The sequence below is a fragment of the Urocampus carinirostris genome, chromosome 19 (assembly GCF_059441175.1).
Source record: "Urocampus carinirostris isolate Australia breed hairy pipefish chromosome 19, RoL_Ucar_1.0, whole genome shotgun sequence".
Lineage (NCBI taxonomy): Eukaryota > Metazoa > Chordata > Actinopteri > Syngnathiformes > Syngnathidae > Urocampus > Urocampus carinirostris.
Genome location: NC_142367.1, coordinates 9,431,473 through 9,556,559, shown reverse-complemented (window position 1 = coordinate 9,556,559; position 125,087 = coordinate 9,431,473). Strand labels below are relative to the sequence as shown.

The 125,087-nt window shown below is 38.5% G+C and overlaps 4 protein-coding genes, 3 long non-coding RNA genes and 1 pseudogene across 11 annotated transcripts; 4 read left to right on the top strand and 4 right to left on the bottom strand.

Annotated features, from left to right (window-relative positions):
- The first annotated feature begins 10,155 nt into the window (after positions 1-10,155).
- On the top strand, positions 10,156-50,882 carry LOC148347191 (myoferlin-like). Of its 4 annotated transcripts, XM_088323521.1 has the most exons (54): positions 10,156-10,375; positions 12,294-12,349; positions 15,047-15,138; positions 18,612-18,720; positions 19,533-19,626; positions 19,692-19,840; positions 19,905-20,033; positions 20,092-20,154; positions 20,238-20,288; positions 20,697-20,727; positions 20,814-20,929; positions 21,539-21,665; positions 21,730-21,833; positions 21,899-21,967; positions 22,054-22,097; positions 23,049-23,131; positions 23,228-23,266; positions 23,816-23,940; positions 24,004-24,117; positions 24,192-24,369; positions 25,490-25,614; positions 25,676-25,785; positions 25,850-26,042; positions 26,092-26,247; positions 27,363-27,494; positions 29,091-29,254; positions 29,954-30,068; positions 30,141-30,243; positions 30,866-31,008; positions 31,076-31,246; positions 32,227-32,320; positions 32,403-32,480; positions 33,270-33,451; positions 33,517-33,675; positions 34,966-35,067; positions 35,133-35,294; positions 35,368-35,533; positions 39,318-39,394; positions 40,922-40,933; positions 40,996-41,094; positions 41,159-41,287; positions 43,403-43,558; positions 43,624-43,715; positions 43,797-43,967; positions 45,120-45,268; positions 45,338-45,477; positions 45,551-45,639; positions 45,709-45,804; positions 47,650-47,791; positions 47,855-47,954; positions 48,943-49,136; positions 49,203-49,312; positions 49,369-49,516; positions 50,625-50,882. In XM_088323521.1, exons 1-54 carry the CDS (start codon positions 10,288-10,290, stop codon positions 50,661-50,663), a joined length of 6,159 nt encoding a protein of 2,052 aa, XP_088179647.1. In that variant the 5' UTR covers positions 10,156-10,287; the 3' UTR covers positions 50,664-50,882. The 4 variants fall into 4 exon arrangements, with proteins under 4 accessions (XP_088179647.1, XP_088179648.1, XP_088179649.1 ...); XM_088323522.1 differs by lacking the exon at positions 23,228-23,266; XM_088323523.1 differs by lacking the exon at positions 23,228-23,266 and having other exon boundaries at positions 31,073-31,246.
- LOC148347193 (uncharacterized) lies at positions 36,420-37,886 on the top strand. The gene is made up of 2 exons (XR_015847977.1): positions 36,420-36,657; positions 37,422-37,886. It is a non-coding gene; the product is annotated as an uncharacterized LOC148347193 (long non-coding RNA).
- Positions 37,970-39,146, bottom strand: LOC148347192 (uncharacterized). Its single transcript, XR_015847976.1, has 2 exons — positions 38,759-39,146; positions 37,970-38,344 (listed from the first exon to the last, which is right to left on the bottom strand). It is a non-coding gene; the product is annotated as an uncharacterized LOC148347192 (long non-coding RNA).
- On the bottom strand, positions 47,339-61,624 carry aarsd1 (alanyl-tRNA synthetase domain containing 1). Its single transcript, XM_088323528.1, is given in 12 exon segments — positions 47,339-51,014; positions 51,085-51,179; positions 52,690-52,744; positions 52,810-52,901; positions 52,969-53,035; positions 54,557-54,687; positions 56,955-57,071; positions 57,139-57,295; positions 58,578-58,635; positions 58,716-58,875; positions 58,957-59,085; positions 61,478-61,624. Coding segments are annotated over 12 exon segments (1,320 nt in total). The 5' UTR covers positions 61,517-61,624; the 3' UTR covers positions 47,339-50,794.
- A 669-nt stretch (positions 61,625-62,293) lies between these two features.
- Positions 62,294-65,751, bottom strand: ptges3l (prostaglandin E synthase 3 like). The gene is made up of 8 exons (XM_088323527.1): positions 65,713-65,751; positions 63,380-63,558; positions 63,204-63,317; positions 63,068-63,134; positions 62,887-62,985; positions 62,697-62,786; positions 62,537-62,599; positions 62,294-62,455 (listed from the first exon to the last, which is right to left on the bottom strand). The coding sequence occupies exons 2-8, from the start codon at positions 63,412-63,414 to the stop codon at positions 62,447-62,449; spliced, it is 477 nt and encodes a 158-aa protein (XP_088179653.1). The 5' UTR covers positions 63,415-63,558; positions 65,713-65,751; the 3' UTR covers positions 62,294-62,446.
- Positions 65,752-65,774: 23 nt separating this feature from the next.
- kat7b (K(lysine) acetyltransferase 7b) lies at positions 65,775-71,234 on the top strand. Of its 2 annotated transcripts, XM_088323526.1 has the most exons (14): positions 65,779-65,978; positions 67,503-67,653; positions 67,722-67,970; positions 68,131-68,213; positions 68,288-68,371; positions 68,441-68,539; positions 68,608-68,718; positions 68,782-68,973; positions 69,055-69,144; positions 69,208-69,348; positions 69,779-69,872; positions 70,438-70,584; positions 70,648-70,754; positions 70,812-71,234. In XM_088323526.1, the coding sequence occupies exons 1-14, from the start codon at positions 65,961-65,963 to the stop codon at positions 70,911-70,913; spliced, it is 1,668 nt and encodes a 555-aa protein (XP_088179652.1). In that variant the 5' UTR covers positions 65,779-65,960; the 3' UTR covers positions 70,914-71,234. The 2 variants fall into 2 exon arrangements, with proteins under 2 accessions (XP_088179651.1, XP_088179652.1); XM_088323525.1 differs by having other exon boundaries at positions 65,775-65,978; positions 68,608-68,973.
- A 387-nt stretch (positions 71,235-71,621) lies between these two features.
- Positions 71,622-111,362, bottom strand: LOC148347186 (uncharacterized). The gene is made up of 3 exons (XR_015847978.1): positions 111,195-111,362; positions 108,975-109,031; positions 71,622-71,717 (listed from the first exon to the last, which is right to left on the bottom strand). It is a non-coding gene; the product is annotated as an uncharacterized LOC148347186 (long non-coding RNA).
- Positions 88,577-88,693, top strand: LOC148347187 (U2 spliceosomal RNA; annotated as a pseudogene).
- Positions 111,363-125,087: the final 13,725 nt, after the last annotated feature.

Genomic DNA, 125,087 nt, shown 5'->3' with positions numbered 1-125,087 from the left:
AGTGTTAAGTAAGAGTTATTCAGTGTTCCAACATAAGTATTCATGGTCTTTTCCCCTTAGCACTCTCATTGTTGTTCTGTCCATGTGTAGAAATGTTTTTTATGTTTTCTTTCTTTCATGTTTTGTTCAGTTCGAGCTTGTGATCCATTATTGTTTTATTTTCATGCTATTCTAGTTTCTTTCCACGTGCTGGAATGTTTTGTGTATCGACCATTTCATATTTTGTTCTGTTAGAACTATATGACCTCACCACAAATGTTGAGTCTTCTTCTTTTAATGGTTTGTTCAGTTAGAGCTAGTTAGTATTCATTTCATGTTTTGTTCAGTTACAGCAAGTTTGTTTTCTGACAAATACCCCATTTACTTTTTTGTTTTGTTTATTTAGAGCTGGTGTTTTAACATTATGTAGCAGGAATGTGTTGCTATGTCAGTGTAACTTTAATGTTTTTGAATCCTGAATCCTATTAAACTTCGTTGTACTGTTTCCGATTCCTTTTCTATAAACTAATCTTCTTTTAAAACCAGATCTTGACATCCGACTTGATTCATGCGATGTGAATTGCTTGTGAGATTTTGAAAAGTATTTTTAGTGGTGAGAAAGTTCCTGGAAAAAGGTGTGTACCTTTTAAAAATAGGATAATTATCTAGTACAGAGGATTCTTTTACTGTCTTTAAAGATGTAAAAAAAAAAAAACAACTAAAAAGACCAAGCCCAGCCAGCCTAGCACTTCTTAAAACACGTCTCGTGTTCCTTTTAAATGGAGGTCGTGAAAATTGTTGCGGTATTTTGGAACATATTGGGGTGTTTGCTCGTCTGGAAGGAAAAGCCACACGTCACTGTCTGGGAGATTTTTATTTTTTATTATTCTTTCTGAAGGGGAAAGTCCTTTGCCAGAAAAAGTGTTGAGAGAATGATCGTTATGTGATTTATATGTTTACTCTGAGCGTATGTGAAGAATTCAACGTGCAGCCTAGAGAGAGAAACAAAATAACTTGTGGTCTTTATGTCATTAATTTATTTTGATTTATTTGTGAGAAAATTCAACATAATAAAAAATATATATATTTCAGTATCGTCTTGAATAAGTTACTTCATTCTCCAAACTGATGCCTTTACTCAACTCTTCATTAGTCATTGATTTGGACACAAGATACTTATACAATTAAAATGTCAAATCTCGCGATGACCCCTAAAACAAATTAAGTATTTTCTTAAAATAAATCTCATCTTCATATTTTTATCATGGAAGTCAAGGATATAATAATTATTGTGTCAGAACCCGAACAGACGGAGGACCCAGACGCGTAACGTTTTCACACAAGCTTTAATTTACGGGAATGGGGCAGTCATGCGCGTGAACACAAACGCCAGTGATTCGGCAATCGCTGGGCGGAAGAAGTGAAACAGAGAAGTCAGGCGCAGGAAAACAGGAAGCCAGAGGCAGACGAGATCGAAACCGGACAGGACAGACTGGATCGATACCGGATAGTGGAGCAAAATACCGGACAGGACGAGACAGACGGGGTCGATACCGCATACTGGAGCAATATACCGGACAGGACGAGACACGCAGGATCGATACTGGATACACAAGCAGTATACAAGTCTTGCGAGTGCAGAGGTTCGTTGACGGACTGACAAGGAGTGAATGAGAGCACTGAGTTTAAATAGGAGGGGAGCCAATCAGGCAACGAGCAGCAGCTGGCGCCAAACGGGCGGGTCCAAGTGAGGGCAATGGGCAACCGTGGCATAGTGTCTTGTTGGTTTAAGGTGTTTTGCTTATTTTACAAAAGTATCATACACGTTCCGATACTTTAGAATAAGGGTGATATCGCCACTAGTACTGAGAAACACGTGATAAGTATTTGCACATACCTAGTGATAAAAATGCAAGGGAATCTATAATTATTTCCTGATAGATTACAATAAGGCTAGTATCGTCACTGTTACCGACCTATTGTATTGATACTTGCACATTCTGAGTGTTCAAAATGCAACGCAATCCATAGTTCTTTCCTGATACTTTACAATAAGGTTAGTATTGTCACTGTTACCGACCTATTGTATCAATACTTGAATGTCCCTAGTGTTAAAAATGCAACAATATCTATCATTATTTCCTGAAACTTAACAATAAGGTCAGTATCGCCCCTGGTCCCGGACCACAGGATCGATACTTGCACATCCTCGGCGGTGATAATGGAACAAAATTGATAACGATTTCTTGATACTTTAAAATTAGGCTGGTATTGCTGCTGGTACTGACACACTTTAGCGATACTTGTACACTTCCAGTGTTAAAATTGCACCGAAATCTATAATTACTTCCTGATACTTTAAAATAAGGCTGGTATCGTCACTCTAACTAACCTATGGTATCGATACTTGCTAATTCCTTGTGTTAAAATTGCAACAAATCAATAATAATTTCCTGATACTATACTTTTAAATAACGCCACAGATATAGGCACACGGTATCAGTAGTTGAACATTTCTAGTTTTAAAATGTTAATGTAATCTATAAAAAATTCCTGGTACTTTCAAATAAGTGTCACGACCAGAACAGAGACACGACCCACTCGCGTAACGTTTCTCACAGTTTTATTGGGAAGAAGGGAAAGGAGTGCACTCACGATCCGGAGATCGCTGGTTGCAGGGTGTAGGTTACTCAGACGCGGAAGTGGGACTTCCGTGCCGAGCGATGGCGGTGTCAGGAACGGAAAAAAACGGGTCAGTAGCCGGGGTGGAAGAGCAAAAATGTGGTCGATATCAGAAAATGGGTCGTTATTCGGGACAGGAGAACAGACATGGTTGAGATCAAAACAGGTCGTAGCGGGAGAAAAACAGGAGCAAAAATACAGGACTGGCGAAAAAGGGCTTGCCGTGTAAAAACGGAGATTCACAGACTGACAGGACGGCGTTCAAATACTGACAGGGAGCCAATGCGTCAACAAGCTCCAGCTGGTGCCACCCGGGCCAATTGGGCGCCATGGCAACCGTGACACACGGGCGGGGCCAATTGGGCGCCATGGCAACCGTGACAATAAGGTTATTATCGTTACTGGTACCAACACAGGGTATTGCACATTTCTGGTGATAAAATTGCAAACAAAATCTATAACAGATTCCTGATAATGTATTCTCAAATAAGGCTACTGCTATGGATACACAGTATCAATACTTGAACATTCCTTGTTTTAAAATTTCAATAATATCTATAATCATGACCTGAGACTTTAAAATAAGGCTGGTTTCGCTACTGGTACCAACGCAGGGTATCAGTACTTGAACAATCCTGGTGTTAAATGTGCAAAAAATCTAATACTTTCCTGATACTTTGAAATAAGGCTACTATTGCCACTGGTCCTGACACATGGTATCGGTATTTTCACATTTCTTGTATCAAAATTGCAACAAAAACAGTATTATTTTCCTGATACTGCACTTTCATACCACACATAGTATCGGTAGTTGCACATTCCTAATTTTAAAATTCCAACAAAATCTTTAAATATGTCCTGATTCTTTGAAATAAGGCTAGTATCGCCACCACAAACGACAGATGGTATCGGTACTTGCACATTCTTAGTAGAAAATTTCAACAAAATCTATAATAATTTCCCGATACTTTGAAATAAAGCGAGTATTGCCACCGGTCTCGACGCATGGTATAGGTATTTTCACATTCCTTATATAAAAATTGCTTCAAAACCAGTATTACTTTCCTGATACTGCACATTCATACTACACATGGTATCGGTAGTTGCACATTCCTAATTTTAAAATTTCAACCAAATCTTTAAACATTTCCCAATTCTTTGAAATAAGGCTAGTATCGCCACCGCTACCGACACATGGTATCGGTACTTGCACATTCTTAGTTTCAAAATTTCAACTAAATCTATAATAATTTCCCGATACTTTGAAATAAGGCTAGTATTGCCACTGGTCCCACGGGTGTCAGTATTTTCACATTCCTTCTATCAAAATTACCACAAAAACAAGTATCATTTTCCTGATACTGCATTTTCATACTACACATGGTATCGGTAGTTGCACATTCCTAATATTAAAACTTCAACAAAATCTTTAAATATTTCTCGATACTTGGAAATAAGACTGGTATCGCCACTGCGCCACATGGTATCAGTACTTGCACTTTCCTACAGTTTTCAATTTTTTAAAAAACCTTTTTACAAGAAATAAGATGGCTGGTAACCAGTTCAAGGTGTCCCCTGCCCACTGCCCGAAGATAGCTGGGATGGGCTCCAGCACCCCTGTGACCCTACTGAGGATAACCGGCGCAGATAATGGAGGGATGAAGATGTATTTTGATGCCATACACGTCCTTCAACGTACAGCCAAATATTTTATGTTTCCCATTTTCTCTCAAACCACTGCTTTCTTATTTGCTGTCCTTTTTCCAGAATCTGACACGTGTTCCCAAAAATGTCAATTCGCGAGCCAAACCAGAGTTTATAAAATTGAGTCAGTGTTCTGGAAAAAGAAGTATTGAAAAAAAGGATAGGCACAATGTAACAACAAAGATAAACATTCATTTCAGAAAAAAATACTTTATGAAAAAAAAGTAGACAATATATGATATTTCATCCTGCGTTGATGGCGAATTCCTGGCCAACCGCAGTTTACTCCACTTCCCTTTTTGATAGCGTAAACATAAGCCACTAAACACAGTTCTGAAGAAGCACATAACTGTGGCTTCACTAAAATTAGATCGGTTCCTTTCGGGCAAAGTATTGCCACTGTTTTCAAAGACAGATTATACGCCGTCTATATACTGTGGTACCTCTACTTACCAATGTCTACGTACAAAAGTTTCAGGTTACAAAGTACCTGAACGGGAAAATATTGCCTGTACTTACAAAGGCGTTTAGGGATACAAAGTCAAAAATATAGTACAGTACGCGATGCCATTCGCCGCTGCCAGGGTTCTACCGGGAAATTGGTGCAAATGCGTGAATCCCGGCATGCTCTTCGTGTCCCCTACCCACTATGTATTGAATGTATGGTACCACTGCGAAGAGCTACCATTCACAATGGACCCACGAAAGACATGGGGAAAATGAACAAAAAGAAAAGAAGAGGAAGAGAATTTTTTCTGGCCATCGAAACAAAGCAAGAGATAATACAAAGGTATGACAACAAATACTGCAACAAGAATGATGCAGCCATCATTCCATCAGCCCAAATTAAAGACCTTTAGGCAAAATTCCATGAAGTTGCAGAATTTGTGTAAAGAAATCCCCCGGAAAAAGTGTTGACAGGTCGGGCTATCCCTCATTATGATGACGTCTGCCTTGCGCATTTCTGACGGCTTGTCAAAAACCGGCAGAAGCAGATGTCTTTGGATCAGTTTTTTAAGAAACGCGAGGAAAAAAAAACTGCTGAGAACGAGTAAACAAAGGGGCCAGTTAAAAGGCAATGAAAGTTATTATTATTTCTCTTATTCTTGCTTTTTTTTTTTTACATCAGATGCCTCTCGTTTTGTTTTTTATTGTGCAGTAATCTAATTTTAGTATGTATTTGTTTCATGTTCTGAAGCTCTTTTATGATATACAGTGCCTTGCGAAACTATTTGCCCCCCTTGAACTTTGTAACCTTTTGCCACATTTCAGACTTATAACATAAAGATATAAAACTGAAATTCCTTGTAAAGCATCAACAATAAGTGGGACACAGTCGTGAAGTGGAACACACCTTATTGGACATTTTAAACGTTTTTAACAAATAAAAACGAAAAAGTGCGTGTACAAAATTATTCGGGCCCTTTACTTTCATTGCAGCAAACTCTGTTCAGAAGTTCAGTGAGGATCTCTGAATGATTCAATGTTGATCTAAATGACTGACGATGATACATGGAATCCACCTGTGTGTAATCAAGTCTCTGTATAAATGCACCTGTGATAGTCTCAGAGGTCTGTTTAAAGTGCATAGAGCATCATGAGGAACAAGGAACGAACCAGGCAGCTCTGAGATACTGTTGTGGAGATGTTTAAAGCTGGATTTGGATACAAAAAGATTTCCCAAGCTTTAAACATCCCAAGGAGCACTGTGCAAGCAATAATATTGAAACGGAAGGAGTATCAGACCACTGCAAATCTACCAAGATCGGGCCATCCCCCTAAACTTTCAGCTCATACAAAGAGAAAACTGATCGGAGATGCAGCCAAGAGGCCCATGATCACTCTGGATGAATTGCAGAGGTCTACAGCTGAGATAGGAGAATCTAACCAAAGGACAACAATCAGTCGTATAATGCGCAAATCTGGCCTTTACGGAAGAGTGGCAAGAAGGAAGGCATTTCTTAAAGATATCCATAAAAAGTGTATTTTGAAGTTTGCCACAAGCCACCTGGGAAACACATCAAACATGTGGAAGAAGATGCTCAGGTCAGATGAAACCAAAATCAAATTTTTTGGCAATAATGCAAGACGTTATGTTTGGTGTAAAAGCAGCACAGCTCATCGCCCTCAACACACCATCCCCACAGTCAAACATGGTGGTGGCAGCATCATGGGTTGGGCCTGCTTTTTCTTCAACAGGGACAAGGAAGATGGTTAAAATTGATGGGAAGAATGGATGGAGCCAAATACAGGACCATTCTGGAAGAAAATCTGATGGAGTCCGCAAAAGACCTGAGACTGGGACTGAGATTTGTCTTCCAACAAGACAATGATCCAAAACCTAAAGCAAAAGTTACAATGGAATGGTTCACCAACAAAACATATCAAGGTGTTAGAATGGCCAAGTCAAAGGTCCAGACCTCAATCCAATTGAGAATCTGTGGAAAGACCTGAAAACTGCTGTTTACAAACGTTTTCCATCCAACCTCACTGAGCTCGAGCTGTTTTGCAAGGAGGAATGGGCAAAAATATCAGTTTCTCGATGTGCAAAACTGATAGAGACATACCCAGAGCGACTTGCAGCTGTAATCGCAGCAAAAGGTGGCGCTACAAAGTATTGACTCAATGGGGCTGAATAATTTTGCACACCCACTTTTTCGTTTTTTATTTGTTAAAAAAAGTTTAAAATATCCGATAAAGTGTGTTCTGTTCATGATTGTGTCCCACTTTTTGTTGATGCTTCACAATAAATTAGTTTTATATCTTTATGTTTAAAGTCTGAAATGTGGCAAAAGGTGGCAAAAGGTCACAATATCTCTCTCTCTCTAGTATGTGGCCCTACAGCTTGACTCAGAGTTTGACACTGCATCAGTCCAAAAAAAGCATGATGTCAATCCATTAAGGATAAAACTGCACACGGCAACTACAAAAACAACTTTTGATGATAAAATCAAGTTACATAAAAGTCCAACCAACTTTCAAAAATCGATTTGTCTCAACAAGCGATGTCAAGGTCACTCTGACTGCAATTTGAGCTTTACTTTCCCAAAAGCTTCGTCAGCAAGGGTGTGTGTGTAGATCTTTTTTATTTCATCTTATTTGATTTGACAATAATAAGAGTTCGCCCCGAGGTCAAAATGTAGCCTTAAAAAGTACTTGAGAAATATTTGCACTTGAAACATATTTAGTGTTCAAGTAACTCAACCGGATACTACATGACAACTTAGCGACCACAAGCGGAGAAGCGAGGCAACGCACCCTCACATCGAAGTTGAGCCAAAACAAACGTTCAAGATTTTTAAAGGATAAAATAAAAATATGGATTTTTCTGCCCTATATACCTTTTAGTATTTATCCTTCAAAACACTTTTGCAACAGATGTATGTGAAAAATTTCACACTTGCCTATTAGGACAACACAAAACGGCCTACGCAAAAAAATAGTTATTTAACACACAAGTGTTATATTTGAAAGCAAAACGATATATATTATAGATATTATAAAAAAATATATGCCGTTGTTATATGAGAAAACATATTATGAGACAATTGTTTTATACTAGTCAGGTATTTTTCAAATGTAAACAATGACTAAGGTATTTGAAAAATGCTTATTAGTTTCATTCATCTGAAGAAAGATTAAATAAAAAATGAAAATATGAAATATAAATAGTTAGTGTACTCATTTATTAATTTTTATTCTTCATACTTATATATTTTCAAATAAATATTTATTCTATGTATAAATACAAACAAAATAAATAATAATAAAAAAAGAAAATTGATATATATACATATATATATATTTATATATATATATATATATATATATATATATATATATATATATATATATATAATAAACAAATGTTTTATTAGTTGTTGACACTTTTTCATGAAGAATATTTTATTATTTCATTCTCAAAATAGGTTTTAATAATGAAATAACATTTATCTAAATGTAAATACGTATTTGTAACCGCGGTGTACCTGTCCCACCAAAGGTCCACATTCACGCTGAACTGGATGATGAGGTTTTTATTACAGTTGCTGCAAATGAATGAGTCACAACACAACACGTGGTAAGCTTCTCTGCTGGCTTTGATCTCGTTGACAGCACGCTGTAAGACTTCCCTAAATATATCAAAGAGCTTTCGTTTCAGTTTACATAAAATACATATTAGAATATCAACCGTCACAATACATTTTTACATCCATTTTAACAAGATACTTTTAACAAGAGATCGTTTAGTGGCTTTTTAAGGTTTACAATGAATTCAACATATTTTCTTTAGTCTGAATTCTAACCAACATCATCCTTTTTATATATATGAGAAATTAGAAATAATGACAATAATGAGTATAAAAACGGCTACAATTTACCTGCAAATTAATGAGTCACAACACAACACGTGGTAAGCTTCTCTGCTGGCTTTGATCTCTATAAGGGGAATTAGCATTTTAGCACACCATGCAACGTCCGGCAAAACTAACATAAAAGGCGACAGAAACAAAACGAAAATAAATTCAAACAGCTTGACAACATCAATCACATTCCTGTGCATGTTGAGAGATTTGTCAGCTGTGGTTTTAATGTTTAAAATTAACTTCACCAAAAGATCGTGGCTTACCGTTGACAGCACGCTGTTAGACTGCCAACAAACCCCGCCTTCCGGTCACATGTCCAAAGCCAAAACAAACCTTACCCCATACCAGCAGGTGGCACTGTTGGACTCATCATTGCAGGACACTTACACAAAAACTATACAACATATTTCAGCAGGAATTTCAAGTTATTATTACACCCGTTACATATTCATAAAAATAAAGACCAAATACTACAATTTCAATACAGGATATAAAAAATGGAGACCACTTACATTAACATTTAAAAAAAATGATAGGCTTTCAAGTTTTGATAAATGTGTTTAAGTATGTTACCATCTAGCGGTCACAAGGATGTATGACATCAACAGTAGATTCTAAAGCCCTTTTTAGTTTAGTTAAGCGAATTCAATTAAAATAGTCAAACAATGTAAATATAACATAAAGGCATACATTTAAAAAAGTAATAATTAAAAAACACCCCCCATTTTACTTGTTTTTATTTCTAATCTAGTTTTTTGGGGGAGTAAAAAACTGACTTAATCTAATGATTATTAAAGAATTTTATTTATTTTATTTTTTCTATCCGTGTTTGAAAAATAGATTTAATGTTTGTGTTCAATAAAAAATGAATCAAATTCTTAAATTTTGCATGATTTCAGGTTAATATCAATCAAAGTATATAAGGTTTACGTAAAATAAAACAATAAATAAAATAGCTCAATTTATATGATGGTAGTCACGTGATCATGCCGCCAGGTGCCATTAATTAGGCTGAAAGAAATAATACCAAACGGGAGGCCATTTTATGCCGTGATTTGGCATCTAAACAATAATGGAAGGTATTCAAATGTATTTTTATTTAATTAACACTTTTCCACCGTTTGTAGATTATTTTTAAACCAAAAAGGGGTTTAGAATTTACTGTTGATGTCGTACATCCTTGTGACCACTAGATGGTAACATACTAATACACTTTTGTCAAAACTTGACAGGTTAAATAGTAAATTAAATTAAATTTTAGTCTAAAACATTCACAGCCTAATAGTTGTAAAATTAATATTAGTTCCAAATTCATCAGGTCGTCATTAAGTAGAAATAAATTTTCTTGGTAGCAACAGCGTGTCCCCCACTGGAGATAATTACACGCCGATGCTCCGCCCCTTTTTTTCCCCACTTCTGGCGCTCTGTCTGGAAATAAACTTTTGCTCCGGGTCCAGGCTACTTTTTGGAAGATGCCAGCGTCGATTCTTTTTCAAATCAACTAACTTTTTCTTTTCTATTCCTTTATTATTTTGTTCTGTAAAACTAATTCATCATGCTGCGGATTTTGGTAGAGTCTGCCACCGGTTTGCCCAAAAAGAAACTTGGAAGTCCTGATCCAGTTACAACAGTCGTCTTTAAAGGTGAATTTCCTTTATTTAATTTTTAAAATTATGGTAAAGAATACAAGGAATAAGGTACCGTTTCCCCCCCAACGGATTTGTGTGTTTATCGAAAATGTTTCAAACTTTCCCATTTTGAAATAAAACCGGAGAAAGAATGGTAGGTTGGGTTAATGAAAGAGAGACTAGTTTTCAAATGAGTTTGTTTAACTCATTTAAAATGTCACCTATAACCTGCAGGTGTGGTCGCTTTTCTTCCGCTACTTTTTGCTTCCCCTTATAAGGCAACAGCTGCAGTTCATTCATTGTTATCTCTGCTCCACCTCATCTCATCTCATTAGCTGCACCGCTTAACCTCAGTAGGGTCGCAGAGGTGCTGGAGCCCATCCCAGCAATCATCGGGCAGTGGGCAGGGGACACCCTGAACTGGTTGCCAGCCAATCGCAGGGCACACAGGGACAGACAACTCACTCGCTCATTCACACCTTGGGACAATTTGGACCGGCCAATTCACCTGCATGTCTTTGGAATGTGGGAGGAAACCGGAGTACGGAAACCCATGTAAGCACGGGGAGAACATACAAACTCCACACAGGAAGTCCGGTAGCTGGATTTGAACCCACACAGGAGGTTCCCAAGACCTTAGAACTGTGCCTGCACACGCGCTAACCGCTGTGCCGCCGTGCTGCCCTCTCTGCTCCACAAAAGTCTACTGCTTATGTGTTGAAGTGACAGTGTGTCAAATAATCACCACTAGATGTCGTTGTGGAATAGAAAGGAGCTGAAGCATTGGAAGAAAACACACTACGACTACCCAAAGAATAGAAGATTCTCAAAATTTGAAGCGTACTTTTATATTTTCTTGCTTGAATTTCAGCCAGGGCGGCTGGCGGGAGGAGCTACTAAAAGGCCAGTAAAAGATTGCAAGTGCAATCTTTATTTATACAGAGTAGCTAACAACAACAAAAACGTTGAGCCATAAGCTGCGCCCAAGTAGCTAACAAGAGTGGATAGAGAAGGAAACTGAGGAAAAACACCAGTTGGCTGAAACAGAGAGACATTTCCTTGCATGTCCAGCTGTGGAAAAAATGGACAATGATTGACAAACAGGAGCAACCAACAATAGCGGCAAGCTGTGAGCCATAGATGCCAGCCAAGTTGCTAATCTTAGTGGCTAGAGAAGAAAATAGGGAAAACGAATCAAAGATACAAGGTTTATTCACATGGAGCAGCCAACAATAAGAATAGCAGTGAGCCATAGCCTGCAGCCAAGTGGGTAACATGAGTGGCTAGAGAAGGAAATAGTGGAATTTGCAGAACTCTGCAATATTTTCTTGCATGACAAGCTGTGGAAAACAAGTGACCCTAAAGGGCGAAGCAGAAGCAGCTATCAATAGCAAAAATTGGTAGTGGCCAGCCTTGCCTGCACCCAAGTGGCTAATATGAGTTGCTAGAGAATGAAACGGTGGAAATCATTTGCATGTCCATCTGTGAGAAACAAGTGTCACTGAAGGACAACACGAAAGCAGCTCACAATAACAATACTGGCTAGTGGCCAGCCATAGCCTGCACCCAAGTGGCTAATATGAGTGGCTAGAGAAGGAACCAGTGGAAAATGCCTGAATTGGGGGACTCTGGCTTAGCTGTGTGCAGGTAAGTGTAAAAACATTACCGTTAGCTTGGCAAAATGGTCATTCAGGCTTCCATAGTGGTGAGATGGATGCCATACTTGCCAGCCTCTTTAAGTTGTGTCATACGAAAACTATTTTTAAGACCTAAAATCTTGTTTATGGGATGGTACATGTGAGTCTTTTTTCTCATTAGTTGAATCGTGTTCTTATTTAATTGTTTTATATATCTAGGGTTTGCTGTATACTATACACTGTTGTTTTAAACATCTACTATGTGATCATAATTTCTTGTATGTTTTGATCTTCAGATGAGAAACAAAAAACAAACGTGATTGACAATGAGGTGAATCCGGTCTGGAACGAGGTAAATATATTTTCTGGGGGGTCCAATTATACATCTCAGCCATTATCTGTTGCTATGTGAGTGAGTGCCCATTTGATCTGCTTTGAATATGCTAAATACTAGTCACATGGTTGTTGATAGGTTTTCGAGACAAATTCAAAGCTATCCAAATTAAATAATGGAAATTTAAATGATCAAATATTGAAACATTATTTAAGACGTATGTAAATAAAAACATATTTTTAATATATATTATGTTTAATTAAAAAAAATAATCATGCAATGAAAATATTCACACAAAAACTAAAGTAACAAAAGAATTACCATTTAAAATAAACATCTTTTATTTTTACTTGTTCCTTTTTTAGCATAATAGCCTTAGTTGGTCTTATGGAGAATAAAATAGAACAATCATGAAAACCTGAAAATGTTAACTTATTTAAATGAAATATCAAAATATATATATCCAGACATAAATAAAAAATAATAAAATTGTATATGTATATTTTCCCTTCACCACTAGGGTAATAGGGGCACCATTTCCTGTGGTGTGTCTTGGGCAAGTACAGCTTGGTGTCACCCTTTCCTCTCCAGGCAAACAAATGTTTCCACCTGGTTTCGAATCAGGGACCTTTCACTTGTTAGGCGAACGTGCCAACCACTTGCACTACAGAATCAATACATTAAATAACTATTTTGTTTGCTCTTTTTTACCCTAGCAACATGACTTCTTGGACCTTCGGTCGTTTTTTGAGGGGGGAAGAGTGAAAAATTGTCTTTTTTTTTCTTTTGTTCATCTTATCATGGGTAGGCAAACTACAGCCCATGGGCCATATGCCACTCTTCAGGTTTTTTAAATAGGTCACAACTCAAGAAAATATCAAATATATATATATATATATATATATATATAGATACGGATAGATAGATCGATGGATGATACATTCATATATACAGTAGATGGATATAGATATATATTTGTTTAGATTTAGGTATTATATTTACAGTATGTCATACAAGTTAGTACACCCCTCACATTCCTGCAGATATTTCATTATAATGTTTAATAGAACCTCATTGAAAACACATCTCTTTGACACACTGAAAATAAGTCTGTCAACAAAGGCCATTTCTTATTGGACAAATATCCTTTGGTAAGACAAAAATAAATTTTTAGCTCAGATGGTGCAAAGCTTGCGTGGTGGCAACCAGATGAGGAGTACAAACATAATTGTGTTGTGCCTAAAGTCAAGCATGCTGTTGGGAGTGTCATGGTTTGGGGCTGCATGAGTTAACTGGAGATGGTGAGTTGCATTCCATTGATTCAAGCCTGAACTCGAGTAAGTACTGTGAAATACTGGAGCAATGAATGATCCCGTCCTTCCAAAAAATGGGTCACAGGGCAATGTTCCAGCCTAACAATGACCCCAATGACACCACCAACATGACAATGGCTTTTCTAAAGGGCCTAAGGGTAAAGGGGACCGTCTGGCCAAGCATGTATCCAGATCTAATCCCAATAGAACATCTTTGGGGCATCCTCAAGCAGAATGAGTGGAAGAGCATTCCAGTGGCAATTTATGAGGCTCTGGTTAAATCCTTGGCCAGGAGGATTAAGGTGGTTCTGCAAAATGATGGTGCCCACACAAAACATTGAACTTCAGGAACTTTTACTTTAGGGTGTACTCACTTTTGTTCCCAGGGGTTTAAGCTACTAATGGCTATATTTCAATAATTCTTGAGGGGGGAAATTGTTTTCACTGATATATAAGCTTTACACAGAATACCTTTCATTTTGTCAAAGCAATGTTTCTCCAGTGTTGTTCAATTAGACATAACGATGAAATCCCTGCAGAAACTTGAGAGGTGTACTAACCTTTGTGATACACTGTGTATATTATATATAAAATGGTAAAAAAAAGAGGTACTAATAAAACCCTACTTTTGCCAGTTGTGTCCCCAGTGTAAGAGACTCTGTGTCTTGCCCCAGATTTTATATACATATATATATATATATATATATATATATAAAAATATATTTTTCATGAAGTACTAATATGTACTACCCTCACGGCCAATATTCAAGTAGCTGAGTACATTTTTCTGTACTTTAATCATTGTTTCTCAAAATATTTCTCACATTTCATGCAAGAGATAAATAAAACTGTTTACATGATCAAATTTTATGCTTAATGACTTAACATATTATCTTGCTTTGAATCAGTGCGTTTCCATACCAATTTCATAAAATTAATTATAACTAGTATCTGTAAAATGCACAGATCTGCATGTAAATTCATTCGTAATTACAGATGAGAAAAATGCATGATGAAATTATTGTTTTTGTCATGCATTGCTGAGGTAATAGATTGGAGAATGTGTTAGAAAATAAAAATATTTTTTTCCTCTTAACCCTAACGCTACTGCCAAATTTGAAACCCAATTGGGGCCCGCAACTCAAGTTTACCTACTCCTGTTTTTGATTTTTCATATCAAGGATAGGTTAACTTGAACCTAAGAAAACTTTTTAGTCGCAATCAATTTATGTTTTAAAATGAATGTCTTTGGTGTCTCAAAAATGGATCTTGGCCCCCTCTTGACCACAGTTTGTGGACCAATGACTCAAAAAAAAGCATTGGAGAGAAATCCAATTCATGAACAAAATGTTACACATGATTAAATCCCAGCAAAAATGTCTTGAATCTCTTGACCTGGTAGGTCCTGGAGTTTAACCTGAATGGATCCCCGCTGGAACCCAACTCCCACATCGATGTGATTGTGAAAGACTCGGAGACCTTTGGAAAAGATAAGTGAGTCGTGCGGATTGTATAGATTTGTTCACAGTTTCAGATAATTAGATCAGAAAAACACAAATCGGTGTCGACAACCTCGGCCCCCTCGCGCCATGCCGAGACTTGCCGGGCCACGTGGGCCGATGAATGGCTGTTTGTGCATTCAGCCGCGGAGGACGGCGACGCATTTCTAGAACGGCAGCAGATTTTCTAGTCTGGTCATGTCTCGAAAAATAAACCCGGGCAATTTTTTTGGCCACGCTTGCAAAAGAGGACTCTCATCTGGGACTCATTCAGGGCGGCCACAAAGAATGTTGCCTCTGGCTGCGTAATTAGTGCCATGCCGCTCTTCAACTTTTTTATTTATTTACAGTTTCTTCTGTTTCTCTGCAAACATAAACTCAATTTCCCCCCCCTCCATTTGTGGGTGGAGCTTTGCAAAATATGAGTCCACGTTGAGTCAAGTTTTCCACTGACACACTCCCCAAAGACGAATCCAGTCATAGCCCAGGATTCCCCTCTCCCCTCCCCATCACCCCTGAGTAGTTTTCCAGAATCCGAGCACAAAAAACAATCTCCATTGTTATGGCAATGCCCAAAGTGGGCGGGGCTTCGTCAATCTGCACTGATTAGATTTTCTAAATTTGAAGCCTGAGGCTGTCATGTGATTAGCGTGTTTTTTATTTAGCAGGAGAACGTGAAGCTAGGTTTGAAATTCTTGCTTTTTATTCTTAAGGGAAAAAAAAACCCAAACAAGGATTACTATGAGCTCATCATGCTTGGCGTTACACTCGTGTAATTTCTCATGACGTGGCAGCAAAGGAATACAGGCGCATTTAATGTAGTGACGTCAAGACACACAAAGTTAAACGAATCACAGACAAAACTGAAAACAGAGTCAATAAATCACCTATTTTATCCTCAAACAGACTTCAGATATGTTAAACCCTCTGTAATTGTTTTACTGTGCTGGATTTTTGAAATCTTTGAGTTATATGACGTTGAAAAACGTGATTTTTGGCATGCTAAGCTAAATATACTATGTTGTAAATGACATCATGTGTTTGGTGGATGCTCATGAAACAAAGCTGGAGAATTTCGTTTATGCCAACCTTTTGACATCAAAAAGCGGTCGATTTAATCGCACACTCTGTTTTTACATGCAAAACACAATCTCTCTCCAGAATATTTAAAATAATTCCGTAAGTGGCCAACTTTTACCAAAACGGTAAACTAATGTGGTCATTGGAGCGGTTTATTCACGCACAAAGACTTTGTCTCGCTTCAAAATAAATCAGCCATAGACTAGAAATACTAGTATTGCATAAAGATTTATTTTTGTTCGCTAAATTAACAAAAATAAAAGCAGTAGTTGTTTCAAAGGAGTGAAAAATGGTAGTGGTAGCAGTTATGAAATCGAATGTATGTCTAAAATTCTACCTTTGAGCGTTCGAAAATCCAAAACAGTAAAGCATACTTTTATTCACATTCTACAAGAATAATTTACAGTTTCGACTCGAGGTGACAGTGTACGAATACACTAGACATGTGTGTTTATTGTAGTGATGTCATCACTATGCATCTTTAACTGAAATCAACTCCAGTGAAGACAAAACAGGAAATTGAATGAAGATAAAGTGCATATTTTATCCTCTAACAAGCTTTAGAGACGCTTAAAATAACCTAGAAGGATTGTTTTCTTTATCTACAATACTGGACTTTAAAATCTTGGTGATTTCCAGGACTTGAAAATGTATGTGACGATAGCATGCTAAGCTAAATATATGGTTTTGGAAAAGACTCTGGTGATGACATCACTTTACTATGTTATTCCCGATTAATATGTTTACACATGATTAAATGTAGCAAGATTCAGAATATTATCATGCCTTCCCGGCCTGTGTCGTCTTGATGAGGGAAACAAAGTGCTGCCAAATTTTCAACAATCTGTCCTCCCTTTTTACAAGCCTCTTGGCCAGATGTTGCAGCTGTCAACAAGTTTGTACGCTTCAGTTGTATTTTGAAGCCTTATTTGGAAAGATATTCACATTAAAGTATATATTTTAATTTTTGAAAAGCAGTTATCTATCCAGCGGCTACACTGCAAAAAAGATGGGTTTAAAATTAAAATTATAAATATATATATATATATATATATATATATATATATATATATATATATATGTATAATAAATACAAGCATAAAACAATAATCTAGTTTTTAGTATCTTTCTTAGTATCTGTTTTTTTTTTTTTTTTACTTTTTTACCATGTTTAAAATGTCTCTGAAATAACAAAAAAACTCATTAATTCACCATTATTTTAAGGAATCCGCTTCACGGTTCACGGATCCTTTAACCACTTGGGTTGTCAGGGCACAAATGAGGACGCAACTCTGGACAGCTTTCTCCACTGTTGACGGTTCCTTGCCTGTTTTTGGGTCGTGGCAAAGTTGGCACGAGTCCATTCCTTAATATTGTCGTCCCAGTTATTTTTCGGGCTTCCTCTCCTCCTGCCCCCTTGGACTGTGCCCTGAAGGAGGATCTTGGCCAGTACTTAAGATCTTGTGACGTGACCATACCACTGAAGTTTACATCTGCGCACAGTAGACAACAGGGCCCTCTGATGATGTTGCGCACTGTTTCATTTGTCACATGGGCCAAGTAGCTGATGCCTAGAAGTTTCCTGTAGCACAGCATCTCCATGGCCTGGATTTTCTTTTCCAGTTTTGCTGTGAGAGTCTGTTTTGCAAACGTAGAGGAAGATGGAAGTAAGCAGTGCTTGCATGAGTCTCACTGCTTGAGTTTCACTGCTATGTTCTTGTCCCTATATATGGGTTTAAGATTAAAATTTAAAAATGATACTTTAATACAGCAAAATTTTGCTCAATTCAAAAACGATTTTATTAAGTAAAATAAAACAAATAATACTTACAATTAAGAACATTCTTACCATTTGCCAGTCCGACAATTTTTAAAAATATTTTTTAATGCATTTGGTTATAAAAACTTGCGTGATACATTGTTATTAGGCAAATTATATTACCATTAGCGTTCACAATTCATATACTCATAAAAAGGGAAAATCTATCGAAGGTATATATACTCGCCACTTGTACACATATACTGGGATCACGATGCAGAGCAAAACAATTTATACCTTTCCAACCATAATGTCTACTAACTGTTTTTTGCTTCATTTGAGAAAACTTTTGCTACTGCCCATTTCTCATTTTAACAATGCATCCCGGAGTCTTATCAAGCTCCTCGAATCGTTGGAAGCGGTCAAATGAAATTATTTTTTTGACCGTCTGACTTGTGTTTTTTCTATCTTGCCAGCTCCCGGGCAGAAGGCCGAGCCTGTTAGCTCAGGGCGGCGACCTCTATTATGCCTCTTTCAGGCAATGAACACATATTTATGACTAATGAGCCCCTCTTTCCAGCAGGAAATCCGTGCAGACAGCTCAAAATCTGTTTTTTTTCCCCTTGCAGATTTATCGGTTCAACGAGAATCCCGTTGAGGGACCTTGCCTCTGGTGAGCTTCGATCACTGCCTTCCAAAAACGTGCATTTGCACGATGAGGACGGACACAATATTGGGGTGAGGAAAGATAGCAAAGGTTTTTTTTTTCACAGGAGTGCGTTGCATTACTTTAAAAATGGAAAAAAAAAACAATCTTTTTTCTGCCTATTGTCTTTTTTTTTCGTTTTTTTGCTGTGATTGTCAGATTATTTTTGTTTCTGGTTTGTGGAAATGGTTTCCTTTTTTCGGAATATTTTAAATTTCCAAAATTTCAGTTTTTCGGAATAACTTGCATTTTCCGTTTACTGAAATATATATTGGTTGTGTTTTTTTGTGGGGATTTGTTTTTCAAGAAGATTTTTTCCTTTCCCTGTTTTTGGCAGTCTGTTTTTTTCTGTTATTCTGAATATTTATTCTTTTTTCAATATTATTTTGTTCTTCAGTTTTCCCTAAATCAATATTTATATGTTTTAAGGGAATATTTATTTCTGTTTCAGTGCTGATATTTTCCGTTTTCTTGGCCTTTTTTTTTTTTTTTTGGCCTTTTTTTCATTTTTGGGGAATCATTTTTTTACCTCTGTTTTTCTGGAAATATTTAACCGATTTTCCAGAATATTTGTTTGTATTCATTTGCCAGTTTTTCTGACTTTTTTTCTGTTTTTCTGAATCATCTTTATAATATTGTGTTTTGGCGATTTTTTTTTTTTCTTCTTCTCAGTTTTATTTGTATTTTCTTTTGTCTCCTGTTTTTTTGAACATGAAAAATACACACACAAAACCGTTCCTTAAAATCTAGATTTTTTTCCTTCAATACACTTCTGTAGTTTCTAACCTGGTGATTTTCTTGTTTTATGTAAGAATTAGTACAAACAGGATGAATCTCTTCTCAGGCAACTATCAACCTGGTGGTGGGTTACGATCCTCCCCCCAACGCAAACCAAAACGCAGACGAATCTCACAATGGCGAATCTGCTGTGGATTCTGGTACTCTCTGCTCAACACTTCAAGGGCGCCACCGCAGCAACCTCAGTTTCTCTTGTCCCGTTCAGGCGGAGCCGGCGATCAAGATGAGGAGACTGCGCCCGATGGGCCCCATCCCTCTTCCACATCCGGCCCCAACCCGTCTGCCAGTCTCCGCCGACGTGTGGCGAGGTCACGGAACCGACACCGCCTGGTCAACAAACCTCAAGACTTCCAGGTAAGCGGGACTTTGATTTGGGCATTTTGTTCGGAGTGATTCGATTATATTTTTTGTCCGGCAGATCCGTGTCCGCATCATCGAGGCCCGACAGTTACCTGGCAACAACATCAAGCCGGTGGTCAAGGTCCAGCTAGGCGGGGAGACCCACCGGACTAGGATTAAGAGGGGGAACAACCCTTTCTTTGATGAGGTACACTTTACTACTATTCATTTTAATCAACTTTTAAACACCTTCTGCTTTTGAACAGATGTTTTTCTACAACGTCCACATGCTCCCATCGGACCTGTTTGAACAGAACATCAGTTTTCGGGTAAGCCCCCAAAATGTATTCAATTATTTATTTTATTTATTTTACATAGTTTTCATCTATTATTTATTTCATGCACTTGGCAGGTGTACGATTCCTATTCTCTTAGGGCTGACAGTCTCATGGGAGAATTTAAGGTATGGTACCGTATTTTTTCGTGTATAAGACTGATATTTTTCTACCTAAAAAATAATTCAAAGTTAGGGTGCGCGTAATACACGAGGTATATTACCGTATTAGGACAATGATTGATTGGTAGAAATGTATGGATGAATACATACATTGTAAATGTTATCCTGTTATTGTGTTCATAGTTTATTATACATTGTCAATAAATTATTTTAATCTTGTCTGAAAGTATTCAACAACACTTACAACTATGAGTTAGATCTAAAAAAAACTGAAACCAAACAATTTTTTTTATTCAAAAATTAGGGATGTGTGTTAAACACGAGTGCACATTATACATATATTTATACGGTAAGTGATTATTGAGTATTTCATCCAGTATTTTGCTACATTTGTGTGTGTGTATTTGCCCACAGCTTGATGTCGGCTTTGTATATGATGAGGCAGGTAAGCATGTTTCCATATGTTGCAATGTGTCAATCCTGGCGTTATCATTTTGTTTTTAAACATCGGACTCAATCTACTACCTGCAGGCCACTGTGTGATGAGGAAGTGGTTGCTCCTAAACGATACGGATGACTGCAGCTCCGGAGCAAAAGGATACCTGAAAGTCAGTCTCTTTGTTATCGGGATCGGAGACGAGCAGCCGGTAAGAACAAAAACGGTTTCTTTTTCCGTAAAATATAACTAAAATTAATAATAGAATAAAACTATGAAAATGAAAAAAAAAACTAAATTCACTTGCACTAGTTTTTTCAAATTATCCTGGATTAGGCTTTGTGTGTGTTTTTTTTTAAAGTTGTTTTATTAAATATATTCCTATTCCCTAATCTTTATTTCCTAGATTTCTTTTTACGTTTTTCAGTAAAAATGTTTCTAATGAATAATTTTGCCTCAAATTATGAGATAAGTTTATGTACTTTTTAAAATGTTTTTTTTTCATTTCAAACACTGTCTTTTTATTTTTTTTGTTATCTGAGTATTTTTTGAACTTAAGTTTTTCTTTACCCTGTTTTTACAATTTTTTTGCTTGTTTTTCTGAACAAAAAACCTTTTCCCATAAAACATGAAACAAAATTGTCTGGTTTGCTTTATTTTAAATTTACTGGGTATTATATTTTTTCTGTATATATTTTTGGAACAACAGAAAAGGCATATTTCTAAAATCTGCCCAAATCTGCTAAAAAGCAAAACAAAATCAATAAAAACCTGACTTTTTTTCTTCTTTTTGTAAATAAATGCTTTGCTTGTCTCACAGTCTGAGAAAAGGGACTCAAACGACGATCAAGACGACATCGAAAGCAACTTGCTTCTTCCCGCCGGTGTCACGCTACGATGGGCAACCTTGTCTCTGAAAGTCTTCCGGGCCGAAGACATACCACAAAGTAAGTCGATGTATTCCCTTGAAGCCGAAAGATAGGGAAATAAAAATCTGCTTTTCTATTTTAGTGGATGACGCCTTCATTCAATCACTGAAGGGCGTTTTTGGTGCCCACCAAAACAAGAAGAACCTGGTGGACCCTTTCATTGAGGCTCGTTTTGCTGGCAAGAAGGTGCCTAGTCTTTCATTTGCTTTGGGAGTCGATACTCTGAGCAGATACTTACATCCTCTGTGCAGCTTTGTACTCAGATCATAGAGAAAAACGCAAACCCTGAGTGGAATCAAGTTTTGAATCTGCAAGTGAAGGTGCCGAGTATAAAAAAAATATAGATTTTTTTTTTTTTTTTACAAAATATGACAAGATGTTTGATGTGTGGTTCTTTCTGCTTTAGTTCCCATCCATGTGTGAGCGAGTCAAGCTGACAGTCTTTGATTGGTGAGTGCAAAGCATGCCTTTCCTCACGGAGAATTTTAGTGGCCTGTGAGTCAGACGGCGCCGGCCCCTCCCTTCCCCAAAAATAACAAAGCCTCTAATCCTGTTGGCACTTTTTTCCTGCCTCTTTTCATCACCGTGCTTAGAAAGGCCGATAAGGAAGGTGGAAGAGGAAATTGTAGCAAAGGAAGTAAAAAAAACAAAAACAATTTGAGTACTTTTCAGGTTAAATGTGTTTTGTTCTGTACTCTGTGTAAATGCTCAAGGCTAGCCTTCATACCTTTTGATCATTTCGGAATTTTAAAGTCTGTCCATCATGGGAATCTCGTTATTGTTGTATATACATTTGGTATATGTTAAGCGTTGTCTGACTGTCATGTTTTGTTTAGTGTTGAAACATTGTTTTATGGTCTAGGCGTCTTGGCATTCTTGTTATTGTTATATCCACATGTAAGTACATGTCCTTCATTGTTTAATGTTTTGTTCAGCTAGAGCTATTTAGTGTCCCAACTAGTACCGTGTTGTCATCTTTTCATGTTTTGTTCATTTAGCCTGTACTCCAACATTATATTTCATGGTCTCATCGTTATGGCCTTCTTGTTGTCGTTCAGTCCACCAACGGTAACGTTTCTTGTTGTCTTGTTCTTATGTTTTGTTCCGTTAGAGTTGTTTGGTGTCGGAGCATTATGTAGTGATTCTATGTACTTGTGAGTATGTCCCGTGCTACTTCTTGTTCTTATATGTTTAGTAAGAACTAGTTGTCTTCTTACATATTCTGCATCTTCTCATGTTTTGTTCTTTTGGAGCCTCTTAGTAGAGCCTGTGTTGGCGTAGCTTTGACGTCTTTAATATCTGGGGATGAGGGGTCTTCAACGTCAAAGCAGGACATTGTGGAATTTGCGTGAGTTTATTTTTCCGCATGAACGTGTAATAACCAATATGAGTTATGCGCAGGGATCGCGTGACCGGGAACGACGCCGTGGGAACCACATACCTCAACCTGGCCAAAATTGCCTCATCCGGGGGTGAAATTGAAGGTAAACATTTCTTTATTTGCCAATTCACCAAACCATTTTTCCGTTTTTTTTTCCCCTGACTGACTTCTAATACTTGTTTTTGTTCCCCCGGAATAGAGCAACATGCAGGAAATTTGGATTTGTCGTCATTTGAAGGTTAACCTGGGTTGTCCTTTGCATGTTGCGCTATTTAAACAAAATCTGCTAGCTAATCTCCCTGTTAGAGTTCCTCCCACTATACTGTGTGAAGATTAACCCAACATATTTTTGAGGTTGCTGCCTTGTTTTTTTTGAATATTCTAAGACAACCCATTATGTCAAGTTTTTTTTCCTTGTAAAAAACACTTGTTAAATAGTTGTTAAAACAACCCCTAAAAAGTGGGTGATGTAAAAACAATCTGGTTAATATTTCTCTTATTTTTTAATACCTTTCAAATATTATTTAAAAAATCCATATACTGTATATTGCATGGCATTGAGTGGGGGGCACTAGTTCAAGTTATACTGCTGCATATTACATAAATTGTGTTTTTTTTTTTTTTTTTTTGTCAATATCGACTTTTTTTTTTAAAAAACCCTTGATTTGCAGACTTTCTCCAATCAAGATCTGCTTCGACTGCTTATTAGCAAACCTTTTACGCATACTAACAAGCTCAAACTTTTCTTTGCAAAAATCCAATGTGTTTTCTTTGTTCTGCTACGAAGCTGTAACAGGGGAGTCTGAAGTGGGCTTCCTGCCAGTTTTTGGTCCCTGCTACATCAACCTCTATGGCAGCCCCAGAGAGTTCACGGGACTGCCGGATCCGTACGAAGATCTCAATCTGGGGAAGGTAACGCTGATTTATTTCTCGCTTCTTGCTCGGATCCTTTCCTGAGGTCATGTTCACCTTTAGGGAGAAGGGGTGGCCTATAGGGGCAGGGTCCTGGTGGAGATGTCCAGCAAATTGGAGGGCAAAGTTGACAAGGCAGTAGAAGGCATCCCCAGTGATGACCTTCTGGTGGTGCAGGTAATCATTGAATATCCCAAAATAGAGGAAACTGACACTTTTAGATTGTTGTTTTTTTTGCTCTACCACATCAGAAGTACCAGAGGAGACGCAAGTATTGCCTGTGCGCCGTCTTCCACAGCGCCTCCATGATACAGGAACCGGGTGAGCCCATCCAGTTTGAGGTCAGCATCGGTAACTATGGCAACAAGTTGGACACCACCTGCAAACCGCTGGCCTCCACAACGCAGTACAGTTGTGCTGTGTTTGATGGTGAGGCCCCTGCCATTTGGGGCAAGAGTGGGAAATATTATTTTGGTTATTTTTATTATTTATATTTAACTGTCAATATTACATATTTTCAAATTTTTTTTGTATTTTGTTTTTATATAAAGTTTCATTTTTTTTAAAGTTTAATTACAAGCACCCCTAGGGTATCATGTTAATCTGTTAATAAGCAACAGGGTAGACTGCTGGAAGTGTGAATTTCCCTACGGGAATGAATACAGTTTTTTTGAATTTTTAAATTGTCAATATTATGTATTTGTCAAATATGTATTTTATTTAAAATTTAGTTTTTTTGTAATTTGTTTTGGCATGTTTTAGAGATGTTTTTTTTCTAATATTTATTGTAATCCTTATAGAATTCATTTTACATTTTTAGTTTTAATTTGTTTAAAATGTTAACTTTACTTACTGTTAATATCTCTATCAAATTCATAAATGGCTAATTTTTATTCAATTTTTTTAATGTTGTATAATTGTTTTCATTTTTTATGAATGTAATTTATATTATTGCATTCATATATTTTTATTGTCAATATAATTTGTATTTGTTTTAATCCAATCTTTTAATGTTAATTTCTATTTTTATTTTTATTTTTTTTGGGGGCAGCACGGCGGCGCAGTGGTTAGCGCTTGTGCGGCACAGTTCATGTCATGGGAACCTGTCGTGGGTTCAAATCCAGCTCCAGACTTCCTGTGCGGAGTTTGTATGTTCTCCCCGTGCTTGCGTGGGTTTCCTCCGGGCACTCCGGTTTCCTCCCACGTTCCAAAAACATGCATTTTAGGTGAATTGGCCGGTCCAAATTGTCCCTAGGTGTGAATGAGCGAATGAGTTGTCTGTCCCTGTGTGCCCTGCGATTGGCTGGCAACCAGTTCAGGGTGTCCCCTGCCCACTGCCCGGAGATGGCTGGGATGGGCTCCAGCCCCCCCCGCGACCCTAATGAGGATAGGCGGTACGGCTGATGAGATGAGATGAGATTTTTTTTTAGTTGTTCATCCTAATCTTTACATTTGTCTGAGTTTTATTTTCTAGTCTATTTTTTTTAAATATTATTTATTTTCAAGGTCTTTTAATTTTCTGTATGAAAACAGCGTACCATCTTCCCAGGCAATCACTACTACTACCTGCCATGGGCGGGCACCAAGCCAGTGGTGGTGGTCACCTCATTCTGGGAGGACATCAGCCACCGCATGGACACTGTCAACATCATCCTTAACATCCATCTGCGCCTGGTAACAATCTCAAACATCTCCGTTCTTCTTGTGACCAGAGCTCACTAAGATATTTTCTTAGCAAACAAACCTAGAGGTCTTTCGAACGGCTATCTCCGCCAAAGCCAATGATAACCAGTTGTCTGCCGTGTGGGTGAAGTTGCTGAGTCAGCTGATTGAAGACCTTGAAAAGTAAGCCATAGATGAAAATCGCCCTGCTCCACGTTAGATTATTTAACACTTCTTCTTCATCAAGCTTCCCAACACCGAATCTCGAGGGCCGCTCCAACTTGACCGCCTTGGACATCCAACTCAAGAAGCTCCGAGACAGCGGCTTGAAGGCCATTAATCAAGCCGCCAGACGCATGAGAGAGGAGGCTCAAGATATCCCGGACACCTTGGCTGATATTGAATCGTGGGCGGAAAAGCTGGCTTTGCTTGCAGAAGAGGTAATGAATAAAAATCTCATCGTTGCCGTTTGTTAATTTGTGTTTTCAGCCTCAAAACAGCATGCCGGACGTGATCATCTGGATGCTTCGCGGGGAAAGAAGGGTGGCCTACAGCCGGGTAGCAGCTCACCAAGTTCTTTACTCCACCTATAGCGAGCAGGCTTGCGGACAACACTGCGGAAAAACACAAACCATCTTCTTAAAGGTACAGTTGACCACTGGGATTTTTACACTTTATGGTGTGGAATAAGATGGGGTTTTTTCCTGCCTTTTTTTATGTCATTTTGCCCACTACAGTGATTCCTTGCTTTTCACGGGGGTTGCGTTCGAAAAAAGTCCTACGCTAATCAAAACCTGCAAAGTAGAAACATTGGTTTATTTATTGGGTATCAGTAACATGATATATATGACTCTAACAAAACAATATAGATCTACAAATAAAAACACAGAATTGAAGTTGAATGAATGGTCCATACCGTCATTATACAATAGTACAGCAAAATGAGAGGGCTTCTCCTTTCGGTCTAAAAAAAAAAAGCGATGTAGAAAGTGGCCAGTTAGATGCATACTTGCATCGCGAATCCTCTGGTTTAGCCAGGTCTCCGTGATGATTCAAATACAAGAGGCACCAATGTAACGGTTGTTCATGAGTTGTAGCTCCGCGTCATCCGTTTTATGGGTAATGGATCTGGCATTGGTGAGATGCAAGTTCGGCAGAGCTGTTGCGTCACTGTAGACCAGACCTGCGGCCACTCTATTGCTTTCTCTCCTGATGCCGCCTCAGTCTCTTTCCAGACCCGATGACCATCTCTGCAGCACACGCTGGTGGTCAGCATTTATTTGTGCTCTTCTGACTTTCTTCAAAGTCCGACTTCATTGATTAACGTCTTTTAAAAGTAACGAGCCGGTAAAACTCTAACTCTTTATGTACTTTGCTGTATCTTTTAGTGGACCTATTGGCTTGTGTGCCCACCCTGCTCTTTCACTGACAGCATACACCAGCCTATCGCAGTCGCACACACAAAGACATGCCCAACCAACACACACATACACGTAGCCCTCTGCAACTTACCCCGGTGATAGCATTTGCTGTGTATTGTCTGCTGCAGAACGTTTTTCGCGGATTTTCATCATACATTATTGAAACCGTGATAGTAAACCGCGATACAGCAAGGGATCACTGTTAACGACAACAACATATTTTACGTGCCAAAAAACTTTGCAGTGTTGGTACGTATGTTTGTATGATGCCTGTCTGACCTAACACATGAAAAATCTGAATTTGACAAAAGCTGGGTCTGACAATACGGTTCTCCTCAGTACCCCATGGACAAGAACCGAGGCTTGAAAGTTCCTGTTCAGATCCGCGTCAACATGTGGCTGGGTTTGTCGGCCCACGAGAAAAAGTTCAACGCCTTTTCCGAGGGAACTTTTAGTGTCTTTGCAGAGCTGGTGAGGTTAATATATTACACATCTTTATGAAATGAAATGATGAAATGATCTGCATTTATATAGCGCTTTTCAAGTCAATGACTTCCCAAAGCGCTTTACAGTGTGCTTCACATTTCCCAATAGCGGCCTTGTATTGCAGCCATGTAAGACGCTAACCTGCTTATTGGGGGTATTAGGGGTTCAGTGTCTTACCCAAGGACACTTCGACATGTAACACGGACAAGCCGGGATTCGAACTGGGATCCCTTGATCCCAAGACGAGCGCTCTACCTCCTGAGCTACTGCCGCCCTTTAATATCTGTGTACTTGAAAATATTTCCATAAAGGAGTGGTCAAGGAATTTTCTAATATTTTACTATATGTAGATTTTTAAGTGTTGTTAGAAATATGAAAATGATACAGTACAATATGACTGAAGCAAAATAGATATTGCAGACAGGAAGAAAATAAAGAGGAGGGACACCAATGAAATTCTCCGACACAGGGCGCAAACTCAAAAAGAAAAGACACAACCCTGGAGGAGCAATCAAGTATAGAGCAACAAGAAAATTACAGATTGAACGAAGTAAAGGAGAAATGGATCAAACATCAATGCATGAAGTTAGAAGAGTGCCTCAAAAAGCACAATTCAAAGAAATCCTTCCAGATTGTAAAATACCTCACATAACAAAACGAGCAAAGGTTAGCAGCATTCAGGATGAAGCGGGGAATAGGCTAACAGGAAAAAGAGAGAACGAAAAGATTGACAGAATACTGCTCTAAACTCAACAAGCACCCGACCCTGAGGGAAAAACGACCACTTAATTTTCTTGTTTGTGTCTTTTAATCTAGGCACAGCAGACACGAGAAAGAAACTGCATCAATCATTAACAAAATAAAACAAACTATTTGCACTCAAACAGCTGTAAAATACAATAATGTGTACTGTATCAAACATTTGCCCAAAGAAAGTAGGCCGAAGCGGAAGTTTTTAAATACCTAGGCCTGTTCAATTTTTTTCCATTTCACAAAGACATATTCAAAATCAAAACAAAAAAAACTACCCTCAAAGGAAATAAAAAATGGAAATTACATTTCAAACTTATAATAGTACTGCTAGCGACTCATATAAAATAATACCAAAAGTACCTCTCCATATATTATTTGTTAGCACATTTATCCAAAATGCATTAATGTATGATTTTCTTTTAATTTATGTAAATAAGGGACATTTTTGAGAGCATCTTAATCATTCCATGTATGAATAGCTTTTCAGGTAGCACGTAGGCTTTTCAATGTTATGCGAGAATATTGGACCATGAAGTCTTCCGAGAAGCAAAGGCAGAAATCAACTCGCTAAAAAGGAATTAACATTTATTTTTTACTGTACCAAAAATGAAGTCTTAACATAAGACTTAAAATGAAAAAAACATTGACATTATAATTGATAAAAAAAAAAACATCATATAACAATTATTTTATCAATTTTCTATTATGTTATAATGTTTAATAGAAATTGTTCATTTGAACCATTACTCTAGGTTTACAATCAAGTTAGCTTTTTCATTATTACATCACATTATTCACTATTAAATTACTATTTTTTTGCTTTTACAGTACGAAAACCAAGCCAGTATGTTCGGCAAGTGGGGTACCACGGGGCTGGTGGGGCGCCACAAATTCTCTGACGTCACTGGCAACCTCAAGCTGAAAAAGGAGTACTTCTTGCCCCCTAGGGGATGGGAGTGGGAGTCGGACTGGTTTATAGACCCGGAGAGAGCGTGAGTTCTGCTCGTCCTATCTTCTCGTGTTTTCTTAGGCCTCATTCTCATCAGCTCAAGTATGTATTATAATAGCAACTCCAAGTGGTGTAAAAACCCGTCATTCTTATAAATAAAAACACATGTTATAGATCATAAAAATAAATTTAGGTTTGTAAACGTGTGAGTATATTTCACACCTTTAAAGAAGATGCCGTGTTTGGTATCCATTCTGAAACATTGGAAGCCAAAATGACATTTTTTTGCAAGGCTAGCTTGTCCTGGTGCTGGTTTAATAAAGCCCACGTACTACACACAGCTGAGTCAGAATCCCATCATTCAGGCATCTTTCACCGTTTTTTCTTTCCAAAACACTCTTATTGGTCTCTTGGCTGCAGGCTATTGCTTTTCACTTGCTGGTATTGTTGATGTTAGCTGCTCGTTGAAAATAAAGCATGCTTTGTCCTTGCACAGTTGTTCATGCAAGTTCCCAGAGTCTCATCATTCAGGCATCTTTGACTTTCCCCCCCAACTGTTTCTTCTTATGACCAACTCCAGCTATTGGCTTATGCAAGAAAATATAAAAGTCGGATTCCAGAAGTGGTATCCTTTAGGTTTCCGTAGCGTCTTCTTCAATTTCACATGCTTGAGCACCATTCTAAGCTACAACGACCTCTAGTGGTGAATTATCTCACCAAGTCAGTTTTCTTTGCATTGAAGTCTTTTAACAGAAGCGGATGCGGGTCACACGGAATTCATGGATGAGGTTTTCCAAAACGAGAGTCGCTTCCCCGGCGGAGAGTGGAAAGACGCCTCCGAGCCTTTCACCGATGTGGTGAGAAGCTCACGGATGTGGAAAAACAATTTCAGCTCAAAGGGAATAATAATTAAAAGTCTTGTTGCTTAGAACGGTGACAAGAGCCGAAATCCAGGAGAATTCGAGTGTCCGCCAGGTTGGTCGTGGGAGGACGAGTGGACGGTTGACGACAACAGAGCTGTGGATGATCAAGGTAGAAATAAAATGGAAAAAAACATTTTATCAAAGGAAGAATAATTCTGAAATCTGGTTGGTCGAATCAATCTTGTATCTACTACACTTCAAAATAAATGCATGAATTTTTACATGAGGTAAATATTTTGCCCTAAAAGAATTGAGCTTTATATTATTTTTTCCCAATGCATTTTTCTTTCACAATAAATCAATCTTGAAATGGCAAAACTGTCAAAACTGAGGACAAGCGGTGCAGATAATGGATGGATGGATATATGTATATACTTAGGTTTTGTTTCTAAATGTCGAGACGGAATTTCCTGCAGTACACGGCCAACGCCGGAAGACAAATAGATAGAAATATTGTTTTTAATAGATTTAAGTTTACAGAATTTACTGGACGCTTACATTCCTCGTTTGACACTTAGTAGGCTTCATAAGTAAATGTGAGGGCTTTCATTTTTGCTAGTGAAGTTTATATTTGTTTTTTTATGTAACAAAGTTTGCACAAAGTACGTTAACATAAATTGGACATGGACTTCTTACATTGTATTTAATTTAATTTTTGTTGTTCTGACCTAGACCCTGTTGGCAATTGACACTCAGTTAATTTTTATTTTTTTATTTTTTTCGCCTTACAGGGTGGGAATACGGACTGACCATCCCCCCGGATGACAAACCTCGATCATGGGTTCCGGCTGAGAAAGTTTACCACATTCACCGCAGAAGGCGCTTGGTGCGACCTCGCAAGAGAGCCGCGCTACCTGCCGGCGCCGCCCCAGAGGTCAGTATTGTGTGATTCTTATACAATCAAAATCAAAATAATGAAAAAGACTATAATTAACTAGCAGAGGCGCGCTGGCGGCGACCCGGAGGGATGGGAATTCTCCTCGCTGATTGGCAGGAAGTTCCATCGCAAGGAGCGCTCGTCGGATTCGTTCCGGCGGAGACGGTGGCGGCGCAAGATGGCGCCGGAAGACCGCTTGGGAGCGTCGGCCATCTTCAAACTGGAAGGGGCGCTGGTGAGTACTTCAGGCGTCACCCAAGAAAAATAATAGGTAAAATCCCACTTAGCAGGTAATATTTTTTTAAAGGTGGGCTGTGTTGTTTTAGGTTTCCTTAAAAAAACTGAAAGTAGAATATTTTCTCTAAAATAAGTAGGTGTTAACAATGCCCAACTGAGTTCAAAAAGCCCTTGTGCTTTATTTTCTATTTCTGCTTTTAGCACAGCTGTTCAGGGCGGAACACATTAGGTTGGTGTGGGTGTTTGAGTCCCTACATGCCCGTCCCTGCGTTTCTTTTTTTGTTTTGTTTCTATTTGTTAGTGTAGCATGAAAATGGTAAAGGTAAGAGAAGCTTTCTTTCAGTTATAGTTCAAACGCTCAGCCAAACCCCGAATAGGATGAGAGAAAAAAAGTTTATTCAAATGCATATAAGAAATGCACATACTTGCACACGCACCATAAAGAGCTTGACAGAAGCTGCAATGATGACACAACCTAGGAGATGCCCCCACCCCTCAGTAAAAACAATTCCAAATTCCGTACAGCTCCTTCAAATATTGTCTTAGTTTTACAATTTATAAAAATAAAAAAGATCCCAGAAAGTGGTACATTTTGTATTGTTTTATTTAATATTCCCCCCGATTTTTAAAAATGTGTTTTACTTTTTTTAGACAAAAACATTTTTCTAATCTTTTTTTATTAGATATTCAAGTTTTATTTTCATTTTACAGAAAAAAAGTCCAAAAAAAATATAGAAAAATGATTACCTCATTTCATTTTAAGTACAAAAATAAATTAAAAAGTACAGGATAAAATTATTTCTTGTAATAAAAATGAAATGAAGTAAAACGAATTGTTCTTATAAAAAAATAATTAAAGTAAAAGTAAATAGAAAAAATTGTTCTCCAATGAGATAAGAATTGTTAACGTTTTCCACATCCCAAAAATAATATTGACATTTGCATTAAGTGCGGATCTTTTGTCCTTTGACTTTCTAGGGCGTCGATACGGACGAAGGAGATAAAAGCAGCAAGGGCGATGCCACCAAAATGTTTGGTGCCAACACACCCACTGTGTCCTGCTCCTTGGAAAGTGAGTCACTAGTATGGAGGTTAATAGAAATGTCTCTCGACAACATGTAGATGTGACCGTCTTGTCCTCTTTCCAATTTCAGGGTCATGTGTTTATCATTTGCGTGTTTATGTCTATCAAGCCAGAAATATGACGTCCATGGACAAAGACAGTTTTTCTGGTATGTGGGTACTTTATGGGGAACTAAACTGCCACAATATTTTTTCTATTTTTGTTATATTTTATTTCAGTTTATGTATTTGTCAAATGTTATTTTTCGGTTTTTACGTTTATTGATTTTGTTAAATTTCCCAATTTTTGGTATTTGTGTCATTTATTTTTCTTTTTTAGTTAAGTTAAATTGTATTGTATTAATTAGTTTTATTCCTATCTTTGGGGTTATTTTTCTATTTTCAGGTTATTCTTTATTTTATGCTATGTCAAGTCACGTCGTGTTTATTTGAAAACCCCTAATGACAAGGAGTCACCAAGGGCTGCACAGACCACAGATTAAAGCAAACCACAGATTATTATTACACCATCCCCTAAAACTCAAACCTCAACATGAGGACAATGAGGAAACTTTGAGGCTGTTGTTTTTTTAAATACTTTTCTAACATATATATATATATATACTGTATGTGTTAATTTTTGAACTTATGTAATTGGATTAATTCATTATATTTTATTCTGATTTTGTTATATCCCTTCATTTTTATTTTATACCACATTTTAAAAAAATATTTTATACTGTTATTTTTTTGATGATTTAAAACATGTATTAATTTCATTATTGTATTAATTTGCTATATATATATATTTTTTTTTTTTAACAATTTTCAAAATATTATTTTGATTGCCTTTTTAAATCATATCATTTTTAAAATGTATTAATACTTCTAATTTTATACTGTTATTTAAATTTATCAATTTTTTTATTTCACTCTTATTTCATTCATTTGCCTGCCAGATCCCTACGCGCACGTCTCTTTCCTCCACCTGAGCAAGACGACCGAGAAGCTCCGCGCTACCTTGAACCCCACCTGGGACCAAACTCTTATTTTCAACCACGTGGAAATTTTCGGCAACCCCCAAGCGCTGGCACAACGACCGCCGGACGTGGTCATAGAGTTCTACGACCACGACCAAGTGGTAATGGCGCACCCGGTGCGTCCTTTCGTGAATCCGCCCTAAGAAAAATTTGTGTGTCACGCCAGGGCAAGGACGAGCTCCTGGGCCGCTGCGTCTGCTCTCCGTTAGTTAAGATGAACCCCGGCGTGGATCAGACGCCCAAACTGCTGTGGCACCCCATTGTGCAGCGGGGGCGTCAGGAAGGAGAGGCGCTGGTGGCGGCTGAGCTCATCCTCAAGGACAAGGTACGTTCTCAGGAGCTTCGGTTTCATCTTGGGACATTTTGAATCGTTGTACAAATGGCAGACTTGTACCTTTTAAGAAAAATAACGAAACCCTTTTGTAGATAGGTGCAGCTGAGACAAGGTTTGGACTTATGTCAGAAATTGGTAGCCCCACCCACGTTCCACTCACCACAACATTGTAATTTATATTTGGAAGTTCAGCTTTTTAAATGCTGTAAAAAAATACATCCTCATTAAGGGCTTGGCACATTTATTGTATTTAATTTTACGTTTGGGGAAAAAAATATCCCATCTCTTACTTTGGTTCATCGAGCCCAACTTCCTGGGCTGTCATATACAAATTACCAATTATGTTTGCTTCATTTATCTATTTGTTTAAAGGCCTAATGCCCCAATTTTTACATTAAAAAAAAACATTGTTTTCATTAATTCAAGAAAAGTTTTATATATATTTTTTAAGAATAATATGTCAAATAAGAATAATATTCATTTAAGACAACTCCCTTTTCCCCAAAAGTAATTTGGTTTCAAAATAATGTAAACAAATTTAAAATGATAAAATAACTCTCATAAATTGGGTTTTACTTTAAAATAGATATTTAAATCAGCCCTAAAATCACTTTATTTAGAAATGGTTAAATAGATTTTCTGGTCAAAATTATAGCTCTTGTTTAATTGTCTTTATTACTTGTATTTCAATAGTTACAATTAAAAATGGAAAAGCAGAATTCCTGTTCAAAGGAATACTTGAATTGGAATGAATTATACATTACAATTGATCAAAGGAGCTGTACAAAATTTAGAAATGTGTTACTCTGCTGCCCTCTCCTGGCTTTGTCATGGTTGCAGCCTTGTTCAGCTCACTCATGATGCACGCGCAGGTAGGAGCATTTCTTAGATAGGCTCGGATAAATTCTATTTCTATTTTATTTTTGTGTCATTCTTGGGGACGGACTTTCACAATTTTCATGCTAAACCTACAAATAAAAACAAAGAAACCTGATCAGACTCCAGCACGCTCCCATTCTTCAACCTACTGTGTTTTGCCCTGAACAGCTCTGTTAGATGAAAGCAAATAGGCGCAGTGGAAAATAAAGCATAAAGGCTCTTTCAACTCAGTCGGGCATTGTTAACACATACACAAGGGAGAAAATTAACTTTTTAAGGACACCTCAAACGACGCACCCCACCTTTAGGAAATAATGACAGATAAAACATTCATTGATCATATTTTTTTAAATGATTTTGTGTGTGGACATTTTTGTTTATCATCTGCCTTGTCCGAACCAGTCTGGAGAGTCTGACCTCCCACTGGTACCTCCAAAAAGGGCCGAAAACCTCTACATGGTCCCGCAGGGTATCCGGCCGGTCGTCCAGCTGACCGCGGTGGAGGTACTTTTTTTCCCTTTGTCTGTTTCAATCACAAGGTCTTTAAACCAGTTTATGGTCTCTCGCAGATTCTGGCCTGGGGTCTGAGGAACATGAAAGCGTACCAGCTGGCCAGTGTGTCCTCGCCCAGCCTGCTGGTGGAGTGCGGTGGGCAGCGGGTTGAGTCCACCGTCATCCGCAACATGAAAAAGAGTCCCAACTTCCCTGGCTCTGTCCTATTCATCAAAGTGGTAAAAGGCACCACCGTTGCCTTGAAAATGCTTCCGTCAGTCTGACTTCTTCTTCCCTTCAACATCCTTCCAGCTTTTGCCCAAAGACGAAATGTACACGCCGCCCATCGTGCTGAAGGTGATCGACCACAGGCCCTTCGGCCGGAAGCCTGTAGTGGGCCAGTGTACCATCACATCTCTGGAGGAGTTCCGATGCGACCCGTACGTCATCACGGCTGAGGGGGCCATGGCTTCCAAAAGTAAGAGGAAAAAGGGGTTAAAAATAATATAAAGGGAAAGTAAATGAGTAAGGGCTAAAGCACTGAGGACAAAAGGAATGAGTAAAAGTGAATGGAGAGAGGAAAGAGGAAACAAAAGGAGAAAGGGAAAGAAAGATTAGTAAAAAGGAGCGATAGAGTAAGTTAGCGAGAAAAAAGGCATAGGTAAAGGGTTAAAAGAGAGTGAGTAAATGGAAATAGAAAGCGGGAGTAAAAGGAACAAGGGAGGGAGAAAACGAGTGAATAAAAAGAAACTGTTCAGAATGAGTTGGAGAGAAAAGGTGTAAGTAATGGGAAAAGGGAACTAAGAAAAGATTGAGCAAAGGAAAAAATTAAGTGAGAAAAGGAGTGAGGTAAGGAGTAAAGAGGAACGGATACGGGAAAAATGAGTAATGGGTAAATGGAAAAAGAAGTGAGTAAAGGGGAAAGGAATATTGACAGGAGTCAGTGAGCGGAAAGGGGTGAGGACAAAATGAGTAGGTAAAGGGAAAAAAGTAGTGAGTGAAGGGCGAAAAATGTGAATGAAGGCGGTAAAAATAGTAAGGAGATGAGAAAATGTGTGCAGAAAGGAAAAGGGAGCAAGAAAAGACCGAAGGGGAAAAGTAGTAATGATGAGTAAAGAAAACCGCTTAAGGGGTAAAATGAGTGAGTAAATAGAAAGAAGTGAGAAAGGACATAAGGTCATAAGGATTGAGTATAGGTAAAAAGGAGTGAGTAATTGGGGAAGCTGTAAGTAAAAGGAAAATGTGAGCATGGCGAAGAAAAAATGAGTGACTAAAGGGAAAAATAGAAAGAAAAAGCGAGAAAAGCATTGACAAAAATAGAAGACAAGAATGCGTAAAGGGAGGGAAAAGAGGGACTAAGGCTGAGTCCCATTCTTCGCACTTTCACTCGCTATGTGCCCTAGTCACTCGGTTTGCGCGTTCACGTGAAAATGGGGTGTGTCCCGATACTCTCAAGACCGAGGCAGAAGTGCCCTCAAACCATGTCGTAGCCACTTCAAGACCGAGGGGGCTCTCGACCTCACTTGGCGGCGAAGTGACTACCCAGAAGGCTTTGCGAATTCTCAATATCAACAAACATGCCCGGAAAGGAACCGCACAAATGTAAGTAGTTTTCCACAACCACGCATGTATTTGCAACAAAATGTATTGAGATATCTTAGTTAGACGTAAATGCAATAGAAAATCGTATTTTCGCGTTAAAACACGAACATTGCAAAATCGCTACTTTACGAAGTGCACTAATCTACCAAGGGAGCTGGCAAAAAAAAATCTTCACGCTACAAACTTTAAAGTAGGATAACTGGGCAGAAAATCACGGTTCAGCCCATCCCTGTTTTTATCTTAAACGAGTCGTCCTTTTACATCTACTGTACATGGCCAGTCGCTAAAGGAGCATAGTCAGAATACCGTTCTGGACATAAGCGCTTGTTTACTGCACACAATTTCGGGTGTCGTGTTTTATTTACAATATGATTCTTTCATGTGAGATCAGAATGCATTAGTTTTCATCATGCATTATGAGTAATGTCTCCGAATTTCACGTGGAAATACAGTTGAAACAAACTACTATCACATAGTCCACTGCCTTCTCTGTAAACACATATTAAGTAAACTAATTACCTTCTCAAAATGTTGTCCAAATGTGGAGACAATTCTAAAGCATATGTGATGCTGGCCAATAGAAGGCTCATACAGCCATAAGAATAACATGTCAATTTTGTGTATCTATTCACTATCAAATAATTATCCAGAACACATCCTATAATTTCCTGTCTCACATCAACTTGCTGAGCATCCTATACTCAGTTGTTTTTGTACAATACATCAGCATTAAGTAATTCTTGTTTTTTCCACCCAACCTAAAGGCCACTGTAGAACGTCCCGTGGAAGAGCTGGTCACCATCACAGCTACCACGCCATCCACACCACCGGGCACGTCGTTGGCACCTTCTAATCCGGCGCCAAACCCCAAATCACCCAGAAAAAAAAGGAAGCACGATACACTCCTTGACTTTTTGAAAGCGGAGTCTGCCGGAGTGAGGAAAAGGCTCGAAGAAACTGTGGCCAAAACTGAGCGGTTCCCGTCCTTTTTGGGAAGCTCGTGGACAAATTTCCAGAACAGTGACATCTCTGCAATGTTTCCCTTTGTTTTATAAAAGGATAATATTGTTTTTTTTATTAAGAACTCAATGAAGTTCCAGTTTGTGTTTTCCAGCTTCATGGAAGTATTGGTATATTTTTGTTAAAATTTGTGACACATTATTTACTATTATGTATTTTGGCCCAATGTGAGTTTGTTTTTCTGAAAGTAAACTATTATTTAAGCTGGAGTGATTTGTAGTTGTTTTCTGTCCAACAGTCACATAGTTCACACACAGTATCTCACATCATTATGAAATAAACCACCAAGGTGTTACTCAAAATGAAGATGTTTATTGAATAGTAATGCAGAAAAGCACATAATGCAAATGTGGGTCTGACTTAAAGAGCCTAAATATGGCTTTTGGGCAATTTATTCCATATTAACTGTGGACAATTCTTTGTACGGTGGACCTGGGAACCCTGAAGACCCGTGACACCACACGGTAGGACAGAGCGTGGGCCAGCCAGTACACGTAGATCAGGACCTCCAGCCACGGCCCTGTTCCCTCTTTAGCAGCTCATGCAGGGCCCACATAACCTTCTTGCTCAACCTTAAGTCCTGAATGAGTTCTGACTCCACATCCAACCATAAGCACAGGATGGGAACATTCCTGTCCAACCTGTCCACGCTTATGGGACAGCCACTCTGGAACACAATAGATAACAATTTAGACATAAAAGTGGGCATAGAAAAGAAAAAGACCGCTTTAACTGTGATGTAAGCATCATGAAAAAATGTTGAAATGACCTTTTTTATATCCAATGACAACTCTTTTGAATTAAATTCCTTATGAACTAAGGTTTTTGGGTCGTACAGGGAAGTTTGGTGACGATATTATGTCAGCTTAAGGGTCAGGTGGACTGTTCTTGTGTTTGTTTACTTTTCGTCATGTCACACATTCAAAACCCCTACTATATGTCATAAAATGGCATTAAGATACTAATAAGTAGATTGCCATTTATGTCTACACAAACATAGGGTATTATGTGAACGTGCATTGTATGTTAACTCTTACTGTATTTGACCGAACGGGTCATTTTTTTTAATGAGTGTACGTACCTTGTAAAGATGAATCAGCACTACATAGCGCCAAAGCTGTCTTCAGTATAGCACATTTCTCCTCCGTTGATTGGAGACACGGAAAAGATGATGAGCTTTCAGGCAATCGGTAATAACACAGCTGTAGCGGGCATTTTTAACGTTGCACGAACTCTCCAACTGACACACTACGTTGAGACTCGAGTTGTTTACATGTGACGTAGGCCTATACGTCACTAAGGTCTACAGCCAATTAATATTACCGCCATCTCCTGGACAGGGGTGGAACCTTGCAAGTCTTGTCCAAACCTTTTCCACTTTGCACTCCACTCGATGAGGGCACTCCTCTATCGAGGGACCTCACTGGAGGGTTCTCGGGGCCGAGTGAGAGAAATGGGATTGGGCCTAAGTGTCACTAAGTGAAAAGGGAGTAAGAAAAAAAGAGAAAACAATGAAAAGGAGTACTAAAGGGTGAAAAATGAAAAAAGGAAAATAATTCACCCCAAAATAATTGTATATAACTCTGATGTATATAATGGCAAACAGCAGTGAGTGCCTAAGCCTACCTGTCCCCTCTCAGTGGCTCTGATGGCAGCAACTCTTTCCCGCCACATCTCCATCAACATGGACGACAGCAGACTTCTCTTGGAATCTCAGGTAGGTCATAAAAAGATTCCACTTTTTTTTGGACTAAAAATCCATAATTTGACCCAGCAGAGTCAAATTTGTCATTCCGGTTTGCAGCTCATGCGCAGCATGTCAGCCGCTATCAACAAAATGAGCCCCCCTCGCTCCTATTTTGTATGTATGACAGCGTGCCCCCTCCCAAAAAACTAATACCACCGCTCAACTCTAACAATTTTTAATTTATCTAACGTGCACAGTTAACTAACGCTGTTTTTTGCCAAAAGCGGACGATTGCAAGCGTTTTTATTGGTACATTCAATACAAATGACAATTTTCTATTTATATTGATGTATTCAGTTCCAAGATTAAACATTATTTATCTTTTGTGTCCATAAATTGATTGAAAAACACTATTTTGCTCCATAGCTGCCTCAAAGTCCAGCGTCCATAAGCACAATATACTGTCCAACTACCACTTTGAATATGCACATTTTTATTTAATATCATTTGTATTTTACAATTGTATAATTTTATACATTTTTTATCTTGGGTTTTACTAGCACTGAAGAGAAGCGTGATAGTTTTAACCTGCAAAATAGAAACCTTTTTATTTATTTATCCTTCAAAAAAAGCCCGATTTACAGGCTCGAGTATTTGTTTCACAAATATAAGTAATGTACATTATAAACTTTTTTTTTTTTTACAAACAACTTTTGTCCTGTCAAAATATAATTTTAATAATTGTATGGATTAAAGACACATCCCCTTTACTTCACATGATATTTTAAGGCCATCATGTAAACAGTTGCCTTTACCTTTTGATCCTGTCCTACAGAAACCATATATTTTCCCATGATCAAACACTTTTTAAAAAGTGCCAGCGAGCCACTAGGAGCGCTTAAAGACCTACGTGTTACTCTGAAGAAAGTTCAGTGGGTCGAGAATTTCAACTTTTTTGGCGATAGAAAGCATCCTCCTCTGTTTAGCCAATCAAAATGCAGAACACAATGCTCGATGAAGTGAAACCCCTACAAATAAACTGTGATGCAACAAGGGATTACTGTAATGACAGTAAAGGCCATTCATTCATTCAAATTGACCTGTGGCATTAGCGTTCCCTCTAGTGGTTGATTTCATTTCTAACAGGCATGTTTTCAGCCACTTATAAATATTTCTCAGGACCCTTGCCAGTCCATGATAGACTACAAAATATTATTTGTGAGAGGTTTTGCAGATTTAAAATAGTCATCATTGTATAATGTTTTATTTCATTTAAAGTATGGGTAAGCACTTAAAAGCTTTGGCTTAAGACGACTCCCTTTGGGCACATGTTTATGGTTGTTTTTGTGTATGCCGTGATAAAATCAAAAGCCATGAACACATTTTTATTTTATCTTTACATAAAATATTTGATCCATGCAATGTAGAAACTTGTATATCTTGGTATCTTAACAGTGCATATTTATTTCTTACCTAGTGAAAATTGTCTGAATAGTATGGTATTCTAATACTGTATTATTTTTTTCCTATATCACAATACATCGCCTGACTGAACAGCACGTCGAAAAGGTAAGTCAATTATTAAAAAAAACTCGATAAATAATAAATTGGTGACGTCATCTTCATTTAAGGAAAAAGAGACAGTGGATTGGTGGAGTAAATTCTACGTTTCTCTGGGGGAGAACGAGAAAGGCGGGCCCTACACTGAGAAAGGATACGACACTCTCACAGTGAGACGAGACATTTTCTGTGATTTGTGATTTCGTCCCATCTGAAAGCTCGGCCCACTTTCAGGTGTACGACTGTGAGCTGGAAAGTGTGGCCCACTTTAAGGGGCTGACCGACTTTTGCACCACTTTTAAACTGCAGCGGGGCAAGAACGAGGACGGCGATGATGACCCCAGTGTTGTTGGAGAGTTTAAGGTACTTTTAAAGGGACAGTGTGTATTATCTAGCGCCTCTTAGAAGTAAAAATCAATATTGATTTAAATAATAAGCAAGATTACATAAGCGGTCATTGAAATGTGCATTTTTCAAATACATTTATTTATTTTACTCAAACTTTAGAAAATGTTTCTTTTCAGTCACTTTGAATCTCTGTAGTTTGTATTCTTCCTTGTGCTGTTAAGCTCTCATTCTCGATTGAGTGATTCGATAAAAAGGGGCTTTGTTTATTATTTGAAAACTAGATGGAAAGGGCTTGCATTGTTTGATTTAATATGTAGATTCGAAAATATCTTTATTTTTATAGTTTAATGTTTTCTTTCAACCTCGCACTCCATTCCACCAACTGCAGCCACATCCCGACCAAAGTACCTAAAGCTTTCAACTTCTTCCAGCACCTGTCCATTCAACTTTATCTCCAACGCCATGCCCACTCCATCACATGAACACTTCATCACCTTACTCTTCCCAACATTCACACATAACTTACGCCTGTCACACACTCTTCCAAACTCCATTACCAACCTTCTCAATGTTTCCTCAGAATCAGCCACAAGTGCTGTGCCATCTGCAGACAACAACTAACTTAAAATCTAAATCATAAAAATTCATTTTCAGTCAACTTTCGGACTCTTACAAGAACCGACACGGTTCACACTTGCTCTGGAATATTCATTCTCTTTTGTTCTAGGTTTTACACATTGTATTGTTGTCAAAGAGGAAAAGAAGGGGGAATAAACACCTCAGAAACTATTATGATTCAAATAATTCGATCATTTCTAAATTGACTGACAAATGACTCTTATAAGAAATGATAATTGGTTTAGATGAAGAAGCATCCAGTTATTTTGGAGCCATTGGCTTCAACCTGTTGTCCCATTTTTTCTTTTTAGGTGATTTGTTCATTTTGTGATGTTATTTTTGTTGCAACATGATTGAAAAGAAAAAAAGGAGAAATATGAATATGAAACTTAGAATCACAAAAAAAACATGAAACAATTTCCCCACAGCGAAAACTGGGAATTTCACTCCATATATTTGAAAATGTTTAACTTTATACTACATTTTTTTCTAGCCTTGGATACAAAGCTTCTTCATGTTTTTTTTTAACTTTTTATATATTTAATACTTAATTACCTCTTATGTAAGATTAAATAAAATTAATGACTAATAAAGATAAATCTTTGGGCCTTAAAAAACATTAAAGGCACTGTGCATTTTATAGCGCAGGAATGTTAAACTCATTTTGGCTCTGGGGCCAGATCCAGACTTACTGTTCTTAGGCGGGCCGAATCGGTTAAAAAAATGTAAACTTAACATGTTTAGCTCACCGTAGTTTTTTCAGCACTGTCTTATGCTTTATCTTTCAGCCTACTCCAAATATAATCATAGATAAGAAGGGATCTTTTATAAGCATATCACATCATCATTCGTAATGTCAAAAAAAGTTTTTCGTGTTTGGTATTGAATGCGTTTAACTTTTATTTCATCAGTTGCGAGAATGCAGTTTTACACCTGAATCAGCTCGCTACACTATACAAACTTAGGTGGGACTTATGGGGAAAATTATATATATATATATATATATATATATATATATATATATATATATATAGAGTTTTTCCTTAGGGGCAGCATGGCGACTGAATGGTTAGCGCATCCGCGGCACAGTTCTGAAATCATGGGATCAAACCTTCCTGTGTGGAGTTTGCATGTTCTCCCGGTGCTTGCGTGGGTTTCCTCCGGGCACTCCGGTTTCCTCCCACACTCCAAAAACATGCATGTCAGGTTAATTGGCCGGTCTAAATTGTCAATAGGTGTGAATGAGCGAGTGAGGAGTATGTTTCTGTGTGCCCTGTGACTGGCTGGCAACCAGTTCAGGGTGCCCGAGGACAGCTGAGATGGGCTCCAGCACCCCTGCGACCCTACTGAGGATAAGCAGTGCAGATAAGGGATGGATGTATGGATGGAGTTTTGACTTAACTATAAGGGGCTGCATATTTGACCATGCCCGATGGTAGCGCCTTCCAGTGGTAAAACAAAAAAATACACACAAAAACAAAAACCTTCTACTTGTGTTTTTGTGGTGGCCAGGGCTCGTTCAAGGTGTACCCGCTACCGGATGACCCTAACGTAGCCCCGCCTCCCCGGCAGTTCAGAGAACTGCCCGACAGCGGGCCTCAGGAGTGTCTGGTCCGGATTTACGTGGTCCGGGCTATCGATTTGCAACCCAAAGACAACAATGGAAGGGTGAGCATAACCTCAAATCCTTTTTTCTTTCATGTTTTATAATGAGCTCTTTTAATTTTATTTAGTGTGACCCGTATATGAAAATAACCCTGGGGAAGAAAACCATTGATGACAGAGACAATTATCTCCCCAACACGACCAACCCGGTGTTTGGCAGGTAGCTTGACTGTTTTTGTCACCTTTGGGAGTCGATGACTTTATTAGCATGTGGCTAATGCAACATTTTTGCGGGAATAAGGATGTTCGAGATGGCGTGCTTCCTACCCCAAGACAAGGACCTGAAAATCTCTGTGCACGACTACGACCTCCTGAGTCGCGATGAGAAAGTGGGCGAGACGGTAATCGATTTGGAGAACAGATTCCTGTCTCGCTACAATTCCTACTGCGGGTTGCCTCAGACTTATTGCACGTAAGGAAGAAATCATTCAATTTTTTGTTCCTATTTTTTTTTCTAATCAAGCAAATAAGGGAAATAAAATATCCAGTGATGATTTGAACGGATTACGGGTACATGTTATTTTGGGTCCACAATAAAATCATGTGGATTTGAAGTGATATTCCAAGTAAATAGGTATTAAATATTTGTTGGATTAAAAAAAAACATCCACTTGTATATGTTATTTTCAACACTTAAAGAAATATGATTTAAAAAAGTTAACCACAACTAATGGAAATTGGCAATTCACAAATTATTAAATTAACTATTTTTAGTTGGCGATTAATTGATTTTGGAATTCTACATAATTTAGTGTTTTTAATTTTAATTGAACATAATTTTGTAATGCTACATCTTTTACAAAAACACATTTTGACATTTTTGACATGAGGGTGTCAGTCATTTTTGTTTAATTTTATTTATTTTTGTCTTTATATTATTATTTTTAATATTGACAAAGGTCTGAAAATGAAAATTTGATCTTAAATATTTTTTTCAAGGTATATATGTTTTAATGAAAATAAAATCAAGTTTATTAAAAATCTAAATAAAGATTATATTAAAAAAAATCACCATTATTTTCCTGAGATTTTAATTGACTAAGCTACTATCTAAATTATAACAACTTATTGTGATCTTGATTTTACAATGTTTTAGTTTTAGTGATTCAAATTAAACATTTTTAGTCAACTTATTTCATTTTTATTAAATATATATAAAGTATTTTTTATATATGTATGTGTATATGTATATGTATGTATATATGTATATGTATGTATATATATGTGTATATATGTAAAATGACAGGGGTGTCGAACCCATATGCAAAAGGGCCACATTAGTGTAATGACTGTCCTCAAGATGTAACTTAGAAATGTAACTACTCCTAAATATTCTATACTACTAATGTAAATAACTGGAAATGTATTCAAGTTACAAACCATAGAGTACCATATGCACATATGTTAGTAAGATATAATATGTTATGAACTAAATAAAATCATGAGATAATTACTCAATGGCATCGATATGGAATCACTGCAGGGTTTTTTGTTCAAGGATTCAAAATGAAATATTTTTACTTAGGTTAATTGCCGGATTCATTAACATTTTTGTTACCATCAGTTCTGGAATCAATCAATGGAGGGACCAACTGAAGCCCTCTGAGATCTTGGACAACCTGGCCCGCCTGAAAGGTTTTTCCAAACCCAGGAGTGAAGACAACGGCAATTCACTTACTTTTAACGGGAAAGAATATACACTGGCTCATTTTGGTCAGTCCATCACGTGTTTTTGTCGTCCGGAAAGCCAAAAAGTGATTCTTAAAAAATGATGTATTTTAGAGAGCCAAAAGGAGATCCACGAGCACATGGGCCCTCCCAGCGAACGTATTTGTCTGCACATCCTACGAAGCCAAGGTCTGGTCCCCGAGCACGTGGAGACCAGGACACTCTACAGCAGCTTCCAGCCCAATCTGTCCCAGGTTGGTCTCATTAGTCTCGTTCGTCTTGTTGAGCCACATTTGAGTTGCGAATCCACTAAAAGTGCATCTTCAGGGAAGGCTCCAGATGTGGGTGGACGTTTTCCCCAAAAGCATGGGCCCGCCTGGTCCCCCCTTCGAGATCACCCCACGCAAGGCCAAAAAGTAAGACTCATCCCACACTATCAACACGAATGGACGCTCTTAGCCTATTTTTTGTCATTTATCTCCCAGGCACTTCCTCCGTGTGGTGGTGTGGAACACGACGGATGTCACTCTGGACGAGACCAGCGTCACTGGCGAACGCATGAGTGATATCTACGTTAAGGGGTACAGGGGGGTTCAAATACAGTAGACCATGGATAGGGACATGAATTAGTTCTGAGGTGGGGTTCATAAAGTGGGATTGCTGTATAGTCAGGGATAAAAACCAAAGCTAATTAGTCAATGTATTCAATACTCTTGGTACCCACGATAAAAACATTAATATAGGAAAATAGTTCATCGTAGGTATACGCGTATAGAATTAAATAAGATAAAAATAAATATACTGTCCATGTGAAAGAAAACTGAATTTTATCTACCTGTGGTGTGACTTGAGCTGGTCCAGTCCAGTGGAGTTGCGGGTGGATGCACAGGGGGAGTAGATGACAGAATGATTTTAAACAAGAATTTTCATACTCTTGGTTTGATTCCTTGCTTTAATAAGCTCCTTATTTTTAATACGCCTATGCATCTTGAGGAAGGTAGCCATTTTTGTTCCTTGGTTGTATTTTTGATTATTGCATGCTTTGTTTTCATTGTTATCATTGCTTCTCCCTTCAGCATCACTCCAAGCCTTGTCCTCATAGCCAGTAAATACAGTACAAAAAATACAGTATTGTATCGCCGACACCCAAGTCAAAGTACATGAGATTATGAAATGGATGAGGGAGATAGTTCAGCCAACAGCATATTGGCATTTTTAAAATGATAATAAAATACTTTTTTCCCCAATGTGGCATATCCCCCTAAAGCTGTGAAGTCACCAGATGACTACGAGAAGCAAAACAAATGGCGAATTCTGTTGAGACAGCGATTGTAGTTATCAGTGAATACATAGGGGATATTTGAGCCTGGAGTAATTACGCCCACCGCAGTTGCAGCATCCATGTATCACACGCGGAACAAATAGGGTGGGACTTCTGACTTTTGTGGGAGTTGTAAGTTTACCTGCCGTTGTGTAGAGCGTGTATTCCTATTTTGACTTTGCCTCATTTTATGTATGTGACTTTTCCTCGTGTTTTTTCCGCTTGTCTTGCAATTAATGTAATATTGGCCAGATAGCGCCCGAAGGCTTCCAGATTTGTTTGGTATATGTTAGCCCCGTTAGCAGTCTGCTAGCTGGCCTGCCTGTCCTGCTCATTGTTTTTTCTCCCGGCTTTTATCGTGTTTGTTGCCATGGTAGTGTTTTGTTGTTGGCTTGTGGTTATACTGGTTGCTTACTGCATGATTTCAGTCACGCAGCCTCCTGTTTTTTCCGCCGATCGGTCACGGTTAGTCCTCTGTCAGCCGACTCGCCTACCTGGTTTAGCCCATGATAGCTCTCTGTGTTATTTTTACTAGTTCGCCCCATTTTGGCTGCTCGCAATTTGTTGTACCATTGCTGCACCCATCTGCGACACAACGCCTAGCCATTCTCCACATAAACTACCAAAACTTGGCTTAAAACACTCTTGCTAGGGTGCTGGTGAGCTTCACGTGAGCTCAGGAAGTCAAAGACGAGACAGACTGTCTTCAAAATTCATTATCTTGGAAAAAATTATACCAATGACATATAAATAGATATTATGCAAAAAAAAATACAATTTTCTCTCATTTTGTGTTTTAGATTATGAAAATCCCTTTAAGACGCGGTGATACAAACCAATAGCAGACCGGTATTTAATATGACATCGACTAATAGCAGACCGGAATCTTAAAGACATAACTCATCATATGCACGAACAACAGTTTAAATTCATACATTTTTGGGTTGTCAAAATACTTTGTTGTGGATGTATTGTACAGTATTGGGGATAATGCCATAAAGAGAAGCTGAAAAAAAACCTTGTTACACACCCTGAAAGCGCTGTAAAGTAGGGTCGCGCTATCACAGCAGTTCAATGTATTTCTTAAAAGGCGATTTGTTTCCAGTTGGATGCCGGGCATGGAGGAGGACAAGCAGCGGACCGACGTCCACTACCGGTCTCTGGACGGAGACGGCAACTTCAACTGGAGGTTCGTCTTCGGCTTTGACTACCTTCCAGCCGAGCAGCTCTGCCTGGTCTCCAAGAAGGTGAGCGGACTTGTTTGACTTTTCCTCCAGCGGAGCGTCTCTAAAAATGTTTGCTTCCTACAGGAGCATTTTTGGAGTTTGGACAAAACCGAGTTCAGGATCCCGCCCAGGCTAACAGTCCAGATATGGGACAATGACAAGTTCTCCTTGGATGATTATCTTGGTGAGCAAAAAAAATGTTAAATAAATAAATGAAGTTAGGGATGCAAATTTTTTTCTTTTGACCTACTAATACTGATTACCGATTAAAAAATATAAAACTACCAATTACACCTAATTTAGCAACAGGACACTAGCTAGTACTAATCCTTGCAATTGAAGACAAAAGACCAAGTGAGCTCGACACTTCTGGAAAGGCTAAAAAGAGACAATAGCTGGAGTTGATCAGACCTGGTGTTAGTAGCTATCACAAGAAGTTACTAAAAGGTCTGGCTAGCTGTGGAAGGCAAGGGCGAAAGGATTATTGCACCACTGACATAGTGGCTAGCGGCATGCCATAGTTGGGAAACATGATTCGCTAGAGAAGGAGAGTGGAAGCTGCCTGAATCCCGGACATTTCAACCACTGACGGTACATGCAAGCTTCTGTCGTAAAGCCAACAAAAGAGCAAGCTAGCTGGGGTTGGTCAGACCTGGTCAAAGCGGCTAACCTTAGCGGCTAGCGGGAGAATCTACTAAAATGCCTGACAAGCTCTGGAAGGCGAGCAAGAGCAACAAACGATAACAACTCGCAGGTAGCCATAGCCGACAACCAAGTGCCTAATGTTAATAGCCAGAGAAGGAAACAGTGGAAGGCGAGTGACACTGAAAGACAAAAGCAGGAACGATAGCAACTAGTAGGGAGCTATAGCCTATTAAATTAGACTAAATCAGTGGCTAGAGAAGGGAACGGTGAAAAAAAAGTTGAATTTTTATAAGATGTTTTTCTGTATTTGAACTGGTAATCTATTAAAGAATGCCGTATGTTTACAACACCAATGGTCGCCATAAATCACACTGATGTGAAAATGAAGCTTCATAAAGCACTCGCAGTACTTGTTGACTCCTGTACATGGTGATGTTGGTTCGAAAATGTTAAAACAAGGTTTCCATTCAAGTTTTTCTTCTGGATCAACTACAGTACAATTAAAATCATGATTTTCGTGTTCTCAGGAACGCTAGAGCTTTATTTGCACAACTTGACCGCCCCTGCCAAAACGCCGGAAAAATGCTCGCTGTCCATGCTGGATGAGGCGGACGCCGATGTCCTGCACAAGCCTGAAGCCGCCAAGTGTCTATTTAGCCAGAAAGCTGTTCGGGGCTGGTGGCCTTGCACTATAGAGCGTGATGGCGTCAAATCTCTCGGGGTGAGCACCCACGAAAAAAAACAAAAACAGATTAAAAACGGTAAAATCGTGATTGTGCACCCGCAGGGCAAAGTGGAAATGACTCTGGAAATCGTCAGCGAAGCCGACGTGGATGAGAAACCGGCTGGCAAAGGCCGAGACGAGCCCAACATGAACCCCAAGCTGGACCCACCCAAGTAAGAGAATCTTTTTTTTGCGAGGTGGCCTTTCGTAAAAGTCATACCGTCCACAGGCGGCCTGACACGTCCTTTTTCTGGTTCACCAACCCGTGCAAGACCATGAAGTTCATCGTGTGGCGACGATTCCGTTGCCTTTTCGTCTCGCTCATCATTCTCACAATCGTGCTTCTCTTCCTCGCCATTTTGCTCTACTCGCTACCGGTAAGCTGTTTATCTCATTCATGTGACCGATACAGATTCCCAATTCCGAAGACGATACCGGTAGTGAAGAAATGAAGATAAGTCTCCTTTATTTCTTCTGACATTAACGGCAACTAATGATTCCAATTCCTGATTCACTAGATTGGGGTCACCAACCTTTTTGAAACGCTTTTTGAGAGCTATTTTTTCTTACTAATTGGCACAAAAGGCCAACATTTTGATAAAAATTCCTAAAAAAAAACTTACTATGTTGTTACTATGTTATTACCAGGTTGAATTGATTGGGAGTTAAGTCAACTTCCAAAACATGTTGGTTGGAAATCAAATTTATTAGAAAATTGCAATGAGCCATCACTGATTAACTAGTTTCAGGACCTGTCCTTGGACTCCTCGGGTGTTCTAAGGGGGCTATCTGGTGTCCTCAGGCACCATGTTGGAGACCCATACGCAGGACTATTGATACCCCCGTTTTTCAGATTGATACTAATCTTAACTCTTGGGACAATATCAGTAGTGCTTTATAAAATCAATAACAAAAAATCCTGACATTTTAAATATCAAGACAGTTCTTTAAGTTTGAATGAATTATAATCTAAAATGTTCTTTAAATTCCTAATTTCTAGCCACTAAGATGTCCTATACCCGTTTTTTGAGACGGATTACTATTCTCAATTCAGTTAAACCAAAAACTTGTTGAACTTTTAAATATCAAGATATGTTTCCTTTATTTGCATGAATTTAACAGCAATCTAAATAACGGCAATTACCGATTCACTAGATGTTTGATGTTTTTCAGACTGATACGGTGACAATAGCGGTAGTACATAAAATAACCCTCCTAATTCCTGAACTTTTTAAATATCATTATACATCTCCTTGATTTTGCATGAATTTAACGCCAATGTATTTCCTTGAATGAGTGACTCACAAGAACGCTGTGGTATCCCCTCACAACCAAACGCTCATATTTAAGCTAGCTGTATTGGTAGTAGTCCGTTTCTTTTTGACAAGTGCCGTTTTTCCGGAACAAAATTTTAAAAAGTTAATAAAACAAAGTAAATATTTCAAGATGTCTGATTTGGATTTGTTTTTCTTTTTCTTTCCCCAGAACTACATCTCCATGAAGATAGTCAAGCCACTCAAATAAACGGAGCTAAGAAACTTCAAGTATTTCTAATTAACACTGGAATCACTCCAAAATTTCTACTAACTTATGACATATTAAATGCAAACTTAAAAAAAAAAATCCATTTTAAAAACTACCCAAAAATATTTGGTTTAAAGATTTAAGGTACAAGTCAGCAAATGAGCAAAACTGTTTTGTCTTTGTATTATTGTTAATGAATAAACTAAGAATGAATCTGTGGTATGTTTTTCTTTTTAATGAGACGCATTTTGTAAAAAAATTTCGGCTTCGGCCCTCCTGGCCAAGCTGTTGGCTTTGCCTTGGAAACGCCCGTTTTTGCCGGCTCCTTTCCCATCCAACACCTCCAATAATCTGGAGGAACACAATATGTACATACTTTTATCATAAATTACCAGTCAATTTCATCACCGTAAATAGTCACCGTGGTCCCATCTGTGTCACGAGTTGGCTCGGTCCCGCTAGCAGAAACAAAGCTGGCCCTTTTTCCTCCCCTACAGTCAGGAAAACTAATGTCTCCTACAAAAAAAAGATAAAAATGAGGTATTTTTACTATTCTTCAAATATTGGATGGTAAACTCAAAAAGAGGTCTAATATTACCTAAATTTCCTACTAATAAAATGGAAAAATGATTATAATCCCCCAAAAAATGTTTCATATTCTTACCTTTATCCCCCACATAAAAAACTGGAAAAAAATGAAAAAACCTTTTTAATTAAAGTCTCCTGAGAAGAACATTCTTGTCTGCCTGAGATGAAGGTAAATATTCTTATCTAAACCAGATTACAGAATATAATCCCACAGAATGAGGTATAATAATTTTACTCGAATCTACAAAAAATTACGGATTCGAATTCAGCAGACTAAAGTTTAGTACATTAATCCCCCTGCAAAAAGTGAACATCTGCGAAGTAGCATCGCACCTTCATAAAAAACCATGAGGGTCATACTTGCCTCGAGATGACGTGCTTACGGACTGAGAGTATACGACTAACAAGTATAGATCCACAAACAAAAACACAGAATTGCAGTTGAATGAATATTCTTTATTAAAACGTACAACATTGGAGGGCTTGAAAGAGATTTAGAGAGCGGCTGGCTAGCCGCACACTTGCATAGGGGATTGCCGGTTGAGCCATCAGTCCAGAATGTATTGGTTTCCAACGAATTGTAGCTCCAAGTCATCCGTTTAAAGGGTAATGGTTCTGGCGTTGGTGTGAAACAGGCTCAACAGGGGTGGCTTAAGAGAATTCTTAGCCTAGCCGTAGCAGTAGGCCAGACATGCAGCCTTGCAATTGGGTTTTCCTCCCGACGCCACTTTAGACACTTCCCAAACTTGATAATAATCCACGGGGCACCTGCTGGTGATCAGCATTTCTTGGCGCTCTTCTGACTTTTCTCAGTCGATTTTAATTCATTGATTGTTCAATGTTACAGGCCGCTAAAAGCTAGCTGTTGCCATGCTTCCCAGTTTGTTTTGGTGGAACAGTGACTTGTGCGCTTGCCTCGCTATTTGACTGACAGCATTCACCAGCCCATCAGTTGCGCGCACACAGACACGCCCACCATACACACCTCCCTAAACTGCCCCCGTGATGTCATTTGCTGTGTGCCGTCTGCTCCGATAACAATGCACACTATGTTTATGTCAAGACAAAGATATTTTAACTCAAAATCCGCAAACCAGCGATAACTGAAGTAAGGAGGGGGTCTCTGTGTTTTTTAAGAAAAAAAAACATTATCACAAAAATTGAGGTTTCACAATTTTTCCCAAATCTCCCCCGGAAAAAAACGATGACAATCCCCCCCCCCAAATTGAGTTTGTATATTCCCACTAAATGTCCTTCAAATAGATATAATAACAAATTACATTTTATAATCACCCCCCAAATAATGAGGTTTAATATTCTTGTACAAAAAAAATTGCATATTGTTATCTCAAAAAATTAAGTGTTATTTTACCCGAATCTACGGGAAAAAAAGATTACATATTTGAATCCCCTGAAAATGAGGTTTTAATACTCTCACCTGAGTGTTAATTTCGTTGGCGATGATGTTCATGAACTCGTTGTCTCCTTCTTTCCTGTGGGGAGAAAAAAAGAGAATTTATTTCCCCCTACGCTCACAAAGGAAATAAATTCCTCTTACCTGTGCAAGGTGAAGAACTTCCCTCTCTGCGGGTTACTGTTAAAATTTTGAGCGATGAGGAGGGCCATGTCGCGAAGTAAACTTAAATTAGTCTGAGGAAGAAAAAAAACTTGGTAACAAGAGAGAGGGAAAAAAGAAAATACTTCAAAATGTTCTTACTTTATTTAAAAGCTTGACGGATTTTTGCAACTTGTCCACGGCTTCGACGTGCTCCTCAGGCCCTGTCCTGTTCATTTTCACAATGGATGACGTAAAAAATGGAAACCGCTTTTATGTTGAAATCGCAATGTATGTTTCTCAATACTTTGGGTTTGAAACAAAATGAGCCCTAGATATTTAGTTATTCTAAAACAGTGGTGGGCAAACTGCAGCTCGCGGGCCACATGCAGCCTAGTCAGGCTTTTGCATCAGGCCAGCCAAAAGAATATGGTCACAATTAAAATAGTCACAATTAGTAAATAAAGTATTAATAATAAAAAAAGTTTTTCTTGGTGCAAACTTTGTCCCTATCGTCTCTTGATGTGTCTACAACTGAAGTACTATTACAGAATTACTGCTAAATTAATTTTTAAATTTAGTGCTTAAAAACAGAGACCTAATCGTTTCACTTTTTAAGAAAACATACTCAATATTAATGCTGCAAAAATCCTAACACGGTGATATTATAATACAAGAATAGTACTACGGAAATATTAAATACGACAAAAATACAATTACATTATTAAAAATGCTGAAATACTGCAAAAATACTAAAGTAATACTATAGTACAAGAATACTACTACAGAAATATGACCAAATTACACTACAATAATACTACTGCAGCAAAAACACCACATAAAATAAAACTACAATGATACTATAGAAATATTGCAGAAATATTACAATTTATTATATATTACATATTACGACTGCAGATATACAACAAAAATATCATTTAAGACTATAGTACAAAAATACTACTACAGAAGTACGACAAAAATTATACTACAATAATACTATTGCAGCAATAACGCAAAAAAATACAACGTAAAGAAAACTGGTAATATAATAGAAATACTACAGAAATATTACATTTTATTATATATTGCGACTGCAGAAATACTACAAAAATACAACTACAGAAGTATGACAAGAATTATACCACAATAATACTGCAGAAATAACACAATTACTACATCAAAAAACTACAGTGATACTATAGAATTACTACAGAACTATTACAATTTATTATTATACATTACGACTGCAGAAATACTACAAAAATACCACTTAAGACTAAAGTACAAAAATACGTCTACATAAGTACGACAAAAAATATAGTACAAGAATACTACTGCAGCAATAAGATAAAAATGCTACATAAAAAAACTACAGTAATACCATGGAAACGCTGCAGAAATATTACATTTTATTATATGTTATGACTGTAGAAATACTACAAAAATACTACTACAGAAGTATGACAAAAAATATACTGCAATAACACACAAAATACAACATAAAATAAAACTACAGTAATACTATAGAAATACTGCAGAAATATTAAATTTTATATATTAGGACTGCAGAAATACTACAAAAATACTACTTAAGACTATAGTACAAAAATAGGTCTACATAAGTACGACAAGTTTATATCTAAAAGTTTTTTTGTGACGCAAAATTTTAACCCAAACTGTTTTGCACATGCTGTATATAATATTTATTGTCGGAGAGAAAAAGACTAAGAACATGAACGAGGCTTACTTGAGAAGAGCCACCAAAGCTCGCTCGGTGCTGTAGCTCTTCTCTGCGTACTTGAGGACTCGGCCCCCCGCCAGGAAGATCAAATTGGTTTTATTCTTCTTTCCTTTTTCTGTCCCGAGCAACTTAATAACCTAAAAACAAGGCCGAATAATACATCGGGTTTGCTAGAATATATGCAAAATGTAGTTCTGTAATGCTGCAATACCCCAAATAATACAAATCATTTTTCTTTTACATTTTTCCGTTTTTCATAAGTTTCGATACCATTACTTTAAAAATGTCAAATGAATCTACCCTTATGTGTTGAAATGTAATAATATTGTAGAAATCATTTCATTTTCAAACTTTTATGAAGTAACATTTATTTTACATGATCGTTTTCATGTGTACTGCATGCTTACAACCATAGTCCTAAAACTGTTTATCATGTAAAATGAATTTTAAGCAAAAATTATGTACATCTTTTTAAATGAATGAAAAAAAAACATAAGATATTTTTTGCAAACATTTCAAATATGTAGATTTGTTTTTACCAGATACATTTGAGTTTTGATTTCAGAGTTATCTTTTAAGAGCACCAAAAAAGACTTTTTTTAAAATGAGTAATTATGCAAATTGTTTTTTACGTGACGATTTTCACATTATGCCAAATTGCACGCTTAGTAATCATCCCATGAAAAAACATTAAAAATATATACATTATTTTAATATTTGAATAAGTGTCATGGATTTACATTGTAAATTTCAAAGAGTGAGCTGCATAAAAACGAATTATAATTATGCAAATTAGGTAGGACCTGATGAGTTTCAAATTGCCTGGTTTTAAAAAAATTATCTTCTTTAATTTTTATTTGAATAAGTGTCGCGTATTTACCGGTACATAATAAGAACGAGCTGCCTGAAAAAACAGTTTTCATTAGGAATTGTCAAAAACATACAGACGCTCCCCTACTTACTAAAATTACTAAACAACGGTACATACGAATATTTTTTTCAGGATATTGAAAAATATTTAGACATCGCTGTAAGTTAGATTTTGTATTGTGTGCAACTTTTTCCGAGTAGAGGCCAGTACTGTAGTGCTTCTTTCTGCCGCTACCGGCGTGTGGTGGCGCTGTGAGGTCACCCAGCATCCACCCTGAAGAAGAAATCCGCTTCCTTTTCCTAATTTGTGTGTAAACATACTGTATCTCCAGCGCGCTAAGAACTTTGACCTTTTTATTGTTTAATATCTCGTGCATCCATTCAATATAGTTGGTGTAAAGAGTAGCGAACCATTTCTTTTGAAACGAAAGAATAAGAAAGCTTGATGCGGTTGAGAAAATGGTTGGAGCGCTTTTTTACGTCTCCAGAGGACCTCTTGAAGCCCATCTTCCAAAAGCAAGTTAAACTCAACTTCATTCATCTTTATAGAGCATATTATTTTATGAAATGATTCATTTTTAGTACAAAACAATACAGGTAACTTATACAAGCCTTAAACATACTTATATAAACCTTAAATATACATTCCATACAAAATACTGCACTAAAGCAACTTACAGACAAATTCAACTTACGAACGATCATCCAGAACCTCTCATTCGTAAGTAGGGTAGCGTCCGTATGTAAAAATAAATTTTCATTACAAATGTATTGAAAATGTATTTTATTCTAATTTCGTAAAAACTAAATGCGCGCAACTGGGGATGAGGTTGCGTGTCAAACTAAGGCTTGGGGGCCAGATGTGGCTGACCCAGTGATGGACTGTAGAACTGAAAAAAATGTTTTGTTTTTCTTTCAAATTGTAATGCAAGTCAAAAGACTTGTATGATATAGAAATATTCTATTAAGAAACAGTCACTGATGGAAAAAGAGATTATATAAAGAAAGTGTAGTGATTAAGCTTATTGAGCTAACTGAACTTATTTTTATTTGATCATCTTATTTTTTATTATTAAAGGAACTGTGTGTACTATTTGGCATCTCCTGGTGGTAAAACATGTTTTAAATAATAAAATATAGAAACTATAAAAAAATATCCTTCTTAATTTCACCAATCTGCACCAATACATTTTATTTTGATTAAATGTATTTGATTTATTTAAGTGTTGAGGGAGAAAAATATTGTGACTTATATTTTTTTACTTTGAAATGTTAGGTTGCCTTAGGGCTTAATTCATGATAACAATTAAATTTACAAAGAAACGTCAATGTGTTTGAAAATAATTCGATGTTTTGCATTTTTTTGTGTCGTGTAAATCATTTCTACTTTGTCAATTTGCTGTAAATGTGTAAACACCCCAGCTATACAGGGACATCTGGTGGTCAAGTCATACATACTGTCCCTTTATTGTTACTTTTTTTAATGGAATAGCAGGAATAACAATGTCAAGAACAACAATTGGTTTGTAATGACCTGCAAGTGACTAAGGTTGGACACGTGCGTCCCGCAACACATGTTGGAGTCCACGTTTTGGATTTGGACAATTCTGATTGGCCAGGCGTGGTCGTCCGGCAAACCTCGACTCCTCACCTGCCGGCGCATACAAGAATATCTTTAAACGTGGAAAAAAAAAAGAATATTGGAGCATATGTGTGACCTTTTCTAGCTCAGGCCCATCGCTATAAAGCAGCTTGACGTGGACGGGAACTTGAGCTCGGATCTTTTGGTTAGCGGCTCGCTCCAACGCTTGCACGTCGGACGCTTTGAGCACCGACGTTTCCAATTCGATGCTGCTTCTATGACGACCCAGCTCCCTGGGATGATTCAAAATAACATGAAAAGGAGAAAAAAATATTCATTGTGTGTGTGTGTGTGTGTGTGTAAAACGCCTATAAAATCTATATTTTTTTAAACAAATTATTCTTCTATATATAAATTAAAAAAGAGGTAATTTTAAAAAAATTACTTAAAATCCCAAATATCAAAATTTGAATTTGTATGAAAAGACGTTTATTTTGAGAAAAAAATCTAAATATACTAATAAAAATATACATATAAAATACTACAGAAATAGATTTTTTTTCAATATTTCGCATATAAAAAGTCTCATCTCATTAGCTGTACCGCTTATCCTTATTAGGGTCGCGGGAGGGCTGGAGCCCATCCCAGCCTTCTCCGGGCAGTGGGCAGGGGACACCCTGAACTGGTTGCCAGCCAATTGCAGGGCACACGTGGACAGAAAACTCACTCGCTCAGTCACACCTAGGGACAATTTGGACCGGCCAATTCACCTGAAATGCATGTCTTTGGAATGTGGGAGGAAATCGGAGTGCCCAGAGGAAACCCACGCAAGCACGGGTAAAACATTCAAACTCCGCACAGTAAGGCCGGTAGCTAGATATGAACCCACGACCTCAGAACTGTGCCGCACACGCGCTAACCACTGCCCCGCCGTGCTGCCCCATATAAAAAGTAGTTTGCAATAATCTGTGGTCTGTGCAGCCCTTTGAGACTCCTTGTGATAAAGGACTATACAAATAAACATGACTTACTCGAATAATTAAATACTTTAATTTTTTGTACATACAAAATCTTAAGTATATACACATTTTTTTTATATATATATAAATCATTTCAAATGTATGAAATAACTTTTTTTTATAGAAAACATTTAAAAATATATATGTATTTAAAATATTTAATGTATATTTTGATTACATTTTAAAGTTATTTTTGTAATGTTATATTTTTATTCAAATCAAATATAGCAAATTATATTTTCAAACATTAAAATATTAATTTTTTCATATATATATATATATATACATATATAAATACAATATTTCAGTTTGCTATTTAAAAAAATTAAAAATATTTAAAAATGAAATCATATACTGTGTATAATATATAGTTTTTGAAAATTGTAAAATGTATCTCTTAGATAAAGAAAAATCTATTAAAAATTTAATATATGCATTTATTTTAAATACAATATTTTAAAAACAAATAGAAAAATATTATATTTTCCAATTTACTTTTATATATATATATATATATATATATATATATATATATACACAATTTGGACAAGTATACCAGGACGTAGTGGCGTATCCAAACATATTTTCTGCCAAGGCGGTGATCAGATGTTGTGCTAGATGCCAAAAAAATCCAGGATAAGCACAAATGGAAGCTCCCCGGTCGATTATTAAAATCAATTTTTATGAGGCTCACCGGAATGTTGCTGCATGTGATCGAACCTCCTGTCCCAGTCCACCTTGACACGCACCTCTTGCCCCGCCTCCAGGGGCGTGGCCACAAAGTGGGCGGCGTCCTGACCCTGCCTCGTCACCCTCAAAACAGGGATGTCCTCGATCAGTCCGTGATCGTCTGGCTGGAAAAACAAAATGAAAATACAGGATGTTTTTTTTTTTTAGGCCTTTATTAGTGCTTTTTTAAAAATTCTGCTGCCTACCTGGCCGCCCCCCTCAGGAAATAAAATTGTGTCTTGCAGCTTGACTGTGAATCCGCTCACGGTTTGTTTCTTCCCTGCAATTTCTTGCTGAATCTCCGCAGGCGTGCAGGAGGTTACAGTTGTAACTAACTAGATAAGAAATGAGTAAAATGTTTTAACTGCATTTTCACACAATACTTATTAAGCTTAATCCCTCAGCTTTTAAATATTTAATTTGTACTATATAATTTGCTTTTTTCCCAAAGCAATAAAAGTAAAAAGCATCTGTAAAAAGAGCAAACATGGGAGATACAATTTCCCATTTTAGATATTTGTATTCAGTTTTAAATTATACTTTTAAAAAAAAGCTACAGTTGCCATTTGTACTGCCAATGCGAACGATAATTGCATTTCAATATGTAATCAAAATGTCTCAAATTTATTTTAAAACATCTTATATTTTTGTGAGAATGTTGATATATTAAAAACAAAGCACGTTATGATGATTTGGAACCTCTCCGTAAAGTCGATTCTTACCCCAATTAGAGATAATTTTCCCCCTTAATCTTTGATCTTACTTTTCTGTTTGAAGTCTTTATTACATATTTACCACGGAGTGCCATATCTATCCGAAAAAGCTATCTGAGTCAATTTATTCAGACAAAAACAAGCATTCTAGATATTGGTGATAGTTTTATTTAATTATATTTAATCACATTTTTAAGTAGGATAAAAGAACACTTCATGACAAATATTCATCTTTGACTGCCTCACAAAAATTAAATTTTAACATAGCTGCGCAGACACCAAAATGCAGTATGAAAACATTAAAAGTACAATAATAGAAACACAACTCAACAAAATGTTTTTAGTCTGTAGTTTGCAATATTCTGTGGTCTATGCAGCCCTTTGAGACTCCTTCTGATTAAGGGCTATACAAATAAACATGACTTGAATCCATACAGTGGTACCTTTACTTAAGAATTTAATTTGTTCTGGGAGTAGCTTTGTAACCTGAAACATTTGTAAGTAGAGACGCCTTTTGAATATGAATGTGCTAATACGTTCCAAGCCCCGCATAAGCATACATTAAAAAAAAAACATAAGAGTAAAATAGATATTAAAATTAGAAACCGCACATTAAACATAGAACAAAAAAATTAAGGAAATAATACAAATAATAATTTACGATAAAGATAACTGGCCTTTTTGTTTACTAGTCCTCAGCAGTGTTTTTTGCCTGGCGTTTTTCAAAAAAACTGATCCAATGTCGTCTGCTTTTGACAGTCCGTCAGAAATGCGAGAGGCAGAAATCATAATGAATTTATAACCCGACCTGTCACTTTTGATTCCTTTCCACAAATTCTGAGACTTTATGGAATTTAGCCAAAATGTAATTAATTTGGGCTAATAGAAATGATTGCTGCATCCTCCTCCTCGACTTCACTGAACTGAACTGCACAGCGGTGTGCGTTTTTCACACCTTTCTATCATCTGGGAGGTCGCTGGTTCGCGCCTCGGCCGAGTCATACCTAAGACTTATAACATTGGTAAAATGGCGGCGCCCTCTGTTGGCTGCGGCTGCATCGGCTCGCTACAACGGGTCAGGTGTATCGACATTTCGTTCTTACAAAGAATGACAATACAAAGGAAATTATTATTATTATTATTATTATTATTATCTCTTGCTTTGTTTCAATGGCCAGTAAAAGTATCTTCCTCTTCTTTTCTCCTTGAATGCCTTTCATGGGGTACATTGTGAATGATAGCTTTTCATAGCAGTACCATATTGTAGACTGTTTGAGCGCGAAGAGGACAGGAAGAGCATGCCGGGAAACGCGTATGTACATCGGGTTGCCAGGGTGAACTCTGGGAGCGGCAAATTACAGTGCGTACAGGACTGTATTGATGACTTTGTATCCAGAAACTCCTTAGTAATTAGAGGCAATATCTTCCCGTTCAGGTACTTAGTAATCTGAAACCTTTGTATGTAGAAACATTCATAAGAAGGGGTATATTACACAATAACGGTAAAAAGCATTTGTTAAAAGAATATTCCAAATGAACATACATATACAGTTTTTCATTTTAGATATTTGGATCAATTTATAATATGTTTTTATTTTGTATTCTTTGTAAAATGCTACTTTAGAAAATCAAATACAAATCGTAATTGAATTGTTATAGGACTTCATAATTTAACAATCTGATATCTTTGTTAGAAATAGGACATGACATTATGAATAAGGTACATCATGATTTCTTTGTCCATTGTAGCTTACTTTGTACTTGTGATTCATCACTAATAAAGTTTTACTCTTTGTACATGTAAAAATAAAACCAAAACCTTTTTAAAGTACAGTAGGTCAACGTGCACGAATTTTTTTTAAATATATCTAATAGAATGACTAAATGAAATAATTTTTAAAAACTTAGTGGAGTAATGAAAAATGAATTTCCAACTACTTCGTGCCCTGCAGAAAAATAACATTAGCTTTATTTCAGTTGTTTTTTCCTATAAACGCACAATCACAGTTCTTACCTCTTTCATATAGCAATCTCGTTGACACTGGAAAGCCATTTGGACCGTCCTTTTGGATAAAAAAAATGGAAAATTGGAGCAAATGCGTCAAATAAAAAGCAGCACGTAGGAAAAGGGTTGCTAGTTTAGCAACTGACGTTTTGCTACGGCGAGCGGAAAGGTCTAAAAAAAGTGCGACTTTTAAGCGAAATGGAAAAAGGTCACAGTGTGTGCTTTTTGATACAAAACAAATTATTTTCAATCATTGCACGGAAAACCTTTCCGTTATTGTAATCAAATACACGCAATAATGTGTGAATTACAGGAAATAAGGAAAGGGTATACATTTTCAAAATGTTATTATATTGTTTATAGTGTTATACAATGCATTTGTTGTTTTTCGTTTGTCTTCTGCTTGATACGGTATATTTTTTTTAATATTTGATTTTTACTTAATTTGTATGTTTTAGAGCAATATCCAAAAGACCTGGGTAAGAAAAACACAAAATTAGAATAGTATTCAGAGTTTTTACATCTTTTTTCTGTATCTTGTTTTTTCAATTGTTAATCATTTGAGAGAAAATATTTTGAAAGGATGGAAATCGGGAAAAAATCAATAAGTAAAATGAAAATAGATAGTTAAAAAAATTAAATGACAAGAAAAACTGGATGAAATAATCCATCCCATCCCCAGCAAAAACACCTGTATAAAGGTGCACATTTTAGCATTCCATTTTTATGTGTGTTACAAATAAAACAAATGCCAAACTGACCAGTAAATAAAAACAATAAACATTGTTAAAAAACGTGGGTCAAAATATAATGAATATTGTCCTCTGGATTTATCCTTTTTATTCAAAAAGACAATTAACATATTTAATGCAAATCAGACAAAAACAAAACAATAAATACTGAAAAAATAATGTGTACCCAAATATAAAGAATATGTTATCTGGGGGACAAAAACATCCACAGAAGTCTTGGTGAAATTCAGTCCGACTGGTCCGCAAGTAAGAGAATATTACAATTATTATTCATCAAAAAATATTCTTTGGATTACAGTATTTTGATTAGACTTACATCGCTAAGGTCTCCCATGTCCGGTGCTTCTCCTTTATTGCTGGTGGACATGTCCTGAATCATCTAGAGGTAGGAGGGGACAACCAGACCTATTTATTTACATTATTTGTATTTACATGAATGATGTCTTACATTTTGATCCTAAGAAAAATGAAATTACATCAACATATTTCTCATACTCCTCCCTTCCATCATCTTCTTCGTTCTCCCAGTCCCTCCAGTTATCAAAATCCACAGAAATCCAACTGGGCTGCAGAACAAATTGTAAACAAACATTTTAATTTTAAAATTATGTTTTATGAATATATACAGGATATATATATTTTTCCTTTGCAAAATGTGAGCTTTACCTTTTCCGGATCCTTCTGCAGGCGAGGCCAGGCATAGTCTGGTTTTATTTTCCTCAGCAAGACGTTGATGGTGCGGTCGTAGACACGTTCTCTGGAATCCTTGAGGAATATGTGTCATTAAATGTGCAATACTGTATGTAACACCTAAGTTGTTATGTTATAAACATACTAAGTGACTCACATTCTTTTGGACTTTTTCATAGAAATGGATTTCGTTGTAGATCACATCATCCGTTTCATTCTTACAGCTGTAGGAAAAGCGAAAATAATCATCTTGAGCTGACTACACATTATTTTGTTTTATTTCGCTGACTCACCACAAAATCATTTTGTCCGCCTGGATGTCCACTTGGACATCCTTCGCTTTCTGCACCTTGAAGTTAACTGTCACATATTTTTTCCTGTCAAACCATACGGCGTGCGCCGGTTGGCTAATGGGAAAAAAACTGTTGTAAATTCTAAACAAAACCACCAAAAAATAATAATTACTCACCTTTCTTGTGGTCTAACAATTTTTGTTTTGTTCATCTTTGGGTGAGGATAATAAAGTCCTGCTTCCAAGTTTGCTGCTCAAATGGAGTGGAAAGGCCTGGAAGATGCTATTTATAGGAGCAGCTGTTGGAGGGGGGTTAGGGGTTGCCCAACAACCTTATTTGGTCCTCCAGTGGAATCCTCGAGAACATATTTTCAATTACACTTCATGGAATGATTTAAAATGATCTTTTCTACAGCATTTTTCTAGGAATTCACAATGCACAACGAGATCTTTTTATATCTATTTATTTACATTATTTCTATTTTTTTGAGAGCCGAAAATGTGGATATCTTCCTTACAGACTCAGATTTTGGAGATTTAAAATAGATCTAGTCTTACTTCAAGGATGGACTTTCATTGTTATGGCATCCCACAAGGGTCAATCCTTGTACCTGTTTTTGTCTCCATAGTTTAATTTCTTCAGTCTGCCCATTTTCTCACCGTAAATGCAAACATTTTTGGTAGTACAACAACCAAAAACTGAAAAACTCTTAGGGAAAATGCTGAAAAAGTGACTGCTTGGAGCTCCAGTGTGTAATATTTGACCACCAGAAGGCACTGTATTGTCTTATGGGAACAAAATAACAGTGCCAAGAGAACACCGTAGCAAAAAGATGCCAGACAAACATTGCTGCGACTTCTATGTTGGGATTCACCTATGTAAAAGAAATGTACATTTCTCGACCTATGATTTTTTTTCCAAAAATTAACATTGGTATGATAGTTCATGTATTTTTGCCTGGTGAATTAAAAAAAAATCAATGTGTTTTTTTTCCTGAATAAAAGTGTTTTATACCCTTAGGGGGCACTAAATATAACACACTGTCCCTTGAAAAAAAAGAACAAAAAAACATATATATATATATATATATATTCACTCGCTCATTGTCATCAAAACAGCCCAGAAAATCGTCGGTTGCTCTCTGCCCAGTCTGGAGGACATTGCCTACTCTCGCTACCTCAGCAGAGCAGAAAACATCATCAAGGACTTTTCTCACCCCGGCCACCACCTCTTTGACCTGATGCCTTCCAGCAAGCGCTACAGGTCACACAAAACAAACACAAACAGACTCAGAGACAGTTTCTTCCCCAGAGCCATTACCACCCTAAACACACACCGCACAAAAAACTGAAAACTCTTGCAAACACACTACCTCATACGAACCTAAAATGGTACTCATGTCTATGTTTCTTGCACAATGTTGACTGCACTGTGTTTACTGCTCACCTTGCACAATGTTGACTATTTCTTTTGCACTATGTTGTCTATTTTTGCACCAAATGCATAATGCACAAACCCTTACAATACCAACTGTATGTAATATCCTACATGCTGCCATTTCTTTGTGCAAATATTGTGTAAATTATAACTATAACCTTAACCTCCTTGTTTTATAACCTTATCTTCTCTGTTCCTTATCTTCTTGGTTTCTTTACCTCACTGTGAATGTATGGAACTGGAGTGTCATTCACAATTTTGTTGTCACAATATGTTAACCCATTTTGTAACAATGACAATAAAGGTATATTCCATTCTATTCTATTCTATTCATTGGTAGCTAGACTTGAACCCTGAACCTCTTCACCGTGGGGCTGCGCGCTAACCACCCATCCGCTGTACTGGCCGATAGATAGATAGATAGATAGATAGATAGATAGATAGATAGATAGATAGATAGATAGATAGATAGATAGATAGATAGATAGATAGATAGATAGATAGATAGATAGATAGATAGATAGATAGATAGATAGATAGATAGATAGATAGATAGATAGATAGATAGATAGATAGATAGATAGATAGATAGATAGATAGATAGATAGATAGATAGATAGATAGATAAAATATATATAATATACATTTACTTATCCCATTTGAATTCAAAGTACAGACTTGTGTCATATAACTCAGGCTCGGATACAAAAAAAACATGTTTCTAGCCTTTCATCTACACCTACTGCCATTTCCCTTCGGGGATGAATAAAGTATCTATCTATCTATCTATCTATCTATCTATCTATCTATCTATCTATTTCATTTTCATGATAAATACTCTAGAAATGTATTCTTTATCCAGATCTTTTTTCTCGACCTGATTGTTGAGCTCTTGGGGGAAAGTGGATCATGGATTGTGCCAAGTTTTGTTGCACAGCACTTTAAATTGCATTATTGTCTGAAAGGTGCCATACAGCTACATATTGAATTTACTTGATTAAATAAAATTGCATTTAACGCAGGGTCAATGTTGTAGTGGGCACTTTTTCCCCACAGAGTGGCGGTAACTTACGTTAAATAGCTTTTACACCCCTGATGAAAATAGCGTAGAAGAAGAAAATAAAAGTGAAGGCGGTTCCTGTGTCAATGCTGCCCCCTGCTGGCGTAATGGTTTAACTGTAGTCTGTTCTTCGATGTGGCGCCAGTTCCCGATTACATTCTCCATATTTGTTATTCTAAGACGATAAAACGTCACTTCGACTAATTTTAACCCTAAATAAGAATTATATTTTTTTCCGACGAACCTTTCACAAGCTGAAAATGCCTCGCAGACGTCAGGTAGGGAAAAGAAAAGGGCGTGCTAGTATTATTGTGAATGGGGCTAGCCTGCTAGTGTTAGCTTTAGCGTTATCATTACCATTTCACCCCAAATTTGGATATTTCTGTTTAAACGTATTTCTAGAACATGTTCATGTATGAATAAGAAACCTTACGATTCAAAATCAAATATTGGGTTTGTATTTAATCAAAATGAATTGGAAAAACGAGCGCCGAACGTTCGTAGCTTAGCTTGGTAGCAGACAAGACAGTAACGTAGACTTTCAAATATCTGACAAATTAATTTTTGGTGGTAAGGAAAACAGACGCCGAAGTGAGGAAATGCTATATTGGAATATTTTTACTCGCGGAAATGGTTCATAAATGACTACTGGCATTTAAAAATAGATTAGAATTGCTGAAATAGTAGATTTGCGAAAGGGGTTTGGTTAGGTGGTCTCTTCTGAAGCAAAGCGTGCTAAACTACAATGTTAAAACTAAATGTTGATGAATTTAAAAGTAGGCATGCATATAAATGCAAAATTGGGGTCCAAACAATTTTTCCCAACAAGGACTTGCTAAAAAGGTACAGTATAAAATGCGAAATAACCAGCATTTACATGATGTTCGTTTCAATTGTTAATTTATCAAATTCTCACCAAAAAGGCATTTAAGTGCTTTTTAAAAAATGAACAAGAGACGGAAGAAGTCCAACTGTTGAAAATCGAAAATGTTATAACACAAGTACGTTTTTTCTACTTAAAGTAAAATGGCTTTTTATAATATATAATAAGTACCTTGCACACTCTCCCCTTTTTAAAGTACATATTTTTGGGCTTTCTAAATGTTAATGGACAGGGGAGGTAATTATTATTGTCTTTATTGTCATCAATTACGACTGAACATTGTTTGCAACTACATCAGACATGGAATTCTGGGATAAATATGTCATAAATGACTTAAGAGAAAAATAAGTATTGGTAATATTGCGGTAGTTGGCACAGTTAATGCAACACAGGAGTCACATTGTGTTTTCGCAAAAGTAAAATTGTGATAATAGTAACTCTCACTGTACATTTAATAGTGCCATCCAATCGACTTCAGAGACAAACGTACTTTTTGATATTCAATCAATATCACAAACGTCTTCACCAAACGAAATGGCTCAACTATGGCAAGTTAGCGTTGTTGTTTTTGCAAGTAAAGAGTATCAAAATTCTTGCCCGGCGCTTATCAAAAACAAGGAAGCAGATCAAACTTATGAGAAAATATACCAAGTAATAATTCCAGAGCTCCTGCTTTGACAGTGTCCTCTATATCCATCTTTTTCAGTGGGCAATAATAAAAAAACAAGCCGCTGCATTGTGTACAAACTCGCCCCGCGGGTGAAAGCCAGCTTCACATTGGCTTGCCTCACCTTCAATGTGACATCATCACATATTTTAGAAAGCTTTTGTCAATATTATTTTTGCTGCAGAAAATTTGTTGCTTGCCTACTTAAAAATCGGTGTGCCATACATTTGTCTGTTTCCCTTCTGAGTATAGAGACACATGGCAGGCAGTGGTTCCGATGTAACAGAAGATTCGGACTCCTCCGCTGAAAGGGAGCAAGCCAACAGTTCTGAAAGCGACGGGACTCGGACCAAGAGACAACGTCTCACTCGAGCCTCCACTCGCCTGAGCCAGAGTTCTCACGGTTTGCCATACAATACAACACGACCGCTATAATATTCGAGTTGCTTAAATATGTTCCTTTGCCGGCAGACACGGCCGACTTGAAGCAGTCGGCCGATCAAGACGAGTCCCCGCCGCTAACGCCCACGGGAAACGCACCGTCCTCCGAGTCGGAACTGGACATCTCCAGCCCCAACGCCTCCCACGATGAAAGCCAGTCCAAAGATCAGGCCGGCAGGGATTCGGACAAGGACCTCTCGCACCGACCCAAACGGCGCCGTTGCCATGAGACATACAACTTCAACATGAAGTGTCCCACCCCTGGGTGCAATTCGCTAGGTAAGGTTTTGTCAAAGCATTGCTTTATTGTGATGGTAACACAAAAGGGAATAAACGGCTGTCAAGGAGACAGATCATTTTTGAGCAACGGCTGCTGGTGCTCATGAGAATAAGAAAGTTGTCTTTTATTGATGCTATTTTAAACTTCTTGACTCAACAGGTCATTTGACAGGAAAGCATGAACGCCATTTTGCTGTGTCTGGATGTCCTCTCTATCACAATCTGTCTGCCGACGAATGCAAGGTAAAATTCAAGTTATTTCTATAGGTCTCAATAAGCTGGCTTTTTTCAAATCTATTTCTTTATTTGGGGGTCAGGTGAAAGCTGTCAGCCGTGAGAAACAAGACGACGAGATGAAGGGCCAAGAGGAAAGCAATTCCCGTCACGCCACCCGTCACCAGGTTTGTTTCAGTTCAAATTCAAAGAAATGTTTCGATTGGCATAACCGGATCTTGCCGGGTTTTCTGTAGACGCCGACATCGAAACAGAGCCGATATAAAGAGCAGGTGGCTGAAATGAGGAAGGGGAGGAATGCTCCTCTGCAGAAGGAGCAGAAAGAAAAACACATGGTACGATTAAGATCTTCTCAGTTACCAAAGCGATCGATGATTTAACTCTCATGGATGGTCCTTCACAGGAGCACCGACAGACATACGGCAACACCAGGGAGCCCCTGTTGGAAAACATCACCAGTGATTACGACTTGGAGCTTTTCAGGAAAGCGCAGGCTCGAGCCTCTGAAGATTTGGTGAGATCCTCATCGACGACATTTTTAAAAAACAAAGCAAGAAACTATGTGATGTTGATGCAGGAGAAGCTGCGCATCCAAGGTCAGATCACAGAGGGCAGCAACATGATCAAGACCATCCTGTTTGGCCGCTACGAGCTGGACACGTGGTACCACTCGCCCTACCCTGAGGAGTACGCCCGCCTGGGTCGCCTCTACGTCTGCGAGTTCTGCCTCAAGTACATGAAGAGTCAGACCATCCTCAGGCGCCACATGGTGAGATTGATTCCTTTTGATTGACTTTTCAAAAAAAAAAAAGTTTTTATCGTTGATGTAACCTGGGTATGTTTGCTTCAGGCCAAGTGTGTGTGGAAGCATCCTCCAGGAGATGAGGTCTACAGAAAAGCGGCTATATCAGTCTTTGAAGTGGACGGCAAGAAAAATAAGGTACCAGTATGAATACTCAAGATCACAGTACTTTTGACTTAACATTGTTTTTTCACCTCCCAGATATATTGCCAGAATTTGTGTCTACTGGCCAAACTCTTCCTAGACCACAAAACGCTCTACTACGACGTGGAGCCGTTTCTCTTTTATGTCATGACAGAGGCCGACAACACAGGATGCCATTTAGTTGGATACTTTTCCAAAGTAAGGACACAACATGTTGGGAATTGGGAAAACTAGTCGTTCACTAATACTTTGGATAATTCGAATGAGTAATGCTGCATTTACTTGTAAAAATACTTAGAATAGTGAGAAAATATTCATCCCATAGCTGGATTTATCTATGTATTTATAATAATTTCCTGAATCATATTATTTCAAGTCTTTGACTTAATTCAATTAAAATGTTCACGCCAACTTCATTCAATACTGATTAATTTGAATATACATAATTGACAATGCAGCTTTTTTTCTAATTAAGGACTCTTAAAAACTCTACACTCAAATTGTATTTAATTGCAGGAAGTAACTAATTCAATGATTGATTTTTTTGTGAATGCTCATTAATATTTGTTATCAATATTAAGATTACAAATTGTGCTGTACATGAAAGGTGTCTATTCCTAATTTGTAGGAGAAGAATTCCTTCCTCAACTACAACGTTTCCTGCATTCTGACCATGCCGCAGTATATGAGGCAAGGCTTCGGCAAGATGCTCATCGATTTCAGTAAGTTGCTCATCTGTGGACATGCCTCCTGACTGCTTTTCGTTTTAAAATTCCAGTGTGTTATTTAGTGATCCCTATTTGGGTGAAATAATTCATTCATTGGAGGAAAATACTAAAATCATAGCAAAACACATGTACTATTTCATAATTTTAGGTTTACACAACCTGAAAAGCGAATTTGTTTGTCTGCCATCTGTTACTATAGAAGCCTGAATGATCATTTTGCAAAGCAAGCTAGTGCCACTGGTGCTTTTAGAACTTAATGGCCTCTTAATTCACACAACTGAGCCCCAAATGCGAAGGTTGCAGAGTCCCGTCATTGAGGCGTCTGTCACTTTTTCCAATTTCCTTCTCTAGCCACTTGAAAGCAGGCTATGGCTCACCACTAGTGTTAGATGCTCCACCAATTTGGGTCTATCCAACTTAATTGGTCATTTGTAGGATTCAGAATTTTGCCAATTGGTGTTCTTTGGGCTTCCGTACCGTCTTCTTCCCATGCACTTGCATCACAACGTTCTAAGCTAGAGTGACCTTTTGTGGTGAATTATGGCACCGTCCCTTTAAGGCTACCTGCTGTCCAAAGTGGAGGAGAAGGTGGGCTCGCCCGAGCGGCCTCTGTCTGACCTCGGCCTCATCAGCTACCGCAGTTACTGGAAGGAAGTTTTGCTTCGCTACATGAACAACTTCCAGGGCAAGGAGATCTCCATTAAAGGTGAGGCAGGTGGTACATGATTTGTGCAGCCTGCACAGTAAAATTAAAAAGTCATTCTTGCAGAGATAAGCCAGGAAACTGCCGTCAATCCTGTGGACATCGTCAGCACGTTGCAGTCTCTTCAGATGTTGAAATACTGGAAGGGGAAGCACTTGGTGCTCAAGCGACAGGTGAGATCTTACTTCTCATGAAGTGCTCCACATGCTGAGGTTGGTGTATTCCCACAGGATTTGATTGATGAGTGGAAAGCCAAAGAGGTGAAGAGAGGCAACGGCAACAAAACCATTGACCCCGGCTCGCTGAAATGGACTCCTCCTAAGGGGACCTAAAAGCCCGCTCCATCAAACCTCCTTCAGCATCACCAGCCGCAAGTAGCCTCGCCTCTGAAAAAAGCAGACCGTCTTTCTTGTTCTCGTCTACTTTTCTTTGGGACACTTTTGTGTATGCAGGTTTTGAATGTTGAATATTTTGCCCACACCACACAAGATGCAACAACGCTATGGAGCTGTTTTGACATTTTTAAGAAAAAAAAAACTGGTCATATTCGTTTTTTACAATATTGATCTCTTTCTTGATCTGCTACCAATTGAAATCCTGAAAGTACCACTGTAAAAAAAATAAAAGAAGCTCAGGTTTTTATACTGCTTAAATGGCGTCTGTCTTGTGTGGTTGATTGCGAGCATCTGTCGTCCACCATACTCTGGTTCTTTCTCGAGCTGGAGGACAAGAGTAATAAAACATGAGAGAATTAAAAAAACACACACACAAAAAAAAATTAAATATATCACCTGAGCGTTTCCCCATGAGTCCGTAGAAGCGAAAAGTTTTGGATCTTTTCACGAGTTTAGCCAAGGGGCGGAGCAGCTCCCATGTTGATTGATCTTGCGGCTACCAACAAAAAACAAATCAAATGAAACCAATGTAAAATGTTTGTAAGTAGCTCAAACGTAACCTCACCTCATCCTCACACTTAGTCGCCAAAAGGCAAAAAAGCAGAAAAGGAACAACCAGTCTCCATCGATCCATTTCTCGTCTCTGTTTGCGATTGGTTTTCTCTCGGCAGCTGCTTTTATAACCTTAGACTCCACCCCCAAATTCCGGCCCCTCCAAACAAGTTCACAGATGAGCGTTTGCTAACAAAATGATAAATGTATTACTCAAATTATTTCCAATCTGAAAGAGTCTTTCATCTGCTGCACAGGTGCCTTGAGAAAAGCGCAAAAGCGAAAGGCAATTAGGCCTGAAAGGCCGTGACGCCGTTTAACTTGAAGTGGTCCATGAAAAGGAGGGAGCTTCATATGCAAATGAACTGCTCATTTGCATATCAAATATGAGATTTCCATATTTCACATCTACTGGAGGTGAAAATATTCGTCCTTTTTTTTATTTATGAAGATTTTTAAAAAGCATATGGTAAAAATTAAGGGTTAACTGTGCGTTAAAGCAGCTTTAATATATTATTTTGTCATTGTTGGCTCTAGAGCTTAATCTCACCAGTTAAAGCATCATTGTTAAGGTATTCCTTTAAGCATCTTTAACACTAGAGTTGATCCACAGAGTGAAAATTTAACTTCGACAGCACTGACATAAATGGGATGCTTCCATTTGTGAATTGTTTAAAAGGTTGAAGCTTGAACCTTTTAGCTCAAACAGTATTTGAAAGCTTTACTTGGGGAGTGAAAGTGACTTGATGCAAAACTAAATTATGTGTCAAGGTCTTTGTGAAAAGCAGCTATAACTGCATCTATTTGAACTACAGGGATGCATCCATTTTGAACTGGATTCTTACTCCCTGGGAAACAATAATTTCCCTTTAAGGGTTAATTCTTTAACTATAGAATAATCTATACTTTATAACTCTTACTGTATAAGTAGTTAAAGGTGGGTGCAATGTTGAGGTAATTTATATTAAGTATGTGCCCCTCGATGCTTTATTTTTTGATTGCGCCTATCTGCTTTTATTTTACTTTTCAACCTTGTTTGGGCGGAACACATTAAGTTCAAGGCAAGGGGGATGGGATTGAGGTTCTGGAGAGAGACGTCATGCTCATCCCTGCAGTTTATTTTTTCAGTGGAGGAGAAAAATGGTGAAAGTGAGAAAAGGCCTGCTTCTAGTAGAATTCAACGCAAAAAGATGAAAAGAAAAGAGTTCATCCGATTGCATCTAAAAAAAATGCATGTACTTGCATGCAAATCATGTTACTGCATTCCTTTCTGCTATTTCCTAGCTTTAAGTCATGACTGCAGCCTCCAGTCTTCAAATAAGACCCCCACATCTAAAGCTTTATCTTTGGCAGCATATAAATATGACACATCAATTTGAAAGTATGAAGAAGATGGTCTCTTCCTTGCAAAGTATTCCCCTATGATGGTTGAAGCTTTAACTCTTGGGTTATCCAAGAAGGGGGATTACCTCTCAAGGTTTCTTCATTTTCCTCATTTTGAGGTTTGAGTTTTTCCTTGCCCTCATGAAGGTTTTAGATCAGGGGATGGTTTAATAATAGTCTGTAGTTTGCAATAGTCTGTGCAGCCCTTTGAGACTCTTTGTGATTAAGGGCATCACAAATAAACATGACTTAACTTGACAATTGCAGCTTTAACTCAGGAAATAAAACAGCTTTAGTTTAAGATTTACTTAAGCCCTAGTGTAAATATAATGCAAATGATTTCCTCAGGTTTGAAATTCAACTCCCGAGTTCAAACTGATTTATAGCTTTAACTCTCATCTTGAACTTTGACAGCACTCCAATGTTTATGCTGAATCCTTAGTTGGTGAGAAAAATAAGCTCTAGATTGCAAATGGTCCTATTTTATCAAGTGCGGTTAAATAAACACTATATATGTCACGGGATCGTAACGGTTTAAACCATTATACAATTTTCTGCTCCGATTTATGACTTGTGGTCAAAATGTCTGGCACAGAAATGTTGTCAGTTATTGTGAGCGATGCCGCCTACCGTTGGTCTGCAACGGGGCCCCCTCGGGCAGGCAAATTGTCAACTAATTAACTCTCAATTTGTCTGTGGTTTTACAATGATATAAAAACTCAATTCTTCCTGTCAGTCTCGCAAAGAATTGCTTTCGTTTTGTGTTTCCAGAGAAACATTCAGGATTGCTTTGAGCTGAACTTTCATTATGATGAATTAACGAAATTAATAATAAAAATGAAATGAGATAAAGATAAATAAAACAGGAAATAAATAATAATATTATTTGCATTATAATCACTATGATCGCGTATTTATTTGAGCTTTTTTCCCCCCCTCTCAAGTTATGTTGTTGGGGTTTTCTTCACTATTTTTACTCATGACCTGACCAGTGTTATAAAATAACAAAACACTTTTTGCATTATTATTAATATATTTTGTTTATTATTCTTTTCATGCATTTATATATCTAATCTATAGTTCATTTATAAATCCCGATATGCGTGCGTGTATGTGTGTTTGTATGCAGCTTATAGGCTCCAAAAAGGCTGAACTGATTTTTGTGAAAATGTACACGTTTGTACTTTAGACTTCTCGGAGTGTTTTTTAAGATAGGTTTGGTGTCGAAGCACCCCCAATAAATACCAAAAAAATCAACAAAAATCTGCTTTTGTGTACACTCAGCTCTGGAACTGCATGTGGCCTTTTGGGTCCCTGGCGCTTTTTCAACAGACCAAGGCCCCGGCAACCTTCGACCAAGTAGAATGCCCCACAATGCCGGGCAATTATGCTTGTTATTATGTCAAGTCATGTTTATCTGTATAGCCCTTATCACATGGAGTCTCAAAGGGCTGCACAGACCACAGATTATTGCAAACTACAGACTATTATGACACCATCCCCTGATTTAAAACCTACATACGGGCAAGGAAAAACTCAAAACCTCAACATGGAAAAAAATGAAGAAACCTTGAGAAGGAACCGCAGATGTGGTTATCATTATTTATGGGTTTTTCCTTACTCGTGTCCTGACCATGCCTATAAATAGTGTTATTCAATTAAAAATAATACATAAAAATATTGGAAAAAAATAACTGTTTTCCTATTTCTAATTACAGTATTTTCCACGCTTTAATGCGCACCACCAAAATCGCTTTTTGTGAAATATTTCTCATATACAAGGCTTACAGAACTATAAGGCGCATTCAATTATTCATAGGATGTAAACTATTGTTATGAAATCTCTTTTCACCCCTAAAAAGAATGAATTCATTTACAAATGGTTACTGCGTGTCGTAGCAATTTATTGCAATTTTGCATTTCTGATTTTATGTCCCGTATTTTCTGGTCTACAAAGCTTACTGGATTATACAGCGCCCTTTTGAATTTCTGGCAGATTTTTGTTTTTCGGTGTGTGTTATATTCTGGAAAAATCCGGTATTCTCTTTTTGTGCGTTTATTTCATAGGGGTTTTCTGACTTATAATTTGAGTGACACGGAAATAAAAAGAATAACAGTGTTTGCATTTTTATTTTGGTGCATTTTTATTCTAGGGATTTTTTCACACGTGACCTGACCACATCTACAAAAAAAATATTTATTGAGCGAAATTAATTTAGCACCTCACCAGATTTGTTTTTTTTATATTTCTACCCATCAAATTTAAATTAGTCTCGTAACAATACATAGAAAAATAGAAACTGATGCAATGAAGATCCAATCCACTGGAGGGCAGTGTTGCCCCACGAAAAGAATTGATATGAACTGAATTTGACATTTTTGAGTGCCAACCGTATTGTATTGTATGCATGGAATATACCATATTTAGACAAGCTGATCATGTTTTTGTAGATTTAAATGCAGAATATTGAATATAATCCAGCAGATTTTTTTTTATCATCATGCATTAATTACATTGACAAGCTCGATATTTCATCTTCCTTGTTCATAAAAAATAAAAGTTGAGACCTAATTCATTTCCAGGGGACTCGTTGGACAGCAAAATGACGAACCGGTTGGATGTTCGGTCCCTAAATGGCAAACTAGAGCAGAAAGGATGCCACAAAGTTGCTACAATAGCGGGTGGAGCCAGCTCATAAATCACGCTAGTTTTCCCTCACTTGCCCCAACGCCGCCGACTCTTGTTCCCTCACTTGTTTTTCTCGTTTTCTGCCCTGCGGCGCTTTTTCCTCAACACAAAAACATCTTTTTGCCATCAAAATATCGCTTCCAAAATGGGGCCCCTGGGTCAAAGGTCGTAAACATCGCACGCTCACGGACGATCGTCGGAAAAATAGTCTCCGTCGGGATAAATCGAACCGTGTCGAATCTTCGTTCGCGTTTTGACGTCTCTTTCAGTAAAAATATGCAAAAAACGGGGTGTGTTGTTCTTGGCAGGGAAGCGTCAGGTGCTCAGGTTAGCTCAGGTTAGGGAACGCTTAAATGTGATGAATTCGAATATCAGATCTCAAATCAGTACGGCCTGTTTTTGACAATAAAAATTAACGATACACGATAATAACGATAATTGTGGTTGTCGTTTGCGCCGATTTACTGTCATTTCAATTAGCATGAGCAAATTAGCTCAGAATGGCGCTATATATTGATTTCGCTCTTTTACTCCCTTCTCATTTAATCATTTCCAGTATTTTTATCTTTCGAAACTCGCACATTATTTATTATGGGGACTGAATTGAGGCGTCCATCCATTATCTGCACCGCTTATCCTTTAGAGTCGCGGGGGAGTTGGAGCCCATCCCATCTATCTTCGGGCAGTGGGCAGGGGACACCCTGAACTGGTTGCCAGCCAGTCGCAGGGCACACAGGGACAGACAATTCGCTCGCTCATTCATACCTAGGGACAATTCGGATCGACCAATCATCCTGACAATGTGGGAGGACACCGGAGTGCCCGGAGGAAACCCACGCAAGCACAGGGAGAACATGCAAACTCCACACAGGAAGGCTGGTAGCTGGATTTGAACCCATGACCTCTGAACTGTGCCGCACATGCTGCTCTTAAATTGAGGCAAAAAATACCAAATAAAAGATTACAATCTTAAATTTAAAAAAAGAAACGTAACTGATTTCATTTTCGAGGATTTAGCAGGACAACATACTGTAATTTCACACTCATAAGATGCACATAAAAGTCTGATTTCATTCAAAATGTAGGACGTGCCATCTGCAGCAGACAAGGACCAGCTCGGTGATCATTAGGGTCGGGCGGCCGCTCCCGAGAATGGGTGGTCATCGGTTCGAGCCTTGGTCGAGTCAAGACTTACAAAATTTATGGGTGAAATCCAATGTTGTAAAATCGTTCACATTTCCATAAAATTGCGACTTCTATGCGTGTCTTGTAACTTTTAAGCATCTTTTGATTGCCAACATATCCGTGGAAGAGGACGCATGGCGTCCCATGTAATTCATTGTTTACGGAAGTGCTCATGGATGCTAACTCCGTAGCGTATCTAGCAAAGACAATTATCCACCTAAGTATGAATTCAATCCAAATTCTGACTTTCCCTCCATTGATACCTTTACGTGTTTTCGTCCGCCGTGGTGTTGATTTTACGCTAAAGAACATGGAAACAGAGCTGCCATGAGAGATTAATGAATCGAAGGTTCGCAATTCGGAGGAATCTCAAAACGAGCTCCAAGTATTTATCTGGGTGTTTTACTTTCTAATCAATACTCAAATAAATCCCAACCAAGCTCAGTTTTACTACTGCTGTATTTTTAAATGATCCAACCACCCTCCTGGATGAAAATGTCCCCCCTCGTGGCGCAAACGTTACTAAAATAGAACTAAAGAACCGACTACGAAGACTGCCCCCTATGGGCTTGAATACACAGTAAGTCTCTTTTCGCGTTAAATATATGTTTGGGGTCTTTTTTAATTACAAAATACAGCAAATATTTGTTACGAAAATCAAGAATTTTAAAAGAAATATTTTAACGAAGTTGTTAGCAAGTTATTTTGTCAAGTCAAGTCATGAGTCTCAAAGGGCTGCACAGACCACAGACTATTATAACACCAATCCCCTGATCTAAATCCTACATGAGGGCAAATAATACACAGATATTGTCAACATGAAATATAGGTTATTCATATGCTATAGAATAGAAGTGTGTTTTAGGCTTAGATTTAAACATTTCCACTGAGGTTGCAGATCAAATCTCAGGGGGAAGAGCATTCCACAGCACCGGGGCCCGGATGGAGAATGCTCTCGAACCTGCGGATCTCTTCTTGATTCTTGGGATCACGAGTAGACCAGCGTTTTCAGAGCGAAGTCTCCGGACCGGAACATAGGGGGAAATTAAATCTGAAATATATGAGGGAGCAAGTCCATGCATGGTTTTGTAGAAAAAAAAAAACTTAAAATCACATCTTAAGCTAACAGGGAGCCAATGCAGATTAGCTAAATCGGGGTAATGTGATCAAAGTTTCTTGTCTTATTTGTTAAAAGCCTCGCTGCTGCATTTTATACCAGCTGAAGGCTCTTGATGTTGGACTTCGGGAAACCGGAGAGTAGTGCATTACAATAATCAAGACAGGAGGTAACAAACGCATGAATTATAATCTCCGAATCCGACAGACAGCTTAGGGCAAATTTGAGCAATGTTGCGAAGATGGAAAAAAAAAGCTGTTCTAGTAATATTCTTAACATGTGTTTGAAAGGACAGATCGGGGTCAAACTTGACACCTAATTTTTGACTGAATCACTCTGGGTGATATAACTAGCATTTAGTTGTGTGTGCTATTGTTTCTAACTATTCATTTAAACCATTCCCGCCCCTCTTTTGTTTTTAAGTAAATGTAATGCCTTAAAGGGATGGTGTGTAGTATTTAGGGCCTCCTAGTGGTTAAACTTCATTCCTTTTAAAAAATATTGATTTAAATAAAAAAAGAAAAATACATTGACCACTATATAAAAACATGCTTTAAAAAAAGGCTTGTAAGACAAGACATTTGCATTTATTTTAAGAGGAAGCTGACATATTGGTCCACCATCCTGATGCTGTACAAACCCGAAAAACAAAAGGCTTGTGAAAGTCTTTGCTGAAAAATGAAAAGACAGAAAAATTGTGCCTTTCGGCCACTTTCGAGTCTGTAGCTTTCCTGTTTCTTTTTCCTCGTTTTTGCTCTCATGACACAATACAGAGGTCTCCAAGGTGAAAAAACTCGTCAGTGCTGGGTCTTTGTGATTTTCTAGTAAAAGGATTCTGATTTAGTGGTTGAAGTAGTTTATTTAACCCTGCTTTCCACAATTAAGATGGTAACTTAGTAAAAACACAAGCTGTTATTTTAGATATGCACACTGTCCTTTTAAAAAGACTGCTTATATAAAAGGGTTGCAACCATGCCATCCTCTGACCAAGGTTTTTACTGTTTCTGACATCATTATAATTTAAAATAGACGACTAGAGGTAAAATAAGGCTTAGATAATCCAGCCCGACCCAGACCAATTAACTTGATTCCAGAGACCAAGCCTGAAGAAAACTCAAATTTTCATATTTTATTTGTGAGGGCTAGGCTTCTCTCTCGCTGCCTTTTTTTAATTATCCACCCGCCATTGATCATGGTTTTTTTCTCTTTGTGTTGTGCGGTGGAGGATCCACACGATGGATTCTGTACCCTTCACGACGCGAAAAAAGAAAACAATGACTGGTGGATAATTACAATTTGAAAAGTCACCAAGAGAGAAGCCCGGCATGAACCCAATTGATTGATAGACATTTTAGGCCTGACCTAAATTTCGTGTCTGGGCTGGGCTGGGGTTTAAGATCTTACCCCTAGCCTTTCCCAATAAAAACACTAGCCTATGACAGGGTTATTCGTTTCTGGCATCAACATTGAGTCATTATATGACGACATTTCTCGTCCTCGTCTCTGCGAGTTGAACTGTCTTTCGGGTCACACTAATGGCTCCTTAAGTCAATCTGCAAATATTGTGGTAAACTTCTCAGCCACGTTTCCTCATAAGCGGCGGCGGCTTCCCGCGGTGCGTTCAAAGACTCCGGGAAAATCCTATTGCGATCAGAAAAATCGTGTGTCGTTGGGTTACTGGACTTGGTATTGTTTTGTTTGTTGTGGTTAAGTTGGGTGGAGAGCGGATCTTCCCACTTTGAAGGCCCCCCTTCCTTTTTTTATCAGGGTGGGGGGACAGCTGCTGCCAGTCTGTGTGACTCACAAGGCCGCGTTAAAAAGCAGACGCATCTCAAAGCCCCTCTTCTGACACCCGTCTTTTTTACGAGTCCCCCCCCCTTCCCTTCCCCGCCCTCCTTCTCTTCTGTCATGCTCTCCTCTCTGTGGTGCGTTTGCAGGCAGCGTCGGTGCCAGACACCCTGAGGCAGCGGTAGCGCCAGCGAGTCTTCCCACCTCTGTTTTTGTGGTGAGAGATGACATGTCGAAGCTTTGAAGGGCAGGAGGGGGAGGAAAAAGGGAGGGGAAGAGGGGGGGAGGAAACGCATCACTCGGCGAGCGAGGGAGCCCGAGAGAATGTCATGTGGCTTGCAGTCGGTTTTGCTCTCCTTCTCCGGCTGGGGAGGAATGGCGACAGGAAGCGACCCCCCTCGCCCCTCCACCTCATTCCTCCCCCTTTCCCACACCCTACCCCTTCAAGGCTTAGTCCACCTTTTTTGGCGTGGGTTAACTTCCCCTGTGTTTTTTTTTGCGGTTCGCAGGCGTGCCAACCTTGCCGCCTCCCCCCGCATCGTAACCCACTTCGCAATCGAGCGCCCCGATGTGGATCGAGGTGTGGCGAGGTGAGAGCGGAGGGCGCGTCAGACAAAACATCCTTGGGCTTGGCCGTCATCGAAGAACAAAATGTACAGCCGCTAGATATATATCCACGTTATCCATAAATCCATTTTCTGCACATCTCATGGTGGGAAAGCGACCTGTTCTTGGTACCCTGGCTAAAGTGATGTTGGTAGCAGTCTATGGCAGGCTAGCTAGAATGGATTTTGACATCTTTAGTCGTCTGTGGCAGCTTAGCTTTAAAATAATTTGACAGGTACAGTGTCCATGGCAGCCCAGCGATAAACAGGGTTTCTTCAGGTTAAGGCAAGTTCAATTCAAAACTTTTTAAGACTTATTCAATGCCTTTTTAAATCAAATTTTAAGACCAGGTCCACAAAAAAAAACAACATTGAAACAAACCACATGAATTAGCGGTCATTGTAGTATATTTTTTTAGTTCCCATTTTGTCCAGTTGAAAACTTTCCATCTGAAAAGAATATCACTCTCCAAAATTTTAAACATGGAATACTATAAATGCGAGGTTGCCACAAAAGTAAGTTATTTCAAAAAAGATTGATAAATGTTACTGAATCTTCAGTTCAAACCAATCTCAATCTTATTATTCACGTGTTCTCATTTTTAAGACTTCCAAAAATCTAAGACATTTTAATGCAAAATAAAGCCTTATGTTTAGAATCCTAAATTCAGTGACTTTTAAGACTATTCAAGGATCTGCGGGAAGCCTGGATAAGGGATCTGTCAGACCAAAAGACAAACGGAGGACCCAGACGCGTAACGTTTTCACACAAGCTTTATTTTACAAGACTGGGACAGTCATGTGCGTGAACATAAACGCCGGTGATGCGGCGATCACTAGGCGGAAGAAGTGAGACAGAGAAGTCAGAGACAGACGAAATCGAAACCAGACAGGACAGATGGGATCAATACAGGATACTGGATATACAAGCAGGATACCGGACAGAGTCAAAATACACGCCTTGCAAGTGCAGAGGTTTGTCGATGGACTGACAAGGAGTGAATGAGAGCACTGAGTTTAAATAGGAGGGAAGCCAATCAGGCAACAAGCCGCAGCTGCCACCAAACAGGCGGGGCCAAGTGAGGGCAATGGGCAACCGTGACAGGACTATATAGTCGTCATTGGCAGCGTAGCGTAAATCAGTTGTAAAATCTAGGGCACCCTCACAAAGAAGGATCTTTGACATCTATAGTGGTCTATGGCAGCCTAGATAGGATTCATTTTGAGTCTATAGTGGTTTATGGTAGCTCAGCTAAAAATGAATTTGATGTCTATAGCCGCACATAACAGCCCAGCTAAAAAGGGATCTTTGATGTTCTTTGTCGTCTTAGCAGTGTAGCGAGAATAGATTTTTATGACTAAGGCCTCCTCACGAAGACGTATCTTTGACATTTATAGTTGCCTATGGCAGCCTTGCCAGAATCGATTTTGACATCGATAGTTTCTGTGACAGCTTAGCTGAAATGGATTTTGACATATGTAACCGTACATGACAGCCCAGCTAAAAGGGATCTTTCATCTTCATAGTTTTCTTGGTTGTCTATGGCAGCTTAGCTAGAATGGAATTTGACATCTATAGTAGTCTATGGCGGATAAGTTGAACTGGATAACTGACATCTATTGTGGCCTTAATAGTTCACATGAAATGTTTACTACTGAGTAGCCTAGATGGTAAGGCGCCCGCTTTGAGACTGGGAGGTCGGTGGTTCGCGCCCCGGCCGAGTCATTCCTAAGACTTAAAAAAAAAAAGTGGTCGGCGGCGCCCTCTGTTGGCTGCGGCTGCATCGGCTCGCTACAACGGGTCAGGTGCAATCGACATTTCGTTCTGTGTGCATTGTTACACAGAATGACAATACAAGGAAATTATTATTATTATTATTATGTAACTTACTATCTTATCTCATAAACTTTCCCTGCATGTAATGGTCACCGAAGGCCGCCATTCAAGCATCTTCCAGCTTTTTTTCTTTCCACTGTTTTCTTCTCTACTCATGGTAGCCACTCGGCTCCAGGCTATGGCTCACCACCAGTGTCACTGGCCTTCCAGAGTCCCATCATTGCAGAATCTTCCTGAGTTTTTTCCCTTAGTTTCCTTCTCTAGTCATTGATGTTAGTTACTTGACTGTTGCCTATGGCTAGCTGCTAGCCGCTATGGTTGGCTGTTCCGTGTCAATAAAACTTGCTTTTGCAACCTTCCAATAGAGAGATATCTGCCACACTAAGTCATGGAAATTTGGAGGCCTGCCTTACTGAGATAAAAGAATGGATGTCACTCAACTTCTTGCGCCTTAACTCTGAAAAGACCGAAATGCTAGTAATTGGTCCATCTAAATGCCGTGACTTGATCTCAAAAACTGCTGTGAACATTGACAAATGTAATATCACCCACAGTGACTCAGTCAAAAATGTAGGTGTCACATTTGACCCCGATATGTCCTTTCAAACACAAGTGAAGGATATTACTAAATCAGCTTTTTTCCATCTTCGCAACATTGCTAAAATTCGCCCTATGCTGTCTCAGTCGGATGCGTTTGTTACCTCCCGTCTCGATTACTGTAATGCACTACTCTCCGGTCTCCCGAAGTCCAAAATCAAGAGCCTGCAGCTGGTACAAAATGCTGCAACGAGGATTTTTACTAAGACAAGAAAGTTTTATCACATTACCCTGATTTTGGCTAACCTGCATTGGCTCCCTGTTAGCTTAAGATGTGATTTTAAGGTTTTGTTCGTATTATACAGGTTAAACAGGGGTGTCCAAACTTCACCAGCGGGCCAGATTTGGTAAATTGAAATTGTGTGAGGGCAATTTTCGATCATTTTGATGACAGTCTTTAAAAAATTCACCCTTTGTGAAAGGTTTGCAGTGCTTGGCGATCAGTGTTGCGACCTCATAGCTCACCTTTGTAGCATTTTCATTTGACTTGGTGTGTTCGGTTTTTTTTTGGTTTCTCCCCACTGAAAGCCAAGGAAGCGAAATCAGTGTTAAAACTCTTGCTATAAGTTTGATTTCCTTTATTGGATCAACCAACAGCATTCAGTCATTCAGTCAGTCAGGTGGGTTACTTTCATTTCAAGTACAAAATAAACAATGAAGCAATTAAATATATTTCAAGGCAATATTCACTATTCTAACTCCCCACACACGTTTGAACAGAACCACTACAATACCCATAATTCACCGCACCGCGGAAGTGCGGTCATGTGATCATACAGAGTGTAAAATTTGCGAACCACAAGACTCAAATAAAACAGCGATCACAAAGACTGCGATATTTAACAGCTTGAAGTAAAAAAAACATTAAATTCAGAAAGCGCAGTTGTTTTGGATTTCTGTGAAAAAAAATATTCCAATTCCACTTGTCCTGGAAGCGGAGGCCCTTAGTCAACTTTCCTTTTTTATTTATATTTGCCATGTCGGAAATGGGGTCATCATTACTGGCGAGCCGCATATTAATAATTTTTATGACAGAGGCCGTGAGCCAGTAAAAATGTGATCACGGGCCGTTCTGGCCCGCGGGCCGGACTTTGGACATTCCTGGTTCAACAAGTGTTTTTAAGGTTCTGTTGGCATACAAAATTGTGCAAGGCCTTGCCCCCTCACATCTTACAGATTTAATTGCCCCCTATTTTTTCTGCTCGGAGCCTTCGCAAGGAAAATGCTGGTTTACTAGTGATCCCAAGAGCCAAGAAGAAATCTGCAGGTTTGAGAGTGTTCTCCATCCCAGTCTGGGTGCTGTGGAATGCTCTGCCCTCTGAGATTTGATCTGCAACCTCAGTGGAACTGTTTAAATCTAGGCTTAAAACACGCTTATAATCTATAGTTTATAAAAGATGTATACACTGCTTCACTATGCCTTCTTGGGGGCCCGCCTACGCACTCTCAATTGCTGGATACAGGAAGCAACACTGCGAAGTGGTGGCTTCTTCAATGTGTGGACAAATATCTGATCCAATATACTCCTGCCATCTGATGGTCATACTGAATTATTCCCAGAGGCATGATACTTACTTATGAGCAGAGCCAACACCTTTATGATATGTATATATTCTTAAAATAAAACACAATCTTTTTAATGTTTTGACACTCTGGGACAATTCTTCTGAAAACATATTTGTACGTTATGGAATTGAATGAGTTAATAGCTTTTCTCCCTAGCTGTACAAGTTAGCCGCTTCCACCAGCGCTTTTACCAGCTCTAACCGACTCGAGCTATTCCCTGCGGGGGTTGTAACCAGCTCACTCAGTCTTTATCTAAATTTTGTGTATGCTTTACTGGCATTTTAAGACACAATGACCTCTAAGGGGAAATTGTTACACACTGTCACTTTAATGAAAACAATTTATTGGCCCACTTTATCAATAAGTTTGAAAAGTTTTTGCCCCATTTGCTTTTACAGTAGATGTGCTAAAACCATTTAGAGAGCAGACAAAAATGTTCCATGCCTGCCCCCACCCCGCACCGCCTCCCCCCTGTTGCTGAGCACGCTGTTCCTTGAAGCCGCAGTATATTTTGGAGAAAAATGGGGCACAAGACTCCCAGTGTTTCCACTGTGGGCTTTTCTCTTGGCGGACCCCGAGAACCACCCCCTCCCCCCAACACCAGAGAGGTCTCGTCGGCCGCAGCCGCCACGAGTGTGCTTGTGCATGACTGTATGCCGCCCCCCCCCCCCTCCCCTGTATCCAAATAGCTTAGCTTGAGTCATTTATGAGCTCACCCATGCAAGACAGGACATGGATGGATTCAGATTTTTTTTCTTCCCTTCTTCCTTTTATCCTTTAATCCCTTCTTTTAGATGTTATTTTTAATATTCTGAGAATTGATAAGTTAAATCATGTTAGAAGACAACCATGCAATTGGAATATGATAAACAATATATAATGTAAATGTGATTATTGTTGAGGTAAGTTTATGTATCAAAATGACTCAACTTACTTCCATCAGGGTTTTTTTTAAATGGAAAGTCTTGCTCAACTGAAAAAATAAAAAACATTTAATTGTATTCATTGTTGTCATAGATTTTTCTTTCAAGTTTATTCTGGTAAAATAATTCTAGTATATGGCCGAGGAGGGATCAAACCATATGATGCAGAGGGGGTAAACCAGTGTATGTTGTCGGGCCTCTCTGCTGAATAAAGGTTGCACGGCACGGCAACTTACACCTTGTTGTGCTGTTGGCTTAATGTTCGGTGTCAGGTTGGAAAGAGAGAAGTGGAATGAATGTTTGGTGAATGTGAGTGTTCTTGACTCTAGGTACCTCCCACTAGGAAGATATGGCTTCGATATATATACAATTCTAGTATTTGTGGCGTTAAAATATATTTTAAGATGTACAGGTATCACTAGTTAGGAAAAGAATTAAAAAATAACACGTTTTTCAGTTTCCTTAAAAACAAATCATTTACGTGTATTGAGTAATTTATGACATACTTTTACTACTGCAAAAATAAGAAAATAATTGAGAAAATAACTAATAATTGAGTGTATATTTAAATATTTTTCTCATTTTCCCTAACAATATATATTTTTTAAATTATAAAATAAACATATTTACTTACTACTCATGCATTCACTATGAAAGAACGGAAAACATATTATTTTTACAATCTTTAGTAAAATTAAATTCTAAAACTTTGTATTATTTTTTTCATTTAAAAAAGATCATTTGTAAAATACAAATATTTCATTATTTACTTGTAATACATTTACTACTGAAAAAAATGCCAATAAAAAAATAATCATAATTTATTTTAAAAATCCTTAGTATTATTTCATTAAAATATTTTTTCTCATTTTCCTCAAGAAATATAACAAAAAGTAAATCATTAATTTCAAATATGCTATTTAATGATTTACCATTAAGAAAGTAAGATGAAAACAGAAAATTATTCATGATTTAGTTTTAAAAGCTTTATTACTTCAAATTTTCGGAAATCTTAGTACATGGGTCTCAAACTCGAAGCTTGGGGGCCAATTGCATTCCTCTCAAGATGAAAAATTGAGGCTCCCGCCTTAAAATGAAAATTTAATGTAAATGTAACAAAGGCAAATTGTGGATTCCTTTATGACTGAGTTATTTTCATATAATTTCTTAAACGGACGGTGTGTACAAAAAACCTTTATTCGGTCAAAACAAAACATGGATTTCAATGCCAGGAAAAAAATACATGAACTATGTATTTTTGGGAAAAAAAGTAGAGAAATTTGCATTTCTTTTACAAAGTGGAATCCATGCATAAGGTGGCCGTCATGTTTGTCTCGCATCTTGCTGTGGAAATGGTTTTCCTTTGCATTAGACAACAGTGCCCTCTCGTGGTCAATTCCTACACACTAGGGCTTTAATGGTTTTTCATTATCTTTTTTAGTGTAGATAGTTAAAAAGAAGGTATCAAGACAGTGGAATGTTTTTATCCAAGATTTCCTTGTAAAAAAAAACAATTTGGCCCGATCCCACCCGGACCCAAGCTCTGGGCGGCCCCTAAGTAATGAGAGTCTGAAGCCGCCTGCTTTGGTATTATTTTGGTGGGTCAGTTGGATCCTTTAACCACCAAGATCGTAGGGGTACCATTTCCTGTCATGTGTCTTAGGCAGGTACAGCCTGGTGGTGCCCATCCCTCTCCAGGCCAACATACATTAGAATATTATGTATCCCCGGCAGCAAAGTTTCTACGCGTAAAAAATGAAGGTAGCTTTTTCTCCCTATATTTAGTTTTAGTTTGGAGTTCCGGTCTTTCCATATGTCGCCAGAACGCCATCCGTCCGTCCATCCATCTCCGTTGGGGTCTGGAAGTCTTAAGACTCGAAACCGCAAGGGAATATAAATAAAGGGTGGCCCCGACTTGCTTTTGTCTGCTCGGGACGCTCCATGGAGTCGCCGCCAAGCTGAGCATCTCCTTCCCTCCCCTCCCCGCCTCCCCCATTTGGGTTTGGCGCTTCCTCTCTCCTGACAGCTCGGCCCGAGCCAAACCGCAGGAAAAGGAAGCAAGGAGCTCCTCTCTCAAGGTCTTGTAAGAAAAAATGGCCAACGTGAACGGTAACCCGCAGAAAGAAAAAAAATCTCGGAAAGGAGGACTGCCAAGTCTTTCTTCTACTCGGACCTTTGTTGGCCTCTCAGGTCTATTTCAAGTTTTTTTTCATGTATTGTTAGTTTGTGTCGTTTACTCGCGGTCGAACGAGAATATTTTTACATATTTTACCCTTTTTGTAAAAACTCAGCAATGGTAGCGATTTTTACTTTAATAATCGCAAGCTTAGTTTTCTTTATCATCTTCTTGCTTCTTCCTTTGGCATCGCCGCAAGCCATGGATCCCGTAGCAAGAATACAATGCCGTAAATTCCGGACTATAAGCCGCTACTTTTTTCCCAAACTTTCAACCCTGCGGCTTATTCAGTGATGCGGCCAATTTATTTAATTTTTTTAACGGCCGCCAGCGGCGCTCTAGTACAAAAGGTAAGATTTAGACTGCAGCTTCTTAGCTTGTGCACAAATTAAATTAGCGTAGACATATCCTCATCATGCAATTTGCAAAGAGAAAGGCACATGACGCAACTTTCAAGCTAAACGCAATCGAGCAGTCCGGTAAAGAAGGAAACAGCTACCGCACGTAAACTTTACTTTGCGAGCTTGATGCTAGCGTGTTTTTGAATAAGGGAGCGTGGGACGACGTCTATATGCCAAAGCCTCTTTCCCATACTGAAGGAAGACGACTTTGATGACGTCAGTTATAAGGAGAAAGATGAGAACAGTTTACCGTGCTTACTACAAGTACGGTATGTTTTCTAACAGAGCTGTTTACTGTCTTGCAAGCGTGTTGCTAGTAGCGTTTTGCTACCCTTCACAGGCACGGTTTGGGATGAAAGTTATAATATTATTATTAAAGCTTTGAAAACTCTCTCGGTGAACCGTCTTTCTTTGAAAATATGTGTAACCATGTATAATATGTATTTGCAACTGTATATTTTTGTAATGTATTTATTTTAGAAACTTATTCTGATGTTTTGTACGAGCAAATGAGAAAGAAGGGGGCGGGGCAAACGCGGGCTGACGGGAAGTTGAGTAAAGGTGAGACGTGTTTGTGGACGTGGCCGACAATAGTGGATATATATTTTTCCCACCCTTACCTTTGGAAATATACACTTTTTTCCTTGGATTACTTTCAATGGGCACCTGGACTCTGCAGGTCTGCATTAAATGTTAAGTACCAGTATCAATTTCCGTTCACTTGCCGGCTTATAATCAGGTGCGCTCTATAGTCCGGAATTTAGGCTTTGATGCTAGGTCCTTAGCTTGGCCTTTTGGCCTTTTGATTTTTGCATTCCGGAGATGGAATAAGAGCTTGCGCTGTCCACTCCACGCATCGGCCCGGTATTGCAGTACCTCCGGGAACGGTGCATTCGCAATGATCGCAACAAGGCTTTAGGGCTAGGACCTTAGCTTAGCCTTTTGGCTGAGAGTAAGTGTCCCGGCTCCTAGGCTTTGTAGCGTATAATGAACTGACCGATAACGGATAATGGATAATGAATAACGAAGATAGAACAATAACCCTTAAAAACCCCAAAACCCCATTTACGGTTCTTGCTAAATCTTCGCGAAGCACACAAGATTGTGAACTGTGAATGGTTAAATGCGAAGCACATTGTAAAGTGCGTTAGGAGGTCTTCTGTGTCTTGTTAAGCGCTCTATAAATGCAGACCATTTAACAAAGATAAATGGGCATTGTGGGAGGGAGTTCAGCCAATAGCATATCTGAATTTTAATGATTCCGTGATGTAAACCAATAGCAGACCATCATTTTTTTATATGATGTTGGCCAATAACAGAGCCATCTTAGAGAGATAACTCAACATATAATGGAAGTTTAAGTGCATGCAAAATAATCTGTTGTGTAGTGGGGAAATTTTTTGTAAAGAGAAACTTAAAAACATCAGATTCCATACCACAAAGTAAAAACATTATAAGGCTGGGACGCTGTCTCCCTATGTATTTAGTAACTTCTTAACCGTTGAGCAACCACTCCATGAATAAAACTCAAATATCAGTTTTATTGTTTTTTTTTTTTAGTGCATTTGTAATTTATTTAGCATTGATTATGGAATCAAATTCTTGTAAACACAATGAAACAAGTTATTTGCCTTGTTGCTTAAGTTCTCTACCATTCTCCAGAAAATTGTAAGCTACCATTACATAACGAATTGGTCTTCTCTGCAGAATCTTTCTTGTTTTGTTCAGTCAGAGCAGTGCTTCTCAAATATTTCCTTTCACTTGAGGGCCTTCTACACTTGGTGTCTACACTTCATACTCGATGCTAGTTCTCTGCTATATGCACTATGTGGAGGTCAAATGTAAAAAAAAAACGCCTCACTACTGAGAAGGCGGTGCTATTGCAGTTAAATCTGTGAAAGTTACAAAAAATGAAAGAAATTCCAGCAGAGTCAAACACGGTCAGCGCCGTATTTGACGGAGCCTTGCGCCCCCAAGGGGCGGCATGTGCCACTATTTGAGAACCACTGAGTTAGAACTTCGTCATTCTTTCATGTTTTGATCTGTTAGAACTGATTGATTTTGGAACATCATTTAGTTCCAACCACTTATGAGGATATTCCCTGCCTTTCTTTCGTGTTTTGTTTCGTTAGATCTGGATAGTGCTTCAACATGATGTAGCAGGGATTCGTCATTGAGTAGCGTTGATGTCTTTGAATTACAAAGATCCTTGCAAAGCGCCTTATTCTGTTTCTGGACACTATATGATACAGATTACTTTTTTGTCAGTAAATCTTTTTCTAAAGTCTTGTGTCTTCCTTTCTAGTTTTGTTCTGTTAGAGATGCTTGGAGTAGAAACCGTCATGTCGTTGTCCTATTCACACCTAAGCATGTTCCCTTCATTCTCGTGTTTTCGTGTTCAGTTAGAATCAGTCGGTAACCCGCTGTATCCTGGGTCTTGTTACTTTCATGTTTTGTTTAGGTTTAGTGTTGAAACACTGTGTAGACAAGTCTCTGTTGTCATAGCTTTGATGTCTTTTAATTCCGAAGATCCTAGTAAACGTCCATGTCCTTTTTCTTTAGAAGTCCACGACGCATTCATACGACGTCCGTTTGGCTCGTACATCCTGGTGAGAACTTAGCTGGAATACACGACGTGATCGGACGAGCATCTGGCCACCGCGGCCGAACCGCGGTCCTTGTGAAGTTCGGCGCTCCCAGGCCGGGCCGGCAGACCTCAGAAAAGGAAATTTGGAGCGGGTTGCTCTAGCGCTATTTGCAGATCCTTCCACTGGGCCGGCGCCACCCACGATATCCCATAAGAGAAGTTGTGCGGTGCCTGTGGTGTGGTTTGTGAGTGTTGGGGGGGGGTAAGGGGGGGTGTTCGTTTGCGTGCTGGCTGGCGTGAGTACATATAAAGTTTACGAGGGAACGCACATGAGTGTTTGGTTATCAGTGTCGAGAGGCTCATCTTGTTTGGGTTTTAACTGGTTGAGTGCCGGCACACCCCGCCTTACGACGTTTTCACGTTACGCTGTTGAATAAGATACACAGCAGCTAAACACTGAAAACCATTTTTCAGAATGGCTGGAGATCTTTCTTTTCCAATTTTGAAAGCATTTAAAGGTAAACCCAAGTTCCAAAACGTGCAGTCTAGATATATTTCATCAATATTTTCCAATTTTCTTTCGAGATAATGCATTTTGAAGACAACCTGTATCGTCTTTGACTGTGACCGTCAAAATAAAACCGGCACCAGCACAAGCCAGTCGCCATATTGATTCACATGTTAATTAGTCGGAGAGTGTTTTAAACAAAGTTTTGGTAGATTTTGTGGAGAATGCCAAGGTGGATGCAGTAATAGTACAACAAAGGGTGGGCAACAATAAAAAGCGGCGACACAATGATATACACTTGAACCCAGCCCTGAATAAACCAAAGGACACGGCAGGCTAGCTAATGGCTGGCTTAACAGGACCGATCAACGAATGGAGTCTGCAGCCTCGGCGAAAGAAAACGTGATAGTGGCCGACCAGAAACACAGTGAGCGGCTCGACAAACTGGGGACCAACCACGAGAAACAGGTATGGCAACAAATATAAACCCGGTGGGGATAAACCAATGCACAGGGTGAACTAGCCGGCTGCTAACAGTGGCTAACCGGGAGCTCAACGGCCCCTATGCTAACAGGAAGTTAGCAGGACGCGCAACAAAAAACGTGAAATGCGCAACGAAAAACACAAAGGAAAAGCCACAATGGCCTAGGTGGCAGGTAAACATACCCCATGCAGCATTTGGAGGTGGAAGCATGCGACTCAAACATAACAGTCACCAGTCCCCAAACAACAGGGTAAGCAGAGTTCCAATTTCTCCAAGCAGAAATGAGCTGTATGCAATTGCTGTTCACCACAATCTGTTTTGGAGCTGCCTCATATGTTGAGGTAATTGGTTTCGCCATTTTAAAAGTCTTGGGTTTCTTATGATGACATCAAAGCTCTAAAGGATATGAGGCAAATTAGTCAACTTTGAAACTCAATTTCTCAAGGAAACATGTCAGCATAATTGTAATAATAATAATAATAATAATAATAATTTCCTTGTATTGTCATTCTGTGTAACAATGTACACAGAACGAAATGTCGATTGCACCTGACCCGTTGTAGCGAGCCGATGCAGCCGCAGCCAACAGAGGGCGCCGCCGACCACTTTTTAAGTCTTAGGAATGACTCGGCCGGGGCGCGAACCACCGACCTCCCAGTCTCAAAGCGGGCGCCTTACCATCTAGGCTACTGAGCTGGTAGGGAGGAACACTTAACATTCTGTGCCTAATGGAATAATAAATTGGTCCTTTGAATACCTCTAATTGTGCTAGCGCTATTTTTAAGTAGAACATAATGTTAACTTGTGCAATAAACCTGTTGCTGCTGTAAGTGTCCAGCAGATGGTACTATCCATTCATCCATTTTCTGCACTGCTTATCCTCAGTAGGGTCGTGAGGGTGCTGGAGCCCATCTCAGCTGTCTTCGGGCAGTGGGCAGGAGACACCCTCAACTTGTTGCCAGCCAGTCGAAGGGAACAAAGAGACAGACAACTCACTCGCTCATTTGCACCTATGGACAATTTAAAATATACTAAATAACTTCAACAATCAAGATATTCATTCAAAAATGAAGATTGCTTACTTTTTTCTGTAATTTCTACAGAAAAAAACGCATTTCGTGATTTGCTATGAACTGGCGTGGTAAACTACGGAATATTTTGAGTATCTGGTAGCACTGAAGATGTTTTTTCAGCTCCTCTTTAAGCCATTTTCTCCCGCTATATGACATCAACAACAAATTATTTTACGTGCTCAAAAACAAACTAGGTAACATCTCTTAAGATGTTAGTCTGCTATTAGTTTTGAGTCAAAGCATCATGAAAATGCAGATATGCTATTTGCTGAGCTACCCCCGACAATGCATTTCTGTCACTTCATTCAATTCAGAATCTCCACTATTCTAATATTCCAAGCATTTTGAGGAGAGTCAATTCCAAGAGGTGTGTTGGAGGAAAGAACATATGTCTGGGGTCGTAACCCTGGAAAATCGTGTCCAAAACGCCGCCCTCAATGTTGGAACATATAATTGTGCTAGTCTAAAAAGGGCTATTCCAGCTTTAACCAAGGACGTTTCCATACTGCAATACCCCTGACTCAAATAATCAGATTTCTGCAAAGCGTGCTGGATTTGAACTTCTGAAACATTCTAGATAAAAGAACTACGGCTGTTTTTTTTTTCAACCCAGTAGAAAAACTAGCGAGTGTGCTAATTTAGCTCCTGTAGATCTTAGATGTAAAAACGCTGACCCAGGTGAGAAGAGCCCCCCCGCCTTTTTCGTGGGGTCACGGCTTGTAAATCTCCCAAGGCTTCCTCGAGGAATACCTCATCCTTTGAGAGAGAAACCGGAAAATTACATGGCGGACAACCCGTTTGGGTTTTTCACCCCTTTTCTCGCACTATAATTTGCCGCTGTGGCTGCTTAGCCCAAAATAACCTTAAGCTAATATTCGTAACGCAGAGAGACTTTGGAGGTCTCCCCATGGGTGGCGGCTGTCTTTCAAGGACTCTTAACCCAATTTCTTCTAGGTTGAGACAACCGAGTGAATATTGTATTACAATAGTAATTATATATTCTATTATAAAATCTAGTCCAGAATTGAGCGTGACCTGAACTTGTTTGCTCTTTGGAAACCTCATCCTACACTTTTTCTTTATGTAGGATGACCAAATACACAACAAAATAAATAGCGAAATTAAAATTTATGACAAACTGCACAACAAAAAATACACGACAAAATATATGACATAATGATATACATGACAAAAACACAACAGAATAAAAAACACGAATAAATAAACAAGAAAATAAAGACAATAAAACACACAACAATCAAATATCCACCCATCCATTATCTGCACAGCTTATCCTCACTAGGGTCACGGGGGTGCTGGAGCCCATCCCAGCTATCTCCGGGCAGTGGGCAGGGGACACCCTGAACTGGTTGCCAGCCAGTCGCCAGCCAGTCGCAGGGCACACAGGGACAGACAATCACTTTATAAAAAAGAATACACCACAAAATAAAATACACAACAAAACAAATGGCGACATAAATACTGGTTGGTTGGTTCGCTTAACCACTAGGGTAATAGGGGCATCATTTCCGGTCGTGTTTCTTGGGCAAGTACAGTCATGAGTTGTCCATCCCTCTCCAGGCCAACACATTTCCACCGGGTCTCGAACCAGGGAAGTTTCGCGTGTTAGACGAATGTGCTAACAACTGCATTACTTCCATAGTACAAAGCAATATCACTGACAAAATACAGACGCTCCCATCCTAACGAACATTCGAGTTACGAACAACGGTAGATACAATCATTTTTTTCGAGATGTCGAATAATATCCGGACATTGCTGTAAGTTAGATTTTGTATTGTGTGCACCTTTTTCCGAGCGCAGGAACTTACTGTAGTGCCTCTTTCCGCCGCTACCGGCGTGTGGTGGCGCTCTGAGAGGTCCTCCAGCATCCACCACAAAGAGGAAATCCGGCTTCTACTTCCTGGTTTGTGTGTATACACACTGCACTGTATCTCTAGCACGCTAAGAACTTTGACGTTTTTATTGTTTAATATCTCGGGCACCAATTCGATATGGTTGGTGTAAAGCTTAAAGAAGAGGCGAGCCGTTTCTTTTGAAATGAAAGTTGAATAAGAAAGCTTGATGCGGTTGAGAAAATGGTTGGATCGCTTTATTTTCATCCACTTTTTTATCACGGAGGAGGAGGTCACCTAACTCTTCTAAAAGTAAGTTAAACTTAACTCTATTCATCTTTATCGTCAAGTCATGTTTTTTTTGTTACGCCCTTAATCACAAGGAGTCTCAAAAGGCTTCACAGACCACAGAATGTCAACGCCTAATGTGTAGCTTTGTCTTTCAGTACTATGGTTTATCATTTAGCCTGCTTTCTAATGTTATAGAGCATACTATTTTATTAAACATTTATTTTTAAGTTTCAAAACAATACAGGTTACTCATACAAGCCTTAAAATTACTTATATAAACTTTAAACATACAAAATATAGCACTGAAGCAACTTACAAATTCAACATTCAACTGAAATTCTTAAGTAGGGCGGCGTCTGTAAAATACTCAACGATATAAACGACGAAATAAAATACACCACAAAATAAAATATGTGACATAACAAATGACAAAAGGTAGTCTATATTTTCAGGTATTAGGTGATTTATCTATTCTTTATTTATTCATGTGGTTTATTTTTGTTCATCATTTGTGGTTTTTGAATGTCAAAATAAATAAAGTGCCTAGTGACACACACACAGAAACTTAAAGCTAAAATATTTTCTAAGAATCAACAACATGTAAGACACAATCTGAAGTGGAACCAAATTATTTCAACATTTTATATCATATTTACAAAAAAAAAAATAGGAGTTGCAAAATGATTGCCCCCCCCTGTTCTCCCGGTCTAGCCAACTGTCTCCAGAAGTTTCCTGATGACCTATGATTGGTTTAACTTGATGGGGAGATGGATGGAGCCGAATTTAGGGCGATTCTGGCAGAAAATCTGTAGGAATCTGCAAGAGACCTGAGAATGGGGCACAGGTTCCAAAAGGACACTGATCCTAAACATAATCTATGATAATATATAATAATAATAATGGAATTGTTTAATACTAACTATATAAAGGTGTTAGAAAGGCCAAGCCAAAGTTCAGACTTTAATCTCATAAAGAAATTGGGAAAAGAGCTGAAAAATTCTGTACCCAAACGATCACCATCAAACCTTAAGGAACTTGAGCTGCGTTGTAAGGAAGAATGGGCAAATATTTATTTTTTAAGATGTGCAAAACTTATAGAGACATTCCCAAAAGGACTTGTGACTGTGATCTCAGAAAAAGAATACACTATATAAAATGTGGAATAAATGTGGTTTCTTATCACAATTGTGTCTCACATGTTGAAGAATATTTTGAGTTTTTTTGTTGAAGTCCAAGTTGAAGCCCGAAATATGGCGTTATGTCAAAGTTCTTGGAGTGCCGATACTTCTGCAAGCATCTCGACATATGGCAGGATAGGTCCTCCATAGTTGTTCACCTCTTTGATGTTTGTTACTGTAATTATCTGTTCAACACGTTATGCAAATTCGTCACATCGGAATTCACGGCCTTTAAGCTAATCTGACGACGTATGCTCTTGCCCGGCCTACAAATTGTGCAGAGTTGCGAGGATTTCGTTTCAGGAACGCAGCATCGGGCCCGTGTTCCAGTTTAGAGACTGTGCGTCTTTGCTACTTAATTACGGGTGCAGCAGGGTTGCTTGTGGGAGCCAGCGGGTCTGGCACGGGGAGGTCTGGCCGCAGATCCCGGCGGTGACGGCACAGAGTCTGGGACGAGTCGCAACACCGGCCCAGCTCGGCTTGCGAGCATTCCGAGCATTCCCTCCACTATCCGGGAGTGCGAGCCAGACCCAGAGGAAAAGAAAAACGGGGAAATATTGCCCCAAACACAAAAAAATACACGATCATTCTAATCTGAGATCGGTAAAATTAAATTATTTTTAAAATGACATCTTTGGCACTGCTGGCAAAGATTTACCAGTCAAACATTTTGCTGAGGTTAGGGAGGCAACAATTCATCAATCCATCATCAACAACTACTAAACAATTATAAAATTATCTAACCCACTAAAATAAAAATGTTACCAAATGGAAATGAGATGAAAAAAAATATTTTTGGCTGTTTGCACTAAGTACCTCCTAGCAATGTTTTAATGAGTCAGGGGGGAAAACGAGGGGAATATTTCCCCAAAAACAGAAACAAATCAGGGTTACTACAGCTCAATGCACATTTAATTCAAAACCTTTCAATACTTTTCGAATGCCTTTAAATATCAAATTTAAAACCGAGTCAACAAAAAAAACACTATTGAAACAAACAAAACAAAAAAAACACAAATGTTTCTTGCACACAAAACATCTTTACGCTCGTGCACATTAGCCGGCATAGCTTTTAGCCGTAGCTGCAACGTTCGTCGGACAGCAACTTATTAAATTGATACCTTCCCATGGTCCAAAGTAAACGTCTCTTTCCGAACTTGCTATGTGTATTGTGGGTAGACCTAAGACATGCATCTGCTCTAAAAGCCCAGACTGAAACCACATCAGCGTTTTGATACTTCCTTTATTGTGGTCACGCCATGTTGCCACAAAACAAAATTGGTAAAATGATTAAAAAAGACAATTGATTAATGTTACCAAATAATTTTTTTTCGAACAAATATAAATCTTGTGTTCACATTTTAAAGGCTTTCGAAAATTGGATTTAAGACCTTTGAATGCCAATTAAGGCTTATTTTTAGAATAATGAATTCAATGCCTTTTAATACCCTCGAAATAGATGATATCATTCTTATCCAAGATCCAGATCGTTAATATACATAACATACATTTTAAATGACATAAAAGAAAATAATCTTTGGTGCATTAAGTGGTAATTATATATTAATGACTATTACTTTATTTATTAATTGGAAAATGTTTGCCTTTAGAATTAGAAGTTTAAAAAGTAGTTTATTGGATCAACTAAGACATTTTTCCAGATACACTCTATCCAAGCAATCAATAAATATTTCTGTTTCAGAAAAGCCTTTTTGAATTTAAAATAAAGTTTATTGGATTAACTGAGAGGGCAGCACGGCGGCTAGGTGATTAGCACACAGCCCAGCTATCGAAGCTTCCCCGTGTGGAGTTTGCATGTTCTCCCCGTGCCTGCGTGGGTTTCCTCCGGGTACTCCGGTTTCTCCCCCACATTCCCAAAAACATGCATGTCAGGTCAATTAGGCGGTCCAAATTGTCCCTAGGTGTGAATGAACAAGTGAATTGTCTGTCTGTCAGTGTGCCCTGCAACTGGCAACCAGTTCAGGGTGTCCCCTGCCCACTGCCTGAATATAGCTGGGATAAGCTCTGGCGCCCCCGCGACCCTACTGAGGATAAGCAGTCCAGATAATGGATGGATGGATTTACTTTTTCAAGGATAAGGTTAATCTAATTCATCGCACTTGATTTAAAAAAGTGTTTTAAATGTTCTTGACAAATCATTTTGAAATCTATGTAAGGATTGACATATCGATTTTGCCACCGATTTTCCGATTCCTCCAAAAGAAATTTCTCTGTTCCTTCAGGTGCTCGTTTATTGCTCACTTGCCGGTCGGACTGGCTCCTAACCACGCCCGAACCCACGCAGGGCAGGTGTGGCTGCCAGAACAAAAAAAAAATGTTTGTGGGTTGTTGTTGTTTGTTTTGTTGTCATGGTTACGGCGGATGTCAGGGCGGGGCAACTTTAATCGAAATTCTGGTTCCCCTACGGCGTCATTTTGATACGTTTTTGGGTAAAATGAGGACAATTTAAGTACATTTTTGAAATTAATCGTATGCAATAATCCAAAAGGTTTCGGAGGGACGATGGGGCACTCTTCTCTGATGCAAGTAAGCGCAACGTAAAGCAGGAAGTACCTCGAAAAACAAAACATCAAAGGCGCTAGCACTTCAATGCTGTCTCGTGGACGCCGCAGGGATTAAGGACCTGTCGAGATGCAATGGAAGATTAACTCGCAGTTAATCTGTGGATTATTTTACCAATTTTTTCAAATGAAAAACTTTTCATTTTCATCTGTTTTGCAAAAACAGAAAAATAGATTTTAAATGTAAGTTGAGGGAATTAAAATGAAATTTAGGGTTAAAGTTAGGCCTAAATTGCCAGGAAAATATTTTCGAAATAAAATTGGTCATATGTATAGCAATGATTAAATTATAAAAATAAATCATTTTTAAAAACTAAATAAAATAAATTATTTTGTTAAGAAATTAAAAAAAACATATTAGGAATACACGAATGAAATAAACTGGAAAAAATAATGATGAAAAATAGTATAAAATATAAATATAATTATTTTTAAAGTAATGGTAAAAATGAATGAATACATTGAAATAAATATTCAAGACGACACTTCAAAAAATAAATTATTATTCAAGTAATTAAAAATTGAAAAATGAATACAAGAGTTTACATAAACCTCAAAATATAATTATGAAATTAAAAATCCAGCTACATTTGATAAATTATTAGTACAAATGAATGAATAAATATGCAAAAAAACTTGCATACATGTAAAGAAATTTTAAAATAAAAACAAACACATTTAGAGAAACTTAACATTTAAAAAATGGTTAAATTTTAAAAATTTAATTGAATTTAAAATAGTTTATTTATTAACTTACAAAACTGTAATGTCAATATTAAAATAATTAGTTAAAATAAATATTTTAAAAAACATTTAAATAAGTGGACATAAAAATGTAGATCTTTAAAAATATATTAAATAGAATATTATTGGAAATAATACAGGGTTATAAGTAAGTATTTTTGGCATTTATATTTTTTATTATTGATTGTTTCTCTTTGGCATAGGGAAGAGAATATTATCTACTATTGGTATCAGTATACATGGGATTAATACTGCTGGTAAAGGGAATCCACTAATCAATTCATTGTTGAATAATCAATAATTTATCACTGACATGTAACAAGCTAGCAACGTCCTGGGAAATGTCTTCATTTGTCATAACGCTTGGCTCCTAAAAGGTTGGAGTGGGGTTTGCACAACCCGCACCCCCCCCCCCACCCCCACAAAAAAAAAGAATTCTCCCTCTCTTTCTTTATTTTATTTTGACAAGGTCGGAAGAAGAGGATATTTATACTCGGGGCTGTGTGCTGCGGTTTGGCCACAATTACAGAGTGGCAGCGCTCAGACTAGGAGGCAGGCTCCATTTTTATGGAGGGAGGGGGCCAAGGGCCTCGGGAAGAAAAGGAAAAAAAACGGACTTATAGACGCCATGGAGACGTATAAAAAAAACAAAAAAAGTCCAGTATGTAAGAACTGTAAAGAAATGAGTTGGAAAAATGACAAAAATCTTGTTATAATCGTGTTATAACACAAGTCGTCATATTGTGATTACGTTGTGACAAAAGTTTCCTACTAACATAAAGACACAATAAAATGATTATAGCGTTTTAAAACAAATCTCATCTTTATGAAAAAAAACAAACTGGGTTTTCGTTAGTTCCAAGAACAACATGAGTAGCTTCCTTGTTTACAAGCCAACAGACGGAAGAGTGACATTGAATTGTGATCTTATTATTTATAGAAATGAAAAAACAACCGACGAGGACAAAAACACTTTTCACTGATGTATAATAAAGCAAAATGTCTTTATTCTACAATTTTGGTGCGTTATTATGTCTGTTTTATTTAAATAAAATACAGTGGGCCCATTTTGGATGCTTGTTTGGTGTAGTATAACCAGATTTTGTGGACTAATTTTATTTTTTTCCTGCTAATAGATAAAACAGATTTGAGCGGATTTGTTAGAATGTCTGTTTGATTTTTAGTTTGGGGAAACAATTTTAGTGTCATGATTACCTAAATGGAGCCACCTGGGGTAATCATCTGACGCGCTGGAATGCGCTCCCTGATTGGTTTATGTTCCCTTTTTAAGCACGCTACGCGGAGACCTCTTCGCCTGAGGATACTTTTTACCCCGTTTGACTCGCCTGATTTTCCTGTGTCTTTTTGACTTGTTTACCTGATTCTGCCTGCCTCCGATCCGACCTGCTTCCGTTCCACGCTACGATCTTCTCTCCAGTCCCGGTAAACTCGACCTGCTTCCGTCCCACGCTACGATTGGCTACGTGTCCCGAAGTTGTCTTCACGGCGTTGCTGCTGATGTTCGACGGTCATCGCGTCTCCCGCTAACCCTGTACGCTTCCCCAAATAAAAGACTTGTAACGAACGCTCTGGGGTCTCCTGCTCTGTTCTGGTCCTCCTGACAGAATCCTCAGACCAGAATGGACCCCGCGTTCGTACATCTGCCCCCTGACGACTATGAAAGCCAGAACCAGCAGCCCAATCCCCTTTAGAATGTGCAGTTCGGCAAGTCATTTCCGACGTGGCGAAATTGGCTAAACAAGCGAGTCAGTTACGGTTCGAGTGGGATCTGTTGGGTCGGGACTGTTCCTATCTCTCCAAAGTAATGACCCATCAAGCCGCTTCATCGGTGCCCAACACTGACCGGGCACCATCGGCCTTATGACTGCGCAATGACTCCCATGCCTGCCTGTTCGACTCCCTTGCCTGCCAGTCTGGCTCCGCTGCCTGCCAGTCCGACTCCGCTGCCGGCCCTGATTCTGCCTGTTCTGATTCTGTCTGTCCTGTTTTTGCCGGTTCTGAGTCGACTCTCCTGTTTGCCTGTTCTGAGTCGATTCTCCTGTTTTTGCCGGTCCTGCTTCTGCCTGTTCTGTCTGTATCTCCGGTCCTGATTCTGCCTGTCCTGTCTGAATCGCCGGTCCTGATTCTTCCTGTTTGCCCTCCAGACCCACCCTCTGCCGCACCTTCGGATGCTGATGAGGGGGCTTCCCTCCATTTGGAGGGATTCTGAGAGGTACTGTGCTGTTACATAGTTCCCCGATTACCCGTGCTTCCCTGTGACGTGTCTTGGATTTAAAAAAAAATTTCCTGGGGGACTTCTGGAGCCGTCCCTTGAGGGGGGGGTTCTGTCATGATTACCAAAATGGAGCCACCTGGGGTAATCATCTGACGCGCTGGAATGCGCTCCCTGATTGGTTTATGTTCCCTTTTTAAGCACGCTACGCGGAGACCTCTTCGTCTGAGGATACTTTTTACCCCGTTTGACTCGCCTGATTTTCCTGTGTCTTTTTGACTTGTTTACCTGATTCTGCCTGCCTCCGATCCGACCTGCTTCCGTTCCACGCTACGATCTTCTCTCCAGTCCCGGTAAACTCGACCTGCTTCTGTCCCACGCTACGATTGGCTACGTGTCCCGAAGTTGTCTTCACGGCGTTGCTGCTGACGTTCGACGGTCATCGCGTCTCCCGCTAACCCTGTACGCTTCCCCAAATAAAAGACTTGTAACGAACGCTCTGGGGTCTCCTGCTCTGTTCTGGTCCTCCTGACATTTAGGTCAAAAGAAAAAAAAATTCAAGTTAAGAAATAGGAGAAAAAAATGTGTTGAAAAAATAACAGTGGGTACTAGTTATTTCCAAGGACAACATGAGCTGCCTTACAATGATTTCCACTTTTAAAAAAAATATTTTCATTTATTTGACCTGATACTCGTCACGGTTGCCATGGCGCCCAATTTGGCCCCGCCCGTGTGGTGCCAGCTTCTGTCAGAGTTGCCATTGTGTCCAATTTGGCCCCGCCCGTGTGGCGCCAGCTGCAGCTTGTTGACGGATTAGCTCCCTGTCAGTATTTAAACTCTGTCCTTTCAGTCCCATTTTGTCGGTCCATCTGCGAATCTGTTTTAACACAGAAAGTCCTTTTTTCGCCTGTTTTTGCGCCTGTTTGTCTCTCGTTATGATCTTGACCACATCTGCTCTCCCGTCCCGAATTACGACCCGTTTTTGTTCTCGACCACGTCTACTCTCCTCTCCTGGCTTTCGACTTGTTTCCGATCCCGATCACGTTTTTGCCCTTCTACTGGCCCGTTTTTTTTCCGTTCCCAACACTGCCATCACTCGCTACGAAAGTCCCACTTCCGCGTCTGAGCAACCTACTCCGGATCGTGTGTGCACTCCTTTCCCTTCTTCACAATAAAACTGTGAGAAACGTTACGCGAGTGGGTCCTGTCTCCGTTCTGGTCCTGACAATTTTATGGGCTAATCTCAAGAAAACGTTAAAAAAAAAAAATTTTTTTTTTTGCCCCTGTTGTTTTATTGTCTGCTCCTATCTTCGGTGTTTTTTCTTCCCGTTTTGACAACTACACTATGGATTACTTCTATCCTATGGACATGGGTTTTAACGCACAAGAAATGCGTTTATTCAAGGATTTCCAACTCCTTGCCCTGAAGATTTCTCGTGCCGGCGTGATGAAGGGGCCTATGGTGGAGGAAAAGCCGGAGCTAGCGAAGCGGCTAGCGGCGTTATAAGTCTTCGGTACCATCCGTAATCATGGTAAATGCGAACTCACGACCAAATAAGATCATCGAGTGCTGGTGGAAAACATCGAAGCGCACAGGGAGCGCAGTTGCTGTGTTTTGCGGAAACGTGGCTCACGTTTAGCATTCCGGACGCTAACGTGTAGCCACCTGGAGCTACCCGGAGCAATCCGGCTTCAACGCCGCTAAACAGACACGAAAACCGGGGAGAATCGGAGAGGAGGCGGACTTGCTAACACGAGGTGGTGTATCCCTGGATTTTCACAAAGAAAAGTTTTCCATCTGCCGCAGGGATGTCGAAATTTTGGACTGGCGTGACGTCATCCACTTCGCTACAAGCACCCCTAGGGCATCATGTTAATCTGTTAATAAACAACAGGGTAGACTGCTGGAAGTGTGAATTTCCCTACGGGGATGAATAAAGTATCTATCTATCTATCTATCTATCTATCTATCTATCTACTCTACACACCCCTGGTTGTCAGTGAGAAGTTTGTAAGTTACTGTGGTTGCCAACTTGCACTTTCTTTGAGTATTGTCACTGCACCCTCGTTAGCATATTACAAAAACAAATATAAGAGAAAGTGACCTTTTGTAATTAAAGTAAAACATTCCAGGAAGGATTGGATGTGCAGTTCGTGATCCGGTGTATCGGGTTTGTGAGGCTCGTGATCCCATATGTTCCTCGCCGGGCACCACTCGTTTCATGAATTTCATGTGCTGGGTCACTCATTTGTATATTCTCTATATACCATTATCTCTCACAAATCTGAATATAATTCTATATGCAGTTGGTACGGGGCTTCTGACTTTCTCATACAGTAGATCGCCAACATTTTGCATCTACCCGTACAATGTAATTGGCATCTTTGGACACCTTGATGCCATTAATATAACTCTTTATATAATAATTGAGACCCATTTCTACTCATTTTTGAGAAGTTTGGATAATAAAGAAGAAATTATATGGCTATGCTACCAAGAATAGCGACTAAAGAGCCACTCTCTGTTATTCGGACGTTCTATTTGCTCCGTCTGTGATACCTGGATACATACCGTAACTATGGTGGGCATAGCTTAGCACTCTCTGTCGGATCTATTAATTCCATGCACCTTTTAGTCCAGTAAGCCTTACATCAGGCAAATAAATGACAAATGATTTTTTGGGGGGGTTGCGCATTATAGTCTGGTGTAGTGCAGCAAATATGGTTTATACAGAGACTCCTCGCTACTTTGCGCTTTGGTTATCACTGGTTCACTGTTTCACGGATTTTGAATTTGATTGTTTTTAATGTCATTGATTTAGGCGTATTGTGCATTGTGTTTGGAGCAGATAGCACACAGCAAATACTATAACAAGGGCAGGTTAGGGTGTTGGGTGAGTGTCACTGAGTGCGCGACTGTGATCGGCTGGTGTATACTGTCAGTCAAACAGCGGGGCGGGTACCAAAAAAAAACTGAGAAGCATGGCGACAGATAGTAGCTTTAGCGTCTCGTTAACTTGAACATAAATTCATCAATGAAATAAGACTCTGAGTAAAGTCAGAAGAGCGCAAAGAAATGCTGACCACCAGAATGTTCTCTGAGGATTATTATTGGGTCTGAGAAGCAACTGAGGTGGCGGCGGGAGATACAACAGGCAAGCAAGTCTGGCCTACTGCTACCGATAGGCTTACAAAATGTTAATCACCCCTGCTGAGCCTGTATCTTACCAATGTCAGATCCATTACTCTGAGACAGATGACTTGGAGCTACAACTCTTGGGAAACCGCTATATTCATGACGGATGTATTTTATTCATCGCGGAGACTTGGCTTATTACTATAAATTACTCAATGCTTGCATACAGCTACCCAGCAGCTCTCTAAATCGCTCTCTTAATCTGAAAGGAAAAGCCCTATAATTTTGTTTTACTTTTGTACAATGACAAAAAATAAAATTCATTCAATTGCAATTCTGTGTTTTTATTTGTAGCTCTATAATTGTTATTTTGTTACAGTTGTATACTCTCAGTTCATAAGGACATCATCTCGAGGTAAGTTTGACCCTTGGAGGCTTTTATGAAGGTTCGATGCTATTTTGCAGATTTTTATTTTTTACTGATGTTTCTGGTCCCCATTTAACCGCAAAAAACGAGGGATTATTGTAAATGAATAGCTTTCAGAATGTAACATTAATTTCAAGTCTCATTTTATATTTTATATACCTTGAATTATATTCTCCTGAAATAATCATGACATACAAGAATTATTTTCAAATTTTTTGGGGGTTCAAAATGTAAACAATAAACAGACATTAGTTATCAATTAATTATTACTTTGTGTCTTTAACCTGGCGAGAATTTTTAATATTTTTTTCTCGCTCTTCCTGATCCATCAGTGCCATCCGGCAGATCAAAGGCGACAGCGGAATGTTCCGGCGCCCTTGTCCATCAACGTGAGGTGGGCGTGGTACTTGTAGCCCCGCCTCCTTGCAGACGTGTCTTACCCTGCTCTCTGTGATGTCTGAGATTTTTTTTCTTTTCTTAGCGTGTGTCAACAAGCACGCGTGTAACCCGAGGCCGGCTGTCGATATTTCCCCGGACGAGCCGAGGTGACATCATTTGTTTTCGGCCCTCAAAACAGGAAGGGACACTGAATATCTCATGTTTGAGATCACTCTAACCCTTGACCCTAACTCTACATCTTATGAGATATAAGATATTGCAAAACAAAACAAAAAATTCATACATTTGTTGATTAGCTCCACCCACCCATCTAGGTACAAATCAACCGTCGGCTGTCAGTCAAGTATTCGCGGCAGCCTTGGAAATATTAGTTGGCAAAAATTTGAAGCGAAAGACTGAGCTGCTACTTGGATCAACAAAAATAAAAAGTCAAGTCACCTCATTTTTATTCGTATAGCCCTTAATCACGAGGAGTCTCAAAGGGCTGCACAGATAACGGACTATTGCAAACTACACTTTTTTACACAATCCCCTACAACCTACAAGAGGGCTAGCAAAAACTCAAAACCTCAGCAAGAGGAAAATGAGGAAACCTTGAGAAGGGACTGCACATAAGGTAATCCCCCTTCCAGGATGACCAGGTTACAATGGATGTAGCATTAAAAAACAATACAAAGATATTGTCAACGTGAAATAAAGATCATTCATGAGCTATAGAATATAAGTGTGTTTTAAGCTTAAATTTAAACCGTTCCAGCTGGGTCCAACCTCACATTCCCTTCAACTTTTTGTGACATTTCTTCTCAACGAATCTGAAGAATAACGTTTTGCCGATTTCATATTCCCCGCCCACCCGGTGGAGATCACAGGTTTTGGTTTCCTGCTTCTGGCTGTACAGTACACCAGCGCCAGTGGACACCTCATCAACTTTTCAAGAGGACTCGGAAAGCCCTCCGTCGTCGCCAATTAGTCCAGTAAATCATCGAGTGAGAAGGGAGCCATCCCATGAATAATTCAAAATGGCCGCCTCCAAGTGTGACTAATCCCCAACTCTTGACACGAGACGGACGCGTCGGCACTCACTTTTTTTCCCTTTTTTTGTTAGTAAGGCAAACAACCTCCGGGTGACATTTGCTTCAACTAACAAACAATCGATTTCAAACGACGGTTAGAACATCGCCAGAAGGGCTGAATCGAGTTCACGACATCGAGGTCAAGCTGGGTAACTATTTCATGTCGTTTGGAAAAAAAAACAGAGTAGGGTCACCAAAATCAATATATGACAATAAATTGATTATTCCTATCAAATGAAATGCATAAAAAAAAATTGTAAAAATATTTTCTTCAATTAGCTTTTATATATATATATATATATATATATATATATATATATATATATATTATTATATATATAATTGGGGCGGCAGTTGCTCAGGAGGTAGAGCGCTCGTCTTGGGATCAAGGGATCCCAGTTCGAATCCCGGCTCGTCCGTGTTACATGTCGAAGTGTCCTTGGGTAAGACACTGAACCCCTAATACCCCCAATAAGCAGGTTAGCGTCCTACATAGCTGCAATACAAGGCCGCTATTGGGAAATGTGAAGCACACTATAAAGCACTTTGGGAAGTCATTGACTTGAAAAGCGCTGTATGAATGCAGATCATTCATTTCATTTCAATATATATATATATATATATATATATATATATATACACAGTGGGACCTACTTTCAGAGCTTCGCGGGCCTAAAAAATAATAATAGTTAAAAAAAAAATAATAATAATAATATCAATAAAAAATAAAAAAAATAATAATAATGAAAAATATTACATTAAAATTAGAAATACAGTAATTTACAAAATTTGAAAACAAAATATTCAATTACAATTAGTGATTGCATTATTTTACAAAATTTTAAAACACAAATAAATGCACGTATACACTAAGCGTCACGGCCATAAACGCAAGCTCATTGGCCAGCACTCGCTGAATACTCGACTCCCCATTGGCCCATTCACTACAGTAGGCCACGCTTATCTCGTACGTATACTGTACAGCACAATACAGTACGCTTCTTGCCATTACTGTAGCCTTTGTCTCACGGTGATTTTAAAAGTTTTGTGAAGTCGTGAGGGCTCCTAAACGCTCTTCATCCCTTGGTGCAGCTTGTGAACAGAAGAAAAAGCAAAAGATGCTAACAATTACCCAAAAAGTGAGTTTATTGGACAAATTGAAAGCAGGAAAAAGATACGCTAGCGTAGACCGACAATATGGCCCTAACAAATCCACTGTTAGATACATAAAGAAGGAAAAGAAGAACATCTGCAAAACTGCTGCAATATCTTTCACGAAAGATGCCAAAAGCGTTTTAAACACCCAGAATAAGACCATGGTGCGAATGGAAAATGCACTGTTTATTTGGATCCACGATTGTAGGGCGAAGAAAATCAGCCTGGTTGCAAACCTAATCCGAGGTTAAAAGAACTTATTGTAAGAGGTAAGTTAAATTTTGTTTTATTGTTTGATTGTTTAACAAGAATCTCTCTCTCTAACCGTATTCCATATGGTGTACTGTATTGTACTGTATACAGGGGGGGTGTACTGCAAAGGTTTTTTTTTTTTTTTTGAAGGGGCGTCGCTACTTCGCAGATTTTCACTTTTCGCGGGTGGTTTTGGTCCCCATTAACCGCGATAACAAAGGTCCCACTGTAATATTCGATGTGTTTCCAATATGTTACAAATGAACTACAAATATATAATGTAAGGTCAACTTGGGAATCAAAAAAGTGAACTTACAAATAAAAAAAATAGACTTCAAAATAAATTAAGTAAACAAAAAATCCCATTAATAAAAAACTCAAACTCATTAAAAAAAATAAAAAATCAAGCAACACCAAACACCCCTGAAACAAAATACAGAAATAGAAACACCAAATCCCCCCAAAATACAAAACCCCACACAAAATAACTCAGGTGTCAAAGGAAAAAAAATACAGAGGTTACCCCCCAAAAAACAAAAACAAACCAAAACCCCAAAATAACAAAAAGAAAAAAGAAACACAAAAACTAGAAAAAAACATCCCAAAATCCTTAGACCAAAGCGTTTTCTTTATACGACCAAACTTAACTTTTTGTTGGATCAGAAATTAATTTATGGAGGCGGACTATTCATATTTTTACTGTCAAAAGTTTTAATACTATTAAGTATGTATGTAATATTAGGGCTAAATACTATTTGGATAAAAGATAGATCAAAGTAGTAACAGTATCAGCACTTGGTATATCACTGAGTACCTAAGAGCTTAGTTCTCTAAAACTTGTATCGAGCAACCTTACTTTTAATATATATATTTTTTGCAGAACTGCCAAACTTTAAAAATCATATTTCAGGATGGATAAAGAGATTTTCGATTTGGAAAAAAATCTCTCCTCGTAGCATTTAAGAACTCTAGTTTTAGGTAGAAAGGGCTTCTTTGACAATGTTATTAAATAAATAAAAAAAAGAAAAGAAAACAAAAAACAGCGATCCATTATAACTTTACTGTACAAATTTCTTATAAATAGAACTGCTTCCGTAGTGCAGTGGTTAGCACATTCACCTAACGTGCAAAATGTCCTCGGTTTGAGACCGGATTAAAACATATGCTTGGAGAGGGATGGGCACCACCAGGCTGTACTTACCCAAGACACACCACAGGAAATTGTGCCCCTACGACCAGTGTGGTTACGGGTTCCAACCTACCAAGCAAACAGAGGGTTTGTACACCTGTTTCATGGCCAAATTCTGGCACGTTCTAAGGATTACAAAATAATTTTTTTCTAAATGAAAAAATCCAGTGTGAATTATGTATTTTGCAGAGCCACAAATATATCTGCAAGACATTTTTAGATCTTGAATAAATCGTGAATATATTTGTGGATCTGAACAATACGTGTGTGTGTCTTTAAGACAAATCTTTCCTCATATAGGTCTTGGGAACAAATGACAGTAATAAATAGATTACATTTTCAGATGCAGGATGTTTTTCCCATTTATCATTGGGAAATGCTATCTTAATAAATATCTATAATTGATACAAAATCCTTGCACTAATACACATCTCATAGTGCCCTGTTTAGGTGTAGCATGCACCTGGAACCTTCGCTTTGAGGGTGCTGGTATTCAGGCCCCGGTGCTGTGGAATGCTCTGCCCTATGAGATTTGATCTGAAGCCTCAGTGGAACTGTTCTAATCTAGACTTGAAACACACTAATATTTTATATTCCATAGCTAATGAATGGCTTATATTTCTTGTTGACAATATCTATGTATTGTTTGTTAATGCTACATCCATTGCAACCTGGTCATTCTTTTGATTTGATTTTTATTTTATATTATACTTTAATTATTTAAAGGTTATTTTTATTTTTATTGTTTGTTAATGCAGAAATAAATAGAGGGAGACCAAGGGGAAGGCCGCGGTTGACGTGGATGGATGGTGTTATGAGTGCACTGCATTAAATAGGTCTAAATGTAGTGGAAGCTAGAGCTCTTGTTGGTGATAGGAATGAGAGAGGTGTTGTAAAAGGATAGTGGGATGTTTAGACGCGTTCTAAGGGATGGGTGGGGCATCCGTATGATGCGGCAGGGGTAAACCAGTGAAAGCTCTCGGGCCCTGCTGTTGAACAGAACAGTGTGTTGTGTCACCCTGACCCAAGTGACATGGCCCCCTTCTTGTGTCCCATTTCAGCTGGAGGGACGAAAGCATGACCAACTTGGGTGCTGAGGTGCTTAACTTGTTTGAGTGTTTGAGCATTTGGGTTGGCCATGGTCCCCAAAAATCTGTGTGTGTGGTTTTTGCTACTTTTTATCCTTTTTTTATTTACTTTGTTTGTTGTGTATGTGTTTGTCTTACTGTCGGTCACCCCTCTCGAGAGATATGACCAGGGTGAATAGTTAGATAGTTAGTGTGACATCTAAACATCTATTGCAGCCGGTCATCCTGGAAGGAGGATTACGTCATGTGCAGTCCCTTCTAAACGTTTCATTTTCTTCATGCTAAGGTTTTGAGTTTTTCCTTGCTCTCATGTAGGTTTTAAATCACAGGACAGTGTAATAAATGTCCGTAGTTTGCAATAGCCTAAAGGCTATACAGATAAACATGATTTGACTTGACCTGTCCTCTGACGCTTCATAGGATAATGCCATACAAACTAATACCAGCTGCTGTTAATCACAAGGGAGGAAGAAATGCAATGGCAAAGTGATGCCACTAGAGGGCCATGTCGGCGTTATTTTTAAGCAAACTTGTTGAGAAACATGGCAGCAATTTTAAGCGCTTCGCCCAAAATTCAAATTTTTTTTTCAATTCTTGAAAACACGACATTAAAATTCAAGCATTTCAAGCACTCTTACAAACTCAGTGTTTAATATCTGTACCAATAAACATTTGTAAACATCTACATTTTCAATACAAAAATGTTCCGTTTTTTAGTAGTTTTTATGGAAAATGCAAATTTCGTTTTTTCTATGAACGGAATATTCCTAGCATTTGCTACCTCTGTAATTGGAATAGCTAATGAGTCCCATCTTATTTGAACGTTCCAAAAGACAAACACGTGAACCAAAACAGACGACAAGACCATCAGAGGACCGCTTTTTAATAATTTATTGTCCTCAGTCGTCTCAAATCTCCTCCCTGCGAGCTCTGCTTTCCTCGCCGTTGCTAATTACAGCAACGATCCAACAGCTCTGGCTAATGAATCCGGCACCCGTTAGCATAAAAGCGCCGGACAATAAGCAGGAACGAGGAAGCGTTTGCTTAATGACATTTTAGGTGATACTTGGCTTTGTCCTCCGTCCAAAAATGTATCTGGCAAAGTTCGGTCCCAAAAAAACCCAACAAGGCGATTATGTCTTACCTTTGGAGATAATTGCCCAGGAACTTGCAGAGGAACTTGAAGAGCAACTTTCTGAAGCCAGGAATGCACCAAGGACCTTTTCCTGAGTGCTGAAGAAAATATTGCTATTCATTTATAAATAGTTTTCGTGTTACACACAAAAAGTAAATCAGTTTTTCTAGTTCATCATTTTTGGGGGTTTAGAGGGTGGTCGAAGACTCAAGGCTTTGAGTTCTGCATGTGAAATCACTAGGGGGCAATATTGAGCCAGAAAGCAGAAAAGCAGGGAAAGGAGGGATGTTCAGAGCTCCCTAAAATAATTTACTTACGAGATGGATGTAAACAAAAGGGGGGTATGTTAAACAAATATGCGCCGCAAAAATATATCTTCTTTTTTAACGGATAAAAAAAACGAAAAAGTGGGCGGGAAAAAATTATTCAGCCCCATTGAGTTAATACTTTGTAGCGCCACCTTTTTCTGCGATTACAGCTGCAAGTCGCTTGGGGTATGGTTCTATGAGTTTTGCACATCGAAAAACTGATATTTTTGCCCATTCCTCCTTGCAAAACAGCTCGATCTCCGTAAAGTTGGATGGAAAGCGTTTGTGAACAGCAGTTGTCAGTTCTTTCCACAGATTCTCAATTGGATTGAAGTCTGGACTTTGACTTGGCCATTCTAATACCTTGATATGTATTTTGGTGAACCATTCAATTGTAGCTCCTGCTTTATGTTTTGGATCATTGTCTTGTTGGAAAACAAATCTCCCAGTCTCAGGTCTTTTGCGGAATCTATCAGGTTTTCTTCCAGAATGGTCCTGTATTTGGCTCCATCAATCTTCCCATCAATTTTAACCATCTTCCCTGTTCCTGCTGAAGAAAAGCAGACCCAGAACATGATGCTGCCACCACTATGCTTGAGCTGTGCTGCTTTTACGCCAAACATAACATCTTGCATTGTTGCCAAAAAGTTAAATTTTGGTCTCATCTGACCAGAGCACCTTCTTCCACATGTTTGGTGTGTCTCCCAGGTGGCTTGTGACAAACTTTAAATGACACCTTTTATGGATATCTTTAAAAAATGGCTTCCTTCTTGCCACTCTTCCATAAAGGCCAGATTTGTGCAATATACGACTGAGTGTTGTCCTATGGACAGATTCTCCCTCTTCAGTTGTAGATCTCTGCAGTTCCTCCAGAGTGATCATGGGCCTCTTGGCTGCATCTCTGATCAGTTTTCACCTGTATGAGCTGAAAGTTTAGGGGGACGGCCTGATCTTGGTAGATTTACAGTTTGTATCCAGATCCAGCTTTAAAGTTGTCCACAACAGTATCTCAGACCTGCCTGGTGTGTTCCTCGTTCTTTATGATGCTCTTTGCGCTTTAAACAGACTTCTGAGACTATAACAGTGCAGATGCATTTATACAGAGACTTGATTACACACCGGTGGATTCCATTCATAATCGTTAGTCATTTAGATCAACATTGAATCATTCAGAGATCCTCACTGAACTTCTGGACAGAGTTTGCTGCACTGAAAGTAAAGGGGCTGAATAATTTTGCACACCCACTTTTTCGGTTTTTATTTGTTAAAAAAGTTCAAAATATCCAATAAAGTGTGTTCCACTTCATGATTGTGTCTCATTTATTGTTGATGCTTCACAAGAAATTACAATTTTATACCTTGATGTTTGAAGTCTGAAATGTGGCAAAAGGTCACATAGTTCAAGGGGGCCAAATAGTTTCGCAAGCCACTGTAATACTTCAAAAAGCTGCAGAAATATGCACCCCCCAAAAAAATAAAAAAAAGCTCATACATTTGGTAACTATAACAAAAATCTTAAATAATTAAATTGATAAAAGGTGCAGAAATGAGTTGACCTTTTGAGAAACATGCATTAAAAAAAAGAAAGCTCTGCTGAAATTTGGTGACCTTTACACTGACCGTTAATCCATTTTATTTATATCATATTGCCTTAACTCAACTTGAGTTAATCTTGTGTTTTTTTAATATTCATAATATTCTTTTATCTATAAATGCAGATATTTGGTGACTTTTTAACTTTTTTAAAAATATGCACCCAAAAATGGATCATTTTAAAAACAGAAAGCTATAGAAATTTGGTGACTTTTAAAGAAATACGAGAAAAGATGCACTCAAAAATGAATAACTCTTTTTATCGAAGCTGCAGAAAATTGGTGCCTTTTTAGGAAATATGCCCTCTAAAACAAATCAATCCACTACCTGTCAGTTTCAGGTGTGTTGGCGGTTTTCCATGTTTTCCGTGTGAATGAGAGCATTGTCCCACAAGGGACTGAGGGGGCATTGTTGTCCCCCCTCCCTCCGCCTTTAAATCCAAAGGGGACGCGGCTGTCACCAGCAAGAGCCCAGAGGACACGCTGCCGCCACCGTCTTACTTTTGTCTTGCTGGTTACAAGGGGACTACTTCTAGGAACAGACCCCCCCCACCGCCCTTCACACACAACCAGTCACCCTCCCCCTGATCAAATGATGCTGCTGGACGACGGCTGTCAGCACTCCTTTGATTGGCCGGCAGATTGATAGACGAGCCCGATCGGGATTGTCTGTTTGACATGAACCTCAAGTGTCTCGTTTGTTTTGGATGAGTAAAAAAAAAGGAAAAAAAAATACCTGGCAAGTTCTGACCCTTTACACACTTTTTTTCGGGGGGAGAGACATGCCCGGCTCTCCTTAATGGCCCTTTGTCCAACCTGCAGGCTCAAGGGTCAGGGGTCAACCGCACCTGAGGCCAATTCCCACAAACAAAAGCTCCTTGTGATTACTGGCCCCGGCTTCCACGTCTCCCGCTAAAAAGCAAACCCCCGCCCCAGACAAATGTCATCGTTTTTTCTATTTTTTAAAATAAATGCCCATTTTTGTAATTTAGAAAGCATGCATGATGAAGGATGTTGAGTTAGGATATTTGCCTTATAAGAGGATGCTACATTACCCATTTTGGGTTGAGGAGGACTGATTCCCTCCGTAGGTTTTTTATTTTCAACTATGCCTCAAAAATGTTTTGATACTATCTCAAATATTGGGTTGTTAAAGTATAAAACAACCCACCTAATATGTTTAAGCTCTAATAACTGGGCCACATGGTTTTTAAATTGTGGGTGTAAAATATTTTAAAATATATAATAATAACGAATCATTTATATATATATATATATATATATATATATATATATATATATATATATATATATATATATATATATATGGCTGCACGACAGCTGAGTGGTGAGCGCCCTGCAGCATAATTCTGAGGTCATGGCTTCAAATCAAGCTACCAGCATTCCTGCGCGGAGTTTGCATGTTCTCCCCATGCTCACATGGTTTTCCTCCGGGCATTTCAGTTTCCACCCACATTCAGGTTCAAATGGTCCCTGGGTGTGAATGAGTGCGTGAGTGAGTTGTCTGTCCCTGTGTGCCCTGCGACTGGCTCGCAACCACTGCCAGAAGATAGCTGAGATGGGCTCTAGCACCCCCGGGATAAGCGGTGCAGATAATGGATGGATGGATGGATATATATAAATATAAATGCCTCCAAAATGTTTCTTTGAATGGTGTCAATAAATGATTTAAACACATTTTGGGTTGTATCAGATGAAATCCTCCCCAAACTTTTTACCACAGAGGAGGAAGTCGCTCTTGAAGTGCATCTTCCAAAAGTAAGTTAAACTCATCTTTTTTTATCTTTACAGAGCATATTATTTGGTGAAACTATTATTTTTTAGTACAAAACAATACAGGTAACGTATACAAGCCTCAAACATACTTATATACATTAAAACATACAAAATATAGCACTGAAGCAACTTACGAACAAATTCAAATTACGAACGATGGTCCAGAACCTATTTGTTCGTAAGTAGGGCAGTGGCTGTAAATCGCTAAATGGTCCGTTACACAGAAGCTCATTGAACAGGCAATCTGATTAGGTGTGCGGTAGGAATGGGCCAAGCTACACACAGGGCATGACTAGTGTTGCGCATGTTACTTTAAAAAAGTAATTAGTTTTAGTTATTCAATACTTCTTTCAAAAAATATGTAACTCAAATACCCTATAGCAAAAGTAACTAGGTACAGGGAAAAGTAACTATTTCGGTTACTCAAAAAATAAGTAGTTGTATGAAATTGAATTCTTCTGAGCAAATACGAAACACTGAGGTGACGTCTTTGAACAGAGTTTACTTGAAGAGATGGGAATTACGACTATTTCTAGAGAACTGTTTTTTTCTGGCTCGGCTCACTAAAAAGAGATGGCTTTTGGGTCCCAAACAGCTCTTTAGGTTTGTTTTTGTTCCTTAAATCGCTACATTACTAATTATCGTGTAACATTATGCACAGAATGACTTAAAAAAGGGGGGAATAACCCCCTTCTATACATGCAAATATTGTTGACAGAAGAATAAAAAATAAACTCAAACTCAACGGCTCACTTCTTGGCTTCTCTCCTGGCGCAGATTGAAGGGCAACAGATGGGAGTCTTTAAGTTGCCGTACTAGGGTAGGGGGAGGATGTGGATAAAAGAATTGTGGTGGTGGTGGTAAGGGGGGGGGGCGTACCTGTCGGGGCACGAATGCAACAGGTGAAGCCTGTCCCCGAGGCCTTGCCCCCTCCACCTGTCGCATTGTCGCCCAGATCAAGAACAGCAGGGGGTGTCCTCCTTACCCCCACTCCCTGCCATCACAACCCCCTCCTCCCCTAACGCATCACGTGTCTATATCTACACTCTATTTTTTTGCGTTTCAAACATTGTCAGTTAGCATGAGAAGTGACATCTGCTACTTTTGGAATGACAAATAAAACATGTGAGGAAGACCATGCCCCTTTCACCCGCCCAGCTCTTTGATTTCTTAGCCTAGCGTCATCGCTATAAACAACGGAAAAGGCTAATGATATTGATCGTCGCCGGTGATATACGACGTCGAATCGGAAGCCTTTGTGACATCAAGCCACAGCTGCTTGGCGCTATTCGCTTTTGTCGTCTTTGATTCGGGAGGGGAACCCCTTCCCGAAACTTCATACGAACAAAATGATTCAACGTGGTTGCCTTGTCAAGCGGTCCTTTAAAAAACGTATTGGCTAACAAGCTAAAATCGAAACAAATTTTAGGGTTAATACACCTTTTCAAATTACAAGCACTTCACTCTAAATTAAAGCCTTATCAACAATTACAAGCAACCGTACGAACCCTGACATTTTGCAAAAAGTATAAATAGCTAGCTATGTAAATTAAAATTGATGGTTGCAAACATTATTAGCAAGCTAGCTAAATCCTTCAAAACAATTGTAGCAAACAGTTTTAGTTAGCTACGTAGCTAGTTTAATTCAAAACAAAAGTAAGAAGGTTGCAACAAACCAGAAATGGCCTTTTAACTCATTCAGTGCCAGATGTTTCTCTTAAATAAGAAGCACCGGTGCCAGACAATTTTTTCCATTTTGACTCAAAGACCAACAAAAAATTTTAGCTTTGAAGCTGTACATGCATAGGACACATCTAAAGAAAGCTTGAACCCTCATCGTCCAATAGAAAAAAGTATCTTTATAGCTTTTACTATTTTTAGTGAACAACAGTTGAACATTACAAAGTTTCTCGAAAATACTTGTTTTCAAGAAAACTGAGAAAACTGGCTTTTTGTGAAAGGATGCATTCAACCAGAACTTTCTCTTCAGTGTCATGGTTGCCATGGCGTCCAATTGGCCCCGCCCGTGTGTGTCACGGTTGCCGTGGTGCCCAATTGACCCCGCCTGTGTGTGTCACAGTTGCCATGGTGCCCAATTGGCCCCGCCCATGTGGTGCCAGCTGTGACTCGTTGAGAGATTGACTTTCTGTTTGTATAAAGCTCAGCGCTCTCTTGCTTCAGGGTCAGCCCCTCAAACGAACTTCTGCCCCACAAAAAAAGTAGGTTCTGACTCAGTCCTGTTTTCCTGTGATATCTCCAGTCCGGTATTGTTCCCGTTTATTTTTGTTTTGTTTAATCTCGGGGCTGCGGCTGTCCCGTTGGCGCCAACAGCCCTGGTCGCTGATTGGCTCCTTGCCACTTTTTAAACCCTCCGGCTCCCTGTTACCGACGTCAGACCGTCCCGTGAACCTACGCTTTTGCTAGGCAAGCGCCGTACCCTCCGACAATCTCCTGCCCTGTTTTCTCCTGCCTGTTACCTGTTGCCGACCCGTTCTGGACCCGTTTCTGCCCTGCTCTTCCGCCCCGGCCATCGACCTGTTTTGCCCTGTTTCCTGCCTTATACTTGTTGCCGACCTCTTTTTCTGGACGCGATTACCGCCCTTGCTCCCCTGTCCCAGCTACCTACCAGCTTTCCTGCCACCCACGACTATCCCCGCTCGACGCGGGAGTGCCGATCATCTGACCGTGGAAGCAAGCACTGCTCTCTATTTCAATAAAACTGAGTTTAACAAACGCTATTGGGTCCTGTCTCCGTTTCTGGCTTGTGACACCATCTGTCCGATATCAACTCGGGCAATTGGAATCGGTCTCGTCGTTCTCTGGCTTCCGGTCTTTCCATGCCAGACCGGCTAGTTAACGTGCACGACTCCCCATTTCCCATAAAATAAAGGGTTGTGTGAGAATGTCACTCGATTGGGTCCTGTATCTGTTCTGTTTCCTGACATTCAGTGCTTTTTGAAAAGATATATATTTTTGATACCCCAAATATCTAAACAATGCTTTCTAAAAACACAAGGGCACTTTTTTTTGCAAAAAAACATTTTATTGCAAAAAGACCGAACTTATGCATGAGCTATTCATAAACTTTGCAAGAACATTTTAGCCCCCGCTGTTTCCGGTGAAGGTTTAACATGATTTGGGTCATCATGGCGATCACGCACAAAACATCATCCCTTGCTGTTGTGACACTGACGTAGTGTCTTTGTCATCTTTTTTTAGAAAGAATAAGGCTTTGGAGCATAAACTTTAACTTTATATTATATCCAGACAGAAGAGCAGCTTCAGCGACAGACTGCTGTCACTGTCTTGTACCACGGACAGACTGAAGAGATCTTTTCTTCCTCATGCCATGAGGCTCTTTAACTCCACCCGGCGGAGAAAGGCCCACATTAAACCACACCTCCTACATTGCATATTACCGTACTTTTATTGCAGTGCGTATTTTATGTAGCACTATCTAAATACTCTATACAACACGCTACAGTGGGTATTAGCATGTCACATTGGGTATTTGTATATTGTATTCCTTTTGCATTATTATTTTATTGTTTTTAGCGAAGGGATGCTGCTGGAAATGTGAATTTCCCTGTGGGGATGAATAAAGTATCTATCTATCTATCTATCTATCTATCTATCTATCTATCTATCTATCTATCTATCTATCTATCTATCTATCTATCTATCTATCTATCTATCTATCTATCTATCTATCTATCTATCTATCTATCTATCTATCTATCTATCTATCTATCTATCGATCTATCGATCTATCTACCAGCTCAGTAGCCTAGATGGTAGTGTGCCCGCTTTGAGACTGGGAGGTCGCTGGTTCGCGCCTCGACATACCTAATTGGTATAATGGCGGCGCCCTCTGGCTGCGGCTGCATCGACTCGCTACAACGGGTCAGGTGTATCGACATTTCGTTCTGTGTACATTGTTACAAAGAATGACAATACAAAGGAAATTATTATTATTATTATTATTATCTATCTATCTATCTATCTATCTGTCTATCTATCTATCTATCTATGTTTTATCTTCACTTTTCTCACCACACTGCGCATACTCGACATATAGGCCGCCCAAACACTGTCATACAGTTTCATATGTCGGAGACAGGAAGCAGAACGAGCTTTTCAGTGTGTTGACAAAGATCGGATCAACGCCATTCCTGCCATCTAGTGGTGATTTTTCTTACTGAGCTCATTCCCAGAGGCTTGATACTTACTGATTAGCATTGTTAAAGCCTTAATAACACTTTTTTATTTAACGTTTTGGGACTTGGCGACAATGATTCTGAAAAAATACAGAAAACAGTTTTAGATAGCAAGCTAAATCATCGTAGCAAACAGTTAAGGTAGATGGGTAGCTAGCAAAATTTAAACAAATGAGAAAAAGGTCAAGCAAAGAGAAGCTCTATTAATTTTTCTCAAAAAAAATCAACTACAACAGTATCGGCTAGCAAACTAAGTTGATTTAAAAAAAATGAAGCAAACGGAATTTGGTAGATTGCTAATTTCAAAACAAATGTAGGAAAAAAAAAAGTTGTAACAAAGTGCTAGATTTAAAAAGACTTTTTTTCAAGCTAGAAAATTAGCTAAGAACACGATCTAGCTATAGATAACATTATTTTTTTTTTTGTAACCAGAAATTATCAAAATTGCGATGGATCAAAAATAAAATGATAAATTCATGTTTTGTTTCAAACAAAAAAGAAATGCAGTCCAATTATTTATTTTTTCTTTTCAGTTTTTCATTTTTTCTAACGCACAAGGTTAGCCAAGATTTTGTGTAAGAGATGTACGGTTCTACATGATAATATTTTTTTCTGTTTATGATTAGCTTGTAAAAAAACAAATAAATGCTAATAAGCATGACAGCAACTTTACGTTAAGCTAAATTTTCCCACGGCGTTTGCTAGTTTTTATGCCGTCTTTTAAAACTCTTTAGCGGGGTTTTATGAACACGACTATTTGCCTTCAGGCATGAGAAGGGAGAAGCTTTCTTCTCTCAGCTCTCGCACTCAATGCTAGTCACGCGAGCCTTGTGAAAAACACAAAAGCACGGGAAAGCACACACAGTCGCAGGAAAACGCAGACAAAATGAGTCACAACGCCGGATTGTGTACAGTCGAGTTTTCGTTTTATGTGGCCGTTTGAACTATTCGCTCCACATGTTACGCTTTTCAACATGTGGGTCGGTTCCTTGTTTGCTAGCCTCGACTTTGCCCATCGTGGGAAAAGTCGTAGACGGTTGCGGGAGGAGTTATGTATGTGAAATTAAAATGATAAATGAAATCAATCAAAATCAATTTTCGAATGTACTTTTAGTATCACGGTTCACTGATCCTCTAATCACGAGGGTAATAGGGGCTCACTTCCTGTGGTGTGTCTAGGGCAAGTACAGCCTGGCGGCACCAATAAAATATTAAAATACAATAAAATATGTAAAATCATATTAAAATAAACCCTAAAAACAAAATTAAATAAACAAGACACACAAAATAAATTCAAATTACTCTAAAACAATAAAAATCAATTCCTCAATGTAGTTAAATATACATAAAAATAACATGAATACAATTAAAATGATTCAAAAATAAATAGTTTGATATCATATAATTCGATAATTTGAAAAAATACTAAAACAACAAGGACTACAAAAATAAAATAATAAATCAAATCAAAATTATTTTAATATCAATAAAATTAACCAAAAAAACAACAAAATCAAATTAAAATAAATACAATTAAAATATATTCATTAAATCATTTTTAAATAGGTTAAATCATATGAGTAAAATTACAATAGTTAGATAAAAACAAACAAAAAAAATTTAAACAAAATGATAAATAGATTAAAATCCCTCATTTAATCTTAATCTAAGAAATCAATTCATAAATATTTTAATATGATAAAGATAAATAAAAATTCAATCTGAATAAAACATAAAATCAAAATTGATACAATTAAAATCAATTCCTGAATGTATAGTAATATATGGATACATATGGATTCATTTTAAAATACAAATTAAAGCTGAATTTTTAAAAAAATGAATGGAATTAAAATCAATCCTAAAATGATTTTTAATATATGAACAAATAATTTCAAATAAAAAAATAGAACTACAGAAAAATCCCAAAAGATGAAATGAATGAAATTTTTAAATAATCCTATTTGTAATATTTTTGAGACTTTTTATGTTCAATTAATATTCGGGGATATTGTTATTAATGTTTTATTGAAAAAATAAAAAAAAATCGTCTTGTGGCAACTAAAGAGTCTATTTGTCATGCTTTTTCACTCGATGTTTTTAAAACACTCTTGATAATGTCGTGGAGAATCCTGCCACTGTTTGAAAAAACCCCAAAAAACTGTTGTAATCCAGTTAATAGCTTTTTTGCGCATGTGTCCCTAATCAAATGTCCCCTGGTGGCGTATTGCATTGATTAATTTGGGATGGCACAATGTCCACGAAGTCGCCAAATGGAGCAAAAACAAAGCAGTAAAAAGCAAAGCTGGCATGGGCTTCAAAACGACCTCGGGCGGGGGCGGCTAAGGGAGGGGGTTAGGGGGTTTGTCTCCGGCTTCAATCGTTGCTCAATACCTCAAAAGAAAGACCAATAATAAAAAGTCTCATCGTCCCCGCCCCGACTCGGACTGCACGACATCCACTGTGGGCACGGCTCACGCATACAATACACACACAAAAATCAAAGACGGTTGGGGGGGCTAGGGGGGTTTCCAGCCTGTCCTTTTGCAGAAGTTATTTAAATGCTTTTGGGAATAATACATCATCCGTCCATCCATCCATTATGTTCCACTTATCCGGGGTCGGGTCACGGGGGCAAAAGCCTTAGCAGGGAAGCTCAGACCTCCTTCTCCCTGGCCACTTCTTCCAGTTATCTGACGGGATCCCGAAGCGTTCCCAGGCAAGCCTAGAGACGTAGTCTCCCTAGCGTGTCCTGGGTCGTCTCCGGGGCCTCCTGCTGGTGGGACATGCCCGGAAGACCTCCCGAGTGAGGCGTCCAGGAGGCATCCTTATCAGTTGCCCGAGCCGCTCCTCTCATTGCGGAGGAGTAGTGGCCCTACACACTTCAATGACCGAGCATCTCACCCTATCTCTAAGGGAGCACCCAACAGAAGAAACTCGTTTCAGCCGCTTGTATCCAGGATCATGTTTTTTTGGTCATGACCCACTGTCTATGACCGTAGGCGAGGGTAGGAATGTTGATCAGCTGGTAAATCGAGAGCTTTGTCTTTCGGCTCGGGTACTTTTTCACCATGATCAATATAGGGTTCGCATGACAGAAAACGCCGCAAAAATCCGTCTGTCGATCTTTCGTCCCATAATACCTTCACTCGTGAACAAGACCAATAGATACTTGAACAACCCTTTTCTGGCTGAGAACCATGGTAATTATATGTAAGATCTGACCTAAAAAATTCGCGGCCCAACCCGACCCGAGTCACAGGTTCTAAACCCGAACCCGCCCAAACTCGACGGAATAACTTGATTGGATAAACAATCCCCCAAAAAACCTGAAACTTAAATGTGCTGCCAAATTAAATACGAAACTTTACTTCAGCCGTGTGTACTTCAGCGCCGAACTTTGCGTTTCGTAGTCTCTCTAGCGTGTCCTGGGTCGTGTTCCGCCCCCCCAAAAGCTTAGATGTGCTAAAAGTAATATAAAAGGATATAAGCACGATGAAAAAAGCAAAAGGGCTCTTTGAACTAAGATGGGCATTGTTAACACATAACTTAATAGAAAAATATTTAACTATCAACATGTGTGAGGAAACCTTCAACTCTACCTTGAAAATAAAGGAAAAAATAACACTTTAAATAATAGATTTATTATTATTATTTTATAAAAATATGAAAAAAAATACTTAAAATATTTTCTTATAATTTTAATATTTTCAGTAAAATAAGCAATTTATTAAAAACATTAGATAGATAGATAGATAGATAGATAGATAGATACTTTATTCATCCCCGAAGGGAATTAATTTCAGTTAGCGTTTTCAATTTTTTTTTCTCGTTTCATTCTTTTTAGTTGAATAGGAAAAGTAATGATTCAAAAATTATTTTTATACTCATTTGAATATTTTTTTAAAAACAGAAAAAATAATGCTTGAAATAAAATATATTTACGTTGAATAATTACTTTTAGTGAAATGGAAAAAATGGCACTTGAAATAGCAAAACAATCTGCCATTTAAGACAAAATACATTAGGACTAATAAATTTCCTTTTTTCCTCTCTTTTTGTAATATTTTTAGTCAAAAAGGAAAACTAATCATTCCAATAATATTTATAAGTGGGGACAATAATATCTTGTTTTTTTAAAAACTTGATATATTTTATTCTGATTTCAGGAAAGAAACATCATTTAACATAGCAAGAGTTGTTGAAGAGTATGGAAGGAAGCTTTGATGTGGACGTGAATGTGAAGGCAGGCCTTGTTGATCCTCGGCCTCGCCCCCTTCCTTAGGTGAAACCTAACCTGCATAGGGATGGCAGATCACAGGCCCTCCAAATCTCAAAGAGACAATTATCCTCAATTGGAGACTAAGAACAAACACTTTGTAAGCGGCGCGAGGGCTCTTTCTTCTCTAGGGGGGCGGGGGTCAAAGTGGCCCCCACGGCCCCCAAGCGGCCAGGTCAAATATGAGTTTGAAAATGAAACAAGAAAACTTGATTTGGCCTTGTTGTGATGCTTCATGGATGTAGCAGCTTAAGTGGCTTATTTCTATTTCATTTCTGAATATATATCGTATTTATTTTTGTTATTAATTTATTGTTTCTTTATATCATTTATTTATTTGCTTGAATTTTTAATTGATTTTTGGGGGACTCTTTTTTTATGAATAACATATATGAATGATTAAAAAATATATATGATTACTTGTTTTTTATGCTTTTTATTTCTCATCTCATCTCATCTCATCAGCTGCACTGCTTATCCTCAGTAGGGTCGCGGGGGTGCTGGAGCCCATCCCAGCAATCATCGGGCAGTTCTATTTTATCTTAATCTTTTTAAAACCTTATTTGGTTTTTTTTTGGTTAATATTTTTTGTTGATATATCAATTTCTTATTTTTTTTACATTGTCCTCATTTATTTATTAATTTAGGTAATTTCATTCATAATTTTTATTTTTTATTTTCTCTGTTTCACTGAATTTTTATAACTTCTCTATATTAATAATTCGAACGTTTTGTATTTATATTGTTATATACAGTACTGTAGATAGATGGATAGATAGATAGATAGATAGATAGATAGATAAATAGATAGATAGATAGATAGATAGATAGATAGATAGATAGATAGATAGATAGATAGATAGATAGATAGATAGATAGATAGATAGATAGATAGATAGATAGATATAGATAGATAGATAGATAGATAGATAGATAGATATAGATAGATAGATAGATAGATAGATAGATAGATAGATAGATAGATAGATAGATAGATAGATAGATAGATAGATAGATAGATAGATAGATAGATAGATAGATAGATAGATAGATACTTTAAACAGAGTTGCCTGGCACAACCGAATGTTTGATCTTACATTACACATAGTCCAGCGTTTTTCCGAATTGCTCAGTCCACAATTGAATGGATTTGGGAGTACAGTCAATAAACATGCCCGATTAAAGTCGCCGTCGACGATAAAGCTCCGTTGGGGTAGTGCAAGCTGCTGTTTAGCAGCGGGCAGGAGATTTAGCGCTATGCTAACGTTAGCATCTGGTGAAACTGCTAGCGGTGGAAAGTATACAGCAAATACAAAGACCACAGTTAACTCTCCCGGTACATAGCTAGAAACTCCATATCGAGTGAGCAGTGTGTGTCAATGGTTCCGCTATTATTGTAGCGCGTAGTCTCCAACCCCTGTTTTTACCGGAGTCTTCGTCTCGTTCGAGCCGGTGATGTAATGCGGCGTCGGGAAAGCCAAGACTCCGTGATGACAAAAAAAAAGTCCTCCAATTCCGGACGTTGTTGTTGGCGATCCGCAGCTCAATTCGCTCATTGTGGACGGATGAGAAAAAGAATACAATATACAAATACCCAGTGTGACGTGCAAATGCCCACTGTAGCGTGTTATATAGAATAACTAAATAGTGCTACACAGAATACATATTGCAATAAGATTCAGTAATATGCAATGTAGGTTGGCATATAT

Excerpts from the sequence above, each read along its gene's own strand:
- LOC148347191 (XM_088323521.1), top strand. The coding sequence starts at position 10,288 with ATGCTGCGGATTTTGGTAGAGTCTGCCACCGGTTTGCCCAAAAAGAAA. Across the intron at positions 24,370-25,489 it reads CAGTTGTGCTGTGTTTGATG|GCAATCACTACTACTACCTG; the intron begins GTGAGGCCCCTG and ends CCATCTTCCCAG. Across the intron at positions 43,716-43,796 it reads ACCAACCCGGTGTTTGGCAG|GATGTTCGAGATGGCGTGCT; the intron begins GTAGCTTGACTG and ends TGCGGGAATAAG.
- ptges3l (XM_088323527.1), bottom strand. The coding sequence starts at position 63,414 with ATGAACAAAACAAAAATTGTTAGACCACAAGAAAG. Across the intron at positions 62,986-63,067 it reads ATGAAAAAGTCCAAAAGAAT|GATTCCAGAGAACGTGTCTA; the intron begins GTGAGTCACTTA and ends ATATTCCTCAAG. Across the intron at positions 62,600-62,696 it reads AGTATGAGAAATATGTTGAT|ATGATTCAGGACATGTCCAC; the intron begins GTAATTTCATTT and ends TCCTACCTCTAG.
- kat7b (XM_088323525.1), top strand. Across the intron at positions 70,585-70,647 it reads CAAGGAGATCTCCATTAAAG|AGATAAGCCAGGAAACTGCC; the intron begins GTGAGGCAGGTG and ends TCATTCTTGCAG. Across the intron at positions 70,755-70,811 it reads ACTTGGTGCTCAAGCGACAG|GATTTGATTGATGAGTGGAA; the intron begins GTGAGATCTTAC and ends GTATTCCCACAG.